Raw genomic sequence first — 144,179 nt, 5'->3', positions numbered from 1 at the left:
TGCTCTGTAAATAATCATACTACAATATTTATTTTTTTAATCTGAGATTTGTTAGTCTGAATCTACTAAAAACCATGACAAACAACAATTATTACAGTGAAATTATTTTCTAGCAATTCACAGGATAAACTGGCATGTCAAACAACAAAGCAATAACCTTGGGTATAAAAAATCATAAAGGCAAAATTTACTTTTTGTAAGGAATGACATTATGTAATTGAAGAACTTGAATATTTTATTCATATACATATAATTCAAATATTAATATATATGTAGTATATATAATATGACTAATATAACATTCTTTTAAATAAAAGTTGCCCATCCTTCTAGCAGTTATAGCCTTAGCATATCTAGTTGCCATAAGAATAGGTCCATCTTCTCCTATTGAGGCTTTAAGAGAGAGCCTAGTTATGGAAAAGGGACCCAAAGTCAGACAACATAGTATGACACAGACCTTATCCTGTAGTAGTTCCACATGAAACCCCAAGTGCATGACTATTACATATATGCAGAAAGCCTAGGTCCATTCCATGCCAGCTGTCAGTGGTTCAGGCTCTATGAGCCCCTATACTCTAATGTTAGTTGATTCTGTAGGTTTCCTCTTGGTGTCTAGCTCCTTCAATCCTTCTTGTTATGAACTTGCCTGTTAGAACTGACTTCATTGTGTTCCATAGGTTTGGGTATGTTGTGTCTTTATTTTTATTCAATTCTAAAATATGTTTTAATATTCTTTTGAATTCCTTTCTTGACTCCCTTTTTATTTGAACAGTGGGATATTCAATTTCTATGAATTGGTATAATTTTTGTCATTTATATTAATATTAATAGTCAGCTTTGATTTATGGTGACCACACAGAATGAAGGATGGTACTTCAATTTTTTTAAATTTCTATTGAGACTTGCTTTGTGTCTTCAGCTTTGGAGAAAATTCCATGGTATAGGACTATTTTGGTAGAGTGTGCTGTATATGTCTGTTAGGGTACTTTGATTTATAGTGTTCTTTATCTCCATAGTTTTTCTGATTAGCTTTACTCTGAATGACCTACCTATTGGTCAGTGTGTGTCAATGAAATCAGCCACCATTGTCAGGTGTGAGGATAAATATGTGATTTTTGCTAAAGTAGTATTACGTTTATGAACTTGGCTGTCCTCATGCTTTGAGCATATATTTTTAGAATTAGAGTATTCTTTTGGTGAATTGTTTCTTTAATGAGTATGTAGTTCTCTTCTCCATCTTTTCTGATTAGTTTTAGTTTGTAGGCTATTTTCTCTCATATAAATATAGCTGCATCTGCTTGCTTCAAGGGTCCATTGGCTTGGAATAGCATTTTCCATTGCTTTATCATGAGGTGATGTCTATTTTTTATGTTAATGTATGTTTCTTGGATGCAGCAAAATGATGCATCCTGCTTTCTATTCCAATACATTATTTAGGTGTTTTTATTTAGCCATTAAGACCATTAATATCAAGAGCTATAAAAGAAAAGTGTTTATTGACGTTTATAATTTTTATTTTGTGGAATGGGTTTTCCCCTGTTTTGACCAACTATTGTAGAATTCAGAATAAGAGAGGTCACTAGAACTTTTAGTTAACAGCACAACACACACACATACATAAACACACACACACACATATACAGAGAGAGAATAAAAATATTGACATCTATAACTATGATTATTTTTATGAACACATATATTTTATTTTGTCATAATGAGTAGGTATATTTAGTAATATATTAATTTGAACATCATCCTGGTATTTATAAAATAATCTACTTTTATGTATGGATCCAGGAAAATTAATCGTGTGTGTGTGTGTGTGTGTGTGTGTGTGTGTGTGTAATTAAGAATTAAAACAGCTATTTCATTTAGGGTATTACTTTTTTAAATCACATAAATGCATCATTGTTTTCTAAAAAAAAATGCTTCTTATTTTAATAAGAGGAGCAATCAAAACTTATATCCTTATTTTTTATTGCCTCTGAGACTATAATTACTTCTTTTTTCCCAGAATAATGTGCCTAATGAAATCATGGTTCCTAGGAACTAATTATATAAAGAAATAAAGAAATTTGTTCATTACTAAATGACATTGATTTCTGTCTTGTTACATAATGGCTAGCTCTCTGGAAAGCTGTAGCTGTATTGATGCCTAAATTAATTATTAGTAACAGAAAAATTGCAGTGGGATTTCCCAGGAATAAAAAAAGGAATTAGAAAACATGAGTAAGCTAATAAAACAGAATGAAACATTTATGAAAATTCTTATAATTTAATTATTTATTTAATAATACAGATTATATTTTTGTAAGTATGATTTTCTTTTAGGATTTGGTGGTAATAATACAATGGTTCATTATTAGGAATTTATTGCTGCCTCTAAAATTGATAGACTAGTCACTTTTCAGAGGCTATTCAAAAGTCCAAATTATGAGTGTGAGTCTACAATGAAACTCCTTCTCTGCATTCATATGTTCATTTTCAGTGTGTGTGATGGGTTCTGATATGAACAAAACTGGTTAATTAATTGTTAGGTATTGATCTTTTGAGTGATAACAATATTTTGTTTAGTATTCACATGAATAAAATGAATTCTTCATGTATTTTGTCCATTAAAGAAGTTTATTCCAAGATACTTTATACTGTTTGTGGCTATTGTGAAGGGGGTCATTTCCCTAATTTCTTTCTCAGCCTGCTTATCCTTTGAGTATAGGAAGGGCACTGATTTGCTTGTGTTGATTTTATAACCTGCCACTTTGCTGAAGTTGTTTATCAGCTGTAGGAGCTCTCTAGTGGAGTTTTTTGGGTCACTTAGGTAGACTATCATGTCGTCAGCAAATAATGATAGTTTGACTTCCTCCTTTCCAATTTGTATCCCTTTGACCTCTTTATGTTGTCGAATTGCCCGAGCTAGTACCTCAAGTACAATATTGAAAAGATAAGGCGAAAGGGGGCAGCCTTGTCTGGTCCCTGATTTCAGTGGGATTGCTTCAAGTTTCTCTCCATTTAGTTTGATGCTGGCTACCGGTTTGCTGTCTTACCAAACATGTGAAAAGATCTGTATGACAAGAACTTCAAGACTCTGAAGAAGGAAATGGAAGAAGACCTTAAAAAATGGGAAAACCTCCCATGCTCATGGATCGGTAGAATCAATATAGTTAACACGGCTTTTTTGCCAAAAGCAATATACAGATTCAATGCAATACCCATCAAAATCCCAACTCAATTCTTCACAGAGTTAGAAAAAGCAATTATCAAATTCATCTGGAACAACAAAAAAACCCAGGATAGCTAAAACTATTCTCAGCAACAAAAGAAAGTCTGGGGGAGTCAGTATCCCTGACCTCAAGCAATACTACAGAGCAATAGTGTTAAAAACTACATGGTATTGGTACAGTGACAGGCAGGAGGATCAATGGAACAGGATTGAAGATCCAGAAATGAACCCACACACCTATGGCCACTTGATCCTCGACAAAGAAGCTGAAATCATCCAATGGAAAAAAGATAGCCTTTTCAACAAATGGTGCTGGTTCAACTGGAGGTCAGCATGCAGAAGAATGCGAATTGATCCATCCTTGTCTCCTTGTACTAAGCTCAAATCCAAATGGATCAAGGACCTCCACATAAAGCCAGACACTCTGAAGCTAATAGAAAAGTAACTGGGGAAGACCCTTGAGGACATCGGTACAGGGAGAAAGTTTATGAACAGAACACCAATAGCATATGCTCTAAGATCAAGAATTGACAAATGAACCTCAAAAATTACAAAGTTTCTGTAAGGCAAAGGACACCATTAAGAAGACAAATCAGCAACCAACAAATTGGGAAAAGATCTTCACCAATCCTACCTCAGATAAAGGGGTAATATCCAATATATATAAAGAACTCAAGAAGTTAGACTCCAGAAAACCAAACAACCCTATTAAAAAATGGGGTACAGAGTTAAACAAAGAATTCTCACCTGAAGAACTTCGGATGGTGGAGAAGCATCTTAAAAAATGCTCAACTTCATTAGTCATTAGGGAAATGCAAATCAAAACAACCCTGAGATTTCACCTTACACCAGTCAGAATGGCTAAGATTAAAAATTCAGGAGACAGCAGGTGTTGGAGAGGGTGTGGAGAAAGAGGAACACTCCTCCACTGCTGGTGGGGTTGCAAATTGGTACAACCACTCTGGAAATCAGTCTGGCGGTTCCTCTGAAAACTGGGTACCTCACTTCCAGAAGATCCTGCTATACCACTCCTGGGCATATACCCAGAGGATTCTCCACCATGTAATAAGGATACATGCTCTACTATGTTCATAGCAGCCCTATTTATAATTGCTAGATGCTGGAAAAACCCCAGGTATCCCTCAACAGAAGGAATGGATGCAAAAAATGTGGTATATCTACACAATGGAGTACTATCCAGCCATTAGAAACAATGAATTCATGAAATTCTTTGGCAAATGGATGGAGCTAGAGAACATCATACTAAGTGAGGTAACCCAGACTCAAAAGGTGAATCATGGTATGCACTCACTAATAAGTGGATATTAACCTAGAAAACTGGAATACCCAAAACATAACCCACACATCAAATGAGGAACAAGAAGAAAGGAGGAGTGGCCCCTTGTTCTGAAAAGTCTCAGTGAAGCAGTATTTGGCAAAACCAGAATGGGGAAGTGGGAAGGGGTGGGTGGGAGGACAGGGGAAGAGAAAGGGGTTTATGGGACTTTCGGGGAGTGGGGGCTAGAAAAGGGGAAATCATTTGAAATGTAAATAAAAAATTATATCGAATAAAAAAAAAGAATGGATCAATTTGCATTCTTCTGTATGCTGACCTCCAATTGAACCAGCACCATTTGTTGAAATGGCTATCTTTTTTCCACTGTATGTTTTCAGCTCTTTTGTCGAAGATCATGTGACCATAGGTGTGTGGGTTCATTTCTGCATCTTCAATCCTATTCCATTGATCCACCTGCCTGTCACTCTACCAATACCATGCAGTTATTAACACTATTGCTCTGTAGTATTGATTGACGTCTGGGATACTGATTCCCTGAGAATTCCTTTTACTGTTCAGTATAGTTTTAGCTATCCTGGCATTTTTGTTATTCCAAATGAATTTGAGTATTGCTCTTTCTAACTCTATTAGGAATGGAATGGGATTTTGATTGGGATTGCATTGAATATGTATATGGCTTTTGGCAAGATGGCCATTTTAACTATATGAATCCTGCCAATCCATGAGCACGGAAGATTTTTCCATTTTCTGAGGTCTTCTTCAATTTCCTTCCCTTCACAATAGCCACAAACAATATAAAGTATCATGGTGTGACTCTAACCAAACAAGTGAATGTTCTGTATAATTAGAACTTCAGGTCTATGAAGAACGAATTTGAAGAAAACCAGTTAGTAATTCTTAGACTCTTCCTTATTTTCATGACTTCTTTAATGACTGTCAGTCAAACGACAAGCAACAGCTCTCTTGAACACTAGATTGAGAAAAACACAGTGTTTGGAGCTGATCTCCTGGGTTCCTGAAGCCATAGTATCCATAAGAGCTATATGTAACAGTTTGTACAAGATTTTGGGTTATCATAAATCTAAATAAGCTCTAGATGATCGTGTAACTAATTCTACATGGAGTAAATGAAGAGCAACTTCCTTGCTATGAATGCATCTTGAATGAAGGCTCTGAGGGATTCAGCTAATATGCTATGACTCTAACTGCACCACCATGCAAAATACACACACACACACATACACGAAGCCCTCTGGCTACTAGAACAGGCCACTTAGTGTCAGAGTAAGCTACCTGGAGATATTTTTCTGTGCTGGTTCTCCTAGTGCTACATAATTTGACCCAATAAAATGATTTCCTTTAGTCATCTTTTCTTTGCTTGTTTTAGTAGAGTGGTATGAGAGCTAAAATGACAGAGTGAAGCAACTGAGAAAGCAGAATTGGTATTAGAGGTGCTAGAATCATGGTGAAGGTTGAGATTATGAAACTAGAGAGGCTATATAGTGTCTGAATGGTAACAAAGCAGACACTGAGGAATATGAGGGAGGTCAGAGCAGAAAGAAGGGCAATGGCAGTAGTAAGATGAAAGAGAGCCTAGAAGTGAGACTAGAGAAGGGGAGAAGTTAGCACAGAGGATCCAGAGAGGTGTCAAGCCCTTAGAACCAAGGACCTCAGGCCCCAGACTTAGAGCTGTAATGTGAATGGTGGTGAGAGTTAAGATCTTCCTACACCCACTGAAGTACAATAATATCTGTAAATCTCAGGGTCATAAATTCTGAGATGAACATTGCATCACTACCTCATGCCACCTGCCATGGTTCCCACCTGCCTACTGCTGCAGCTGGCTCCTCTTGGCAAATAAAGAGACACAAACATTCCATAGGTCAGCACTAGAAAAATTGCTCATTTCTATGAGTAGAAATGCTCCCAGCCAGCTAGTTGGTAGCAATCTTGACTGAAACTTCAACAGACACATTATCTGGAACATTTCCTTATGATGAACATTCTTTGCTTGGGTTATTGAACTTCTTTTGTAACATCCAATCAAAAATGTATTAGCATGTATGTATGTATGTATGTATGTATGTATGTATGTTTTCCTCCTGTATACACACACCATAGAATATGTGTGTAGGTAAGAATTCCCTCCTTGTGGGAGGCAGTGTCCTTCTACTACCTTGAAGATCCTGTATCTTGAAATTAGAAATTCAAGATTGGTGTCAAGTATCTTTCCTACTGAGTCATTTCCCTAGGCCATATAATCCAGTTTCTGCAAAGAACCCTGGGAAGCAACTTTAAGAAAAAGACTCCATCCTCAATGTCTTTCTTTCTTCTATTTCTTCTCATACTCTGATGCATAATCACTTTACCCTGCCTACAGTAAGAATAATTTTTGAACTATTAGACAGCATCCCCAGTATCTATCTCATATCTCCTCAAAATTTGTTGTCCCCTCTCTGGCTTTAGAATAGAAATCCCTAGTTGACCAGTCTATATTTGCAGTAGAACCCCATCTCCCTCCCTTACCCTTTGCAGTAGCCCCTACACTTGTTCTGAGAACTAAATAAGCCCTCAATTTCCAAGCCTTGTATATCATTGGCTGTTGCTTCATTAGTATCCATGGCTACCGTTCATCATCTTTGGCCCTCTTAATTCTCTCTCCATTGCAGATAACAATAGAAGACTTACTTTTTAACTCTTTTAATTCCACAAAATGCCAGAAATCCAAACAAGAGAATTTCCCACTGTCCTATCTCCAAGTTTTATTGATATTTTCACTTACTAGGCTCTTTAAAACAAGCCTTGCAGTTATCTTTCATTTTGAGTTTTAAGCATGCATACCAAACACTGAATGAACCGAGAGACTACTTTGTATTTGTAATTTGTGGCACACATTTGATAGTCTTATTTTTTATCAGAAAACTATTTTCTAATCAAACAATTTTATTATATTTTTAGGTATGAGGATTGTTATGTGTCCTAGTGATTTTTTCTCCAAAGGATCTTATATTAATTACATAATTTGAACCAGTGAGTGAATTAGATTTGACATTCATGTTCACTTATATCTAATATTTTTTTATTTTTATTATTTATTGATTCACTCTTAAACTCAATATCAGTTCCTTTTCTCCTATCATGAGGATCCTCCCCTTATCCCCCCTTCCCTTCTTCTGTGAGAATTGAGGCACCCCTCTGGGTATCACAACACCCACAATACCCTAACTCCCCACCCCTTGGTACATCAAGTTAATGCAGGACTAGGCACACCTTCTCACACTGAGGCCAGATAGGCAGAGCCAGTTAGGTCAATAGGATCCACAGTCAGAAAACAGATTCAGGTACAACCCACAAACACATACTCCAGGCGTTAAGAGACCCACATGAAGACAAAGCTGTACATCTGTTTCATGTGTGTGTGTGTGTGTGTGTGTGTGTGTGAGAGAGAGAGAGAGAGAGAGAGAGAGAGAGAGAGAGAGAGAGAGAGCTAGGTTAAGTCTGTGCTCATACTTTAGTTGGTGGTACAGTCTTCAAGGGTCCATGTTACTTGACACTGTTGGTCTTTCTGTAGTTCCTGTCATCTTTGGATCCCTCAATCTTTCCCCAAACTCTTCCATAAGATTCCTCAAGATCTATCTTACATTTTGTTGTGAGTCTCTGAATTTCTTTTTATTCTCAGCTTGGTAGAACCTCTCAGAGGAGAGTTATGCTAGGCTTGTTTGCAAGCATAAGAGAATATCATTAATAGTGTCAGGAATCTGTTCATGTCCATAGGATGGGTCTCAATTTGGGCCAGTCATTGGTGGGACTTTCCCTTTGTCTCTGTTCTATCTTTGTCCCTGCATAAATGATATACTTCCAAAGAGAGAAGAGAGAGAGAGAGAGAGAGAGAGAGAGAGAGAGAGAGAGAGAGAGAGAGAGAGAGAGAGAATTGAAAAAATTCAACATGAGTTTTAGATAACATGTAAATAGTACCATAATATATGGCTTAAAAATATACTATATTACTGAAAACATTTCAGTAATACATTTTGAAAAAATCATACCTCATTTTTATTATTTTTAATGTTATTTACACTCACAGATGAAATGTATGGTTGTAAATAACTAAATTAGATATGAGGTGTTGTGCAAACAAAATCAATACATGAGATAACCACAAATGTTATGATATTAGTTAATTGAAGAAATAATTGTGATTTAATTGGTAATATAAATATATGAATGGACACATCCTCAAACAGCAAATATAAAATAAATAATAGATTTTATTATAATTCAGTAAAATCAAAGGTCTAAATAAAATTTTTCATTGATATTATCCAAATATAATAAAGATTTGGTAGCAGAGCTCAAGAAACCACATGTATCTGCTACTGTAGTTTACATAAGTTACAGTTTATCTCACTGTTTAGCTCACTAACATGTTTGGCCATATTAGGATTTTTGTGGTGTACATTTCAGTTTTTGATAAATACATCATTCTCTGTTCAGCTATATAATACTAGCAGGTTGATAAGTGCCTCCTAAATTACTTCATTTTATAAATTATAGTTTTCTGAAACTTGCTGTAGTGTTTATATTTCCTATATATTAAACTTTAAATTGTTAGTATATTCCATCAGGGTGTGTACACAAAAAATTAATAATCAATGTTGTACCCACAAAATCATTTGACTTTTAATATGTGCTGACATTTAAAACCAAAGTCTCTAAGGATGCAGTTATAGGAGGTAGACCTATATGAAATAGATATTGAAACAATAGGCACAATTAACCCCAACTGTGTGACTGTATCATGGTAATATATCACCTTATTCATACAAAGCAATAGTTCATTTGTGATTTGAGGAATGCATTTATTAATTTCTCTACAATTATCCTGATACCTATACAATCAGGAAGCATGAACAAATAATGAAAGACCTACATCTAGGATGTCTGACTTAAACATTCTATTAAGTGCTAGAATGCTTCATGAATGCAAAAGGAACACATACTGCCATTTAAATTTTTAACCACTATTCCTCTGTGGCCAACTGATTATGATGAAAGATTTCTTGAGCCCATTAATCAGTACAAAGATGTTGACTAAAGCTATTTTTTAAAGTCACCTCAGTGTTGCATCATTAAGTGACTAAGACATTGACACTAAAGTAGGAGAATTAAATAGTCAATAGCTGTTCTGTTTCTAAAAGTGTAATTTAAAAATATCAATAGGGTAGATTTATATCCTTGATCTGATATTCCAGAAAAACCAGTGTATTCCTTTTAAAGAAGCTACTGGCTAGATGCACACTTTTCTTTGGAACTTAGGTTACTTAATTTTTACATAAAAATGAAAACTTCAAATCTAAGAATAATTTAAATACAGATCTTCATATTAAAATTGAAATTTTAGGTTGAGACCATAAAAGTTAATATATTCTTGATGTTAAGTGCTCTCTAACATGCTATTTTTAAATATATCAGGCAGAAAATAAGCCAAATGTCCAAACAAAAAGTTCCTGGACAAAATTATTTTTCACTTTGGAAAAGGAAGGTTTTATATGGAAATAAATAGGGTGTAAGGAATATCTATAATTCTGAAGCATGTTCCAGTGAGAATTATAAAAAAGAGCAAGAAATGGAGAAAGGGAAAGATCTAGAGAAGAATTAAATAAAAGCAATTTATAGGATGTGTCAAAGGCTCCTAGAGTTTCAATAGAGATTTTCACTGATAATTATCCAATGAAGAAAAATACCAGAGGATTTAAGATTTTGAGGAAAAGATATTTAAGAGCATCAAAGTCAGACACAAAATTAGACATACAAAGGGGTAATAATGCTATTACAAAATCAGAATTAGAATCCTGGGGTCCTTAAAGCTTTTGAGTTTCTTGATATAGAACTAGTCCTCCAAAAGAAGAAAGGGTAATTTTTATTCAGTCAAGAATGTAGTTCATTGTGCAGTAATAGCCAATTTAGTAAACCTTTGAGCTTGAGTCTATTCACATATAAAATTCTAGTGCAGAAACCTACCTTACGTATTTACTAAAAAAACAAGAGTATATCAACTAATTAGAATTTGACATAAAGCAAGTGATCAATTTTGTCTGTAAAAGCATCTTCTTTTCAGCAGATGTTACTGTTTTCTCAGAAGGTTACTGTGAATAAGCTCACCCTTTCCAGTTCTTCCTGGACTCTGACATTCTTTCTTATAACCTTGCTCTTTCTTATTCTTTACTTCAACTGCCTCTGCTGACCTGAAATGCATGAAGTGCACAAACTGCACAGAAATCATAAAGGGATTCATCTGAAATCAACTGCCCTATATGGACTGCACTGACTGAACTGATTCAATTCTCTCTCCCTGAACTCTTAAGTAGTCTTTTCTGTTTATCTGTTCTCTTGAGTGTTTGGTGTATCCTATCTCTGATTCATTCTGTCAAATCACTCTCTGATTTGTCACTTTGTCTGTCTCTCAATTAGATAACATTGTTTGTAATAAAAGGTGTGTACTAAAGGCATGTCTATATTCTATCCAGAGGGATTAAAGTTTCATGGTACATCCTCATTCCAGCTGGATCATACAGATCTAGGTATTTGGATGTGATCTCTTGCCATAGCAGCTATGTTACTGGATTAAAATTTCTCTATATTTGTTTATTTTCACATTCTTGGTTTTGATATTATTATACTCTTATTTGTGCCTGATATTAACATTGGAAAGGTTAGTGTTAGGTTATATGGAGATCCACACACATTACCTTGGTAGAAATGAATGTGAATTGTTATTTTTAGAGAAGCAATGGAAATCTTACCCAGAACTTGAATAAATGCACCTTCCTAAAAGCATAGGGCTTCAGATAATTTCTAGTACTAGAGAAAAAGACTGATATAACTTGAAACTCAAGCCATTCATTGCCTGTCTCCTACATTATAAATAATGTGTCCCAAACATTTCAATAATTCACATTATTTTCTGACTTCACAGCTGGCTGATCCTAACTTTGTCTCCTGTGTCATCTAGAGGGAGTCCAAGTGTCATACTGTTACAAATAGGTATAATTATACTTAAATAAAATTACTACCTACTGTGAAAGTAAGGAGAATTATTCTCCAGTGGTCAGAACTAAGAAGAATAGAGGAAAATGGTAGAAATAACATAAAAGGACATATTATCTCTATGTAAAATCCTTGACAATTTGAATCAAATCTGGGACACAGTGCTTTTTAAGATGATAAAGATCAATTTCAACTATATTTTCTGGACTACACCCTATTTTGTCCACTGTATTATTATTTCTCTTGTCTTGAATATTTTATATTAATTTGGAAGAACTCTAGCTTTCAAAATCAGAGAACAGATGACTTAAAAGCTGGTAAGAAATAAATGAAAGAAGTTGGTAAAAGAAACTCATATAAAGATGAGAAAATGTCCTTACGAATGTCTCTAATCCCACATAACTCTGAGGTAATACACACTAGTAACTGGCTATGAAAAAAAAACATGAAAATAGGAATGTGAAAATCAAAGTAAGGAGTCTTTTGCTGTTGGTCATACTCAGTGTTAAATCATGTTTCAAATACAGCAAATGTGGGAAGAGAGATAAATTTGGGCAAGAAGAATGAAAATGCAACTGTCTAAAGGATAACACATATTAGATAGCTTTAATATGTTTTGTCAGCAGCAAGACTCTAAGGCTGTGCTGACATAGGAAATTAACATTGAAACAATGGCGTTGGACACAGTAAAGATTTTTCCTATGTGAGGATATCTAGCTTTGGTCTGGATTGCTACTCCTTTGTTTCTTACAAAAAATTAAACCTAGCAGGAAACTGAAATTTGAAGGAAGACTGTCCAGTAGAAATTGTCAAGTTCTTCTTGTAGGTCCTTATTTGTCAAAGAGAAAGACTTTACCTGGGGACATAAACAAGGAAGGAATCTGACCACTGCTTGAAATGAACATTATATAAGCTGTCACTTCCTAATCAGAGGTGTGGATGGGCCTGAAAAATAACTGTGAGCTTACAACAACCAATGTCACTTAGATAATCATTCTAACACTCAGATGTTTCCTGATTTAAAAAGACCTAGCAACAAATGGGATCAAATACAGTCTTTGCAAAGAATACTCATTCTATATTGAAAGTGAGATTCCATTTTTCTTTAATAAAACAAGAACATGTTCTGTATTGACATAAAGTATTATTGCCAATATTGTTCTATTTAGAAAACAAGAGGAAGGCACAAATATGCTGAGGAGATATTATTGTGTGGGCAGATATCAACATACCTATCTATATGTAAAATTATGTGACTTACAACAAGATGGCTTAGAAAGATATGTCCAATGGTATAATAATGGCATTAATACCTGGGGGACATATAGCAGGTGTCTGAATGGACTTAAGGCTTGATCACTAAAAAGGAACTAATGACTTGTACTGGAAATTTAGTCAGGCCCCTGTAAGTGGTAAGTGGAAAACCAATAATGATCATTTTGCTATCTAAAACAACACAGTATCTAATTTCCATCTCTCTACTTATCTATATAGATGAACACAGCTCTCACACTTCGTCAAAAATGTTCTTTTTGCAGAAGGCAAAGGTGAATACAGAGAACCACAGTTCATCAAAGCACAACAAATAAGTGACTGTTAGTTTGTTTACCCCCCAAAACTGGACATCTATAACACAATCCTTACATATTGAGGATGATAAACTCTTATAGAATACAGAGTGGAAAGATTTTAAGAGACTCAGAACAGGAATGACAATGTCTTCTCAAGAGGACAGAAATATTGCATGTATGAACTCTTCAAAATATGGCTCCCTGTGCAAAATCATACTGTTCCAGTTTGGATGAAAGAAGGGCACCTGATGCCTGTCCTTACTAGAAGAGCCACAGGGAGCAGATGACTGCTGAGAGGAGTAGAATAAGAATTTTTACACATATACTTTGCCTGAAGTGGCCTATGTTGAATAGGTCAGACTTACACCCAAGTATACACATATAACATTAATGGAACTCAATAAATTGCAACTTCTCACACATACACACATACACTACCTATAGCTATACCTATCAAGATACCTACATCTATACCTATATTTATTAATATCATCTATTTAAACCATGCAAATATATATGATAAGGATGCAAATTTGAGAGCAAACAAAAGGTCATGAGATATACAAGGTGGAGGAAAAGAATATATATGGTAAGAATATATTTTCTCTATGCATTAACCTTTGAAAAGAACAATAAAAATATGCATGCAATTGATAGACCTTTATTGAAAACAGATTTTATGACATATTTAAAGTATATATTATATAAAATTAGTATATAATATGAAAAAACCGAACTTCTGTGTCTGGAGAAATAACAGTTGGTTCCCCTTACTCATGAATAGAGTTAATGTTAAATTTATTCACCATATTATTTTCCTTGATTATCAGTAATTTACATTTTCAGTTTATCTCATATCTGTCCAAGTGTTCAATAGGAATAAAATTCTTCTTTCATTTCTGGTTTAGTGAGGGGAAATTTTCTAAAACATCATAAGTCATTTTCTACTACTGAAATATGCAGACAGAAACAGTTCCCACAAAGGCCAGATGGTCTAAAATATAGGGAGGAAAGAGAAGGAGAAATGCAATTTTATCTAGTAAAACATGAATATGATCTATCCTATGTTTCAGAGGGAATGTTTTAAAAAGCTTTTATTATTATGTGTTTGAGTGATTTGTGTAAATGTAGCCACACAAAATGTATGCCTGTTGCCAACACAGTGTAGAAGAGGGCACTGGGTCCCCTAGAACTGAAATTATGAATGAGTATGCACTAACTTGTTATGCTGAATTATGACTTGTCTTTTGTCTTAAAAAACAAAATCAAAGAAACAAAACAAAACTAAACTAACCAACCAACCAAACAAGTGCTTTTCACTATTGAGCTATCTTTTCAAACCCACTTTATAAATTTTGAAGACTTTTATTCAACAAGTAGCTCCTAAGTGGTAAAAGGACTGATTGAAAGTAGGTGAAGATATGTAGCTAATAATACTGTTTACAAACAAGTTCATATATATCATATATAAAATCAACATATCAATATATTGATATATTTCAGTAGATCTTTCTTTGCACCTTTCAGTACTATGCAAAAAAGTTCTATTATGGTCCTGAAGGCATTACAAAGCATTGAAATTAAAAAACAAATAAACAAAAAAACAAACAAACAATAAACTAGAATGCCAAATCACAATATAACTTTTGGCTATGCTTCCTAATTATTTTTGTCCTTTATTTTGTACTCTTTTGTTTGTTTGCTTGCTTGCTTGGTTGCTTGCTTGTTTACTTGGCCAAACTTCAATATTTATCAACAGTTAACTATCAAATTAATGAAACACAGGCATTAGGTATGAGGTTAAATGTATCTTCGTAATTTTCTCCCAGAAAAGTTAGTAACATTCATTGATTCTAGATTCAGTGTTGATCTTGACAGCTTATATATATATATATATATTTTTTTCAAGACAGGGTTTCTTTGTATATCCCTGGCTGTCCTGGAACTCACTCTGTAGATCAGGCTGGCCTCAAACTCAGAAATCCACCTACCTCTGCCTCCCAAGTGCTGGGGTTAAAGGCGTGGGCCACCACTACCCTGCAGATCTAGACAGTTTTAAGAATGGGACAAACGTGTCATTTCTAGAGATCATTATCATAGCCTCTGTGCATTTTATAATGTGTATACTTTTTGTTGATACCAAAATATTTGTCTACAGCAATTACCAATTTAGAGGATTAGCCAAGGATTTTGTCGATGAAATATTTGATATAACAGCTAGCTATATTACAGTTGCAACAAACACAAGCAACATGAAAACTATTGTGGAATGAATTTACTTGCTTGTAAATAATGACCATAGCCTAGAAAAACATAGAAGCATTAATGTTTCATCAATAAATTAAAATATAATTGCAAGTTGAGTTAGTCTAGAAATTGAAATAAAAACACAAGTTGAATGGAATTAATAATATTATGACAGGGTGTTCTCAATTGTATTAAGACAGTAGAATCATCACTATAGTGATGCATCTGTAATGGAAGTTATCTAAATGATACTGAAGGATATAAAATAATGCTTGTGACTGTTCTAGATATTTTAAATGGCTCTTTTAGATATTTTGATGATTTATTCTTTTCTACCTTTACATTTTCACACACCAATCAAAATGTGAATAAAGTTTTCTTATTCCTTTGCTTATTTTACTGCACAGAGAATAACATGCAAAGTAATATAAAATATAATAAATTTTAGCTTTATTCTCACATAAATATTTTACTATTATTTACTTATTTGTCTACTAACATTTTCTTTAGATTAAACAGCAAGCCCTCTACATCTACACGTTAAAATAGTTTTTTCATGTTTTAAATATTAAAACATGGCAATTTAGAAATTCACTGTGGTACTATGCTTTGTGACTTATGCAGAGGAAAATGCACAGAAATATTTATTCACCTCAGATGTAGTGCCAAGAGCAGTGCAAAAAAATTCAAACTAAAATCTATCTTGAACCCTTGAACCATAAGTGAGTTAATTGGTTACTTAATGGAATTAGAATGAGTGGTTACTTAGAGTAACATAGCTGCATCACTAAAAGGTAACACACTAGAACAGCTCTGACTCAAAGATCTGCCTCTTTGGGGTTATATATAGAGAATGTATTTGACTCCACTGGGGGGGGGGTTATTTTGCATATTATTTCGTTCTTCTCCAACAGTGGAGAGTTTCATGTACTTCCCGAAACAGTAACTATCTCCTATCCATATGGTGTAGACTATATCAATTAAAAATAAAATGCCACACAACACCTTGCCAAGCATTCTTTCTTACATCAATATAATTTTTTTTACATGTTTTGAATATTACTCACAGGAAAGAACACATTGTGACTCTTATATACACATAAACACACACTTTTCTAAATGAAAACAAAACATGATTACCATAGCCGAAGATTTTGATGATGATTTCTGATCTATTGTATCACATAATTTTCTAATATCTTGTTTCCATAATATTCTAAACCATACATACAACCCCTTACTACAATTCACTGTCGGTGATATCATAATTTATTGACTTGCTATATATTTCAAACATATTGAATAAATGTTATATAAATAAGTTAGCTTAACCAAATGAAATGGAGAAAAGAGCTTATACAAATGAGTACTTTGCTTTAGAGGAAATTTCATATATTTTATATAAAATAGTTAATAAAATTCCATTGTATTTATTCATAGGATCACTGTGAAGTAAAATTGGTATATAACTACATTAAAATGAATTCAAGTTATCAATAATCTAAACAGATTTTTAAAAGGAACTCAAGCACCACTGTTTATAACTGTGGTGAAACTACATGACTCAGTTGGATAATAATTTATATATTTTGGTTACTTTCACCTGCATACTATGACAACATGGAACACCGAATCGAGGACTACTTCACTGGTACTGTTTCCCTTTTCAATCTACATTTAGGCTGATTCCATGCATAGGTGAAAGAATGAAACTGCTTCACTATAACTTCAAGCAAATTTAAGCCTAATAATATATTGTAATGCCATATTGAATATAATTTAGTTTTTGTTATTAATGTTACTATTAATTATATTCCAAGTTTAAGCTTTACACATCAAATGGGGCATTATACAATGTTTTTTCCACAATTTTTGCATGATTATTTTTCTCAGAAATATTGATAGAATTGTCTTAGTTTCATCTAGATTGAAAAAATTTTTATGAGATGACTTGCCAAATCCTATCCTGGGAAGAATTTAAATCTCCATGAAAGCATTAAGTTTTCTGCTGTCTCTTAATACTATTAAGAATGATTGGGGCCAAAGACTGTTAGGATTCTGTCTGCCTAATGAAAATAATTGTCTTTCCTTGTCTCTAAGCCTATAGTTAGTTTTTCTCAATAAGGGGTTATTTTATGCTCCGTGAGACACCAAGCAATATTAAGCAATTCTTTTTGTTTTGACGACTAGTATTGCTGCTGGCACCTTGTTGAGAGATGCTTTTTAAATATCTGAAAAGTCACAGGATGCCCGGAGAGAAAAAAAAAAATCCAAAATCAATTTTCATACTGCCCAACATAAAAAGTTCTCTTCTAACTTTCCTCTCTCAACAATATGTTCACTCAAAAAACCAAATTTTTTAAAAAGCCTGCTCTGAGTCCTCTTCTCTTGATGAAGATTTATATGAATCAAATGTGATGTTATTCATTATTTGCTTAAATTGTTTCAATGAAAGCTGATATTTCCATGTTGCCTAAAATGACTAGGGCTAAAATAAAAATAAAAATAAAGGGTATGGTATTGTTATCTTTTCTATTGAATGCTATGATCTCATTTATTTTATGTCCAAGTGAGCAATTGCATGATTAAAAATATTTATAAATAGTGTTAGGGCTAAAAGGGACCTTGGAAATAGGAAATTATAACTAAGATACATAATAAAATAAGGCTTCAAAATGAAAGAAATAAAAAATTAAAGGCAATTATGGAATGAAAATCATCTATATTTCTTACTAAATGTTCATTGATAAATTTTAAAACCATGAAATAATGCTTCATTCAATATCTGTGATACCAAAACTAAATTATAACATAAGTCACTGCCCTTCTGATCAAAGTATGAGGACAATTATTCATACAATGATATATAAAAATATGTTTCCTATATTTTAAAAATTGACGTAAAATTTTCTTCTTTGCTATCAAATACAACCTAAATTTACAGTATTTTTGAGCTTGTTTAATTTTAATTTTATTTATTTTTAAAATTTTATTTTTTATTCTTTTGTTATTGTGCAGACTATCTACCTCCAAGTCCACCCTCCTACTATTCCACATCCCACAGCTCCTCCCCCATCTCCAAAAGGATGTTACCAGTCCAACAGTCCACCAAACCTTTCTACTCCCTAGGACTTCAAGTCTCTCAAGGGTTAGGTGTGTCTTCTCTGTCTGAAGTCACACTTCTGGCTGTCCTCTGCTTTATATGTGTTGGGGAACCTCATATCAGCTGTTGTGTGCTGTCAACTTGCTTGCTCAGTGTCTGAGAGATCCCAGGGGCCCAGGTTAGTTGAGATGGCTGGTCTTCCTCTAGGGTCACCTTCTTCTGAAACTTCTTTCAAATTTTTCCCAATTTAACCATGGGGCCTTGACCCAGAAATAAAACCAAACACTTAAAGACACTTGATCCTTTAAAAAAGAATCCAAAATTATAAAATGGAAAAAAAGAAATCATCTTCAATAAATTGTCATGATTTAACTGGCAGTCTGTATGTAGAAAAATGAAAATAGATCCTTATTTGTTACCTTGCACAAATCTCAAGTTCAAGTGGATCAAGGACTTCAACATAAAACTAGATACACTGAATCTGATAGAAGGGAAAGTGAGAAAGAGCCTCAAACTGATTGGCATAGGGGGAAATTTCCTAAACAGAACTCTAATATCTCAGGCTCTAAGATGAAGAACTGTAAAATGTGATCTCATGAAACTGGAAAACTTCTGCAAGGGAAAGGATATTGCCAATATGGCAAATAGGCAACTTATAGGTTGAGGAAACAAACCTTCACTAACCTACATCAGATATCAAAAGTATACAAAGAACAGAAGAAATTAACCACCAAGAAATTAAACAACCCAACCAAAAAAATGGGGTATAGAACTAAACAGAGAATTCACACCAGAGGAATCTCCATTGACTGAGAAGCACATTAAGAAATGTTCAAGGTCCTTAGTCATCAAAATGACTCTGAGATTTTTGCCTTACAACAATCAGATTGGCTAAGGGATTTAAATCCCCATAGAAGGAACAATATGAACCAATCACTACCCCCAGAGCTCCCAGGGGCAAAACAACCAACCAGAGAGTACACATGGAGGGACCCATGGCTCTAGCTGCATATGTAGTAGATGCACTTGTTGAACATCAAAGTGAGGAGAGGACCTTGGTCCTGAGAAGGGGCATTGCCCCTGGGAACTGGAATGCCAGGTAAGGGAAGAGGAAGTATATGGGTTAGTGGTCAGTTGGATGCTGCATGATAGGATAGGGGTTTTTTTGGGGGGAAAGTAGGAAAGGGGAGAGCATTTGAAATGTAAATAAAGAAAATATTTAATAAAAACATCAACTAATTAAGGAAGATGGCATAGAGATTTGTCATATTTATTAAAAATCAATTCCTTTTCTAGTATGTTATGTTTAAGAATGTATAAGAAATATGAAATATTAGATTGCTTTATTGGATAGTGCAAAGCCTCATGAAGATAAATTAATAAATACTTTTTAAAAGATGAACAATTATTTCATCATTTAAAATATTAAATTTAAAACTGAAAAAGACAAGATAAACGTGTAAAATGGAAAGTTGCTTACACAGTATGAGTAGAAAGTTATCTTGACAAAAGATATTCTAGCTTTGCTTGCTTAAACACAAAAGTATCCTTGAGTAATTTCAAATGCATAATTTAAAATAGTCACCTCTCAAGATGCACATTAAATTTATTTTGTGTTTTCAGACAACTCAAAGTGTATACAGTAGCAGTATGTTCAAGGTTGATCTAGTGCTTTTCAATAGTAAAAAACAGGTAATGGATTTCAAATAATATATTTTATTAAGGGTGTTAATTCAAAAACACACTACATGTTACCATATTCATATTGTAAATGTATATATATATATATATATATATATATATATATATATATATATATATACACAATACTTTTACAAGACAGGAAAGAAAATAGAACAAGTGTGGAGTGATTTCTAGGTTTTCAAATTTGGAGCTTTCATTGAGGATTATTTAGGTTTTTTTTTTTTTTTTTGCCTACATAGAAATGATGCCAAAGACACAAAGTACAGTACAGTGTATTAATGAAGTATTTTAGAAATTTAATTTTAGGATAGTTGGAAAGAAATATTTAAAGAGTTAGAGTGGGTCACACAGATTTTATTTATTTATTTGTTTGTTTGTTTTTGGATTTGGTATTTTTGAGACATGGTTTCTCTGTATAGCCCTGGCTGTCCTGGAACTCACTCTGTAGACCAGGCTGGCCTCAAAATCAGAAATCCACCTGCCTCTGCCTCCCAGAGTGCTGGGATTACAGGCGTGCACCACCACTGCCTAGCTGTATTTTGTTTTAAAGACAGGGTTTCTCTATGTACCTGTAGCTCTCCTGAACCTCACTCTGTAGACCAGGCTGGCCTCAAACTCTGAAATCAGCCTGACTCTGCCTCCCAAGTGCTGGGATTGAAGGCATGTGCCACCAGTGCCTGATCAATCACATATTAAACATTTTCATTTTTATAGCAATAAAATAACAAAAAGAGTCATAGATAGAAGAATTGTAGGTATTCCATGATATCTGATCTTAAATTATACTCCTGAGCCATTGTATAAAAGTTAACATGATCAAAATACAGAAATAAGGGCACAGTCAGAACCATCTCTCTTATAACAAACATGTGAAAAATATATCTTAGAAATGCTACAGCCTTTTGAATAGGGCTGGGAAAACTAGTTATAAATATGCAGAGGAAAACCAACGAGTACCAAGCTACTTCATAAGAGAACTTAACCTGAACACAAGACATGAAATAGTAACACTTCTATAATTTAACACATAAAAAGAATTTCAAGATATAGGTATACCTAAGATCTTTTTAAACAGGAGTCCTAATCTGGAGGATTAGCAAATGGCATTGCCTTGAGTATATTTGGCATATCAAAAAACAAAGACTAAAGCAAAGAGATAGCATACAGAAATGGAAAAAATGTGCTAACTACATCAAATAGTTTAATTTTAGAATAAAGAACTACAAGAATTAAGCACCAAAACTGATTCCCCAATGGGGTAACAAACTAAATAGAATGTTCTTAAAAGAACAAAGACCAATTGCATAAAAATACGTTTTTAAATGCCTAAAGTACAGAAAGAAGGGGATATAGATTAAAACAGCTTTTGAAATTTTAAACCAGAATTGCTTTTTCTGACTCTGTGAAGAACTGAATTGGGATTTTGATGGGGATTGCATTGAATCTGTAGATTGCTTTTGGCAAGATGGCCATTTTAACTATATTAATCCTGCCAATCTACGAGCATGGAAGATTTTTCCATTTTCTGAGGTCTTCTTTGATTTGCTTCTTCAGAGATCTGAAGTTCTTGTCATACAGATCTTTTATTTGTTTGCTTAGAGTCACCCCAAGGTACTTTATATTGTTTGTGGCTATTGTGAAGGGTGTCATTTCCCTAACTTATTTCTCAGTCTGCTTATCCTTTGAGTATAGGAAGGCAACTGATTTGTTTGAGTTGATTTTATAACCAGTCACTTTGCTGAATTTGTTTATCAGCTGTAGATGTTCTCTGGTGGAGTTATTTGGGTCTATTAAGTATACTATCATGTCATCTGCAAATAGTGATAATTTGACTTATTCCTTTCCAATTGGTATCCCCTTGATGTCCTTATGTTGTCTAATTGCTCTAGCTAGAAATTCAAGTACAATATTGAAAAGATATGGAGAGAGAGGGCAGCCTTGTCTAGTCCCTGATTTCCATTGGATTGCTTCAAGTTTCTCTCCATTTAGTTTGATGCTGGCTACCGGTTTGCTGTATATTGCTTTAACTACGTTTAGGTATGGGCCTTGAATTCCTGTTCTTTCCAAGACTTTTAGCATGAAAGGATGCTGAATTTTGTCAAATGCCTTTTCAGCATCTAATGAAATGATCATTTGGCTTTTTACTTTGAGTTTGTTTATGTAGTGGATTGCATTGATGGATTTCCTTATATTGAACCATCCCTGCATCCCTGGAATGAAGCCTACTTGATCATGGTGGATGATCACTTTGATGTATTCTTGGATTCGGTTGGCAAGAATTTTATTAAGTATTTTTGCATTGGTATTCATAAGGGAAATTGGCCAGAAGTTCTCTTTCTGAAATGCAAATCAAAACAACCCTGAGATTTCACCTCACACCAGTCAGAATGACTAAGGTTAAAACCTCAGGAGACAGTGGGGGTTTGCGAGAATGTGGAGAAAGAGGAACACTCCTCCACTGCTGGTGGGGTTGTAAGATGTTACAACCACTTTGGAAATCAGTCTGGCTGTTCCTCAGAAAACTTGACATGACACTTCTGGAGGACCCTGCTATACCACTCCTGGGCATATATCCAAAGGATTCCCCAGCAAGCAATAAAGACACAGGCTCCATTATGTTCATAGCAGCCTTATTTATAATAGCCAGAAGCTGGAAAGAACCCAGATGCCCCTCAAAGGAGGAATGGATACATAAAATGTTGTATATTTACACAATGGAATACTACTCAGCAATTAAAAGCAATGAATTCACAAAATTTTTTGGCAAATGGTTGGAACTGGAAAATATCATCCTAAGTGAGGCAACCCAATAACAAAAGAATACATATGGAATGCAATCTCTGATAAGTGGATGTTAATTAGCCCAGAAGCTCTGAATACCCAAGGCAAATTAGAATAACATATGACTCCCATGAAGAAGTATGGAGAGGGTCCTGATCCTGGAAAGGCTTGATCTAGCATTGGAGGGGAGTATCAGTACAGAGAAAAAGGAGAGAAGTGATTGGAGAATGAGTGGAGAGAAGGTGGTTTATGGGGAGCGGGATCTGGGAAACGGGAAATCATTTGGAATGTAAACAAAGAATATAGAAAATAAAAATATATAATTAAAAAAAGTAGAAAAAAATTTAAACCAGAAATTAGACGCATTTTATTTATGTTCAGTATACATGCCTGATGTCTATGGAGATCAGGAGGGCATCTGTTCCCCAAGAACTGGATGTCTTCATTGTTTGAGTCACTATGTGCCTGTTGGAAACCAAACCAAGCTTGAAGAGAACTGAAGTAGCAACAAATCATCCTAACAGCTGAATAATCAAGAGAGATTAATTGTAAAGTTCAAGAGATAATTTGAAAGTTTGGGATCCCACTAGGAATATTTGAAGAAGTTTTTTAAAAACTTTTCTATTGGATATTTTTATTTCCATATCAAATGTTGTCCCCTTTCCTGGTTACTGACACCCTGCTCCCCGAGAAAAAGCCCCTATCCCATCCCCCTCCTCATGCTTCTTTGAGGGTATTTCCCCACCTACCGACTCCTGCCTCCCAGCCTTTCCTCTACACTGTGGTATCAAGGCTTCACAGGACCAAGGGATTTTCTACCTATTGATGTCTGACAAGTTCATTCTCTGCTACATATACAGCTGGAGCCATGGGTCTATCCATGTGTACTTCTTGGTTGGTGACGTAGTCCCTGGGACCTCTGGGGGGGGGGGGTCTGGCTGATTGGTATTATTGTTACTCCTGTGGGGCTGCAAACCCCTTCAGTACCTTCAGTCCTTTCTCTAAATCCTCTGTTGGGGTTCCCATGCTTAGTCCAATGGTTGTCTGAGAGCATCCACCTCTGTATTTGTCAGGCTCTGGCAGAGCCTCTCAGGAGACAGCTATATTGGGCTTGTGCCAGAAAGTACTTGTTGGCATCCACATTAGTGTCTGTTTTTGGTGAATGTACATGGGATGGGTCTCCAAGTGGGTCAGTCTCTGGATGGCCTTTCCCTCTGTCTCTGATGCACACTATGTCTCCATATTTGCTTCTGGGAGCATTTTGTTCCCCTTTCTAAGAAGGACAGAGCACAAACACTTTGGTCTTCCTTCTTTTTCTTATTTTTTTCACCAGTCCTTTCCTTTCCTTTTTATTTTTATTTTTTAAATTTATCTGTTGCCAAAATCTAGGACCAATTATGTTCCTTTCCATTTTATTTGGTTTTTCATTCACTTCTTTCCCACAATCGTATGTATTCATATGAGCCTCAGCCCAGAAGGGTGAAGCTTCCAGCTCTGTCATAAGCATGCAGTATCTTTAGCAATGAGGTCTTGCTGTCAAGTTGTAGAAGGTAACTAAAAGCACTGGCAAGACTTTGGAGAGTTTGGAGGGTCTATGAAGCACCTCTGTGCTTAAAAAGACCCAAACTTATCACTGACATTTGACTTGGTAGCATATGATGTCTACTTCAGGTATTATCTCATTTTTTTTATTCGATACATTTTTTATTTACATTTCAAATGATTTCCCATTTTCTAGCCCCCCACTCCCCGAAAGTCCCGCAAGCCCCCTTCTCTCCCCCTGTCCTCCCACCCACCCCTTCCCACTTCCCCATTCTGGTTTTGCCAAATACTGCTTCACTGAGTCTTTCCAGAACAGGGGGCCACTCTTCCTTTTTTCTTGTACCTCATTTGATGTGTGGATTATGTTTTGGATATTCCAGTTTTCTAGGTTAATATCCACTTATTAGTGAGTGCAAACCATGATTCACCTTTTGAGTCAGGGTTACCTCACTTAGTATGATGTTCTCTAGCTCCATCCATTTGCATAAGAATTTCATGAATTCATTGTTTCTAATGGCTGAATAGTATTCCATTGTGTAGATATACCACATTTTTTGCATCCACTCTTCTGTTGCGGGATACCTGGGTTCTTTCCAGCATCTGGCAATTATAAATAGGGCTGCTATGAACATAGTAGAGCATGTGTCCTTATTACATGGTGGGGAATCCTCTGGGTATATGCCCAGGAGTGGTATAGCAGGGTCTTCTGGAAGTGAGTTGCCCAGTTTTCGGAGGAACCACCAGACTGATTTCCAGAGTGGTTGTACCAATTTGCAACCCCACCAGCAGTGGAGGAGTGTTCCTCTTTCTCCACACCCTCTCCAACACCTGCTGTCTCCTGAATTTTTAATCTTAGCCATTCTGACTGGTGTAAGGTGAAATCTCAGGGTTGTTTTGACTTGCATTTCCCTAATGACTAATGAAGTTGAGCATTTTTTAAGATGCTTCTCCACCATCTGAAGTTCTTCAGTTGAGAATTCTTTGTTTAACTCTGTACCCCATTTTTAATAGGGTTGTTTGGTTTTCTGGAGTCTAACTTGAGTTCTTTATATATTTTGGATATTAGCCCTCTATCTGATGTAGGATTGGTGAAGATCCTTTCCCAATTTGTTGGTTGCCGATTTGTCCTCTTGACGGTGTCCTTTACCTTACAGAAACTTTGTAATTTTATGAGGTCCCATTTGTCAATTCTTGCTCTTAGAGCATATGCTATTGGTGTTCTGTTCAGAAACTTTCTCCCTGTACCGATGTCCTCAAGGGGCTTCCCCAGTTTCTTTTCTATTAGCTTCAGAGTGTCTGGCTTTATGTGGAGATCCTTGATCCATTTGGATTTGAGCTTAGTACAAGGAGACAAGAATGGATCAATTCACATTCTTCTGCATGCTGACCTCCAGTTGAACCAGCACCATTTGTTGAAAAGGCTATCTTTTTTCCATTGGATGTTAAATTAACAAACATGCATAGATCCGGTTCTATGCAGTCACCTCTCTGGAGATCCACTGGTAAAGTAAATGCCCTGTGAATAATAGATGGCTGGCTTTCATAGCTGCCCATCTTCGAGTCCTGGAAGCCATTGCTGTAGCAGCCCACCTTCGAGTGCTGTATCTGAAAGATATCTGCTTGAAACACAAAATAAGAGATTAAAAGGAAAAACTGCTTGGACTGTTTCTCTGGAGGTCACATGATATTTAATTTGGTTATAAATTAGTAGCTCAGGAATAAAACCTGGCTTGCAAATTAATGGTTAGAAGAAAAGCAGCATACCTTCCCAATATGGGAGAAGTAGCCTTAAGAACATTATTGAATTAGTCATACTTACCAGCTGATTCAGGGTCTCTATTTACCTACCATATCAATCTTTCTGGCAGCCATCAGGCTCCATCTTCTTTTTGAGAGAAAATATAATTAGGACATCTTCTCCATAATAAAACAGGGTCTGGCCCATTCCATGTATTGGTTAATGAGTCCCGCCATTTAACCATGGCCATCCCTTGGTACAAAAACTTGTGAACAATGATTGATTACATTTAGAGTCTTCTCTCGAATGTAGAGAAGTGAAAAGAAATCTTGAACAAGTATCAATGCAAACATGTATAAATTTTAATTTTCCAATTTTGCATAGTGAGTTACATCCATTTGTCAAAAATGATTGGGCATAAGGCCACATGGATCAACCCCTAAATGGGGAGCTGGAGATAAGGAAATGCAGTTAGGGCATTGTTTTACAATAGTGAAAACAAAGATCCTGATGGCGTATTAAAATTAAATGTGCCATAGGTTTCCAATAAAAGGATGTATTCTGCAACATACAAGCTAATTGTAAAAAGATTAAAAGTATTATTTATAGGTTGAAAAACATTTAATATCAGCACAGGACCAGATGACTTCAGTGCAGAGTTCTATCAGACCTTCATAGAAGAGTTAACACCAATACTCTTCAAACTATTCCACAAAATAATAACAGAAGGAACTCTACCCAACTCGTTCTATGAAGCCACAATTACGCTGATACGAAAACCACACAAAGATCCAACAAAGAAAGAGAACTTCAGGCCAATTTCTCTTATGAATATTGATGCAAAAATACTTAATAAAATTCTTGCCAACCAAATCCAAGAACACATCAAAATGATCATCCACCATGATCAAGTAGGCATCTCCCCAGGGATGCAGGGATGGTTCAGTGTAAGGAAATCCATCAATGCTATCCACTACATAAAAAAACTCAAAGAAAAAAAACATATGATTATCTCATTAGATGCAGAAAAAGCATTTGAAAAAATACAGCATCCTTTCATGCTAAAAATATTGGAAAGAACAGGAATTCAAGGCCCATACCTAAACATTGTTAAAGCAATATACAGCAAACCGGTCGCCAGCATCAAACTAAATGGAGAGAAACTTGAAGCAATCCCACTAAAATCAGGGACTCTACAGGGCTGCCCCCTTTCTCCTTCTTTTCCTTGAGCTTCATGTGGTTTGTCAATTGTATCTTGGGTATTCCATGTTTTTTGGCTATTGTCCACTTATCAGTTAGTGCGTACCATGTGTGTTCTTTTGTGATTAGGTTATCTCACTTGGAATATTTTCTAGTTCCATCCATTTGCCTAAGAGGGTCATGAATTCATCATTTTTAATAGCTGAGCAGTATGCCATTGTGTAAATGCACCCCATTTTCTGTATCTATCCCTCCTTTGAATGCTTTCTAGATTATGGATATTATAAATAAGCCTGCTACGAACATATTGGAGCACACATCCTTGCTATATATTAGAACATTTTTTGGGTATATGCCTAGGAGTGGTATAGCTGAGTCTTCAGGTAATACTATGTCCAATTTTCTAAGGAACTGCCAGACTGTTGTCCACAGAGATTATACCAGCTTGCAATCCCACCAACAATGGAAAACCATTCAGTGGAAAAAAGACACTTTTCTACCAATAGTGCTGGTTTAACTGCAAGTCAGCATGCAGAAGAATACAAATTAACCCATTCTTATCTCCTAGTACAGAGCTCAAGTTCAAGTGGCTCGATGACCTCAATATAAAACTAGATAGACTGAAACTAATAGAGGAGAAAGTGGAGAAGGGCCTCAAGCACAAAGGGACAGGGGAAAATTTCCTGAACAGAATAGTAAAAGCTTATGCTCTGATATCAAGAATCAACATATGGGACCTCAAAAAAATAGCAAAATTTCTGTATGACAAAGGACACTCTCAATAGGACAAAACAACAACAAACAGACTGAGAAAAGACCTTTAACAATCCTATATCCTATAGAGGGCTAATATCCAATATATACAAACAACTCCAGAAGTTAGACTCCAGAGAACCAAATAACACTATTAAAAAAATTGGAAACAGAGCTAAGAAGGGAATTCTCCAACTGAGGAAACATGAATTACTGAGACGCACCCAAAAAGGTGATCAACATCCTTAGTTATTAGGGAAATGCAAATCAAAACAACCCTGGTACAAAAACTCAGGTGGCAGCAGATGCTGGTGATGATGTGGAAAAGGAGGAACACTCCTCCACTGCTGGTGGAATAGCAAATTGGTACAACCACTCTGGAAATCAGTCTGGAGCTTCCTCAGAAACCTTGGCATACTACAGGAGGACCCCGCTGTACCCCTCCTGGACATATACCCAGAGGTATTCCCTAGTATGTAATAAGGACACATGTATGTTCATAGCAGCCCTCTTTGTAGTAGCTAGAAGCTAGAAAGAACCCAGATAAAGGAGGATTGGATACAGAAAATGTGGTATATTTAAACTATGGAATACTACTCAGTTATTAAAAACAATGAATTCACGAAATTCTTAGGCAAGTGCATGGAACCAGAGAATGTCATCCTCAGTGAGGTGATAACAATCACAAAAGAACACACATGGTATGTACTCACTGTTAAGTGGATATTAGCCCAGAAGCTTAGGATACCCAAGAAACAATTCACCTATCAAATGATTCCCAAGAAGAAGGAAGGTGAGGCCCCTGGTCCTGGAAAGTCTCAGTGCAGCAGTGTATGGGAATACACTGACAGGGAAATGGGAAGGGGATGATAGGTGAACAGGGGGAGAGAAGAGGGCTTAAGGGACTTTTGGGTAGGGGAGATCCAAGAAAGGGGATATCATTTGAAATGTAAATAAAAAATTTATCAAATAAAAAAAGTTAAAAGAAAGAACTATTCTGGCATCTCTTGCATGAAGTCTATTTCATAATGATTGATGATCTTTTTATGTTTTCTGATATTATGTTTGAAAGTATGTTTGGACAGGTGAAGAAACTTATGGTTTTAATTTTTTAAGTTAACTTAGATGCCAGTTCATTCATTTACTCCATCTACTGCCCTTTGCCTTCCAGCAAACTTCTCTTCTTAAGTTGGAAATTAGTTCTACTTTAAAAGCAAAAACCAAACGACACTAGAAGAATGAAGAAGAAAAATTGAAGTTTATGAAAACCAACAATGTAGAGAAGACTCTCCCAAGGATACTTCTGCCTGCCATTAAGATAGAATGTCCTTAACTTGGACAAAGCAAGGGTATGAATCCATAGAGTGGAAAAAGAGGGAGTGGGGACAGGCAAGGACACTGGTCCATGAGACTATAAGCTGACTTGTATTTCCATCACATTCCTGGGTCCCCTTTATTCATCTGAATGTGATAATGCTTGAAAGAAGCAGAGGTCATGGGATGATTTAGAAAGAAGAGGGAGTGAATGCTTTGCTTTTACAAGGAAGTAGAATTTGAGTGATTCCTACTTCCTTGTGAAAGTATTTCATTGAGAATTTTTGTTTCTATATTCAAAAGGTAAATTGCTCTTACTTTGTTGAGTTTTTATGTGGTTGTAATATTAGGGAGACTAGCTTCATAAAATGAAATGGGCCATGAATTGCCATAGGGCAGAACAGATGCACCTGACCTCTTCGTTTACACAGAGACAACTTGATTTTTAGGGGTTCATCAAGATCAGTTGAGAGTAGGGACAGCTCCTGCCCCAATACCTGTCCTAATTTGGATCCCCATAGAGCTGGGAAGCTGCAGGACATATCTGTCCCACCATAGACACATCATTCTTCTTGTCCACAACTGTGCTGGATAGATAAGATACTCCAGTGCCCCCACCTCCATGCTCACATCCAGAGAAAGCTCAACTCCCAGGATCTTCATAATAATCACATTTGCAGTCATAGCCTGACTCAAGAAGGTCCATCTCATAAGTAGTCTCAGAGAAGGGACAGGATTCAGTAAGAGACAGCAAGGCCAATTAACACGTCAGATAACCAGATGAGGAGTAGCAAACACAAGAATAAGCCACAGAAATCAGTCCCATTTGATACCATCAGAACCAGGTTCTCCCACACAGCAAGCCCAGGATACCTTAACACAAATGAAAAGCAATATTCTGAGCTAAATTCTAATTTCACACAGATGATAGGGGACCTAAGGAGAACATAAATAACTTCTTTAAATTAATGTAGGATAATATAGGTAAGCAGACAGAAGCCCTAAAATAGGAAACACACAAATCCCTAAAAACCTACAGGAAAACACAGTCAAAGAGACAAAGGAATTGAATAACAAGCTCTATTAATCTAAAAATGAAAATAGAAGGAATAAACAAATCTAAAAGGATGGCAAACCTGGAGAAGGATCTAGGAGAGAAAACGGGTTACAGATGAATGGATCACTAGTAGAATACAAGAGATAGAAGAGAGAATCTCAGGCATAGAAAATAACATAGAAGATAGTGACACAGGAGTCGAAGAAAATATGATGTGGCAAAAGGTCCTAACCTCAGTCATCATGGAAATTCAGGACATAGTGAAATGGATGAACTTCATGTTTACTATCATAACATTCCTAAATAGTGATATCTTGACTTATTCCTTTCCAACTTGTATCCCTTTGAGATTTTTTGTTGTCTAATGCTCTGACTAAAACTTCTAGTACTATATTGAATAAATAGGGAGACAGTGGACAGACTTGTCTTCTCCCTGATTTTAGTGGGATTATTTCAAACTTCTTTCCAATTTATTTGATGTTAGCTATTGGTTTTCTGTATATTGCTTTAAATATATTCGGGTATGTGCATTGAATTCTTGATCTTTCCAAAACTTTTAATATGATGGGGTGCTATATTTTGTCAAAGGCTTTTTTAGCATCCAATGAGATGTTCATGTTTTTTTCTTTGAATATGTTTATATCATGGAATATGTTAATGGATTTCTATATATCGAACCATCCTTGTATTCCTAGGGTGAAGACTATCTGATCGTCATAAATGATCATTTTGATATGTTCTTGGATTCAGTTTGTAAAAGTTTTATTTAGTATGTTTGCATCTATATTCATAAGGGAAACAGAAGAGTTAGGGGAAGGACTGAAAGAACTTAAGGGGATTGTAACCCCATAGGAAGAACAACAATATCAATTAAATGGACATCTAAGAGCCCACAGGGGCTAAACCACCAACTGAAGAATGTATATGGGTGGGTTTATGACTCCACAGACCAAGGGTCTCCCTCTCATTGATGCCAGATCCTCTATTACACATGTAGCTGGAGTCATACTTGATCCTTCAGTGTGTGTGGATGCTATATCAGTGAGGAGGGAAGGGGTAGATGGGTGGAGGAGCATACTCTTAGAGACAAAGAAGAGGTGAGATGGAATGAGGGTTTGCAGAGGTGAGACTGTGAAGGTGAATATTTGAAATATATATATATAAAATGCAATAAACAAAGAGTCATGTTTTATCAAAAGAAAAAGTGATGACTCCTAAGAATAATAGGAATAAAAGAGAGTGAAGATTCCCAATGTGAATGGCCAGGAATATCCTTAACAAAATTGTAGAAGAAAACTTCCCTATTCTAAAGAAAGAAATGGTCATAAACATACCTGATACCTAAAGAACACCAAACAGAATGGACCAGAAAAGAAATTCCTCCTGTCACATAGCAATCAAAACACTAAAATTTACATAAAAAAAGAAAGAATATTAAAAGATCTAAGGTAAAGAGGGCAAGTAGCATATAAAGGCATACCTGTAAGAATTAAACAAAACTTCTCAACAGAGATTCTAAAGCCAGAATATGTTGGATATATATCATGCAGACTTTAAGAGAACACAAACGGCAGCCGAGACTACTATACCCAGGAAACTCTCAATCACCATTGATGGAAAAACCAAGATAATCCACCATAAAACCAATTCTAAGCAATATCTTTCCACTAACCTGGCCTTAAGAAAACATAATAGAAGAGAAACTCCAAAACAAGGAAGGAAACTACTGTGAAGAAAAACCAAGAAATTAATCATCTTACAACAAACCCAAAAGAAGAGAAACACACAAACATGATAGCACCACTCACAACAAAAATAGCAGGAAACAATAATCATCGGTTATTCATATCTTTCAACATCAGTGAAATCAATTCCTTCATAAAAAGACATAGGCTAACAGACTGGGTGCATAAACAGCACCCAGCATTTTATTGCACACAGGAACCATACTTCAGTGACAAAGGGATACTACCTCAGACTAAAGGGCTAGAATATTTGTTTTCTAAGCAACTTGGTCCAAGGAAGAAGCTGGAGTAACCATTCAGATATCCAATAAATGTAGACTTCAGCCAAAGTTATCAAAAGAAACAGGGAAGGAAACTTTATATTCAACAACAACAAAAAAAAAAGTCCACCAAGATAAACTCTCAATTCTGAGCATCTATACCCCAAATGCAAGGGCACCTGTATTTGTAAAAGAATTGTTACTAAAGCTCAAAGCACACATTGATCCTCCCACATTAATAATGGGCAATTTCAGCAGCACACTCTCATCAATGGACAGATCATGGTAACAGAAATTAAACAGGGACACATTGACACTAACAGAAGTTATGAACCAAATGGTTTTAGCAAGTATGTACAGAACATTTCACCCTAAAACAAAATAATATAACTTCTCAGCACCTCACAGTACCCTTCCCAAATTGATCATATAATCAGACACTGAATAATCCTTAAGATACAAGAAGATTGAAATATCCTCATGCATTCCATCAGATAACCATGAAATAAGAATGGTTTTCAATAAGAAAAAAAAATAGAAAGCACCAATACTCATGGAAATGGAAAAATTCTCAACTTGATGATAACTTGGCCAGGGAATAAAAGAAACTACTTAAATAGTTTCTAGAATTTAGTGAGTGCATACCATTATCTAATGAAAATGAAAGCACATATACTCAATCTTATGGTACAAAATGAAATCAGTGCTAAGAGGACAACTCATAGTGTTATGTATCTTCATAAAGAAAATGAATAGATCCCACACTAGCATCTTAAAAGAACATTTAAAAGCTTTAAAAGAAATAGGAGCAATCAGACCAAAGAAGAGTAGATGGCAGGAAATAGTAAATCAGAGCTGAAATCAACCAATTAAAACAATGAGAATGATACCAAGAATCAACAAAACCATAAGCTGGTTCTTTGAGAAAATCAAGAAGATAAATACTTAGAGAAACTAACAAAAGGCCCAGAGACAGTATTCAAATTAAGAAAATCAGAAATGAAAAGGGAGACAACAACTGAAACTGAGAAAATGGAAGATATCAGATTCTACTACAAAAACTTATTTACATCAAAACTGGAAAATTTTGGTGAAAGGGGATGATTTTCTATACAGGAAACATGTACCAAAACAAAATCAAAATCATGTAAGTTTTCAAAATAGTCCAATAGTTGATATGGAAATTGAAATATTAACTAAAATCTTCCCAACAAACAAAGCCCAGTAACAGGTGGTGTTATTGCAGAATTCTACCAGGACTTTCAAGTAGAGCTAATACCAATATTCCTCAAAATATTCCACAAAAGAGAAACATAAGGAACACTGCTGAATTCATTCTATGGAGCCACAGTTACTCTGATACACAAAACACACGAAAAGCAAAGAAAGAAAGGGAACTTCAGACTAATCCAACATATATAATCAATGCAAAATTACTCAAGAAAATTCTTGCCAATCAAATCCAAGAATTCATCCAAACAATCATTCACCATGACCAAGGAGGCTTCATCCCAGAGATGCAGGGATAGTTCTTCAATATACAAATATCCATCAACATAATATGCTATATAAATAAACTCAAAGAGAAAAGCTACATGTTCATCTCATTAGATACTGAAAAAGCATTTGACAAAATATAACATACATTCATGTTTAAAGTCTTGGACAGATCAGGAATTCAAGGAACATACCAAAACATAATAAAAGCAATATAGAGCAAACCAATAGCCAACCTCTATACATTATAAACAACTTAAGAGTGTCTGGATATAAAATTAACTCAAACATAACAGTAGTCTTTCTCTACCTAAAGAATAAATGGGCTGAGAATGAAATTAGGGAAACAACATCCTTCAAAATAGTCACAAATAAGATAAAATATCTTGGTGTAACTTTAACCAAGCAAGTGAAAGATCTGTATGACAAGAACTTCATGTCTCTGAAGAAATCAATTGAAGATCTCAGAAAATGGAGAGATCTACCATGCTCATGGATAGGTAGGATTAACATAGTAAAAATGGCCATTTTATCAAAAGCAATCTACATATTCAGTGTAATCTCCATCAAAATTCCAACTCAATTCTTCTCAGAAAGAGAAAGAGCAATTCTCAACTTCATCAGGAATAACAAAAAACCCAAGATAGAAAAAACAGTTCTCAACAATCAGAGATCTCCTGGGGGAATTAGCATTACTGACCTCAAGCTCTACTACAGAGCAATAGTGATAAAAACTGCATGGTATTTTCTAGTTCAATCCAATTGCCTAAGAATTTTATGAATTCATTTTTAGTAGCTGGGTAGTACTCCATTGTATAAATGTACATTTTCTGGAGCCATTCTTCTGTTGAAGGACATCTGGGTTCTTTCAGGCTTCTGGCTATTACAAATAAGACTGCTATGAACATATCGGAACATGTGTCCTTGTTATATATTGTAATGTCTTTTGGGTATATGTCCAGGAGTGGCATAGCTGGGGCTTCAGGTTGTACTATATCCAATTATCTAAGGAACCTCCAGATTTTTTTAAAGAGTGGTTGTAATGGCTTTCAATCTCCACCAGCAGTGGAGAAGTGTTCCTCTTTCTCCACCTCCTCTCCAGCATACGCTGTCTCCTGAGTTTTTGATCTTAGCCATTCTGACTGGTGTGAGGTGGATTCTCAGGTTTGTTTTGATTTTCATTTTCCTGATGACTCTGGATGTTGAACATTTCTTTAGGTGCTTCTCAGCCCGTAGTGGGAGAGGAGATAGGAGAAGAGGTCTCTAGGAGATAGGGAAGCTGTGTAAGAGGGATAACCCTTGAGATGTAAATAAAGTAAAAAAGGAAATGTAAGTAAAGAAAACATCTAATAAAAATATATTTTATAAAGAAAAAAAACCCTGCATAGTATTGGTACACATACAGACAAGTAGATCAATGGAATAGAATTTTAGACCCAGAAATAAAGATGCATATTTGTGGAAATGTGACTTTTCTATAAAGAAGCCAAAGCCATACAGTGGACAAAAGAATGCAACTTCAACAAATAGTTATGGTCTAAATGGTCATCTGCTTATAGAAAGGAAAATTGATCTATATCTATCACTTTGTACAAAGCTCAAGCCCAAAAGGAGCAAGACATGTAACATAAAATCAGAAACAGTGAAGTTAATAGAATAGAAAGCGGTAAATAGCCTCAAAAGCATTGACACAGGGAAAAATATCTTTAATAGAACACTAATGGCTTATACTCTAAGATCAACAATGACAAATGGGACTTCATGAAACTGTATAGCTTCTATAAGGCAAACAACACTGTCAGTAGACCAAAACAGCAGCCTGCTGATCAGGAGAATATTGTAACTAGCCCTACATCTGACAGAGGGCTAATATCTAATCTATATAAAAACTCAAGAAGTCAGTCTTCAGGAAATCAAATATCCCAATTAATAAATGGGGTACAGTGCTAAAGAAAGAATTCTCAAATGAGAAAACCTGAATGTCCAAGAAGCAACTAAGGAAATGTTCAATATCCTTAGTATCAGAGAAATGGAAATCAAAAACTAAAAAAGATCAAAATTGCATATGACAGTAGATCCTGACAAGGATGTGGAGAAAGAGGAATGCTCTTCCATTACTTGTGGGATGGCAAACTGGTACAAACACTCTGGAAATCAATCTAGAGGTTCCTCAGAAAATTGGAAATATTTCTACATGAAGTCACAGCTATTCCTCTACTGGGCATATACCCAAAGATGCTCCAACATATAACAAGGACATCTGTTTCACTATGTGTCCCTCAATTATTATTTAAAAATTATTTAAAATTTTTAAATAATAATTGTTCCCATCTAAAGGAAATGCAGGAACAAAACTGGAGCAGAGGTTGAAGGAAAGGCTATGCAGAGTCCACGCCTCTGTGCTATCCATTTCATAGAAGCTTTATTTATAATAACCAAAAGCTGAAACAACCCAGATAGCCCTTGATAGCAGAATGAATACAAAAAATGTAGTGTTTTTACAGAATAATATTCAGCTATTAAAAATAGCTACTTCATGAACTTTGTAGGCAAATGGATGGAACTAGAAAATATCCTTCTGAGCTCACCTTGACCCAAAATTACCTACATGGTTTATACTCACCAAAAAGTGATTATTAGCCTCAAATCTCAGAATACCCATGATAAAACTCACAGATCTTATTAGGCTTAACAAGAAGGAAAGTCAGAGTGTGGATGCTTCAAAGTCACTTAAAAGGAGAAAAGAATAATTATGGGAGGCAGAGAGGGAATTATCTGGATATGCGAGGGGAACTGGAGTAAAAAAGGTGAGGTGGCATGAACAGATATAGGAAGAGACAGGAGAGAAGTCTAGAGGTCCAGGAGAATGAATAAAATAAGGAAAAGTGGGGATTGGGGAACTTGGGGAACCACTAGAAGTCCCAGATAGCAGGGATATGAGAGACTCCCAGGACCCATTGGAGGTGACAGGAAACTAAATACCCAACAATGGGTGGAACCTGAAAAGGACACCTCAATTAAATTAACATAACCTCCAGAGGAAGGACAGGGTCACCTACCCATCTTAAAAGTTTAAAATAATAATTGTCCCTGTCTACAGGAAATGCAGGAAAAAAACTGGAGCAGAGGTTGAAGGAAAGGCCACGCAGAGTCCATGCTTCTGTGCTATCCATTTCATCTGCATACAACAAACCCCTACACTATTTTTGATGCCAAGATGTACTTTAAGACAGGAGCCTGACATGGCTCACAGCCAACCATTGGACTGAGCCTTGGGGCACAAATGGAAGAGCTAGAGAAATGACTGAAGGACCTGAAACAGATTACAACCCACAGGAAGAGCAATATCAATATATCAACTAAATAGACCACCCAGAACTCCCAGGAACTAAACCACCAACCCAAGAGGTTGGAAGCATGGAGTAGGAAATATGTAAAGGAGAAATGGGGAAGGAGGATAACCATTGAAATATAAACAAAAAATGATTAATAAATTTTTTTTATTTTATTTTTTTGTTTATTGTTATTTTTTTATTCGATATAATTTATTCACATTTCAAATGATTTCCCCTTTTCTAGCCCCCCCCCCACTCCCCGAAAGTCCCGTAAGTCCCCTTATCTTCCCCTGTCCTCCCTCCCACCCCTTCCCAGTTCCCCGTTCTGGTTTTGCCAAATACTGTTTCACTGAGTCTTTCCAGAACCAGGGACCACTCCTGCTTTCTTCTTGTATCTCATTTGATGTGTGGATTATGTTTTGGGTATTCCAGTTTTCTAGGTTAATAACCACTTATTAGTGAGTGCATACCATGATTCACCTTTTGAGTCTGGGTTACCTCACTTAGTATGATGTTCTCTAGCTCCATCCATTTGCCTAAGAATTTCATGAATTCATTGTTTCTAATGGCTGAATAGTACTCCATTGTGTAGATATACCACATTTTTTGCAACCACTCTTCTGTTGAGGGATACCTGGGTTCTTTCAAGCATCTGGCAATTATAAATAGGGCTGCTATGAACATAGTAGAGCATGTATCCTTATTACATGGTGGGGAATCCTCTGGGTATATGCCCAGGAGTGGTATAGCAGGATCTTCTGGAAGTGAGGTGCCCAGTTTTCTGAGGAACCGCCAGACTGATTTCCAGAGTGGTTGTACCAATTTGCAACCCCACCAGCAGTGGAGGAGTGTTCCTCTTTCTCCGCACCCTCTCCAACACCTGCTGTCTCCTGAATTTTTAATCTTAGCCATTCTGACTAGTGTAAGGTGAAATCTCAGGGTTGTTTTGATTTGCATTTCCCTAATGACTAATGAAGTTGAGCATTTTTTAAGATGCTTCTCCACCATCCGAAGTTCTTCAGGTGAGAATTCTTTGTTTAACACTGTACCCCATTTTTTAATAGGGTTGTTCGGTTTTCTGGAGTCTAACTTCTTGAGTTCTTTATATATATTGGATATTAGCCCTCTATCTGATGTAGGATTGGTGAAGATCTTTTCCCAATTTGTTGGTTGCCGATCTGTCCTCTTGATGGTGTCCTTTGCCTTACAGAAACTCTGTAACCTTATGAGGTCCCATTTGTCAATTCTTGCTCTTAGAGCATACGCTATTGGTGTTCTGTTCAGAAACTTTCTCCCTGTACCGATGTCATCAAGGGTCTTCCCCAGTTTCTTTTCTATTAGCTTCAGAGTGTCTGGCTTTATGTGGAGGTCCTTGATCCATTTGGATTTGAGCTTAGTACAAGGAGACAAGGATGGATCAATTCGCATTCTTCTGCATGCTGACCTCCAGTTGAACCAGCACCATTTGTTGAAAAGGCTATCTTTTTTCCATTGGATGTTTTCAGCCTCTTTGTCGAGGATCAAGTGGCCATAGGTGTGTGGGTTCATTTCTGGATCTTCAATCCTGTTCCATTGATCCTCCTGCCTGTCACTGTACCAATACCATGCAGTTTTTAACACTATTGCTCTGTAGTATTGCTTGAGGTCAGGGATACTGATTCCCCCAGATTTTCTTTTGTTGCTGAGAATAGTTTTAGCTATCCTGGGTTTTTTGTTGTTCCAGATGAATTTGATAATTGCTCTTCCTAACTCTGTGAAGAATTGAGTTGGGATTTTGATGGGTATTGCATTGAATCTGTATAGTGCTTTAGGCAAAATGGCCATTTTAACTATATTGATTCTACCGATCCATGAGCATGGGAGGTTTTCCCATTTTTTGAGGTCTTCTTCCATTTCCTTCTTCAGAGTCTTGAAGTTCTTGTCATACAGATCTTTCACATGTTTGGTAAGAGTCACCCCAAGATACTTTATACTGTTTGTGGCTATTGTGAAGGGGGTCATTTCCCTAATTTCTTTCTCAGCCTGCTTATCCTTTGAGTATAGGAAGGCCACTGATTTGCTTGAGTTGATTTTATAACATGACACTTTGCTGAAGTTGTTTATCAGGTGTAGGAGCTCTCTAGTGGAATTTTTTGGTCACTTAGGTAGACTATCATGTCGTCTGCAAATAATGATAGTTTGACTTCCTCCTTTCCAATTTGTATCCCTTTGACCTCCTTATGTTGTCGAATTGCCCGAGCTAGTACCTCGAGTACAATATTGAAAAGATAAGGAGAAAGGGGGCAGCCTTGTCTGGTCCCTGATTTCAGTGGGATTGCTTCAAGTTTCTCTCCATTTAGTTTGATGCTGGCTACCGGTTTGCTGTATATTGCTTTTACTATGTTTAGGTATGGGCCTTGAATTCCTGTTCTCTCCAAGACTTTAAGCATGAAAGGATGCTGAATTTTGTCAAATGCTTTTTCAGCATCCAATGAAATGACCATGTGGTTTTGTTCTTTGAGTTTGTTTCTGTAGTGGAATGTATTGATGGATTTCCGTATATTGAACCAACCCTGCATTCCGGGGATAAAGCCTACTTGATCATGGTGGATGATCGTTTTGATGTGTTCTTGGATTCGGTTGGCAAGAATTTTATTGAGTATTTTTGCATCAATGTTCATAAGGGAAATTGGTCTGAAGTTCTCTTTCTTTGTTGGATCTTTGTGTGGCTTTGGTATCAGCGTAATTGTGGCTTTGTAGAAGGAATTGGGTAGTGTTCCTTCTGTTTCTATTTTGTGGAATAGTTTGAAGAGTATTGGTGTTAACTCTTCTTTGAAGGTCTGGTAGAATTCTGCACTGAAACCATCTGGTCCTGTGCTTTTTTTGGTTGGAAGACTTTCTTTGACTCCTTCTATTTCTTTAGGCTTTATGGGACTGTTCAGATGGTCTAGTTGGTCCTGATTTAATTTTGGTATTTGGTATCTGTCAAGGAAATTGTCCATTTCCTCCAGATTCTCCAGTTGTGTTGAGTACAGGCTCTTGTAGTAGGATCTGATGATTTTTTTGGATTTCCTCAGTTTCCGTTGTTATGTCTCCCTTTTCATTTCTAAGTTTGTTAATTTGGATACTTTCTCTGTGCCCTTTGGTCAGTCTGGCTAAGGGTTTATCTATCTTGTTGATTTTCTCAAAGAACCAGCTCCTGGTTTTGTTGATTTTTTGTATGGTTCTCTTTGTTTCTACTTGATTGATTTCGGCCCTGAGTTTGATGATTTCCTGCCTTCTACTCCTCCTGGGTGAAATAGCTTCTTTTTGTTCTAGGGCTTTCAGGTGTGTCATTAAGTTGGTAATGTATGCTCTCTCCATTTTCTTTTTGGAGGCACTCAGGGCTATGAGTTTTCCTCTTAGCACTGCTTTCATTGTGTCCCATAGATTTGGGTATGTTGTATCTTCATTTTCATTGTGTTCTAAAAAGTCTTTAATTTCTTTCTTTATTTCTTCCTTGACCAAGGTATCATTGAGTAGAGTATTGTTCAATTTCCACGTGTATGTGGGTTTTCTATTGTTTCTGTTGCTATTGAAGACCACTTTTACTCCATAGTGATCAGATAGGAGGCATGGGATTAGTTCGATCTTCTTATATTTGTTGAGGTCTGTCTTGTGACCAATTATATGGTCGATTTTGGAGAAGGTACCATGAGGTGCTGAAAAAAAGGTATATTCTTTTGTTTTAGGATAGAATGTTCTATATATATCAGTTAAATCTAATTGGTCCAAAGCTTCAATTAGTTTCATTGTGTCCTTGTTTAGTTTCTGTTTTCCTGATCAGTCCATTGAGGAAAGTGCAGTGTTGAAGTCACCCACAATTATTGTGTTAGGTGCAATGTGTGCTTTGAGTTTTAATAAATTTATGAAAGAGGGTGCCCTTGCATTTGGAGCATAGATGTTCAGGATTGAGAGTTCTTCTTGTTGTATTTTTCCTTTGACCAGCAAGAAGTGTCCCTCAGAGTCTCTTTTGATGACTTTGGGTTGAAAGTCAATTTTATCTGATATTAAAATGGCTCCTCCAGCTTGTTTCCTGAGACCATTTGCTTGTAAAATTGTCTTCCAGCCTTTTACTCTAAGGTAGTGTTTGTCTTTGACCCTGAGGTGTGTTTCCTGTAAGCAGCAAAATGTAGGGTCCTGTTTATGTATCCAGTCAGTTAGTCTGTGTCTTTTTATTGGGGCATTGAGTCCATTGATGTTAAGAGATATTAAGGAATAGTGATTGTTACTTCCTATCATTTTTGACGTTATTTTTTAAATTTGATTGCTTAACTTCTTTTGGGTTTGATGAAAGGTTACTATCTTGCTTTTTTCAGGGTGAAGCTTCCCTCCTTGTATTGGTGTTGTCCTCCTATTATCCTTTTTAGGGCTGGGTTTGTGGATAGATATTGGGTAAACTTGGTTTTGTCGGGAAATATCTTAGTTTCTCCATCTATGGTGATTGAGAGTTTTGCTGGATATAGTAGTTTTGGTTGGCATTTGTGTTCTCTTAGAGTCTGCATGAGATCTGCCCAGGACCTTCTAGCCTTCATAGTCTCAGGTGAAAAGTCTGCTGTGATTCTGATAGTTCTTCCTTTATATGTTACTTGGCCTTTTTCTCTTACTGCCTTTAATATTCTTTCTTTGTTTAGAACATTTGGTGTTTTGATTATTATGTGACGGGAAGTATTTCTGTTCTGGTCCAGTCTGTTTGGAGTTCTGTAGGCTTCTTGTATATTCATGGGCATCTCTCTCTCTTTAGGTTAGGGAAGTTTTCTTCCATAATTTTATTGAAGATATTTGCTGGCCCTTTAAGTTGTAAATCTTCACTCTCATCTATGCCTATAATCCTTAGGTTTGGTCTTCTCATTGTGTACTGGATTTCCTGGATATTTTGGGTTACAAGCTTTTTGCATTTTGCATTTTCTTTAACTGTTGAGTCCATGGTTTCTATGGAATCTTCAGCATCTGAGATTCTTTCTTCTATTTCTTGTATTCTGTTGTTGATATTTGCATCTCTGTCCCCTGATTTCTTCCCAAGGCTTTCTATCTCCAAAGTTGTCTCCTTTTGAGTTTTCTTAGTTGTTTCTACTTCTGATTTTAGATCCTGGATGGTTTTGCTTAGCTCCTTCACTTGCTTGTTTGTGCTTTCCTGTAATTCTTTAAGAGATTTTTGTGTTTTTTCTTTCATGACCTCAGCCTGTTGACCAAAGTTCTCCTGTATTTCTTTAAGAGATTTTTGTGTTTCGTCTTTCATGACCTCAGCCTGTTGACCAAAGTTCTCCTGTATTTCTTTAAGTGTTTTTTGCATTTCCTCCTTGTTGGCTTTTGTATTCTCCTGGATTTCTTTCAATGATTTTTGTGTTTCCCTTGCAAGGGCTTCTAACTTTTGATCCATTTTCTCCTGAATTTCTTTATGTATGTCCTTCATGTGTTCCTGTACCAGCATCATGACCAGTGATTTTAAATCCAAATCTTGTTTTACTGGTGTTATGGGGTATCCAGGACATGCTGGTAGAGGAGAATTGGGTTCAGATGTTGCCATATTGCCTTGATTTCTGTTAGTGACGTTCCTGCGTTTGCCTTTTGCCATCTAGCTCTCACTGGTGTTACTTGGTCTTGTCAGTGCTGGACTCACCAGTGCAAGCTGCCCCTTACCCGTTGGCCTCTGGTGCACAGCTTACACCCTGCTCTGCCTGTAGACAGGGTGCTGCTGTCCAGGCTGTTCAGATCCTGAAGCAGGCACCTGAAGGCTCCCGCTGGGGCCCGCAGGATTTATTGGAGCACACTGACTTCTCCCAGCTGGCCGCCCGGAAGCCCCCACTAGCCTCTTTAGGGACCTGGAGATGTGGTGCAGCCACCCAGGCTGATCTGAAGTGGAGAGAGTTGACCTGAGGCTTCTGCCTGAGGCCTTGCCCCAGATTGTGTCTGTGGACCAGATGGAACCCGTGTGCACCCCCAGGGAGCTCCGAAGGTGTATGCTGCTGTGACCTCCCCTGTGTTCCGCTCACTCCGCTGGGCAGCCGATTTCCCCAACCGTGCTGGCGCACACAAGGTTAGCCTGGTCGCCCAGGCCCTGAGTCCAGGCAAAAGCCTGGGAGGCCAAGGTCCGAGCAAAGTTCCCCTAGGGCTATGACTGTTAATTGGGTCTGCCAGGTGACCCGGATGGCGGGCGTGAGCGTCCGCGTCCCTGAAAGCACTGGGAGAGTCTGTTGTGCTAATAACCTCCTGGGCGGGTTGACACACAGATGGCCCACCAAGCCGCCCAGTTCTTGGGGTCAGTCCTGTGCCTTTTGGGGCCTAGACCCCCATTTTGTTAGCCTCAGGCTATGCTTGTTAGCAGTCTCTGCCCTCCAGAGCACTCTGGGTCCTGTAGGCAAAATGGCGGCTTGTGCGCCGGCCAGGGCAAAAAAAACTCCTGGCTGGGTTGGCGCCCCGATGGCCACTCGAACAGCCCAGGGCCTGGGTGCAGGCCAACGCCCGTCAGGCTCAGACCCCTGCGGTGTTGGGCCTAGGATTATGTTTGTGTACCTCAGTCTGTCCGATCTCTGGAGCCCAGAATCAAGATGGAGGTGAGTCTCTCCTGACTGGCGGGAAGCCGAGTTCTGAAGTGGCTTCCGTGCAGCGAAAGGCTCCGCAGAACCACAGCTGCTTGCCGCCCGGCTGGTCAGCGAAGGTCAGTGGTCGTGGGCGCAGGGCCTAACTGGATCCTGTGTCGCCTTGGTTCCACCGCTGATGGCCCTTCAGCTGGACCAGCTACTGCTGCCGCCGCCGCCGCCGCCGCCGCCGCCGCCGCCCTCAATTCGATTAATAAATTTTAAAAGGTCTAAGAATATAAAAATAAAATGAATTATAAAATGTTCTTTTTGTTTCTAATTGGTGAAATAATTTGTGGACATTGGTATTGTCTCTTCTGTGAAAGTCTGATAGAACTCTTACTAAAACCATATGAACTAGAATTTTTTATTTTTGGTTCAATAGGCTTATAATTCCTATTTATAGTTTACTGAAAAACTAGTGCCTGTTTCCAAAGATTTTATAGAAAGTCTTTTATTTATTACTTTACTTTTGTCTTCACTCATTTTTTTCATTATTTCAAGGTATTACAAGTTGTAGTAAAGAAATACCATATGTAAAGCATCATTCTATTGGTTCTATCTATCTATCTATCTATCTATCTATCTATCTATCTATTATCATCATCATCATATTATAGGCCTGTTTATGATATTTATCTGATTTGATTAAATATGGAAATATCTAGACCATTATCCGTTTCTTTCAGATTTTTTTATGTAGTGATATATAGATATTGATACTATATACTCACAGTTTTCTAAATTTTCTTGGTGTTGGTTGTTATGCTCCAGGTTTCATTTCTCATTTTCTAATTTTAGATATTATTTCTGCATCTTTTAGTTAATAAGGATAGGGCTTATCAATTTCAGTAATTTTTTCAAAGAATGAACGTGATGAGTATTGTTTTTGATGATGTTGTTTATAGTTTATTGATTTCTGCCCTGGGTTAATTTCTTACTGTCTGTTCTTTCTGTGTGTGATTTCTTCTACTTTGTCCTAGAAATTTTATGTGTGCTAATAAGTCACTAGTCTAAGATATCTCCAGCTTTTTATGTAGGCACTTAGTGCTATCAACATGACTTTTAGAGCTGTTTTAATTTTGTGTCACATAAATTTGGATATGTTGTATATTCATTTTCACAGAATTCTATAAAGTCATTTACTTCTTACTTTACTTTCGTCTTGACCCGTGTTTCCTTATTTCAAGAGTTGTTCAATTACACGAGTTTGCAATGTTCTCTTCATTCTGTTGTTGTTTATATCCAAATTTAATCTGTGGTGGCCAGATAAAAATGCAGAGTGTCAATTGAATTTTCTTCTATCTGTTGAGACTTGCTTTATTTCCTTAGTATGTGGCCAGTTTTGGAGAGTATTCTCTGAGGTGCTGAGAAGACCCAATTTTCTCTTTGCATTCTGGTAAAATGTTCTAGAAATATCTATTGGGTCTATTTGTTTTTAAAAAATCAGGTATCTCCTGCATTTATTTGTTTTATTATTTCTGTATTACCTATCAATTGACAAGAGTAAAGAATTGAAGTCTCACACTATCAGTGTGAGTGATTTAAGCTGTAGTAATGTTTCTTTTATGAACTTAGATGCCTGTGTGCTCGGTGAATAAATGATATAAATTACAATGTGTTCTTTTTTTTGATAGGTATGCCATGTCCTTCCCTATCTCTTTTGATTAATTTTACTTTATAAGCATTTTATCAGATATTAAATGGCTACATCAGCTTTATCCTTACAATTATTTGCTTGGAATAACTTTTCCCATCTTTTTAGTTTGAGGTAGTTTCTAAACGTGACTTAAGGTATGTTTCCTGGATGCATCAGAAAGATGGATCTTGATTTTGCATCCAATTATTCTGTGTCTTTTTAATTGAACAACTAAGACTGTTGATATCCATGACCAGTAGCCCTTGATTCCTTTATTTTACTGTTGTAGTGTTTGTGTGTGGGAGGTAGTGTGTGTGTGTGTAGATAAGGGTATAAGTATGGTTGTGTGTATGTTTGCATGGTTCTTGTGTATCATCTATGTTGTTTGATTTTTCTGGGGTTGTGTGTGTGTGTGTGTGTGTGTGTGTGTGTGTGTGTATGTGTGTATGTGTTTGTATCTGTATCTGTGCCTGTGTTTCATCTCTGTTATTTGTCATGGCTATTTATTCCTCTGGGAGGGAATTCCTTTGTAATCATATTGGATGTGGCCACTGGGGTGTTCTGCTAACATGTATTTCCAGGTATTTGGGGCTGACACCTAGGATTGGGGATGACTGGATGGGGGTAATGGGAAATACATGAGGAAAGAAGGCATGATATTCCAAAAGGGCTTGTTTTGTACCCTGGGAATAGGGTCAGAGTATGAGCAAAGGCCACAATAGTTAGTCTGATACTGAGCTCTGGGTGAAACTAGGGAATCTGATGTAGAAGAGGAGAGAGAATAAAGATATAAAACTATTTTGCCTGCTTTTTTGGCCCACTTGCATCTCTAGAAGGCTTACCTGGCATGTTTTATGGAATTCCTGATGAATGTTTGCCAGGGAACAACTCCTATAGTTGGGGCCCAGGATAGAAAATGAATTAGATGAATAGAAAATGAGTTAAATGGAAGGCTGGAGGACAGGATATACATAATCTTGAGTGTAGTGCCATAAGCTATTCAGACACCTGGCAGCTGAATTTTTAGCCTCATCAGAATTTGTTCTTTAGGTCTATTTCCTTATAGAAAATATATGGTTTCTTTGGTAAGCATTGGAAGAGCATAGTAGAAAATAGTATAATTATTCCCTTTAACTTAAGAAATTAATGTGTGCCTACATCAGATTCCTTATTCATTATCTCCAAGGAATTGCATAATATGAACAACCAAGTCCTCAAATAAGTTGGCTTTGGGCTGTCTTGGGTTTTCTAAAGGAGTGGATGACATAGAAACTAGATAATATATACTGGTCGGTGAAATGAACATATATGTATGAAATTAGGTGCATGGAGTTCTATATTCAAGATTTATAGCGAAAGCTGGTAAATGGACCAATGAAAGTAAGTCAGAATTCATTATATAAGATGATATTGTCATGCTACATAAATATATTTTAGAATATTGAAAATAGTTGAGAACTGCTCTTAAAGTACTATACAGACAGGTAAGTTAGTGCAAATATCAGAGCAGAGTTAAGTTGTCCAAAACAAAATTATTTAATCTTGGAAACTTTACCATATATTATTGTTTCAAAAAATATGTTTTACCCCCCCCTCTCTCTTTCTCTCTCTCTCTCTCTGTCCCTCTCTGTAACATATAAACATACATAATCAAATATATACACATATAAAATGAAGGCAGACATAGATAATGCACTAAAATTGTATTGTCTTTAAGAAGAAATTAAATTCTAGATATCTTTTATAAGAACAATTGTTGAATATTTGACTACTGAAGTCTTCTCTCTGATAACAATGGTAAAAATTGGAATCTGAAATACAATAGAATATTTTTAACTTAAAATATGTTCCATATATATGGTTACTCATCATTAAAGTGGCTATTGGTTACTGAATTATATAAGCTTGAAAATTGGCTACCAAGAGAGAAAATATTTTATTGGATCAAGTATAGAGAAAATGCACATCCCAATGTGATTATTCTTTAGCATATATAATGAAAAGAAATCCTAGATACGTTTTCAGGAGCTTGAGGGTGGTTTTTATTCGAAACTATCACAATCATTTAACAAATAAAAGAACTAAAACAATTTTCTAAGTTGCAATTCACAACTGGTGGAGATAGTATATCTCAATATAAGACAAGCTAGTAACTAGTAAGTAGATTCATTAGTAAGTTTTTCAGTCTCTCACAAGTGTTATAATGGCTATCAAGTAAGATAATTGTGCTTTGACAAAAGGGATATACCAAACTCATTCAAGTATAGATAGATATTGAATGATACTCAGGAACTCAAAATGTCACCATTGGATACCTTTGTATTAATCAACTGCTAATCATATCATCCTGATACACAATGAAACAAATCAACAATAAATATTTATTACATGGTGTATGAATGAAAAGAATTCACAAACAGCTTAAGTAGTATTGGCATGGAGTTTCTTACAACGTTTCTGATGTTTAATAGTATTACTGGAGATAAATTATGTACTTCTAAGAAGGAGAATTCAGTCTTTTATAGGGGAAAATCCATACACATCTTAGCTCAAATAACACAAATTTATTTATTCTGATTCTGAAGCAAGAAACATGGGAATTTAACACATGAAATTATCTAATTATCTCCAGTATCTAATTATCAAAATGTTTCTTCCTACCTTTAGAACTATAGTAAGGGGTTATGAAGGAGGGTTTGTTTATAGAGGGAGGGTATAAGAATATTTTTCTATGTTTTATTTCACATAGCATTGCCTTAATAATTTTGGTGCTATCTTTATGATTAAATATTTATACATGGCAAACAAAACACATACACAGGTAAATATGACTTTTTCATCCCATAAGAAAGATAGATACATAGGTCAGTAGGATCAAAATAGTAAAAATAGCCATAATATCAAGTGTAATAAACAGATTCAATGCAATCTCTATTAAAATTCCAAAACAATTTTATTTTTACCAACCTTAAGAGATGATTTTCAATTCTATATGAAAAAAGAAAAGAAAACTCAGGATAGCTATAACACTCTTGAACAATCAAAAATCTCTTGGTGGTCTCATCATTCCTGATTTCAAGTTATACTACAATGCTAAGGTAATAATAAATAATATGGTATTGGAATAAAGCAGATACAAAGTTCAATGGTATTGAAATAAAGACCTAGACAGAAATATGCATACCTATGAGAACCTGTATTTTTTTATATGTATAAAGAAGCTGGAAATAGTGTGTGTGTGTGTGTGTGTGTGTGTGTGTGTGTGTGTGTAGGAAGCAACTTCAACAAATGGTTGTCTAATCTAGTTGTCGACATGTGGAAGACCAAATAGACTCATAACTATTAATCTATACAAAACTCAACTGTAAACAGATCAAAGATTTCAACATAAAACCAGATGCACTGAATCTGAGGGAAGGGAGAGTAGGGGAAATATTGAGTGAACAGGGACAGGAGAAGGCTTACTAATAAGAAGACTGTTAATACAGACACTAGGGTCAAAGATTAATAAATGGGACTTCACGAAATTGAAAAGGGTTATGGGGTATTCACTGGAGAAGACTGCATGGGAAGGGGAATAAGCCAATAGAAAGTCTTTATTAGCTTTCCTGTCACTAAACTGGGAGTTGGCTATCCCATTATAAACCCAAGCCTTTCTCAGGGTAAGCCTTTAAGCACAAAAACTATGTTTAGGGTTCACTACTTCAATAAACAGTAATAGTTATGCATAAGCTGAATGAAAGAATGAAAATACAAGGTTAGCACACTTAAAGACTTTACCAGAACTACAAAATTTGATGGATTAGGTCTTTGCTTTAGTTTTTAGATGATGTTTTCTATGTGCTCAATGGTACTTCCATAATGGAGTCATTTTTTCTGTTTGATGTCTACTAAGATTTAGGGTCATGTTACAAAAGCTCTTATAAGGTTAAGGACACCATCATTTGGACAAAATGGTAGCCTTCAGAATGGGTTTTTTTTTTTTTTTTTTTTACCAACTCTTCATCTGATAGGGGAATAATATAAAAATATGTAAAAAAAAAACCCACAAGGAACTTAACATAAAATATAACCAAATTAAAAATTGGTGTGTAAATCTAAATAGTGACTTCTCACTAAAGGAAACAGAAATGGCGAAGAAACACTTAATGAAATGTTAAAATCCCATAGCCATAATATCAAAACTACTTTCAGAGTCCATCTTACACCTATCAGAATGACAAAGATATAAAAGAGACATTTCATGTTAGTAGGAATTTGGCACACAGGAACACATTTCCATTGATGATGAAAGTACAAATTGTACAGCCACTGTAGAAAAGAGGTGGTTATTCCAAGGTATTTTACTTTTGGGAATAATCCCAATGGGTACTTTATTCTACCACAAAGACACATTATCAAATATGTTCATCACTGACACTAGAAACAAACTAGTAGAAATAGACAAATGCTTTTTAACAATGTGATGCATTTGCACAGTGGAATTTTATTCAGCTCATTAAAAAAGACATCATGAAATCTGAAGACAAAATGTATGGACCTAAAAAAATACTAGGTTTGGTAACCCAGACCCCAACAGACAAATATGCTATGCATCTGCTCATATGTGGATATTAGTCATTAAGTAAATAACTAACCTACAATTTATAGATGCAAAATAGATAAGCACAAAGCAGGAAATGGGGGACATATGTAAATTTTCCTGGGATGGAAAATATAATAAACAATATGGTTGGATAAAATGGTAAAAGAATCAAATAATCAGGTGGGAATAGAGAGGTGAGATGGGATTTGTAAATGTTGCTTTTATTTCCTCAAATGAAAGGAGGAGTTCAGAGCTGTACCCAATCAATAAGAATACAGAGTGTTTCTCTGTTATAGCTATGCCTAGGCCTAGGTCTAGAAGCTTCTAGAATTAATTTACTCTCCTGCAAACCTGAATATTAAAGTTTTCAACATCTAGCCTCCATCTGCTAACCTAGGCTTAAAATGTTTTCAGCCTTCAAGTCTGACTGCTAAATATATTCTATGTAGATCTTTCTGAACACTTATTTGCTAGTTCACCTCAACTCTTCTGGCCCAAACTCCTCTCCAAGCTGACTGAATCAATCTGTCTTTCTCAGCTTCTCACTCAATTTCTCTGCTAGGCTTCATTCTTATGTTGGCAATATGTTCTAGTCTGCCTCATCATTCTCTAGCTTATTTGAACTTCATCTGTGTCTATAGTGTTCTCTCAGTCTCCTGTCTTGTAAACTTTCTTAGTAAAACTGAATCACACACACACACACACACACACACACACACACACCATTACCACCACAATCACCACCACCACCACTACCAGCACCACAACTTGTGTCTAGCTTTTGATTCTCTCTCCCGTCACTGTTACTTTGTAGCCTCTCTGTTCTATGACATTCTTGTTAGAGTTTGATATATCCTATCTATGACTCATTCTCTCTCTCTCTCTCTCTCTCTCTTTTTTTTTTTTTTTTTTTTTTTACAATCTGGACCATTGATTACAGCATGATGCATTGTCAGTTTGACTTTTCTTTTTTTCTTTTTTCTTTTATTCTTCTTTTTTTTATTCGATATAATTTATTTACATTTCAAATGATTTCCCCTTTTCTAGCCCCCCACTTCCCGAAAGTTCCGTAAGCCCCCTTCTCTTCCCCTGTACTCCCACCCACCCCTTCCCACTTCCCCGTTCTGGTTTTGCCCTATACTGCTTCACTGAGTCTTTCCAGAACCAGGGGCCACTCCTCCTTTCTTCTTGTACCTCATTTGATGTGTGGATTATGTTTTGGGTATTCCAGTTTTCTAGGTTAATATCCACTTATTAGTGAGTGCATACCATGATTCACCTTTTGAGTCTGGGTTACCTCACTTAGTATGATGTTCTCTAGCTCCATCCATTTGCCTAAGAATTTCATGAATTCATTGTTTCTAATGGCTGAATAGTACTCCATTGTGTAGATATACCACATTTTTTGCATCCACTCTTCTGTTGAGGAATACCTGGGTTCTTTCCAGTATCTGGCAATTATAAATAGGGCTGCTATGAACATAGTAGAGCATGTATCCTTATTACATGGTGGGGAATCCTCTGGGTATATGCCCAGGAGTGGTATAGCAGGATCTTCTGGAAGTGAGGTGCCAAGTTTTGGGAGGAACCGCCAGACTGATTTCCAGAGTGGTTGTACCAATTTGCAACCCCACCAGCAGTGGAAGAGTGTTCCTCTTTCTCCACACCCTCTCCAACACCTGCTGTCTGACTCATTCTCTTAAATCATCCACTAATTCATCAAATTGTCTGCCTCTCAATTAGATATTTCTTTGAAACATTGGTCTTTCCTACTACAAACTAATCATACTTTCATCATTAGGGATTAAATGCTTATACTGATGGAGTGTCTGTATTCCAGCCAGATAATACTCTAACTGAGGGTATGTCTGCTTTCTAGCCAGATCAGATAGACCTAGAAGGTCTCTGAATATGCTGCATTGTGAGCTCATCCATGTTGCTGGATTAGAATTACTCTACAGTGATTCAGGCAAAGAGTGAGGTGAAAGGCAGGTACAAATGAATTGCATTTGGGATAATATATGATAACATAGAACAGTGGAAACTTCCTATATTATATCAACGCAATCCTAATGAAATAACCAAAATAAGTAGGGAAAACCACTATTGGTCAACTTTTGTCACCAAACAAAACTTCCAGTTGAATTGAAATTGAATTGGATTGAAAGCAATTGAATTGCTGGTTTAAAGAGTTGCATAGAAATCTGAAAGCAACATTAGCTTGTTCTTCAAAAACGACCAGTACGGCCCCACTTCAGAAGACAACACCTACACAACATACTGAACATAGAGAAGACAATCTAGTGCCTATATAGAAACTTCACTCCTTATCCTCTAGTGTCTATGTCATGGAAAGTTACTCTGCAGTCTACGAAAAGAAAAACCAACCCAAGGCCAACAATTTTGACCTATGATCTGTACTGCCTGTAAAATATACTAGTACAATGGTACAAGCCTTACCAGTACAATGGTACAAAGCAAGCAATGGCTGACTTGTTTTAAGGCTGACTCCATGAGATGGAACTTATATGTTACAGAGCTTGGGTTACCAAGAACCATAGTCTAGATAGTCCAGAATACTAGGATAAATCAACATATTACTGGTCTAAAAAAGGAACAATATAATGACTTCTAATGATATTCTTCTGTTCTTTGTATAGCTTGGTGATTGTGATTTATTTGGCTGTCAACAGAGAAGCTTCTCCTTGCAACAAATGGGAAAAATAAAGAGTCAGACAGCAATACATTGTTCAGGAAGAGAGAGAAAGCAAGGGAGAGAGGAAGAGAGAGATTAAGGGAGAGTGATAGAGGGAGGGAAGGGGGCAAATAAGGAGGGAGGTAAAGAGAGAGAGGTGAAGAGGGAGGGAGAGAGAGCGAGAAAATCCTTGGAACAAATAGACCTAAAGGACATCACTTTATTAAATCTCTTTTCTATATTAGATATATTCTTTATTTTCATTTCCAATAATTTCTCCTTTCCCGCCCACCCCCAAAAAATCCCAGAAGCCATCTCCCCTCAACCTTTTCCCCAATCAATCCCCTACAGCTTACTTGTCCTGTCCAACAAGGCCATCCTCTGCTGCTATCTGTTTGATATTTTTGTCCCTGGGAGTTCTGGGAGTACTGGGTGGCTCATGTCATTGTTCCTCCTATGGCACTGCAAAGCTCTTCAACTCCTTGGATCCTTTCTCCAGCTCCTCCATTGGGGAACCAGTGGTTCAATGGCTGGCTGAGAGTGTTGCCCTCTATATTTTCATGGACTACCAGAGCCTCCCAGGTGACAGCTATATGCGGCTCCTGTCAGCAAGTATTGTGGACATCAATAATAGTTTCTGGGTTTTGTAACCATATATGGGATGGATCGCTAGGTGGGGAAGTCTAAGGAGGTCTTTCCCTCAGACACTGGTCCACACTTTGTCTATATTTCCTGTTATGGGTATTTTGGTCCCCCTTAGTCACCAGGGAAATGCAAATCAAAAGAATCTTGAGATTTCACCTCACACCAGTCAGAATGGCTAAGATCAAGAGATCAGGAGAGAGCTGATGCTGGTGAGGATGCGGAGAAAGAGGAACACTCCTCCACTGCTGGTGGGGTTGCAAGCTGGTACAACCAGCTGGAAATCAGTTTGGTGGTTCCTCAGAAAACTGGGCATGATACTACCAGAGGACCCTGCTATACCAGTCCTGGGCATATACCCAGAGGAATCCCCAGCATGTAATAAGGACAAATACTCCACTATGTTCAGAGCAGCCCTATTTATTTTTTATTGATATATTATTTATTTACATTTCAAATGATTTCCCCTTTTCTGGGTCCCCACTCCCTGCAAGTCCCATAAGCCCTCTTCCGTCCCCCTGTTCTTCCATTCACCCGTTCCCACTTCCCTGTTCTGGAATTCCCCTATACTCTTGCACTGAGTCTTTCCAGAACCAGGGGCCACTCCTCCATTCTTTTTGGACATCATTTAATTTGTGGATTATGTCCTGTGTATTCAAAGTTTTCTAGGCTAATATCCACTTATTAGTGAGTGCATACCATGATTGATCTTTTGAGACTGGGTTACCTCACTTAGTATGATGTTCTCCAGATCCATCCATTTCTCTAAGAATTTCATGAATTCATTGTTTCTAATGGCTGAATAGTACTCCATTGTGTAAATATACCACATTTTTTTTATCCATTCCTCCGTTGAAGGGCACCTAGGTTCTTTCCAGCTTCTGGCTACTACAAATAGGGCTGCTATGAACATAGTGGAGTATGTGTCCTTATTGCATGCTGAAGAATCTTCTGGATAAATGCCCAGGAGTGGTATAGCAGGGTCCTCAGGAAGTGACATGCCCAGTTTTCTGAGGAACCCCCAGACTGATTTCCAAAGTGGTTGCACCATCTTGCAATCCCACCAGCAGTGGAGGAGTGTTCCTCTTTCTCCACATCCTTGCCAACACCTGCTCTCTCCTGAGTTTTTGACCTTAGACATTCTGACTGGTGTGAGGTGAAATCTCAGGGTTGTTTTGATTTGCATTTCCCTAATGATTAATTATGTTGAACATTTCTTAAGGTGTTTCTCAGCTCTCCAAAGTTCTTCATGTGAAAATTCTTTGTTTAGCTCCATACCCCACATTTTGATGGGGTTATTTGGTTCTCTGGGTTCTACTTTCTTGAGTTCTTTATATATATTAGATATTAGCACTATGTCAGATTTAGGGTTGATGAAGATCCTTTCCCAGTCTGTTCATTGATGTTTTGTCCTTTTGACGGTGTCCTTTGCCTTACAGAAACTTTGGAGTTTTATGAGGTCCCTCCCATTTGTCAAATCTTGCTATTAGAGCATAAGCTATTGGTGTTCTATTCAGGAACTTTTTCCCTGTGCCCATGTCATCCAGGGTCTTCCCCAGTTTCTTTTTGATTAGTTTCAGTGTGTCAGGTTTTATGTGGAGGTCCTTGATCCATTTGGAGTTGAGCTTGGTACAAGGAGATAAGAATGGATCAATGCACATTCTTCTGCATGCTGACCTCCAATTGAACCAGCACCATTTGTTGAAAAGACTATCTTTTTTCTACTGGATGCTTTCAGCTCCTTTGTCAAAGATCAAGTGACCATAGGTGTGTTGGTTCATTTCTGGGTCTTCAATCCTATTCCATTGATCCGCTTGCCTGATATTGTACCAATACCATGCAGTTTTTATCACTATTGCTCTGTAGTAGAGTTTAAAGTCTGGGATACTGAATCCCCCTGAAGTTCGTTTACTGTTGAGAATAGTTTTAGCTACCCTGGGTTTTTTGTTATTCCAGATGAATTTGAGAATTGCTCTTTCTAGCTCTTTGAAGAAATGGGTTGGGATTTTTTTGGGAATAGCATTGAATCTGTAGATTGCCTTTGGCAAGATGGCCCTTTTAACTATATTAATCCGGCCAATCCACGAGCATGGAAGATTTTTCCAATTTCTGAGATCTCAATTTCCTTCTTCAGAGATCTGAAGTTCTTGTCATATAGGTCTTTCACTTGTATGGTAAGAATTACCCTAAGATACTTTATGCTGTTTGTAGCTATTGTGAAGGGGGTCATTTCCCTAATTTCTTTCTCAGTCTGCTTATCCTTTGAATATATAAAGGCTACTGATTTGCTTGCATTGACTTTATAGCCAGCCACTTTGCTGAAGTTGTTTATCAGCTGTAGGAGTTCTCTAGTAGAGTTTTTAGGGTCACTTAAGTATACAATCATATCATCTGCAAATAGTGATACTTTGACTTTTTCCTTTCCAAATTGTATCCCTTTGACTTCCTTCTGTTGTCTAATTGCTCTAGCTAGGACTTCAAGAACTATATTGAAAAGATATGGGGGGGGCAGCCTTGTCTAGTCCCTGATTTTAGTGGGATTGCTTCATGTTTCTCTCCATTTAGTTTGATGTTGGCTACTGGTTTGCTGTATATTGCTTTTACTATGTTTAGATATGGGCCTTGAATTCCTGTCTTTTCCAAGACTTTGAGCATGAAAGGATGCTGAATTTTGTCAAATACTTTTTCAGCATCTAATGGAATGATCATGTGTTTTTTTTTCCTTTGAGTTTGTTTATGTAGTAGATAGCATTTATGGATTTCCTTATATTGAATCATCCCTGCCTCCCTGAAATGAAGCCTACTTGATCATGGTGGATGATCGTTTTGATGTGTTCTTGGATTTGGTGGGCAAGACTTTTATTTAGTAATTTTGCATTGATATTCATAAGGGAAATTGGCCTGAAATTCTCTTTCTTAGTTAGATCTTCGTGTGGTTTTGTTATCAGTGTAATAGTGGTTTCGAAGAAGGAGTTGGGTAGTGTTTCTTCTGTTTCTATTTGGTGGAAAAGTTTGAAGAGTATTGGTGTTAAGTCTTCTTTGAAGGTATGATAGAATTCTTCACTGAAACCATCTGGTCCTGTGCTTTTTTTGGTCGTAAGCCTATCTATGACCCCTTCTATTTCTTTAGGGGTTATGGGTCTGTTTAGATGGTCTATTTTATCCTGGTTTAATTTTGGTCATTGGTATCTGTCTAAGAAAATGTCCATTTCCTCCAGATTCTCCAGTTGTGTTGAGTATAGGGTTTTGTAGTAGGATCTGATGATTTTTTTGAATTTCCTCGGTTTCTGTTGTAATATCTCTGTTTTCATTTCTAATTTTGTTAATTTGGATACTTTCTCTGTGCCCTTTTGTTACTCTGGCTAAGGGTTTATCTATCTTGTTGATTTTTTCAAAGAACCAGCTTTTGGTCTTGTTGATTCTTTGTATGGTTCTCTTGGTTTCTACTTGATTGATTTAAGCCCTGAGTTTGATGAAATCCTGTCTTCTTCTCCTCCTGGGTGAATTAGCTTCTTTTTGTTCCAGGGCTTTCAGTTGTTCCATTAATCTTCTAGTGTATGCTCTCTCGAATTTCTTTTTGGAGGCACTCAGGGCTATAAGTTTTCCTCTTAGCACTGCTTTCATTGTGTCCCATAGATTTGTGTATGTTGTGCCTTCATTTTCATTAAATTCTAAGATATCTTTGATTTCTTTCTTTATTTCTTCCTTGACCAAGATATCATTGAGTAGAATATTGTTCTGTTTCCATGTGTATGTGGGCTTTCTGTTGTTTTTACTGTTACTAAAGACCACTTTTACTCCATAGTGATCTGATAGGAGGCATGGGATTATTTCAATCTTCTTTTATTTGTTGAGGTCTGTCTTGTGAACAACTATATGGTCTATTTTGGAGAAGGTACCATGAGGTGCTGAGAAAAAGGTATATTCTTTTGCTTTGGGATGAAAAGTTCTATTTATATCTGTTAACTCCAATTGGTTCAAAGCTTCAATTAGTTTCATTGTCTCCCTGTTTAGTTTCTGTTTTCCTGATCGGTCCATTCGTGAGAGTGGAGTGTTGAAGTCACCCACAATTATTGTGTTAGGTGCAACGTGTACTTTGAGCTTTAGTAAAATTTCTTTTATTAATGCAGGCGCCCTTGTATTTGGGGCATAGATGTTCAGGATTGAGAGTTCTTCTTGTTGGATTTTTGCTTTGACCAGCAAGTAGTGACCTTCCGTGTCTCTTCTGATGACATTAGGTTGAAAGTCAATTTTATCTAAAATTAGAATGGCAACTGCAGCTTGTTTCCTGGGACCATTTGTTTGTAGAATTGTCTTCCAGCCTTTTACTCTAAGGTAGTTTTTGTCTTTGACACTGAGGTGTGTTTCCTGTATGCAGCAAAATGTAGGGTCCTGTTTACGTAACCAGTCTGTTAGTCTGTGACTTTTTATTGGGGAATTGAGTCCATTGATGTTAAGAGATATCAAGGAGTAGTGGTTATTGCTTCCTATCATTTTTTATTTTAATTTTATACTTGTGTGGTTATCTTCTTTGGGTTTGATGAAAGAAGCTTAATGTCCTGTTCTTTCCAGGGTATAGTTTCCCTCATTGTAATGGTGTTTTCCCCCTATTATCCTTTGTAGGGCTGGGTTTGTAGAAAGATATTGTGTAAATTTGGTTTTGTCATGGAATATCTTGTTTTCTCCATCTATAGTAATTGAGAATTTCACTTGGTATGGTAGTCTCGGCTGGCATTTTTGTTCTTTTAGAGTCTGCATGAGCTCCACCCAGGACCTTCTAGCTTTCATGGTCTGTGGTGAGAAATCTGGTGTAATTCTGATAAGTCTTCCTTTATATGTTTCTTGCTGTTTTTCTCTTACTGCCCTTAGTATTCTTTCTTTGTTTAGTACATTTGGGGTTTTGATTATTATGTGATGGGAGGTTTTTCTGTTCTGGTCCAGTCTGTTTGGAGTTCTGTAGGCTTCTTGTATATTCATGGGCATCTCTCTCTCTTTAGGTTAGGGAAGTTTTCTTCCATAATTTTGTTGAAGATATTTGCTGGCCCTTTAAGTTGTAAATCTTCACTCTCATCAATGCCTATAATCCTTAGATTTGGCTTTCTCATTGTGTCCTGGATTTCCTATATATTTTGGGTTACAGGCTTTTTGCATTTTGCATTTTCTTTAACTGTTGAGTCATGGTTTCTATGGTATCTTTGGCATCTGAGAATCTTTCTTCTATTTCTTGAATTCTGTTGTTGATATTTGAATCTATGGTCCTTGATTTCTTCCCAAGTTTTTCTATCTCCAAAGTTGTCTCCCTTTATGCTTTCTTAGTTGTTTCTACTTCTGTTTTTAGATCCTGGATGTTTTTGCTCAGTTCTGTCATTTGCTTGTTTGTGCTTTCCTCTAATTCTTTAAGAGATTTTTGTGTTTCCTGTTTCATGACTTCTGCCTGTTGATCAAGGTTCTCCTGTATTTCTTTTTGTGATTTTTGCATTTCTTCCTTATTGGCTTTTGTATTCTCCTGAATTTCTTTCAATGATTTTTGTGTTTCCTTTGTAAGGGCTTCTAATTTTTGATCCATTTCTCCTGAATTTCTTTAAGTATGTCTTTCATGTGTTCCTGTACCAGCATCATGACCAGTGATTTTAAATCCAAATCTTGTTTTTCTGGTGTGTTGGGGTATCCAGGACTTGCTAATGTTGGAGAATTGGGTTCAGATGCTGCCATAATGCCTTGGTTTCTGTTAGTAACATTCCTACATTTGCCTTTAGCCATCTGGTTCTCCCAGGTGTTAGATGGTCTTATTGTCACTGGCTGGTGCTTCAGCCTACTGTGGATCTTTAAGGTTATCTCTGCAACACTGGATGACTGGGTTTCTTCTGGCAAAGATTACTGATATGCTGCCTTCCTCTTTTGTGCCTTTGGAGCCCTTCTCAGTCTTGCCTCAATGTTATACTTAGGTTGTCAAGGTCAACCAGGTGTTCTCTGTCTGCTCTATTATGGAGCGAAGATGTTGTGATGGGGGTCACTCCCTCTGTTGATTCTCACATAGGACACAGGGCCTGTGATGGAATGGCTTGCAGATGAACCACCTATGTGCTCAGTTCCTGAGTGCAGGCAGACCCGTGGCGGTTTGCACCACCAGAAATCTAAAGCTCAGGGTGATACAGTACCTAGTGATCCTTTTCTGTCCTGGCAGGCAGCAAATATGGCCGCGAGGTTTCTCCCCTTCCACAGCGTCCTGGGCAGGACACGGGCCCTGAGCCAGGCGGTCTGGCAGACAAACCCACCTATGTGCTCAGTTCCTGAGTGCATGCAGACCCCTGGCAGTTTGCACCACCAGAAATCTAAAGCTCAGGGTGGTACAGTACCTAGTTATCCTTTTCTGTCCCAGCAGGCAGCAAATATGGTCGCGGGGCTTCTCCAGCCCTATTTATAATAGCCAGAAGCTGGAAAGAACCCGGATGTCCCTCAATGGAGGGATGGATACAGAAAATGTGGTATATATACACAATGGAGTACTATTCAGCATTTAAAAATAACTAATTCTTAGGCAAATGGAACTAGAAAGTGTCATCCTGAGTGAATAAATCCAATCACAAAAGAACACACATGGTATGCATTCACTGATAAGTGGATATTAGCCCAATATCCTTTGCCTTACAGAAAGTTTGTAATTGTATGAGGTCCCTTTTGTCAATTCTTGATCTTAGTGCAAAAGCTATTGGTGTTTTGTTAAGGAAAATTTCCCCTCTGCCCATGTTCTCAAGGGTATTTCCCAGTTTCTTTTCTAGTTTATTTTCAGTTTGCCTGAATTTATGTTGAGGACCTTTATCCACTTGGACCTGAGCTTGTACAAGGAGGTAAGAATTGATCAATTTACATTCTTCTGCATTCTAACTGTGAGTTGAACTAGCACCATTTGTTGAAAATTCTATCTTTTATCCACTGTATAGTTTTAGCTTTTTGTCAAGGATCAAGTGACCATAGGTATGTGAGTTCATTTCTTGGTCTTTGATTCTATTTCGTTGATCTACCTGCCTGTACCAGTACAATGCAGTTTTTAATCACTATTGCTCTGTAGTACTATGTCAGGGGTGGTGATTTCCCCAGAAGTACTTTTATTAAGAATTGTTGTCACTATCCTGCAAATTTGGCTAATCCAGATGAATTTGAGAATTGCTCTTTCTAAATATATATATAGGTCAATTTGATGGGGACAGCATTGAATCTGTAGATTGCTTTTGGCAAGACGGCCATTTTTACTATATTAATCCTGCCAATCCATGAGCATTGGAGGTCTTTCCATAATCTGAGGTATTCTTTGATTTCTTTCTGTAATATCTTAAATCTTTCTTACACATCTTTCACTTACTTCGTTATAGTCACACCTAGATACTTTATATTGTTTTTGACTATTGTGAAGAGATTTATTTCCCTAATTTCTCAACTGGTTTATCCTTTGAGTATAGGAAGGCTACTGAGTTTTTGAGTTAAATTTATATTTGGCCACTTTGCTGAAGTTGTTTACCAGCTCTAGGAATTATTAGGTGGTATTTTTAGGTTACTTATATATACTATCATAACATCTCCAAGTAGTGATAGTTTGACTTCTTCCTTTATAATTTGTATCCGTTTGACCTCCTTTTGTTGTCTAATTGCTATAGCTATAACTTCAAGTACTATGTTGAATAGATTGGGAGAGAGAGGCTAGCCTTGTCATGTCCCTGATTTTAGTGATATTGTTTCAAGTTTCTCTCCATTTAGTTTGATGCTGGCTACTGGTTTGCTGTATATTGTTTTTACTATGTTTATGTATGGGCCTTGAATTACTGATCTTTGGATGACTTTTAACATGAAGGGATGGTGAATATTGTCAAATGCTTTTTCAGCATCTAATGAAATGGCCATGTGATTTTAGTCTTTAAGTTTGTATAGAGAATATTCATAAGGGAAATTGCTGTAAAGTTCCCTTTCTTTGTTGGATCTTTGTGTGGTTTTGGTATCAGCATAATTGTGGCTTCAGTGAATGAGTTGGGATGTGTTCCTTATGTTTCTACTTTGTGAAATAGTTTGAAGGGTATTTATTGTTAGTAGTTTTTTGTTGAAGTTCTGATAGAATTTGGCAATAAACCCATCTGGTCCTATGCTTTTTTTGGTTGGGAGACTTTTAATGACTTCTTCTATTTCTTTAGGGGTTGCAGGATAGTTTAGATGGCCTATTTGATCCTGATTAAATTTTGGTAGTTGGTATCTCTCTAGGAAATTGTCCATTTCATCCAGATTTTTCAGTTGTGTTGAGTATAGACTTTTGTAGTAGGATCTGATGAGATTTTGAATTTCCTCAGTTTCTTTTGTTATATCTCCCCTTTCATTTCTGATTTGTTAATTCGCATATTCTCTCTATGCTCTCTGGTTAGTCTGGCTAAAGGTTTATCTATCTTGTTGATTTTCTAAAAGAACCAGCTTCCAGGTTGCAGATTCTTTGGACAGTTCTTTTTCTTTCTATGTGTTTAATTTCAACCCTGAGTTTGATTATTTGCATTAGTCTACACCTCTTGCTTCTCTTTGTTCTAGAGATTTCAGGTGTGCTCTTAAACTGCTAGTGTATGCTTTCTCCAGTATCTTGTTGGAGGCACTCTGAGTTATGTGTTTTACTTTTAGCACTGCTTTCATTGTGTCTCATAAATTTGGGTATGTTGTACCTTCATTTCCATTAAATTCTGAAAAGTCTTTATTTCTTCCTTGACAAAGTTATCATCCAGTAGAGCATTTTTCAGCTTCCATGTGTATGTGGGCTTTCATTTGGTTGTTTGTTTTTGTTTTTTGTTGTTGTTGCTATTGTTGTTGTTGTTGTTGTTGAAATTGAAGACCAGCCTTAATCTGCAGTGACCTCATAGGAGGTATTGGATTATTTCAATGTTCTTATATCTGTTGAGGTCTGTTTTGTGGCTGATTATATGGTTGATTTTGGAGAAGGTACCATGAGGTTCTGAGAAGAAGGTATATTCTTTTGATTTAGGATGAAATGTTCTATAGATATCTGTTAAATACATTTGGTCCATAACTTCTATTAGTTTCACTGTGTCTCTGTTTAGTTTGTCTTTCCCTGATCTGTCCATTGATAACAGTGGGGTGTTGAATTCTCTCACAATTACTGTGCAAAGTACAATGCATGCCTTGTTCTATACTAAAGTTTCTTTTATGAATGTGGATGCCCTTGCATTTGGAGCATAGATGGTCAGAGTTGAGAGTTCTTCTTGGTAGATTTTTCTTTTGATGAGTATGAAGTGTACTTCTTTTTCTTTTTTTGATGACTTTTGGGTGAAAGTCAATTTTATCCCATATTATAATGGCTACTCCAGCTTGTTTCCTTGGAACATTTGCTTGTAAATTGTTTTCAAGTCCTTTACTCTGAGATACTGTTTGTCTTTGAGACAGAGGTGCTTTTCCTGTAGGCAGCTAAATTCTTGGTCCTGTTTATGCATCTAGTCTATTAGGCTATGTCTTTTTATTGAGAATTGAGTCCATTGATATGAAGAGATATTAAGGAATAATGATTGTTGCATCCTGTTATTTTTGATGTTATTTTTATGTTTGTGTGGTTGTCTTCCTTGAGATTTGCTGAAAGAAAAGTATTTTCTAGCTTTTGCTAAGGTGAAGTGTTGGAGTTCTTCTTGTGTTGGAGTTTTGCATCTATTATCCTTTGTAGGTCCTTGTGGAAAGATACTGTATAATTTTGGTTTTGTCATAGAATATCTTGCTTTCTCCATCTATGGTTATTGTGAGTTTTGCTGGGTACAGTATTCTGAGCTGGCATTTATGTTCTCTTAGAGTCTGTTTCAGATCTGAGTAGGATCTTCTAGTTTTCATACTCTCAGGTTTGAAGTCTGGTATAATTCTGATAGGTCTGCTCTTATATGTTATGTGACTTTTCCCCTTACTTCTTTTAATATTCTTTCTTTGTTCAGTACATTTGGTGTTTTGATTATTATGTGATAGGAATTTCTTTTCTGGTCCCCAATCTGTTTGGAGTTCTGTAGGTATTTTTATGTTCATGGACATCTCTTTCTTTTGGTTAGGGAAATTTTGTTCTATATTTTTTGGAAGATATTTACTGGCCCTTTAAGTTCGGAATCTTCACTCTCTTCTATACCTATTATCCTTAGGTCTGGTCTTCAAATTGTGCTCTGGCTTTCCTGGATGTTTTGTGTTATAAGCTTTTTTGCATTTTGCATTTTCTTTGACTGTCATTTCAATGCTTTCTATGGTATCTTCTGCATCTGAAATTCTTTCTTTTATATCGTGTATTCTGTTGGTGGTGCTTGCATGTATGACTCCTGATTTCTTTCCTAGGTTTTCTATCTCCAGTGGTGTTTCCCTTAATGTTTTCTTTTTTATTTCTATTTCCATTTTTACATCCTGGATGATTTCGTTCAGTCCCTTTACCTGTTTGGTTGTGTTTTCCTGTAATTCTTTATGGGAATTTTGTATTTCTTCTTTAAGGTCTTCTACCTGTTTACCTGTGTTCTCTTGTATTTTTTAAAGGGAGTTATTTGTATCATTCTTTTTTTTTGAGGCTTTGTTCTTTTAATTTTTGACAATTTCAAGCCTGTATACAATGCATAGAGTTCATAATCACCCCCTTACCCTTTCATATGCTTCAGAACCCTGCTCACCTCCCCTTCTTCCAATCCAGTCCCCCATCTTTTTTGTGATGGTCTTGTGCAGGTGACCACAGCTGTGTGTGATCCCCATGTGTTTGATAGCAAACAGGATTTTAAAGTGCTCTCTACCTCCTAGTTCTTTTTTTTAATTTATTCAATTTATTTTTTATTTACATTTGAAATGATTTCCCCTTTCTTTGCTCCCCACTCCCCGAAAGTCCCATAAGCCCTTTTCCCTCCCCCTGTTCCTCCATCCACCCCTTCCCACTTCCATGTTCTGGTATTGCACTGAGCCTTTCCAGATCCAGGGGCCACTCCTCCATTCTTCTTGGACATCATTTGATATGTGAATTATGACTTGGGTATTCCAAGTTTCTAGGCTAATGTATTAGTTTGGGTTCTCTAGAGTCACAGAATGTATGGGCAGTCTCTATATAGTTAGGGAATTTGTCGATGACTTACAGTCTATAGTCCAACTCCCCAAAAATGGGCAACAGCAGCTGTGGATGGAAGTCGAAGGATCTAGCAGTTGCTCATTCCCACAAGGCAAGCAGGCAAGGAAGAGTGAATAAATCTTCCTTCTTCCAATGTCCTTATATATCTCCAGCAGAGGGTGTAGCCCAGATTAAAGGCTGTAGGTCTCCAGCAGAGACTGTGGCCCAGATTAAAGGTGTGTGCCTCCATGCCTTTAATCCCAGATGCTCTTGAACTCAGAGATCTCCTTGTCTTAATCTTCTGGAATTCTTAGCCACTATTCTTCAAGATCTCCATGCCAAGATCCAGGTCAGAAGTTTATATCTCTGAGCCTCCAGATTAGGATCATAGGTGAGCCTTCCAATTCTAGATTGTAGTTCATTCCAGATATAGTCAAGTTGACAACCAGGAATAGCCACTACAATTCACCCCTTGTCAACTTGACACAAATAATATTTCATGTCCACATGAAACAATAACAAGGTCATGAATATGCCTAACATGATATAACTACTCCTACAATCACAAATGCATTCCTAAATTTACAAAGGGCCAATGTCCCTTGGGAACATCTTTTAGTGTCTCAATACCAATTGATATTAAAGGAATTGGAAGAAAGACAAATGTACCCTTAACAAAATAAGATAGAAGCATTCATATTACTTATAGTCCTCGTTTCTGCAACTGGTTACATGGCCTTAGCTGGTATTTATAACTACCTTCCTCTGCTACCCATTCGGTATTTCCTTCACCTTCGGCAAGCACCTCAGCAAGTCTTGGCTCTTTTCCTGGAGGATTGACCCATACCCTCATTCATGATGTGTCATCCTTTGTCATCCTGCTTGGATTAGGCTGTTGTAGTTACCCATTGACTTTAATCACAGGACATGGTAGTACTAAGAGAGGTGCTAGGGGATCTCCAGCACTCCAGACATAATCCTGCTTACCTCCATTGTGGAGAGGCAATCCAATTTCCCATGGTAATCTGAATCTATTACACTTCGTAACACTGTTATTCCTTTCTTAGTCTGTTGGTATAAGGGCATTAGAAGCCCAAAATGGCCAGGGGGAAATCTGAGCTTCCAGTTCAATGGAATGTTTGTTGTAGCTCCTGGTAAGAGCACTACCCCTCTGGAACCAAAATTTCTAGGCCATCAGAACCTAAAGTTGTGGGGACAGGAAGCAAAAATTTTCCTAGAGGGTCACTAGGAGTGATAGTGAGTGGAACTATTCCCTCTTCCACCCCTTGTTTCCTGGACCCATGGATCCTGGATATGGGAGAAACTACCATATATTGAATGCTGATTCAAAGCATATACTGCCTTCTGAAGAACTCTGCCTCAGCCCTCCATGCTGTTGCCACCTAATTGGCACTGTAACTGTATCTTCAAAAGGCCATTCCATCTTTCTATCAGACCAGCTGCTTCAGGATGATGGAGAACATGGTAAGACCAGTGAATTTCATAATCGTGGGCCCACTGTCACACTTCTCTGGCTGTGAAAAGTGTTCCTTGGTCAGAAGCAATACTGTGTGGAATACCATGACGATAGGTAAGGCATTCTGTGAGGCCATGGATGGTGGTTTTGGCAGAAGCATTACGTGCAGGAAAGGCAAATCCATAACCAGAATAAGTATCTATACCAGTATGAACAAAATATTGTTCTTTCCACGGGGGAAGTGATCCAATATAGTCAACCTGCCACCAGGTTGCTGGCTGGTCACCTCGAGGAATGGTGCCATATCTGGAGCTCAGTGTTGGTTTCTGCTGTTGGCAGATCTGGCATTCAAAAGCAGCTGTAGCCATGTCAGCTTTGGTGAGTAGAAGTCCATGTTGCTGAGCCCAAGCATAACCTCCATCTCGGCCACTTTGTTCATGTGCCCACTGGGCAATAACTGGGATGGCTGGGGAAAGAGGCTGACTGTCCACAGAACGGGTCATCTTATCCACTTGATTATTGAACTCCTCCTCAGCTGAAGTCACCTTTTGGTGAGCATTTACATGGGACACAAATAGCTTCACATCTTTTGTCCATTTGGAAAGATCTATCTACATACTTCTTCCCCAGATGTCTTTCTCACCAATTTTCCAATTGTGATCTTTCCATGTTCCTGACGATCCAGCCAACCCAGTGGCTACAGTCCATGAGTCAGTGAACAATCATACATCTAGACATTTGATAATAGACTGTTGTCGTGCACGCCCTACTTTATGACTTGGAGGGTCTGGTAACATTCAGTTCATGGTGGGCAGTTCAGGTCGCATTGTAACTTGGTGTCCTAATGGTAAACGTTCAGTTTCCACTGAGGCCTAATAGCAGGCCAAGAGCTGTTTTTCAAAGGGAGAGTAGTTGTCTGCAGATGACGGTAGAGCTTTGCTCCAAAATCCCAAAGGTCTCTTCTGTGATTCACCTACAGGGGCCTGCCAGAGGCTCCAAACAGCATCTCTATCTGCCACTGACACCTCAAGTACCATTGGATCTGCTGGATCATATGGTCCAAGTGGTAGTGCAGCCTGCACAGCAGCCTGGACCTATTGAAGAGCCTTCTCCTGTTCTTGGCCCCACACAAAGCTAGCAGCTTTCCGAGTCACTCGGTAAATAGGCCTAGTAAAACACGTAAGGGAGGAATGTGCTGTCTTCAGAATCCAAATAGACCCACTAAACATTGTGCTTCTTTCTTGTTGGTGGGAGGGGCCAGGTGCAATAACTTATCTTTCACCTTAGAAGGAATATCTCTGCATGCCCCACACCACTGTACTCCTAAAAATTTCACTGAAGTAGATGGTCCTTGAATCTTGGTCAGATTTATTTCCCATCCTCTGATATGCATATGCGTTACCAATGAATCCAAAGTGGTTGCTACTTCCTGCTCACTTGGTCCAATCAGCATAATATCATCAATATAGTGCACCAATGTGATATTTTGTGGAAGAGACAAACGATCAAGGTCCCTTCTAACCAAGTTATGACACAGAGCAGGAGAGTTAATATATCCTTGAGGCAAAACTGTAAAGGTATACTGCTGGCCGTGCCAACTGAAAGCAAATTGCTTCTGGTGGTCCTTATGGACAGGTACTGAGAAGAAGGCATTTGCCAGGTCAGTAGCTGCATACCAGGTTCCAGGAGATGGGTTAATTTGCCCAAGTAATGAAACTACATCTGGTACAGCAGCTGCAATTGGAGTTACTACCTGATTTAATTTTCGATAGTCAACTGTCATCCTCCATGATCCATCTGTCTTCTGCACTGGCCAGATAGGATAGTTAAAGGGAGATATGGTGGAAACTACCACCCCTGCATTTTTCAAGTCCTTGATTTTGGCAGTAATTTCTGCAATTCCTCCAGGAATATGATAATGTTTTTGATTCACTATTTTCTTTGGCAGAGGCAACTCTAAAGGCTTCCATTTTGCCTTTCCAATCGTAATAGCCCTCACTCCACAGGTAAGAGAACCAATGTGAAAATTCTGCCAATTTCTGAGTATATCTATTCCAATTATACATTCTGGAACTGAGGAAATGACCACAGGATATGTTGGGGGAACCACTGGACCTACTGTGAGTCACACATCAGTCAAAACTCCATTAATCACCTGTCCTCCATAAGCCCCTACTCTAACTGATGGGCCACAATGTTTCTTGGGATCTCCTGGTATCAGTGTCAATTCAGAACCTGTATCCAATAGCCCCTGGAAAGTCTGATTATTTCCTTTCCCCCAGTGTACAGTTACCCTTGTAAAAGGCCATAGGTCCCTCTGGCGAAGAATCGGAGAAAGACTAACAGCAAAACTTTTAGGTGTCTTATCAAGATCCTTCCTCAGGGGAACCCAGCCACCCCTTCATTTAAGGGGTTCTGGATCTATAAACTGGCTCAAGTCTGGAAATTGATTCACTGGCCGAGATTGCCTTTTGCCACGATCCAATGCAGCCTTTCTATCAATTGTTTGAGAATTTTTCTGCTTATACAGAACAAACAGATATGCAGTAGGTTTTGCATGTATTTCATCCCTGGAAACACCATGATTGATTAGCCAGCACGAAAGGTCCAAATGAGTCATACCATTATAAATTCCACCTCTCTGCCCATTATGAGGTATGTCATTATAAACATTGTTTTGTCTACGCTGTCCATTATAATAACTACTATCACCTTGTCTCTGGCAATTCAATGCTGCCACCTGGCCCTTGTTAACTCGGGGCCCATTTAAACCCATTGAATTTAATTCATCTAACTGAGCAGCAACATCTCCAACCCTAAGGTCTGGCACAAGGAAAAGGGCAAGAACAAAACTCTGTAAATGTGCTGGTGCAACTCTCACTAGTTTGTGTCTTAAAGGACTGGTGAAGGGCATATTTTCTGGACCTTCCCACTGTGGAGGATTAGGTTTTATACAAAGTATCCACTCTAACATTGCAATTTCTGTAAGCCTTAAAATCCCTTCATCAACACTAAGCCAAGGGATATCAGGCATCTCCAACTCCTTTTCAGTAGGCCATCTTTTGATAAATACTTCAACCAACCAATCAAACAAACTTTTGACACCTTTTTTAACTGTGCAAGCTTCCATATTAAATCTAGAATCTTCATTAAGAGGGTCCATGCCAATAAACTCAGCCTGCTCTAGTTTTATGTTTCTTCTACCATTTATTCGCCAGATTTCTGCTTGAATGAATTAGCAAACTCATTAAGCTCCTTATTAGTATAGTGTATTTCCTCATGGACTACACTTTCTACCTCCCCTCTAGGGGCCTGCTTTGCCTTGAGTTTGGTTATAGGTCTAGAAGAAACTATTGGTTGGCCCTGAGAAACATCAGCATTGTCAGCAAAAGTCACTGCTGGTTTATCAGGATCTGAGGGATTAATTTCCTCAAGTGGAGAAAGCATTATTTCAAGGGGTGGGGCTGAGGGTACTGTTTCTTCAGGTGGAGCAAGTCCTTGAAAATCTGAAGATTCAAAATTCTCAATTTCAACAGTGTCTTCCCACACATCCCCATCACAAGTTATAGGATCCCATTCTTTGCCAATTAATGCCCTTACTTTAACAGCTGACACCCTCTGAGGTTGAAACTTAAATTTTCACTCTAATTCAGCTAACCTTATAATGAGGGCTTAAGTTTGATTTTCTGCTACTTGAGCTCTATGGCTGCTAGAGAGTAGATTCTCTTCAAAGGCACACTTAGCAACTTTTAGATTGTTTACTTGAGTCTGGAGCTCTTTGATTTTATCACACAACACCTTCCTTTCCTTCATTGTTTTGTCCCGGAGATGCTAAGAGCAAGCAGCCAGCAAAATCATTTTCCGAAAAGATAGCCTTTTCAACAAATGGTGCTGGTTCAACTGGAGGTCAGCATGCAGAAGAATGTGAATTGATCCATCCTTGTCTCCTTGTACTAAGCTCAAAACCAAATAGATCAAGGACCTCCACATAAAGCCTGACACTCTGAAGCTAATAGAAAAGGAACTGGGGAAGACCCTTGAGGACATCGGTACAGGGAGAAAGTTTCTGAACAGAACACCAATAGCGTATGCTCTAAGATCAAGAATTGACAAATGGGACCTCATAAAATTACAAAGTTTCTGTAAGGCAAAGGACACCATCAAGAGGACAAATCGGCAACCAACAAATTGGGAAAAGATCTTCACCAATCCTACATCAGATAGAGGGCTAATATCCAATATATATAAAGAACTCAAGAAGTTAGACTCCTGAAAACCAAACAACCCTATTAAAAATGGGGTACAGAATTAAACAAAGAATTCTCACCTGAAGAACTTCGGATGGCGGAGAAGCATCTTAAAAAATGCTCAACTTCGTTAGTCATTAGGGAAATGCAAATCAAAACAACCCTGAGATGTCACCTTACACCAGTCAGAATGCCTAAGATTAAAAATTCAGGAGACAGCAGGTGTTGGAGAGGGTGTGGAGAAAGAGGAACACTCTTCCACTGCTGGTGGAGTTGCAAATTGGTACAACCACTCTGGCAATCAGTCTGGCGGTTCCTCTGAAAACTGGGCACCTCACTTCCAGAAGATCCTGCTATACCACTCCTGGGCATATACCCAGAGGATTCCCCACCATGTAATAAGGACACATGCTCTACTATGTTCATAGCAGCCCTATTTATAATTGCCAGATGCTGGAAAGAACCCAGGTATCCCTCAACAGAAGAGTGGATGCAAAAAATATGGTATATCTACACAATGGAGTACTATTCAGCCATTAGAAATAATGAATTCATGAAATTCTTAGGCAAATGGATGGAGCTAGAGAACATCATACTAAGTGAGGTAACCCAGACTCAAAAGGTGAATCATGGTATGCACTCACTAATAAGTGGATATTAACCTAGAAAACTGGAATACCCAAAACATAATCCACACATCAAATGAGATACAAGAAGAAAGGAGTAGTGGCCCCTTGTTCTGGAAAGACTCAGTGAAGCAGTATAGGGCAAAACCAGAATGGGGAAGTGGGAAGGGGTGGGTGGGAGGACAGGGGGAAAGAAGGGGGCTTACGGGACTTTCAGGGAGTGGGGGGCTAGAAAAGGGGAAATCATTTGAAATGTAAATAAAAAATATATCGAATAAAAAAAAGATCATTTTCCGATTTTTTCCCCAACTTGGAGAAAGTATTGTATACTACTGAATCACCTAATTCATCAAGATAATCAAAGGAATTAACTTCTTTAAGCTTGAGATATAATTTTATTCATGGGTCTTCAATATTCTCTGAGCTCCCAGGAGGGAGAGAATCTGGAGAGGTTTCGCTAGTTGAAGGTACTAGTGGATCAATCAACCAACTCTAAAATTTTAAAACATTCATCCTTATATTTCTGCTCCTTTAGAACCACTCCTGGTGCCAACTTCTGTATTAGTTTGGGTTCTCTAGAGTCACAGAATGTATGGGCACTCTCTATATATTTAGGGAATTTGTCGATGACTTACAGTCTATAGTCCAACTCCCCAAAAATGGGCAGCAGCATCAGCTGTGGAAGGATCTAGCAGTTGCTAATTCCCATGAGGCAAGCAGGCAAGGAAGAGTGAGTAAGTCTTCCTTCTTCCAATGTCCTTATATATCTCCAGAATAGGGTGTAGCCCAGATTAAAGGCTGTAGGTCTCCAGCAGAGGGTGTGGCCCAGATTAAAGGCATGTGGGTCTCCAGCAGAGGGTGTGGCCCAGATTAAAGGCATGTGCCTCCATGCCTTTAATCCCAGATGATTTTGAACTTGGAGATCTCCTTGTCTTAATCTTCTGGAATTCATAGCCACGTTTCAAGGTCTCCATGCCAAGGTCCAGGTCAGAAGCTTATATCTCTGAGCCTCTAGATTAGGATCATAGGTGAGTCTTCCAATTCTAAACTGAAGTTCATTCCAATTATAGTCAAGTTGACAACCAGGAATAGCCACTACAGCTAATATCCGCTTACCAATGAGTGCATACCATGATTGATCTTGGGAGACTGGGTTACCTCACTTAGTATGATGCTCTCCAACTCCATCCACTTTTCTAAGAATTTCATGAATTCATTGTTTCTAATGGCTGAATAGTACTCCATTGTGTATATATACCACATTTTTTTGTATCTATTCCTCCATTGAAGGACACCTGGATTCTTTCAAGCTTCTGGTTATTATAAATAGGGCTGCTATGAACATAGTGGAGCATATATCCTTATTACATGCTAGAGAATCCTCTGGGTATATGCCCAGGAGTGGTATAGCAGGGTTCTCAAGAAGAGGTGTGCCCAGTTTTCTGAAGAACCACCAGACGGATTTCCAGAGTGGTTCCAATTTGCAATTTGCAACCGCACCAATTTGCAACCCCACCAGAAGTGGAGGAGTGTTCCTCTTTAACTGCATCCTGGCCAACACCTGCTGTCTCCTGAGTTGTTAACCTTAGCCATTCTGACTGGTGTGAGGTGAAATTTCAGGGTTGTTTTGATTTGCATTTCCCTAATGACTAAGATGCTTCTCAGCCATCTGAAGTTCTTCAGGTGAAAATTCTTTGTTTAGCTCTGTACCCCATTTTAATATGGTTATTTGGTTTTCTGGGGTCTAACTTATTGAGTTCTTTTTATATACTGGATATTACCCCTCTGTCAAATAAAGGGTTGGTGAATATCTTTAGTATGCTTAAGTGGCCCAAAACACTCCGTCAGAGAACTCTTACAGCTGATAAACAACTTCAGCAAAGTGGCAAGTTATAATATAAAATTAACTCAAGCAAATCAGTAGCCTTCCTGTACTCAAAGGATAAGCAGGTTGAGAAAGAAATTAGGGAAATGACACCCTTCACAATAGCCACAAACAATATAAAGTGCCTTGGTGTGACTCTGACCAAACAAGTGAAAGATCTGTATGAGAAGAACTTCAAGTCTTTGAAGAAGGAAATGGAAGAAGACCTCAGAAAATGGAAAAATCTGCAATGCTCATGGATCGGAAAGATTAATATAGTTAAAATGGCCATCTTGCCAAAAGCAGTATACAGATTAAATGCAATACCCATCAAAATCTCAACTTAGTTCTTCATAGAGTTAGAAAGAGCAATTCTCAAATTCATCTGGAATAACAAAAAAGCCTAGGATAGCTAAAACTATTCTCAACAACAAAAGAAATTCTGGGGGAATCAGTATCTTGGACCTCAAGTAATACTACAGAGCAATAGCATTAAAAACACCATGGTATGGGTACAGTGACAGGCAGGCAAAACAATGGAATAGAATTGATGATTCAGAAATGAACCCACACAGTTATGGCCACTTGATCTTCGACAAAGGAGCTGAAAATATCCAGCCTGAAAAAGATAGCCTTTTCAACAAATGGTGCTGGGTTCAACTAGAGGTCAGCATGCAGAAGAATGCAAATTGATCCATCCTTATCTCCTTGTACTAAGCTTAACTCCAAATGGATCAAGGACCTCCATATAAAGCCAGGCACTCTGAAGCTAATAGAAACGAAAACGGGAAAGACCCTTGAGGACTTGTGCACAGGGGAAAAGTTCCTGAACAAAACACCAATAGCTTATTATCTATGATCAAGAATTGACAAATGGGACCTCATAAAATTACAAAGTTTCTGTAAGGCAAAGGACACCATCAAAAGAACAAATCTGCAACCAACAAATTGGGAAAAGACCTTCACCAACCCTATTTATATCACTCTTAAAGTCCTTTGTCATCACCACAGATGTGATTTTATATCAGAGTTTTACTTTTCTGGTGTGTTGGGATAACCAGAACTCACTCTAGAGGGAGAACTGGGTTCTGATCGATGCCAACTAACCTTGGTTTCTGTTGCTTATATTCTATGCTTGCCTTTTGCCATCTGGCTATCTCTGGTGTTACCTGGTCTTTATGTCTCTGACTGTGGCTTGTCGCTCCTGTGAGCCTGTGTGTCAGTACTCATGGGAGATGATTTCTCTCTGGGAAGTAGGTATTGAGACCTGTGCTATAGGGTCAGCTCTAGGGTGCAGACAGAAACCAGACGGATCTTTTCCCCAGCTTATCCTTGGTTCCTGTGTTCTGATTGCTCTGAGCAGGTCACTCTCAGGCCAGAAATTTGAAGACAAGTGTTGGTCTTACCTGTGCTTACAGGTCTATAGGCACTCCTAGGAGATCAGCTCTCTCCTGGAGGTATTTGTGTATTTAGCTCTTTGGCCCAGGGACAGCTCTGGGTGCAGACAGAAATTGTGAGACTCCTGTCCCTGCAACCACTCAGTTCCTGCATACTCAGTGTTCTAGGTACGTTCCTCTGAGCAGCTGAGGTGGTCCTACATGTGATCAAAGGCCTGTCCACACTCCTGAGAGGCTAGTCATCTCCCTGCACTACCTAGGTATGGAGCCCTATTGCAGAGGATGTTCTCCAGTTGCAGACAGAAACCAGAAGCGTTCTGAGGTCTCTTGATGTTTCCATGCATAGATTTAATACTGAAAATGTAAATACAACATCCACCATCTCAGAACGGTCTAATATTCAGGGTTCACAGGAATTTTAATACATTGGTAAGTATCATCATCCAGAAGAAATTGTTTATTCCAGATGAGGAAATTAAAAGCTATATGAGAAGAAAATACAAGTATGTATTGATTATAACAGTGATATACTTAAGCCTTTTTAAAGACTTAAGTGATATACTTAAGTCTTTTTTTAAAAAGACTACTCAGAAATTGTGATTCTACATACAGTTACATCTAGATGAAAGTAAACAATGAATTAAAGAAAATGGCTATACAATGGTAGAAACAAAGTCTAAACTGTAGCAGATGACATTTAGTGCCTCTACAAAGCCACTTAATTAGACAAAACACATTAGCTTTTGCAAGTGCTGTTTACTAAACCAGTGTCTTACATCTAAATCCTTTGCAGAGAATTACCTTAGACAAGTGTGACTTTTCCTAGAATCTGAAAGTTTATGTCATTTTACTGTTTCCCGTAGCAAGTAGCAGAGACAACAATCCATAAAACTGGTTTGTATCCTTACCTCAAGGCAGTATGGCCTACTGATTTGACTTATTGCTATGGCCTCATAATTCCATTTTATAACATCTTCCTAAGCCTAGACTTATCCATAATTCATTATTGATAGGTTGTTTCTTCTATACTATGCTGCTTCTTTTACCTCCTATAATATATCCATAGTAAAATATGAGTATCTGAATCTCTGACTTGACACTTCAAATATGCAGGCATTCAACAGTCCTTATTTGCTTGGTTTAGAAAAAAACATGAATGAATAAGTGATTGGATTTGACATACCAGCTACAAAAGTTAAAAAAAAAATACACTCAGTGTGAATCAATAATATTTTATTTTAGCTCTACAAAATTACAATTTGGAAAAAGTTCATTACATAACACCTCCAGGAAATATATAAAGATTTTTCATCTTGTTTGCAGAGCTAAACTAAGAATAAGAATGGCAAAACTGTGAAATTCAATTTTGTTATGTTTAATATTGAGCAAAGAGGTCAACTCTTCTCTGTAGTGGACTTAGGGCAATAGAGTTACTTTATGAATACTAATAATTAGTCAAACTAATCAAAAATGTTTTAAATAAATAAAGTTGTTAAATAATTAAAAATAAGCTATTTGCTTAATTATAGCTTGATCACATTATTAGGATTAAAATATCTGACAGATGACATATGCCATTTTATTATTTTCAATTTTCTCTTCTTTTTGTTATAATTCTTTTATTCAGCATCATTGAAATTCATACCTTCAAAGTACAAATTGTGATGGATTGAATGAAAATGTCCCCATATACCTATAGAGTATGGCACTATTAGGAGATGTGACATTGTTGGATTACGTGTGTCACTATCTTGTGGCCTTTGAGGCCACAGAAGCTCAAGCCTATAAACTCTATCACTGTTATTTATATCTGCCCTGAAAATACAGAAGTAGAACTCTCATCAATTCTCTAGCACTATGTCTGTCCCATACCATGTTTTCCACTATTATGATAATGTACTAAACCTCTGTATTGTAAACCAGCCCAAATAAAATATCTTCCTTTGTAAGTTTTGTCATACTCATATCTCTTTACAGTAATAAAATCCTAACTAAGGCAGAAATTGGTACCAGGGAAGAGAATATTACTATGATAACCCTGACCATGCTTTTGTTTTGAGGAATGTGGACTTGAAACTTGGGTTGGCAAAGCAAATGGATTAGTTAAACAAAATAGAATGGAACATAATAGTAGGGACTTAAAAAAGAATGGTGTTGAGGTTGATTTAAATTTTAGGAGTCTTGCTAAAGACGTTCAAGAGAAGGATATCAGTATGTGGCATAGAAAACATTCTTTTGATACTATGACAAAGAATGTGGCCAATTTCTCCCCTTGACCCCTTGTCCTGCTCAAATTTCCTGAAACAATATGAAGTATTTTGGTTAATTGCATTGGCATAGAAAATTGTATGCAGTCTAGCAATGATTCTGTCCTGTGATTATCAGTATTTACTCTCATGAAGATCTATAACTAAAAGGAGTGAGCTGAGCAAGTAAAAGTAGATAATGTACAATTTAAGGAGAAATTGGGGAACCAGCAAGTCAATGGATGTAAGTCCTATGTTTAAGGACATAAACAAATGAAACAAATGGCTGATGTTTAATAGAAAAAACAAGGTGGTCTCCTCGGGTCTAGATTCTACTCACTTAAAACTCCAGTTTATGAAAAGGAAACACAGGGCTAGGCATAGTGGAGCACAAATTGTATCAAAGTACTTGGGAAGCAGAGGCTGGTGGATGTATGAATTTGAGGCCAGCCTGGTTTACAGAGTGAGTTCTAGGACAGAAAAAGTCAGAAAGTTTGCGTTGACAAAAGAGCTGAGAAACAACCAGTGGAAAAAAGATAGCCTTTTCAACAAATGGTGCTGGTTCAACTAGGGGTCAGCATGCAGAAGAACGTGAATTGATCCATCATTATCTCCTTATACTAAGCTCAACTCCAAATGGATCAAGGAGCTCCACATAAAGCCAGACACTGTGAAGCTAATAGAAAAGAAACTGGGGAAGACCCTTGAGGACATCGGTACAGGGGGAAAGTTCCTGAACAGAACACCAATAGTGTATGCTTTAAGATCAAGAATTGACAAATGGAACCTCATAAAATTACAAAGTTTCTGTAAGGCAAAAGACACCATCAAAAGGACAAATCAGCAATCAACAAATTGGGAAAAGATCTTCACCAACCCTACAACAAATAGAGGGCTAATATCCAATATGTAAAAAGAACTCAAGAAGGTAGACCCCAGAAAGCCAAATAACCCTATTAAAAATGGTATACAGAGGTAAACAAAGAATTTTCACCTGAAGAACTTTGGATGGCTGAGAAGCTTCTTAAAAAATGCTCAACTTCATTAGTCATCAGGGAAATGCAAATCAAAACAACCCTGAGATTTCACCTTACACCAGTCAGAATGGCTAAGATTAAAAATTCAGGAGACAGCAGGTGCTGGCGAGGATGAGGAGAAAGAGTAACACTCCTCCACTGCTGGTGGGGTTGCAAATTGGTACAACCACTCTGGAAATCAGTCTGGTGGTTCCTCAGAAAGCTGGGCACGTCACTTCCAAAGGATCCTGCTATAAGACTCCTGGGCATATACCCAGAGGATTGCCCAGCAGGTAATAAGGATATGTGCTCCACTATGTTCATAACAGCCCTATGTATAATAGCCAGAACCTGGAAAGAACACAGGTATCCCTCAACAGATGAATGGATGCAAAAAATGTGGTATATATACACAATGAAATACTTACTATTCAGCCATTAGAAACAAGGAATTCATGAATTTCTTAGACAAATGGATGGAGCTGGAGAACATCATACTAAGTGAGGTAATCCAGTCTCAAAAGATCAATTATGGTATGCACTCAATGATACGTGGATATTAGCCTAAAAACTTGGAATACCCAAAACATAATCCACACATCAAATGATGTCCAAGAAGAACGGAGGAGTGGCCCCTGGTTCTGGAAAGACTCAGTGTAGCAGTATAGGGCAAAACCAGAACAGGGATGTGGGAAGGGGTGGATGGGAGAACAGGGGGAGGGAAGAGAGCTTATGGGACTTTTGGGGAGTGGGGGCCAGAAAAGGGGAAATCATTTGAAATGTAAATAAAAATATATCGAATTAAAAAAAAAGAAAATTAAAAAAAAAAAAAAAGACTGTGAAAGTGTAATCGAATGAGCGGGAACAAGTTCCAGTTTCAATATATAATAGCACTTGGAAGTTTCTGCCATGTGCTTCTGGATTTATATTAAATGATAGAGGAAAGTTGATAATGAACATCCCTCTTTGACTAAAGAGAGCCCGTGAAGACAGGAGTATGTGTGGAGTCCTTGCATGAATGCCTAGAGAGGCTGTTATCTACTAGCATGTATTGCCTTTGATACTCCAAAAGGAGTATCTTGTTGCTAATACCAGGGTCAAGGTACACATATTAAAGAGTGCTGCTAACCGGAAATGAACCACCTCAATACAAGGAAGTATGCTCCTGTCAACAAAGCTCAAAGGAGTTGGAGATCAGAAGAATCTTTAGACATCAGACATTGAGATGCACTTTGGAGTTTTCCCAGCTAGTTTTCAATTGAGTTTGATACAATATTTCTTCCCTGTACTTCCTTTCCACCATTTTGTAATTGTAATACATATCATGTGTCATTATATATTGCAAGTATTTTATCTGCTTTTTTATTTTGTATTTTATAGGGGATTACAGTTAAGAGATTATATGAGCATGAGAATAGACTTTGGACTTTAAAAGAAGTTTGGGGCTGTTATAGACTATGAGGACTTTTAAAGCTAGTCTAAATTCCTTTTGCATTATAATTTGGCTACAAGCATATGGAGGCAGGGTATGGATTTTGGTTGTTTGCATACAAATAGATCCAGTACACTCATAGTATATGACACTATTAGGAAGTGTGGCGTTGTTGGAGTAGGCATGGCTTTATTGGAACAGATGTGCTAGTGGGGTGGAACTGAGTTTTCAGAAGCTCAATCTTGGTCACTGTGTCACTAGTACTTCCTGCTTCCTGCTACCTATTGATCTAAATGAAAAACTCTCAGCTTCCTCTCTATCACTTTATCAGCCTACATATTGCCATGCTTTCCACATATCCTCTTATATTTGATGAAATTATTTCATATATGTGTGTGTATCTATGTATGTTTGTATGTGTGTATGTGTATGTATGTCTCTGTGTGTGACATTTTTGACAGTTAAAACCTTCCCACATTTACTGTCTAGAGCCATTAATAGTATTTTCTGATAGATATAAAAAACTTTCTTTTAATAGCAAATATGGTGAGATTTGAAGATCATTATATAATAATGTAATTTAAGTAAGTCATTTTCATCATAGAGAATCAGGTCAAAGCAAGTAAAAATTTTTTTTTCAGGGAAAGCAGATACATACTCTGTGATATTATTTTGGTGTAGAATGATAAAAAGAAATTGTTCCTTGTATGTTTCATCCAGTTGGTTACAATGCATAAAATCAAGAAGAAACCACTTTAAAGATAGCATGACCTGTTAAAAGAAATTTTTTTCCCTTCTTTCCAATTATATCTCCACTTCTGAGACTGGGATTTTTCTAACTGAAGAAACTTATTTACCAGATATATTATAAACATTATCACACAAAATAGTATGTAGGCTTTTTTTACTGTGCTAAGTTGTTGACATATTGAGAGAATAATAATAAAAAAAATCGCAAAATATATAAGTATGGTGGAAAACAACTAAGTACTCTTTCCTTTAAATTTTATTTTGTGTGTGTGTGTGTGTGTGTAAAACCAAGCAAACTTGTTAGTGTAGTGGAGTAGTGGAATAAAATGTAAAGATATGCCTTAATTCTCTTACTTTCAACTTATTCTATGTGTTTAAAACCATATAGCAAGAGGCAGTCTGGGAGCTCACAGCACAGCTTGTTCCTGTGGCACAGAGCTTAGACTTCAGTCCTGAGGCCTCTGGCGGTAGCCCTCAGACCTCTCTGCTTCCGGATCCAGATCAGCCTGGGCAGAAACACCACATCTCCAGGCCCTGAAAGAGGCAAGAGGGGCTTCCGGGTGTCCAGCGGGGAGAAGTCAGTGGGCTCTGGTGAATCCAGTGGGCCCTAGCAGGAGCCTTCAGGTGCCTGCTTTGGGATCTGAACAGCCTGGGCCACAGCACTCGGTTTCCAGGAAGTGCAGGAGACCAGGTGTGCACCCAGAGTCAGTCTGATAGCTCACAGCACAGCTCCTCCTTTGGCACAGAGCTTAGCCTTCAGTCCTGAGGCCTCTGGCGGTGGCCCTCAGACCTCTACTCTTCCGGATCCAGATCAGCCTGGGTGGCAACACCCCATCTCCAGGCCCTGAAAGAGGCAAGAGGGGCTTCCTGGCAGACAGCAGGGAGAAGTCAGTGTGCTCCAGTGAATCCAGCGGGCCCCAGCAGGAGCCTTCAGGTGTCTGCATTGGGGTCTGAACAGCCTGGGCAACAGCACCCTGTCTCCAGGCAGTGCAGAGGGTAAGCTGTGCACCAGAGGCTACTTGGGAAGGGGCAGCTTGCACTGGGGAGTCCAGCATTGACAAGACCAACTAACACCAGTGAGAACTAGATGGCAAAAGGCAAACACAGGAAGGTCACTAGCAGAAATCAAGGCAATATGGCAACATCTGAACCCAATTCTCCTTTACCAGCATGTCCTAGATACCCCATCACACCAGTAAAACAAGATTTGGAATTAAAATCACTGGTCATGATGCTGGTACAGGAACACATGAAGGACATACTTAAAGAAATTCAGGTGAAAATGGATCAAAAGTTAGAAGCCCTTGCAAGGGAAACACAAAAATCATTGAAAAAAATCTAGGAGAATACAAAAGCCAATATTGAGGAAACACAAAAAACACTTAAAGAAATACAGGAGAACTTTGGTCAACAGGCTGAGGTCATGAAAGAGGAAACACAAAAATCTCTTAAAGAATTACAGGAAAGCACAAACAAGCAAGGGAAGGAGCTAAGCAAAACCATCCAGGATCTGAAATCAGAAGTAGAAACAACTAAGAAAACTCAAAGGGAGACAACTTTGGAGATAGAAAGCCTTGGGAAGAAATCAGTGGACATAGATGCAAATATCAACAACAGAATACAAGAGATAGAAGAAAGAATCTCAGATGCTGAAGATACCATAGAAACCATGGACTCAGCAGTTAAAGAAAATGCAAAAAGCAAAAAGTGTGTAACCCCAAATATCTAGGAAATCCAGGACACAATGAGAAGACCAAACCTAAGGATTATAGGCATAGATGAGAGTGAAGATTTACAATTTAAAGGGCCAGCAAATATCTTCGATAAAATTATGGAAGAAAACGTCCCTAACCTAAAGAGAGAGATGCCCATGAATATACAAGAAGCTTACAGAACTCCAAACAGACTGGACTAGAACATAAATACTTCCCATCACATAATAATCAAAACCCCAAATATACTAAACAAAGAAAGAATATTAAAGGCAGTAAGAGAAAATGGCCAAGTAACATATAAAGGAAGACCTATCAGAATCACAGCATACTTTTCACCTGAGACTATGAAGTCTAGAAGATCCTGGGCTGATCTCATGCAGACTCTAAGAGAACACAAATGCCAGCCAAAACTACTATATCCAGCAAAACTCTCAATCACCATAGATGGAGAAACTAAGATATTCCATGACAAAACCAAGTTTACTCAATACCTATCCACAAACCCAGCCCTACATAGGATAATAGGAGGAAAACACCAATACAAGGAGGGAAACTTCACCCTGGAAAAAGCAAGATAGTAACGTTTCATCAAACCCAAAAGAAGTTAACCAATCAAATTTAAAAAATAACGTCAAAAATGACAGGAAGTAACAATCACTATTCCTTAATATCTCTTAACATCAATGGACTCAATGCCCCAATAAAAAGACATAGACTAACTGACTGGATACGTAAACAGGACCCTACATTTTGCTGCTTACAGGAAACACACCTAAGGGTCAAAGACAAACACTACCTTAGAGTAAAAGGCTGGAAGACAATTTTACAAGCAAATGGTCTCAGGAAACAAGCTAGAGGAGCCATTTTAATATCAGATAAAACTGACTTTCAACCCAGAGTCATCAAAAGAGACTCTGAGGGACACTTCTTTCTGGTCAAAGGAAAAATACAACAAGAAGAACTCTCAATCCTGAACATCTTTGATCCAAATGCAAGGGCACCCTCTTTCGTAAAAGAACACTACCCAATTCCTTCTATGAAGCCACAATTACGCTGATACCAAAGCCACAAAAAGATCCAACAAAGAAAGAGAACTTCAGACCAATTTCCCTTATGAACATCGATGCAAAAATACTCAATAAAATTCTTGATACAAATTGGAAAGGAAGAAGTCAAACTATCATTATTTGCAGATGACATGATAGTCTACCTAAGTGACCCAAAAAACTCCACTAGAGAAGTCCTACAGCTGATAAACAACTGCAGCAAAGTGGCAGGTTATAAAATTAACTCAAGCAAATCAGTGGCCTTCCTATACTCAAAGGATAAGCAGTCTGAGAAAGAAATTAGGGAAATGACCCCCTTCACAATAGCCACAAACAGTATAAAGTATCTTGGGGTGACTCTTACCAAACATGTGAAAGATCTGTATGACAAGAACTTCAAGACTCTGAAGAAGGAAATGGAAGAATATCTCAAAAAATGGGAAAACCTCCCATGCTCATGGTTCGGCAGAATCAATATAGTTAAAATGGCCATTTTGCCAAAAGCAATATACAGTTTCAATGCAATACTCATCAAAATCCCAACTCAATTCTTCACAGAGTTAGAAAGAGCAATTCTCAAATTCATCTGGAATAACAAAATACCCAGGATAGCTAAAACTATTCTCAGCAACAAAAGAAATTCTGGGGGAATCAGTATCCTTGACCTCAAGCAATACTACAGAGCAATAGTGTTAAAAACTGCATGGTATTGGTACAGTGACAAGCAGGCAGATCATTGGAACAGGATTGAAGATCCAGAAATGAACCCACACACCCATGGCCATTTGATCCTCGACAAAGAGGCTGAAAACATCCAATGGAAAAAAGATAGCCTTTTCAACAAATGGTGCTGGTTCAACTGGAGGTCAGCATGCAGAAGAATGTGAATTGATCCATCTTTGTCTCCTTGTACTAAGCTCAAATCCAAATGGATCAAGGACCTCCACATAAAGCCAGACACTATGAAGGTAATAGAAAAGAAACTGGGGAAGACCCTTGAGAACATCGGTACAGGGAGAAAGTTTCTGAACAGAACACCAATAGTGTATGCTCTAAGAGCAAGAATTGACAAATGGGGCCTCATAAAATTACAAAGTTTCTGTAAGGCAAAGGACACCATCAAGAGGACAAATGGGCAACCAACAAATTGGGAAAAGATCTTCACCAATCCTACATCAGATAGAGGGGTAATATCCAATATATATAAAGAACTCAAGAAGTTAGACTCCAGAAAACCGAACAACCCTATTAAAAAATGGGGTACAGAGTTAAACAAAGAATTCTCACCTGAAGAACTTCAGATGGCGGAGAAGCATCTCAAAAAATGCTAAACTTCATTAGTCATTAGGGAAATGCAAATCAAAACAACCCTGAGATTTCATCTTACACCAGTCAGAATGGCTAAGATTAAAAATTCAGGAGACGGCAGGTGTTGGTGAGGATGTGGAGAAAGAGGAACACTCCTCCACTGCTGGTGGGGTTTCAAATTGGTACAACCACTCTGGAAATCAGTCTGGCGGTTCCTCCAAAATCTGGGCACCTCACTTCCAGAAGATCCTGCTATACCACACCTGGGCATATACCCAGAGGATTCCCCACCATGTAATAAGGATACATGCTCTAGTATGTTCATAGCAGCCCTATTTATAATTGCCAGAGGCTGGAAAGAACCCAGATATCCCTCAACAGATGAGTGGATGCAAAAAATGTGGTATATCTACACAATGGAGTACTATTCAGCCATTAGAAACAATGAATTCATGAGATTCTTAAGCAAATGGATGGAGCTAGAGAACATCATACTAAGTGAGGTAACCCAGACTCAAAAGGTGAATCATGGTATGCACTCACTAATAAGTGGATATTACCTAGAAAACTGGAATACCCAAAACATAATCCACACATCAAATGAGGTACAAGAAGAAAGGAGGAGTGGCCCCTGGTTCTGGAAAGACTCAGTGAAGCAGTATAGGGCAAAACCAGAACGGGGAAGTGGGAAGGGGTGGGTGGGAGTACAGGGGAAGAGAAGGGGGCTTACGGAACTTTCAGGAAGTGGGGGGCTAGAAAAGGGGAAATCATTTGAAATGTAAATAAATTATATCGAATAAAAAAAAATCACAACTCAATTCTTCACAGAGTTAGAAAGAGCAATTCTCAAATTCATCTGGAATAACAAAAAAACCCAGGATAGCTAAAACTTTTCTCAGCAACAAAAGAAATTCTGGGGGAATCAGTATCCTTGACCTCAAGCAATACTACAGAGCAATAGTGTTAAAAACTGCATGGTATTGGTACAGTGACAAGCAGGCAGATCATTGGAACAGGATTGAAGATCCAGAAATGAACCCACACACCTATGGCCACTTGATCCTCGATAAAGGGGCTGAAAACATCCAATGGAAATAAGATAGCCTTTTCAACAAATGGTGCTGGTTCAACTGGAGGTCAGCATGCAGAAGAATGGGAATTGATCCATCCTTGTCTCCTTGTACTAAGCTCAAATCCAAATGAATCAAGGACATCCCCATAAAGCCAGATACTCTGAAGCTAATAGAAAAGAAACTGTGGAAGACCCTTGAGGACATCTGTACAGGGAGAAATTTTCTGAACAGAACACTAATAGTGTATGCTCTAAAATCAAGAATTGACAAATGGGACCTCATAAAATTACAAAGTTTCTGTAAGGCAAAGTACACCATCCAAAGGACAAATCGGCAACAAACAAATTGGGAAAAGATCTTTACCAATCCTACATCAGATAGAGGGCTAATATCCAATATGTACAAAGAACTCAAGAAGTTAGACTCCAGAAAACCAAACAACCATACTAAAAAATGTGGTACAGATTTAAACAAAGAATTCTCTCATCTGAAGGTCTTTGGATGGCTGAGAAGCATCTTAAAAAATGCTCAACTTCATCAGTCATTAGGGAAATGCAAATCAAAACAACCCTGAGATTTCACCTTATACCAGTCAGAATGGCTAAGATTAAAAATTCAGAAGACAGCACGTGTTGGAGAGGGTGTGGAGAAAGAGGAACACTCCTCCACTGCTGGTAGGGTTGCAAATTGGTACAACCACTCTGGAAATCAGTCTGGTGGTTCCTCCGAAAACTGGGCATCTCACTTACAGCTCTATTTATAATTGCCAGAAGCTGGAAAGAACGCAGGTATCCCTCAAAAGAAGAGTGGATGCAAAAAATGTGGTATATATACACAATGGAGTACTATTCTGCCATTAGAAACAATGAATTCATGAAATTCTTAGACAAATGGATGGAGCTGGAGAACATCATACTAAGTGCAGTAACCCAGACTCAAAAGGTGAATCATGGTATGCACTCACTAATAAGTGGATATTAACCTAGAAAACTGGAATACCCAAAACATAATCCACACATCAAATGAGTTACAAGAAGAACGGAGGAGTGGCCCCTTGTTCTGGAAAGAGTCAGTGAAGCAATATTTGGCAAAACCAGAATGGGGAAGTGGGAAGGGGTGGGTGGGAGGACAGGGGGAGAGAAGGGGTTTATGGGACTTTCGGGGAATGGGGGGCTAGAAACGGGAAATCATTTGAAATGTAAATAAAAAATATATCGAATAAAAAAAAACATGTACATGGATTCAAACAAATGCTATATTTCTCTTGGTAAGTCTATGTTGCCTTATTCAAGATGAATTTTTTGTAGTCACACATATACATCTGTAACGTTCATGACATATTTTTTAATATATCAGTAATATTTTATTGTATAAATGTAGCGCATTTTATTTTCCCAACCATACATTGACGAATATCTAGTCTGTTTTCAATTTCTCTGGATTATAAATCAAACATGGTTGAGAAAGTGTCCTCTTTGTAGGATTAAGCACCATTTGAGTGTATGCCCAAGAGTGATATAGGTGTATCTTGAGGTACATAGATTCTCTGAATAATTGTACATTGATTTGAATATTGATTGAATAAATTTGCATTTGCACCAAGTTTGAGTATCTCTTCTTCTTCTTCTTCTTCTTCTTCTTCTTCTTCTTCTTCTTCTTCTTCTTCTTCTTCTTCTTCTTCTTCTTCTTCTTCTTCTTCTTCTTCTTCTTCTTCTTCCTCTTCTTTCATCTCCATCTCTCTGTTCTTTACATATCTACTATTTTAATTAGATATTTTCTTTATTTAAATTTCAAATGTTATCCCCCATCCTCATTTCCCCTCTAAAAATCCCCTATCCCATCACCACTGCCCCTGTTCACTAATGCACTCACTCCTACTTCCCTGTGTTGGCATTCTACTACACTGGAGCATTGAGCCTTCAAAGGTTCAAAGGCCTCTCCTCTCACTGATGTCTGACAAGGTCATCCACTGCTACATATGCGACTGTAGCCATGGGTCCTTCCATGTGTACTCTTTGGTTGGTGGTTTAGTCCTTGGGATCTCTGAGGGTACTGGTTGGTTCATATTATTGTTGATCCTATGAGGCTACAAACCCCTTCAGCTCCTTGGGTCCTTGCTCTAACTCCCTCATTTGGGTACCTTGTGGTCAATCCAATGTTTGGCTGGATTATTTTAACACATTTATTAACTTAAAAATGCATCACAATAAATATTTATTCTGTCTTTCCAAGACTATAAATACCACATATGTTTGCACTTGTTTTTAAATGTTATATCCTTCATTGCCACAGATTCATTCATGTTTCTCTTTAAAATATTTGTTGTTGAAATTAATTAATCAATTCTACCTAAAGTAATATTTTCTTCATATATAATTTTTCTTGATTCCATGAAAACACTAAATCAGTTGAAAATTAGTGATTGCCTCCTATTTTTTACATTTTTTCCTTGTATTTATGACCAGGGGTGTGTAGGGTCTATTTGTGATACATAATTTGTTAATTTACAGCTAAATTCTCGCAACTAATTTATTTTGATTAGTAAAGCTTACAGGGATTCATTATTAATTTTCTTTTCTCTTTTGATGTGTTTTATTACATAAAATTGTACAAGTCAAAATTGCTAAGAGGTTGTATACCTTTATTTGCTGGCTTGAAGCAATTTTCCATCATCATACTTGGTTCTTATTCTATCACCTAATTCACACAGAAAATTGAACATAAGACCAGATGGGCTTACAACCCATAGATATTTCATTAGTATCTTCATTATTCAGAGGGGCACATTTATAATCATCCAGATAGAGTATTTGTTATGATGCACAAAAGAATGCTGGCTGAATCTAATAAGGTAATATATTCAGACACTGTCATTTTCTCTGCTATTTTTTATTAATATTAGAATAAAATCATGTTTTGTACATTGTAGTTCTTGATAAAAAAGGCAAATAGGGAAACAGATAGGATATAGTTATTTGTCTTTAATAAAAGAAGAAAAAACAAAGCTATTTCCCAGTTTAGGTGTTATAGAACTCCTGAAATTGTAAGTCTATAATATCCTTATGGCATCAGACATTGGATGTGGAAGGTCTTATGTGTATCTTCTTATTATCAGTGTTGGAACCAAAATCTTATACCTAACTGACCAATCGCAATTATTTCACATATTGATGTGTTTACATAGTCATTTTGGCATTTCATTCCTTCAAATACATATACACATGAACAGGTACAATATTTACTTACTTTTATGAAACAGAAATTGTTTTTAAATGAACAATGTAATGGATGTAATTTCATTACTTTACTGGCATTTCCATAAAACCTCAAATATTGCTTTTTGTCCTGAATCTTTATATTTCCAAACAAATTTGAAATTAACTGCTTTTCATGATTCGATATTATTTAGGAAAAATAAAAATCAATAAACTATTTTATTTATTAATAAACAACAAAAATAAAAAATATCTGTGAATTGTAGTGTTATCTACCTTCCTACCAAAATTTTACATCTTTATACATTTCTACGTTAGCTTAATATTATCATGTATTTTATTATTTGGACTTCTCTTGCATTGATATACTGTTCCTCAGACTCTATTTGATCTTGGAAAATGATATTTTACTTTCTTATTAAAAAGTATGGTAATAAGTGACAGTACTACAAAGTTATTTTGAATGATATTGTTTTTCCATTTACTGTATTTTGTTTTTTAACAATGGATATTATTTTCATTATCTTCTTACTGTGGTTTCTAAATCTGAATCAGTATAGTACTCCTATGTATTTTATGTATTTCATGATATACCCTATTGTAATACACCTTACTGGATGTTCTAATACAGCCATGTGTTAAAATATTGTTTTAAAATACAGTGCGAAAACCTAAATATTAGGTAGAGCAGTAACAAATCATTCATGAAAGTTATTTCTTGATTTTGAGCTATATTTTAGTTCAAGAAATTTAAAGAATACATTAATTATGTGAAGCCCATTTTTGTGCAAATTCAATATTTGACCTCATGAATGACAGACTTGAAATTTCTCACATAATATATAAATAAATATAAATTTGACTTTAATTCACTACAATCTTGTATAATACTAACCAAGAAGAAAACTATAGCAAGACATTTATAAATGCTGAGAGATTTATAAAATCAATTTCTTTTATGTCTATATGAATGGATAAAAAATAACATATTTTGTAGTCTTTCAATATTCAGTAACTAATCACAATATAAGTTTATTCCTATGGCTATTTTTTTTTAATTTTCAGTTTAGAATTGGGCATGGGATGGAGGTAGCTCAGGAGGACAGAGACCCTATGAGAAGACCAGTAGACTCAACTGGCCTGGACCTCCAGGGTACTCTCAGGCACTGAATCACTGGCAGAGTGGCATGCACCTGCTGATATAAGGCTCCCAACACAAGTACAAAAGAGGACTGAGAGATCTGACCTTAGTCAGAGAGGTTGTACCTAACCATTGGAGACTTGGGACCTGGGGGAATGAAGGGTCTGGTGCGTTGGACGGTGGGAACACGATCTTGGAGACAGGAGAGAAGTTATGGTCTATGGTGCTATCAAGAGTAGACATGGAGTAGAAGACTGGACTGTAAATGAAGATTAAAGAATAAATTTCTTTACAGTTCTATACAGTTCAAAAATTATACAAAAGAAATTCATTGATTAGTTTGTTAAATACAATCAAGAATATTAATGTAAATTTTACATCCTCAGGACAGGACTTTCAATATCCTCCAGAGAAATAGCAGTGCCAATGAAAAGTTCTGTGACACTATTATTAGTTTATCTTAGAACATTAGCCATAAGGCAAAGAAAACATATGTTAATAAAAGATACAAACCTATTTTCTGTATCCATTCCTCTGTTGAAGGACATCTGGGTTCTTTCCAGCTTCTGGCTATTATAAATAAAGCTGCTATGAATATAGTGAAGCATGTATCCTTATTACATGTTGGGTATATTTTGGGAATATGCCCAGTGTAGTATTGCTGGATCCTCAGATAGTATGTCCAATTTTAGGAGGAACTTCAGACTGATTTCCAGGAGGAGTGTTCCTCTTTCTCTATATCTCCACCAGCATCTGCTGTCCTCTGAGATTTTGATCTTAACAATTCTGACTGGTGTGAGGTGGAATCTCAGGGATTTTTGATTTGCATTTCCCTAATTACTAAGGATGTTGGACATTTCTTTAGGTGCTTCTCAGCCTCAGTTGAGAATTAATTGTTTAGCTCTGTACCCAATTTTTAATAGTGTTATTTGTATCTGTAGAGTCTAAATTCTTTAGTTCTTTGTATATATTGAATATTAGTTCTCTATTTGATATAGGATTGGTGAAGATCTTTTTCCAATTTGTTGTTTGTCATTTTGTCCTATTGACAGTGTCCTTTGCCTGACAGATTTGCAATTTTTTTTCAGGCTATCAAATGCTTTATTCATATTGTCAGTGCGCATAAGAAAGAGAAGTCCTTGGAACATCGCTGAGAGAGAAATAATGTAGCACATCCACAATGGGAATAATCATCAGCTACAATACCAGGCAAATGAACCACAGCATCAATAATAATAACAACAATGATAGCTCCAATTTCTATAAATCATGGTTGTTTCTTTCTTTATTACTGATTTTGAATAAATTTTGAATGACTATTTGATTATGTCGCATGTGTTTGGGTACCTGTGGAGGAGAGAAGAGGATCTCAGATCTTTGGAGCTAAAGTTACATGTGGTGCTAAAGACTCATCCTGGGTATCTAAAAGAGCAGCAAGTATACTTAAGCACTAAGCTACCTCTCTAGTCCCAAGAATGATTGTTTTAAAAGCTAGTTTTTAGCTCTACCATGGAGAATGTGGGCACTGGAGACACAAGGAAATGTTAGCATCCCTCCAACTCATTTGTAAGATGACTAAAGTACTATCGTGGGAAATCTGGCAACATTTAAACAACATATGCACAAAGCTTTTGAAGTATCAATTGCACTATTATGAATTTAGCATGACTTGTGCCAAATGGTAGTTGAATCAGTTCATGAACCATTATTTATGATAGCAAAAATATATGATCATGGTTTATATAGGTTCAAATATTTCAAAACTTCATTTACAACTGGTGGAACTATTTTGGAAGGTTCTAGAGAAATGGTTTTCAACCTTGATAATGCTACAACCCACTAATACAGTTCCTCAGGCTTCTGGTGATCCACAACCATAAAATCAGTTTCATTTCTGCTTCAGAATTGTAATTTTGCTACTGTAATGAATCGTAATGTAAATTTCTGTGTTTTCTGATGGCCTTTACCAACCCCTTTAAAAAGGGTTGTTCAACCCCAAGGGCATCGTGGCCCACAGGTTGAGAACAACTGTCCTAGAGACTTTGGGATATAGAACCTGGTTAGATGAGGTTATAAGACTAAGAGGTTAGAAGAGGTATATCGTTAAGAAAAGGCTGTGAGATTTTGTAACTGGGTCCCACTTTCTGCTCACTCTATACTTCCTAGCTATAGATACTCAGCTCCTGCCAGCATGTTTCCTTAGCCAGAATGGAGTCTATCCCTTAAAACTGTAAACCGAAATGAACCCTTCCTTTCTTTTTTTTCTTTTCTTTTTTTTCCATTTTTATTGATATATTTTTTTATTTACATTTCAAATGATTTCCACTTTTCTGGGTCCCCACTCCCTGCAAGTCCCGTAAGCCTTCTTCCATCCCTCTGTTCTTCCATCCACCCCTTCCTACTTCCCTGTTCTGGAATTCCCCTACACTCTTGCACTGAGTCTTTCCAGAACCAGGGGCCACTCCTCCCTTCTTTTTGGACATCATTTAATTTGTGGATTATGTCCTGAGTATTCAAAGTTTCTAGGCTAATATCCACTTATCAGTGAGTGCATACCATGATTGATCTATTGAGACTGGGTTATCGCACTTAGTATGATGTTCTCCAGCTCCATCCATTTGTCTAAGAATTTCATGAGTTCATTGTTTCTAATGGCTGAATAGTACCCCATTGTGTAAATATACCACATTTTTTGTATCCATTCCTCCGTTGAAGGGCACCTAGGTTCTTTCCAGCTTCTGGCTACTACAAATAGGGCTGCTATGAACATAGTGGAGCATGCATCCTTATTGCATGCTGAAGAATCCTCTGGATATATGCCCAGGAGTGGTATAGCAGGGTCCTCAGGAAGTGTCATGCCCAGTTTTCTGAGGAACCGCCAGACTGATTTCCAAAGTGGTTGCACCATCTTGCAATCCCACCAGCAGTGAAGGAGTGTTCCTCTTTCTCCACATCCTCGCCAACACCTGCTCTCTCCTGAGTTTTTGACCTTAGCCATTCTGACTGGTGTGCGTGAAATCTCAGGGTTGTTTTGATTTGCATTTCCCTAATGATTAATGATGTTGAACATTTCTTAAGGTGTTTCTCAGCTCTCTGAAGTTCTTCATGTGAAAATTCTTTGTTTGGCTCCGTATGCCACTTTTTAATAGGGTTATTTGGTTCTCTGGGTTCTACTTTCTTGAGGTTTTTTGTATATATTAGATATTAGCCCTCTGTCGGATTTAGGGTTGGTGAAGATCCTTTCCCAGTCTGTTGGTTGACGTTTTGTCCTTTTGACGGTGTCCTTTGCCTTACAGAAACTTTGGAGTTTTATGAGGTCCCATTTGTCAATTCTTGATCTTAGAGCATAAGCTATTGGTGTTCTATTCAGGAATTTTCCCCTGTGCCCATGTCCTCCAGGGTCTTCCCCAGTTTCTTTTTGATTAGTGTCAGTGTGTCAGGCTTTATGTGGAGGTCCTTGATCCACTTGGAGTTGAACTTGGTACAAGGAAATAAGAATGGATCATTGTACATTCTTTTGCATGCTGACCTCCAATTGAACCAGCCCCATTTGTTGAAAAGACTATCTTTTTTCCACTGGATGTTTTCAGCTCCTTTGTCGAAGACCAAGTGACCATAGGTGTGTTGGTTCATTTCTGGGTCTTCATTCCTATTCCATTGATCCGCTTGCCTGATATTGTACCAATACCATGCAGTTTTTTATCACTATTGCTCTGTAGTAGACTTTAAAGTCTGGGATATTGAATCCCCCTGAAGTTCTTTTACTGTTGAGAATAGTTTTAGCTATCCTGGGTTTTTTGTTATTCCAGATGAATTTGAGAATTGCTCTTTCTAGCTCTATGAAGAACTGGGTTGGGATTTTTATGGGAATAGCATTGAATCTGTAGATTGCCTTTGGCAAGATGGCCATTTTAACTATATTAATCCTGCCAATCCATGAGCATGGAAGGTTTTTCCATTTTCTGAGATCTTCTTCGATTTCCTTCTTCAGAGATCTGAAGTTCTTGCCATATAGGTCTTTCACTTTTTTGGTTAGAGTCACCCCAAGATACTTTATGCTGTTTGTAGGTATTGTGATGTGGGTCATTTCCCTAGTTTCTTTCTCAGTCTGCTTATCCTTTGAATATATAAAGGCTACTGATTTGCTTGCATTGATTTTGTAGCCAGCCACTTTCCTGAAGTTGTTTATCAGCTGTAGGAGTTCTCTAGTAGAGTTTTTAGGGTCACTTAAGTATACGATCATATCATCTGCAAATAGTGATAGTTTGACTTCTTCCTTTTCAATTTGTATCCCTTTGACTTCCTTATGTTGTCTAATTGCTCTATCTAGGACTTCAAGAACTATATTGAAAAGATATGGAGAGAGGGGGCAGCCTTGTCTAGTCCCTGATTTTAGTGGGATTGCTTCATGTTTCTCTCCATTTAGTTTGATGTTGGCTACTGGTTTGCTGTATATTGCTTTTACTATGTTTAGATATGGGCCTTGAATTCCTGTCCTTTCCATGACTTTTAGCATGAAAGGATGCTAAATTTTGTCAAATGCTTTTTCAGCATCTAATGAAATGATCATGTGTTTTTTTTTTCTTTGAGTTTGTTTATGTAGTGGATAGCATAAATGGATTTCCTTATATTGAACCATCCCTGCATCCCTGGGATGAAGACTACTTGATCATGGTGGATGATCGTTTTTATGTGTTCTTGGATTCGTTGGGCGAGAATTTTATTTATTATTATTGCATCGATATTCATAAGGGAAATTGGCCTGAAATTCTCTTCCTTAGATGGATCTTTGTGTTGTTTTGGTATCAGCGTAATAGTGGCTTCGAAGAAGGAGTTGGGTAGTATTCCTTCTGTTTCTATTTGGTGGAAAAGTTAGAAAAGTATTGGTCTTAAGTCTTCTTTGAAGGTCTGATAGAATTCTGCACTGAAACCATCTGGTCCTGTGCTTTTTTTTGGACGGAAGCTTATCTATGACCCCTTCTATTTCTTTAGGGGTTATAGGTCTCTTTAGATTGTCTTTTAGATCCTGGTTTAATTTTGGTCATTGGTATCTGTCTAAGAAAATGTCCATTTCCTCCAGATTCTCCACTTGTGTTGAGTATAGGTTTTTGTAGTAGGATCTGATGATTTTTTGAATTTCCTCAGTTTGTGGTGCAATATCTCCGTTTTCATTTCTAATTTTGTTAATTTGGATACTTTTTCTGTGCCCTGTGGTCAGTCTGGCTAAGTGTTTATCTATCTTGTTGATTTTTTCAAAGAACCAGCTTTTGGTTTTGTTGATTCTTTGTATGGTTCTCTTGGTTTCTACTTGAATGATTTTAGCCCTGAGTTTGATGATTTCCGGTCCTCTCCTCCTGGGTGAATTAGCTTCTTCTTGTTCCAGGGCTTTCAGTTGTTTCATTAATCTTCTACTGTAAGCTCTCTCGAATTTCTTTTTGGAGGCACTCAAAGCTATGAGTTTTCCTCTTAGCACGGCTTTCATTGTGTCACATAGATTTGTGTATGTTGTGCCTTCCTTTTCATTAAATGCTAAGAAATGTTTGATTCTTTTTTATTTCTTCCTTGACCAAGTTATCATTTAGTAGAGTATTGTTCAGTTTCCATGTGTATGTGGGCTTTCTGTTCTTTTTATTGTTATTAAAGTCCACTTTTACTCCATAGTGATCTGATAGGAGGCATGGGATTATTTCAATCTTCTTATATTTGTTGAGGTCTGTCTTGTGACCAAATATATGATCTATTTTGGAGAAGGTAACATGAGGTGCTGAGAAAAAGGTATATTCTTTTGCTTTGGGATGAAAAGTTCTATATATATCTGTTAACTCCAATTGGTTCAAATCTTCAATTAGATTCACTGTCTCCCTGTTTAGTTTCTATTTTCCTGATCGGTCCATTTGTGAGAGTGGAGTGTTGTAGTCACCCACAATTATTGTGTTAGGTGCAATGTGTACTATGAGCTTTAGTAAAGTTTCTTTTATGAATGAGGGCGCCCTTGTATTAGGGGCATAGATGTTCAGGACTGAGAGTTCTTCTTGTTGGATTTGTCCTTTGACCAGCAAGTAGTGACCTTCCATGTCTCTTTTGATGACATTAAGTTGAGAGTCAATTTTATCTGAAATTAGAATGGCAACTCCGGCTTGTTTCCTGGGACCATTTGCTTGTAGAATTGTCTTCCAGCCTTTTACTCTAAGGTAGTTTTTGTCTTTGACACTGAGGTGTGTTTCCTGTATGCAGCAAAATGTAGGGTACTGTTTACGTATCCAGTCGGTTAGTCTATGTCTTTTTATTGGGGAATTGAGTCCATTGATGTTAAGAGATATCAAGGAGTAGTGGTTATTGCTTCCTATCATTTTTTATTTTAATTTTATACTTGTGTGGTTATCTTCTTTGGGTTTGATGAATGAAGCTTAATATCCTGCTCTTTCATGGTATAGTTTCCCTCGTTATAATGGTGTTTTCCCCCTATTACCTTTGTAGGGCTGGGTTTGTAGAAAGATATTGTGTAAATTTGGTTTGTCATGGAATATCTTGGTTTCTTCATCTATAGTAATTGAGAGTTTTGCTGGGTATAGTAGTCAGCATCAAACTAAATGGAGAGAAACTTGAAGCAATCCCACTGAAATCAGGGACCAGACAAGGCTGCCCCCTTTCTCCTTATCTTTTCAATATTGTACTTGAGGTACTAGCTCAGGCAATTCAACAACATAAGGAGGTCAAAGGGATACAAATTGGAAAGGAAGAAGTCAAACTATCATTATTTGCAGACGACATGATAGTCTACCTAAGTGACCCAAAAAACTCCACTAGAAAGTCCTACAGCTGATAAACAACTTCAGCAAAGTGGCAGGTTATAAAATCAACACAAGCAAATCAGTGGCCTTCCTATACTCAAATGATAAGCAGGCTGAGAAAGAAATTAGGGAAATGACCCCCTTCACAATAGCCACAAACAGTATAAAGTATCTTGGGGTGACTCTTACCAAACATGTGAAAGATATGTTTGACAAGAACTTCAAGACTCTGAAGAAGGAAATGGAAGAAGACCTCAAAAAATGGGAAAACCTCCCATGCTCATGGATCGGTAAAATCAATATATTTAAAATGGCCATTTTGCCAAAAGCAATATACAGATTCAATGCAATACCCATCAAAATACCAACTCAATTCTTCACAGAGTTAGAAAGAGCAATTATCAAATTCATCTGGAACAACAAAAAACCCAGGATAGCTAAAACTATTCTCAGCAACAAAAGAAATTCTGGGGGAATCATTATCTCTGACCTCAAGCAATACTACAGAGCAATAGAGTTAAAAACTGCATGGTATTGGTACAGTGACAGGCAGGAGGATCAACGGAACACGATTGAAGATCCAGAAATGAACCCACACACCTATGGCCACTTGATCCTCGACAAAGAGGCTGAAAACATCCAATGGAAAAAAGATAGCCTTTTCAACAAATGGTGCTGGTTCAACTGGAGGTCAGCATGCAGAAGAATGTGAATTGATCCATCCTTGTCTCCTTGTACTAAACTCAAATCCTAATGGATCAAGGACCTCCACATAAAGCCAGACACTCTGAAGCTAATAGAAAAGAAACTGGGGAAGACCCTTGAGGACACCGGTACAGGGAGAAAGTTTCTGAACAGAACACAAATAGCGTATGCTCTAAGAGCAAGAATTGACAAATGGGACCTCATAAGGTTACAGAGTTTCTGTAAGGCAAAGGACACCATCAAGAGGACAAATCAGCAACCAACAAATTGGGAAAAGATCTTCACCAATCCTACATCAGATAGACGGGTAATATCCAACATATATAAAGAACTCAAGAAGTTAGACTCCAGAAAACCGAACAACCCTATTAAAAAATGGGGTACAGAGTTAAACAAAGAATTCTCACCTGAAGAACTTCGGATGGATGAGAAGCATCTTAAAAAATGCTCAACTTCATTAGTCATTAGGGAAATGCAAATCAAAACAACCCTGAGATTTCATCTTACACCAGTCAGAATGGCTAAGGTTAAAAATTCAGAAGACAGCAGGTGTTGGAGAGGGTGTGGAGAAAGAGGAACACTCCTCCACTGCTGGTGGGGTTGCAAATTGATACAACCACTCTGGAAATCAGTCTGGCGGTTCCTCCAAAATCTGGGCACCTCACTATAGAAGATCCTGCTATACCACTCCTGGGCATATACCCAGAGGATTCCCCACCATGTAATAAGGATACATGCTCTACTATGTTCATAGCAGCCCTATTTATAATTGCCAGATGCTGGAAGAACCCAGGTATCCCTCAACAGAAGAGTGGATGCAAAAAATGTGGTATATCTACACAATGGAGTACTATTCAGCCATTAGAAACAATGAATTCATGAAATTCTTAGGCAAATGGATGGAGCTAGATAACATCATACTAAGTGAGGTAACCCAGACTCAAAGGTGAATCATGGTATGCACTCACTAATAAGTGCATATTAACCTAGAAAACTGGAATACCCAAAACATAATCCATACATCAAATGAGGTACAAGAAGAAAGGAGGAGTGGCCCCTGGTTCTGGAAAGACTCACTGAAGCAGTATTAGGCAAAACCAGAACGGGGAAGTGGGAAGGGGTGGGTGGGAGGACAGGGGGAGAGAAGGGGACTTGAGGGACTTTCGGGGAGTGGGGGGGCTAGAAAAGGGGAAGTCATTTGAAATGTAAATAAATTATATCGAATTAAAAAAATTAAAAAAGAATAAAAAATAAAAAAAGAAATGCAATCAACATTATATATAAATTATATATAAATGACATATACATAAGAAATATGAATAATAGATTATTGTCCAAATTTCAGAATATCAAAGAAATGGATAAATATTTTCAAAGAATATTTTATACCCTTTTAGGAATAATATTAGCCTTTTTTATGTTTACATGTGGGTGAAGTGTATCTAAGGAAGCCATATGGACAAGATATAGGGTGACACTTTGAATGAAAATAGCTGTCATATATTCATATTTTTCAATATTTGGTCTCTAGCTGGTAGGTTGGTTTGGGAAGGATTATGAAAGGTGACTTTATAGAAGGCCTTATATCATATGAATCTGTTTCAAGCTTCTCAGACTTCCCTTAATTCGTGTGATGCAAACTTTGCCCCCTACTTAAGAGATGTGAGTTTCCTTCCAACTGTTGCTCCAGTTGCCTGTCACCATGCCTTAACTGCACCATTATGGACTCTAAATCTCTAAATTTATAAGCTCACTCATATGCTTTCATTTATAAGTTTCTTTGGTCATGCTGTTTTATCACAGCAGTAGAAAAGCAACTGTCCTGCTTAATGTTATAGGCCAATTTAGATAATAATTATAATTCAGTTATTCAATCAAGCACTAATTCAACAGTTACAGGTTGTAGGTTTACAAAGAAGTGTCTTTGCAGTTATGACTAACATGTCAATAAATCCTTTGTAATCAAAGGGTATTATTATTGATAATGTTTTTCATTTAACTGGAAAAACATTTAAAGTAATATTGAGATCTAAGAAGAAGAAGAAATCATCTCTCAACATTGATGCATCTTTTGCTTGTATTTTTAAGTTTTTTGCTTTACATATTCACTTTACATCCTGCTCACTGTCCCCTTCCTGGCCACCCTTCCAACAATCTTTCCCCCACACCACCTCCTTTTCCTCTGAGGAGGTAGATGTCCCCCTGAGTATCCACTCAGCCTGGCATATCAAGTCTCTTCAAGGCTAGATATATCCTCTCCCACAGAGGAAAGACAAGGCAGCCCCACTGTAAGAATATATCCTATGGACAGATATTTTTCCTGTATTTTTAACATGCTAATCTATTTGACAAAATTCAGACATATGTGTGATGATTACATGCAGGCTTTACAGTAGGCAGAAAAACCTGATCCACGAAGAGACAAGAACGAAACTTAGCTCAGACCGATTTTATTTTAACTGGTGCTGGACAAGGAATTGTAGAGGCTGGCCCAAATAATTTTAACTTAATTCATATTTAAGACAGAACAACTTTGGAAAAAAATGTTTTCTGATAAAAATTAACTCAGTTCCAATGGCACAATTTACGGAATGTCTTCATTACGATGCTTTACAAAGAATATCTTGCTTCTTTCTGAACAAAGGGCAATGTTCTCTCATAAATAGTGCCCAAGACTTAGAGTGTACAGAGGTTTATTGAGATTAAACATAATGAGTATAGGTATCAGGATTGGTCTGTCCCTAAGATAACATAGAAATCACTTCGGCTGTTGTAATTCAAAGGAACATCACACATAAGAACAGGTTTTGCAATGTGCAAGAGTTAAGAGAAATATTGTCTGCGATAAGTAAGAACAAATACTGGGAGTCATGGGCAAAGCCTGTCTCATCAAACTGTAAAACATTACCAGGTTATAAAACTATTACATTCCTGGCACTCTGGGAATAGCAGCTTTGCACCTCATTCCACTGAAGAAATAAACAGTATGTTCAAATTTCCTGACTTATATGTGTGCACAAGGCCCTTCTACTTTTTAAACTTGTGGATTCCTATACTGCTTTTCTATTTTACAGAAATTTATTCACTTATCCAACCATCTGTAAACATTCTGTAATACTTTTCTCTGTCTATGAATAGAGACCATGACCAAGAAAATTTATTAAATAAAGCATTCAATTTTCAAGGGTGAGGTTGTTTATATTCTCAAAGACTGATTCTATGACCATTTTGGCAGGGAGCGTTGGCAGCAGGCAGGCAGACATGGCATTGAAGCAATAGCTGAGAGCTTAGAACAGATCCACACGCACAAGCACCAGACAACAGAAGAGGAGAATGGAGGAAGAGAAGGAAGGAGGAAGGGACAGAGGGATGGAGGGAGGGTGAAAGAGAAAGTTAGAGAGAGAAGAGGAAACACGGGGGTGGGGGGGGAGACAGACAGACACAGAAAAAGAAAGGAGACAGAGAAAGTACACAGGATATAGAATGAGTTTTGATACTTCAAAATCCACCCTTTCAGTGGCATACCTCCACAAACATGGCTACATTTCATAATCTTTCCCTAACAGTTCACTAAATAGGGACTGAGTATTCAAATATATGAATCTACAGAGACTATTCTTAGTCAAAGCATCATATTCAGCAACGTTTATATATATAAACATTCTGATTATGTCTCTGAAAAGATGTACTGCACTATTACTGAATTGTTATTCCATGTTACTGTGTTAAACACTTATTTATCCAGTGTTTGATGCATGCTCATTTCTTGGACTTGGTGTTATGTATCAATAGTCAGAGAGCATGATCCCATGTTTCGCAGTTAGTGGAGTATACTAGTTCCTCTTCCATTATTCGATCATCCCCATTATTGTCTTTGAAAATAAAAGCAATGAAACATTTTTATGGAAAGGATGCTTTTGAATTGAAAGTAATGGAAAAAACTTATTAAAGCTTGTATCATTATTGACTTCTTTGATTTTTCCTAAGAGAAGTGTGTTTGTGTGTGTGTATGTGTGTGTGTGTGTGTGTGTGTGTGTGAGAGAGAGAGAGAGAGAGAGAGAGAGAGAGAGAGGGGGGGGGGGGAGGGAGGGAGAGGGAGAGAATGTGTATAATATAATTTTTTATATACACCTGTATATACACATATATAAAAATAATGTTTGGGGGCCTGGAGAAATGGCTAAGCAGTTAACAGAACTGATGCTGTAGGTTAGTTTCTTCCATGGTTATTTTACAAACATACAAACATACATACAAACACACATACAAACATTCAAACATGCAAACATACAAACATTCAAACATACAAACAAACATACACACACACATATACACACACCACACCACACCACACCACACATATCACAATTTTGAGGTTTGGAGCAACATCTCTGTCTTGTTCATAATACACTATCACAATAAATTTTCCCCTTATTCAGTCTCTTACAGTCTTTCCATGATGTTACTCAAGTATTAAGAATAGAAGATGCTTTATAGTTGCCTCATTTGGGACTAGATACCTATAGTCACTTATTTTCTACATTTTGAGTGGTTGTAGAGCTCCCTAATGAAAACTATATCACATTAGTAATATTATAGCAGAAGATTATTTTATAGTCCCTAGGGGCTTTCTAGCCATAGAATCCTGTCTAGGTGTACACTTCCTGACATAAATTATTTCTAATTAATTGGACATTCAATCTAATTACATAGCAGTATATTACCCCCATTATACAAGGGGCATTAATGTACCTTTGTTCATAATGTCCTTGTTTTTAATAGATGAATAATATTCAATTGTGTAGATGAACCACAATTATGTATCCATTCTTCAGTTGAGGGATATCTGGGTTGCATCCTGTTTCATGCTATTATGAATAAGTTTCATGCTATATGAATGTCTGTTCTATATTTTTTTTCAGTTCTCAGGAATAACAGCTGCATAAGACTATTGATAACTTCCTTCCTCATGGCACCTTACATAGCATATTCTCAAATTTTGATATATAATCTTTAGGAAGGACGAGAACCCTATTTTATATTTTAATTTTATTTTTGACAATTGGTTCTTATCAAAGACACCTTGACAACAGTTCCTCTGACCTCATTCCTCCCATTTTCTCCAGACCTCACTTCTACCCATGATCCACTCCCCAACCATTTTTCTTCAGAAGAGATGATGCCTTCTACAGACAGTGTCCAAATGTGAAAAAACAAAATGCATTAACACAATACAAAAGCTCCCACACCAAGGCTGGGAAAGGCACTACAACAAGACGAAAAGGGACAACAAAAAGAAAACAGTCAAAGACCTACCAGGTCCTAAAATTAGGAGTAACCTACATTCAGAGGATCTGGTGAAGAGTACTGCGGGAAACCATAATTGTAGCTTCAAGATCTGTAATCCCATATATACCCTACTTAGTAAAATAAGTGGGCATTTTCTTTTGGTAGTCTCCATCCCCTCTGACCCTCTTCCTTCCTTCTTCCATAGGATTTCCATTGCTCTGAGGGAAGTAGTCTTGTAGAGACCTCTAATTTAGACTTGTTTAAGGAAATATTGAAAAGGACTGACTCACTAACTCCCTATGTTGCCAGGCCACTCTTCCTGGATCTGCCTTCCTAACAATGGGGAGCCACAGAGCTCCTGTCCTGCTCCATGGCCAACTCTCTGGAGCTTCCCTTCTCTAAGCCTATAAACTCTCTGGCCCTCCTTGGACATAAGGCCTCTTCTGAGCCACCTCACTCAGCTGTCCCTCTGTTAGCCTTCTCTCCAGCAGAGGACACCAAGAGTCAGCTCATCATCCAATAACCTGGTAACGCACACTCTTAATCTAAATTAGCTAGCCAATTAGATTTATGTATATTATAAACACAATTGCAAGATGCCAATACAGTAATCTTAGAGCCAAATGACAATGACAAAAGCCTTATTCCAATATTTCTGATCTTTCGATAAATTTAAGTCAGCCCCCATTGCTCTTTCCCTACTACAACCTATGTTTCTCTCCCCAACACCTAGCTCTGCATCTCTGTTCCTGTCCAATCATAGGACTTTCACTGCCCCAGTGTGATTGGACAGGAACAATCCTGCAACATACTCTCCATACAATGTCTGGCTTTGGGTCTCTACAAGCTCCCTTAGAGTATAGCAGAATACCATTGGGAATAATTTCATTGCTTTTTTTTATTAGTTGTGATTGTTTCTACTGTAGGTCTCTGGTTATCCAGACTGTTTTCTGGCCCTCTAAACAGTGTCAGACATGGCATGTGTCCTGTGAAATAGGTCTCAAGTTAAAGCAAATGTTTCTTCGTCACTCATACAAGTTCTGTGAAACCAGGGCTCCAGCATATATTGAAGGCAGGAGAGATTATAGGTCATAGGTTTTGTGGTTTGGTTGATGTCCATTTTTCTCTTTTGGTAACCTGCAGAGTACCTTCTTATGCCAAAAAATACTAGACAATAAGGGCAAAGTCTCCATTTAGGCATCAGCTTTACCTCTCCACTTTCAATGAGCTGTGTGGATGCTGTCCTCAACAACATGGACCCAGTGTCAGTTTGTGGGGAGCAACCCTCTTTTCTAGCATCAGACTGGAAGGTTTTCAAATCTTCACATGAGCCTCTCAGCCAATAACTCAGCTGAATCCAGCTCAGTCCCACACCTGAGAGCCTTCTCTGGATACAATGTCTCAGACAATGCTTCACTGTTAGTAATGACCACTAGGATTACACTTATCAAATCCAGGAGGTTTCCACTGCAGTACAATTCCAGACCATTTCTCAATATGTTCCCCAATTTGACTTATCTTTCTGTACTCTCTTACTTAATCTCTTCCTTTCCTACCTGATACTTATAGCTAATGTCCCCACTCTTTTCCAGTCCACCTGAAAAAGCTATTCTATTTCTGCTTCCAAGAAAAATCTGTGAGTACTCCCAGACCCAGTTAAACTCTTTACCTAAACCATCTGGGTCTGTAGATAATAGCTTGATAAACTTTACTTAAAAGCTAATATTCACTTATAAATGAAGGCTATCTTACTGATGATGACATACATGTTCTAGTTCAATAACTTTGTAATCAAATTTAATGAGGTCATTATTTTAACCGCTGAGAAATATTCAATTGTGTATGTGTACACCATTGTCTTTATCCATTCTTCAGTTGGCGACATCTAGATTGTTTCCAGTTTCTGGTAGTTATAAATGAATCCATGAATAACATAGTCCAAGGTTTTTTTGTTTAAAATGAAGTGTACTTTGGGTATATGTCCAAAAGTGGTATAAGTGTGTCTTGAGGTGTATAATACCCAAGTTTTTGAGTGCTCCATATGATTCCTACCATGGCTGAAAAAGTTTACACTCCTACAAAAATTGAGGAGAGTTCCTCATGCTATACATCCAGCATGAACTCGCACTTCTGATATTGATCTTAGCCATTTGACAGGTATAGGATGAATCCAAAATAGTTTTTATTTGCACATGACTGATAGCTACAAATGTTGAACACCTCTTTATGTGTCTCAGCTTTTTGGGATTCCTCTATTGTGAATTCCATGCTTAGACCTCTACCATATATAATTCTATTATTTGATAATTTTTGATATGTGGGTTTTTTGAGTTACTTATATCCAAACACTTCACTGAAATTGTTTTTCAGGTATAGAGACTTCCTGATGGGATTTTTAGGGTCACTTATGTATACTATCATATCATCTAAAAAGAATGCTTTCACTTATTTCTTTCCAATTTGTATCTACTTGATTTGCTTCAGTTGTCTTATTGCTCTAGCTAAAACTTCAAGTACTGTATTGTATATTTATGGATCAAGTGGAAAATCGAGTCTTGTCCCTGATTTTAGTGGAATTGTTTTGAAATGACAACCTATTTTTTAGTATAATAAAAAATAATTCTATGATACCAAGGGGTGAGAACAACTGTTTTCATTGTACATATTTAACGTATTTACACACATAACAGTTAACATAACTTTTGTTATTATATATACACATATACTGCACATAAATAATGCTATATATTCAATACATATATTCAACATATATATATATATTTATACACACACCTAACTTACTTAATATTCAGTATCATATTTTTATTTTATTTATTGAAAAGGGAAGTAAAATACTTTATGATAAAATTAATGATTTACATGGAAAATATTTCAGATAAACACATTAAAGTATACAATTTTCATGGAAAATTAAGGAATAAAGTGGTAGACATGCAAAACATTGCTTAATTATTTGAAATATGGGATAGAAATATTTTATGATAGAATTGAAGATTTATGTGGAAAATATTTCTGATAAAATTATAGAAAAATGAAGAAAAACATGTTAGAATTGAAAATTATTGCAGAAAAATTTATATAGATATAATAATGGTAGGTATAAAAGTATTCCTAAGTTGATTGAAAGTGGAATTATGAACATTTTCTGATAAACTTGAAGATTTACATGGAAATATTTCTGATAAAGTTGTAGAAATGTATAGAAAAACATGCTAAAATTAAGATCATCATGAAAATTATATAGATAAAATGATAGGCATAAAGATAATACTAAATTGATTGAAGGTGCTGGGCAGTGGTGGCACACGCCTTTAATTCCAGCACTTGGGAGGCAGAGGCAGGCAGATTTCTGAGATTGAGGCCAGTCTGGTCTACAGAGTGAGTTCCAGGATAGGCAGGGCTACACAGAGAAACCCCGTCTCGAAAAACCAAAAAAAAAAAAAAAAAAAAAGGTTCTAGAGGGAAAATGTTATCCAAATTAGAGAAAATACTACATGTATTTAAATTCCTTTTAAAACTGATTTTGTGAATTATCAGCTCAATTGACAAAGAGATTTTCAGTGCAAGCTTGGCAATCTGAGTTCAATACATAGAAATTGTGTAAACATAGGAAAAGAGATTTCCCTACACAAATTCATGCCATCACCTTCTCTATGCAATGTTTGCCAACACACAGTACACAAATACATCTGCAATGATAAGTAATCACAAATCAACTTTGAGGTTTTCAAAAGTGCATGGGTCTTTCTTGGCATCCATTTCATACAGGGACAAAGAACCCTGGTAGATATTGCTCTCAAACAGACATATAAATACATATTAAACATATCATCTATCATAATTCAAATGAAAATGAAAATCTCAATGGGATACCACTCTATAACTATCAGGATGATTAATGATTTATTCATTTCCTGTTAATTGTGAAAAAGTCTAAACCTATGTAATGTACCCAGATAAGTTATGTGTTGTATTTTAAAGTTTTCAAGGATGAAGCATAAGTTGTCTTAGAAAGAATTCTAATTTTATTGATATTTTCAATCTTCCAGATTTTGTGAACATTGCTACTCTTAACTGAAGTTTCATCAGGTAGTTGATCTCTCTCTCTCCCTCTCTCTTTCTCTCTCTCTTTCACTCACTTCCTCCCTCCTTCTCTTGCCCTCTCTTTCTCTGAATATGTGTGTGTTTATTTGTGTGTGTGTGTGTGTTGTTTGATTATTATCCGTAATTTGTCTTCATCTTTACTTAAGTTTGTTTTATGTACATCTTACTATTAGCTCTCTAGTTTCTAAATGGGGTATATAGACTGTTAGATTTGGACATTCTAGAACTGCAAGTGGTTAAATAATGATACAGAGACTTATTATTATTTATATAAGATTAGACCTTTAACAGGGACTCCCTCCTAGCTACTGTAAACTGACTAATTCTGGGCCTATATCCTGCTATAAGGTCTTCTCTATCTCTTTTGCTGGTCTCTGTCCTTTTATCTCTTTGTCCCACTGGCAGATGCCCCACTTCTACGTCTCTGATTTTTCTCTCAGAGAACCTCTCTCATCCTGCAAGTATGGCATTCCCTTTCCTGCCTCGATATTGGCTATCAACTCTTTTTAAAACTAATCAATAGGTGAGGGAGGAAGAATGTCCTAAAGGAGGTGATAAGTCATAAGAATAGGAATACCAGGAATACCAAAATGTGGCTAGCTCTCAACTCTCTACTGGTACAGAAATCAACCATTGAATATACGGAAACAACCTTTAGATAGTACACACCAACAGATTACTACATTCAGATGTATGGTTTTTCTTTTATGCATTCCATATGGTAAATTATGTATTATATATTCACTGAATTAAATGAATTCTGATAAGTGGTGTTTTCCTTTTCATTAAAACATTTATGTTATCTCATGGGAACTTTTAGATTCAAAGGTAATTTAGAACTGCAATAGTTAAATAGCTAAATTTTACTGTGAGGGTGAGGATTTTTTTCAAGTTATCATTGAATCACATTTTACTATATTATAATGGTGATCTGCAATAATTTGGATCTGAAATATTCCACCAATACTCTGGTGTGAAAGACTCAATCCCCAAATTCATATTGTGAAGGGATAGAACCAATAAGAACATACAGTCTTCAGATCAGGAACAGTTTGTATGGTATTCACGTGATCTCAAGATCCTCATGCCTTTTTTGTTTCCTTTAAAATTCTCTACCTCATGAGTTTTTAAACTTAGCCATTCTGACTGGTGTGAGGTGAAATCTCACTGTTGTTTGGATTTGCATTTCCCTAATGACTAATGATGTCAAACATTTCTTAAGGTGCTTCTCAGCCATCTGAAGTTCTTCAGGTTAAAATTTTTGTTTAGTTCTGTACCCTATTTTTTAATAGGGTTACTTGGACTTCTGGGGTGTAACTTCTTGAGTTCTTTGTACATATTGGATATTAGCCCTCTGTCAGATGTAGGGTTGGTGAAGATCTTTTCCCAATTTTTTGGTTGCCGATTTGTTCATTTGACGGTGTCCTTTGCCTTACAGTAACTTTGTAATTTTATGAGATCCCATTTGTCAATTCTTGATCTTAGAGCATAAGCTATTGGTGTTCTATTCAGGAACTTTTCCCCTGTGTCCATGTCCTCAAGGGTCTTCCCCAGTTTCTTTTCTATTAGTTTCAGTGTGTCTGGCTTTACACAGTAGTGTGTCTGGTTTTAGAGGAGACAGCAGGTGTTGGCAAGGATATGGAGAAAGAGGAACACTCCTCCACTGCTGGTGGGGTTGCAAATAGGTACAATCACTCTGGAAATCAGTCTGGTGGTTCCTCAGAAAACTGGGCATGGCAGTTCCAGAGGACCCTGCTATACCACTCCTGGGCATATACCCAGTGTAATATACCCCAGCATGTAATAAGGATACATGCTCTGCTATGTTCTTAGCACCCCTATTTATATAATAGCCAGAAGCTGGAAAAACCCAGGTATCCCTCAATGGAGGAATGGTTACAAAAAAAGTGTGGTATTTATATACAATGGAGTACTATTCAGCCATTAGAAACAATGAATTCATGAAATTCATAGACAAATGAAAGGAGCTGGAGAACATCATACAAAGTGAGGTAACCCAGTCTCAAAAGATCAATCATGGTATACACTCACTGATAAGTGTATATTAGCCTAGAAATTTGGAATACCCATGACATAATCCACATATCGAATGATGTCCAAGAACAATGGAGGAGTGGCCCCTGGTTCTGGAAAGACTTAGTGCAGTAGTATAGGGCAATACCAGAACAGGGAAGTGGGAAGGGGTGGAGGGGGAAACAGGGGGAGGGAAAGGGGTTTATGGGACTTTTGCGGAGTGGAACCAGGAAAGGGAAATCATTTAAAGTGTAAATAAAAAATATATCGAATAAAATAAAATTCTCCACCTTAAAGAGGTTTTGCACCACTATGATGTCTCACCATATCACAGGATTAAATAATGAGGGCTAATGTGTTATATGCTGAATTCTTTAGAAACACATGCTATACAAAATCTTTGCTGTTTCTAATTCATCTAAACGTCTCCTTATGCATCCAGTGAGACCTGAAAACAATTTTAATATTGTGTGCAATGAATTCAAGTTACACACACACACACACACACACACACACACACAAACACACACATATTAATATATTTATTAATTTACATATTCATATATGTCTCATATATATGTATGTGTGACCAAGTGTGTGAACAGATATACTGCTAACTCTATATGAAACAAATTCATAAAATTATTCATAAAAGAAAGTTCTTAGATCTTCAGAAGAAGGTAAGATCCCAGCCAGGATGGACTTACGTATTACTGTACTGTTAAATTATGCATAAATCATGCTTTTTTCACGAGGCCAGAATACAATTTTCTTCCATTGCTTTGCTAGGAAATATTATAAAAGTAAAAAGTAGGTGCTTTTTATCTCAAAAAATCCCTCTCTCAGTCTTGTGAATGAAGTTTGACAATTGTAATTAAGAATCTTTTAAATAAAGATATTAATAGAACAATAGGTACTGTCAGATTGTTTATGCATTGTATTCAATTGCAATATGTATTGCTTACAAAAATAGACTTTAAATACACAGAAACATTAAAATAGAACTATGAAAAGTAAATATTTATCAGAAGCGCATTGCTGTATTAACTTTTTAGAATTAAAAAATCTTCACCAATCCTATATCAGATAGAGGGCTAATATCCAATATATATAAAGAACTCAAGAAGTTAGACTCCAGAAAACCAAACAACCCTATTAAAAAATGGGGTACAGAGTTAAACAAAGAATTCTCACCTGAAGAACTTCGGATGGCGGAGAAGCATCTTAAAAAATGCTCAACTTCATTAGTCATTAGGGAAATGCAAATCAAAACAACCCTAAGATTTCATCTTACACCAGTCAGAATGGCTAAGATTAAAAATTCAGGAGACAGCAGGTGTTGGAGAGGGTGTGGAGAAAGAGGAACACTCCTCCACTGCTGGTGGGGTTGCAAATTGGTACAACCACTCTGGAAAGCAGTCTGGCGGTTCCTCCGAAAACTGGGCACCTCACTTCCAGAAGATCCTGCTATACCACTCCTGGGCATATATCCAGAGGATTCCCCACCATGTAATAAGGATACATGCTCTACTATGTTCATAGCAGCCCTATTTATAATTGCCAGATGCTGGAAAGAACCCAGGTATCCCTCAACAGAAGAGTGGATACAAAGAATGTGGTATATTTACACAATGGAGTACTATTCAGCCATTAGAAACAATGAATTCATGAAATTCTTAGGCAAATGGATGGAGCTAGAGAACATCATACTAAGTGAGGTAACCCAGACTCAAAAGGTGAATCATGGTATGTACTCACTAATAAGTGGATATTAACCTAGAAAACTGGAATACTCAAAACATAATCCACACATCAAATGAGATACAAGAAGAAAGGAGGAGTGGCCCCTGGTTCTGGAAAGACTCAGTGAAACAGTATTCGGCAAAACCAGAACGGGGAAGTGGGAAGGGGTGGGAGGGAGGACAGGGGAAGAGAAGGGGGGGGGGGCTTACGGGACTTTCAGGGAGGGGGGGGCTAGAAAAGGGGAAATCATTTGAAATGTAAATAAATTATATCGAATAAAAAAATTAAAAAGAAAAAAAAGAATTAAAAAATAGAAAACAAAGATTTTCAGAAGTTAAGGAGCATTTAATAATGGATATTCTGTAAAAAGATATAGCACTTCTGCATGTGTATGTATTTAACATCAAAGCAGGAAATGGTGTGAAGCAAATACTGATAATAACTTCAGAGCGGAAGAGATAAATTCATTGTTAAAGTTAAAGACTTCAGCACTCTATCAGTAATTGACAGGTGCAGCAGGCAGAAAATCAGTACAGATATAGTTGAACTTAACAGCAGCATCAATCAACTGGATCTAATTGACATTTATAGAACACTTCATCCAATAGCAAGCTAATGTAGTCTTCTCTTAAGTACACAGAACATTCATCAAAGTAGATCATAGCTTATATTAGAAAACACACCTTAGCAAATTAAAAACAGAAATGATACAATCTTCTCAAACAATATGTTAGCCAGTTTTCCATTAGTGTGGCAAATATTGGAAATTAAATGAATTATAAATAGCAAGGATTTAGTATGGTATGCATATCTAAAGTCTTCAACATACAACATATTAGCCCTCTTTGTTTAATCCTGTGCACATCATTGCAGTGCAAAACCACTTAGTTGTACAGAATATTAGAGGAAATGAGAGAGGCATGAGAATCCTGAGATTCCTTGAATGCTATACACACTGTTCCTAATCTGAAGACTGCATGCATTTATTGCTTATATCCCTTCACAATATAAATTTGGGAATTGAGTCTTTCAAACCAGAGTGTTTGTGAAACATTTTAGATCTAAATTGTAGCAGATCATCATATTATTAAATGTAATAAAATGTGATCCAGTGATGACTAAAAAAAAATCCCAACCCCCACAATACAATTTGGCTAATACGGTTCTGAATTGCCTTTGAGTCTAAAAATTCCCCAGAGATACATATATTCACAAGACATGTTGTTAAAAATAAAACTAAATCTTTAAAGAAAGACAAGAAAACACAAACATAAATATGTTTAGAATAAACAAGACTGTCCTCACTGATAGCTTCATTTTCTTTAAGAACATTTCAAATTACCAACTTAAGTCTTAAAGAGCTATAGCATGGTTGTAAAATACAACATTAATAGAAAAAAATTTACTTTTATCTATATTGAAACAAATACATGAGAAAATGTATATTTAGATGAGTGACAAAATGACATGTATTTTAGGGCAACAAGAAAAGGAAAAACATGTTTCGAATTGATAGTAAGGTCATGAACATTAGTAGAGAATCTAATGCTGTCATTTATCTAAACCAGAAAAATTTCTAAAAAGATTCTAATCTTTCTCTTTAATCAGCAGATCAGCGTAGCTCTCATTTCTCAGTTTGAAACAAATGGAAACTATTACAGAAAATCATGTGTGCTCAAAATGAAGAAAAAAATAATTGAACTACATAGCATACTGAACTACTAGTGATGCATGGACAACACAACTCCTAAATGAAACCATGCAGAAGAGTAGTTAGAAAGATTATAAAAAAGATTATAAAAGCCAGAGGACCAGGAAGACTTCTGTAAGATTGTCTCCTAGAAATGATAGGGTAATCATATCTACAATTCTACAACATTATGATTTCCTAAACAAGACTCTAATAATGACCACATCAACAAAATATGATAATAATGACTTTTAGAGGAGGGAGTTTCGGTTTTATTTAACAGTTATTGTTGTATTTTGACTGTGTGGTGTTTTTTTTTTTTTTTTTTTCATGTGGTGGTGGCTCAACTGAGTTCCAAAGGAGAGGTACTGTGGCAGGGCACCTCAGCCAGCCACAGGAATTTTGAAACATGTTTTTTTTTTTTTTAAATATTTCACACTACAGTTTAACCATCCACTTGATGGGCCCACACTCAGAAGTATATAGATAGCATAAATTGGAGATGATGGAGTATTAAACATTTAGAAAAGGGAACACAAAGGTAGGAGAAGCAGGGAACTGAAGGTGAAGCAAGGATGAGTTGCAGATGGATATGGGGAATATATTGCATGACATTATCGAAGAACTAACTAAAATATATATGTAAAAATGTAAAGCAATGGAAACAGTAAAAGGCAATCATTATGTGATGATCCTATAATTAAGAAAATTATCAATGGAAGCTCATAATTCTAAAAAGCTTTTGTATTGCAAATAACAATGTCAATATGACAAAAAATCAGATTACTTATTGGGAAAGGATACCAAGCCTACATCCAACAGAGGGCTATTATTCACATATGTAAAGAACACAGAAGTTAGATACCAACAAACCAAATAACCCATTTCTAAAAAATGGGGTACAGAGATAAACAGTACATGCTAAAACATGGAATCTTTATTAGCTAATAAGCACTTAAAGAAGTATTCACTATCCTAAGTCATCAGGGAAATGCAAATCAAAACAACTCTCAGATTCCACTTTATGCCCATCAAAAATCAATATGGCAGTTTCTCAGAAAATTTGAAATTGGTCTTCCTCAATACCCAGCTATACTACTATTGGAAATATACCCAAAGGTTGCACTATCCAACAAGGACACTTACTTTATTATATCCATTGAAGCTTTATTCATAATAGCCATAACCTGGATCCCACCTGGCTATTTCTATACTGAAGAAACTATAAAAGAAATGTGGAACATTTCCCCAATGTATAATATTATCCAAAATCATGAAATGACAGTAAATGAATGCAACTAGAAAATACCATCTCAAGTGAGGTAATTCAGGCCACCAAAGACAAATGTAGTATGTATTCCCTTATAACTTGATATTAGCTCTTAAGTAAATAATAATCTGTAACACAGAGCCCAAAGGAGGTTAGGTGAAGAAGAAGCTTATAGAAGTTAGCATGAATATCCATGCAAAGGGTAAATAGAAGATTTTCTGAGCATGGGGGACAGGTAGAGATGTGAATAGGAAGAATCAGGGTAGAGGATGTTATGGAGGGAGACAATGTACAGAAAGAAAGCTGGAATTTCAGGTGATGTGGAAACCTGCTGAAGTGGAAATGTCTTAGAATCTATGAGGGTGACTATGAAGTGACTCCTAGGTCACTTCAGGTGAGGACTCCTAGGAATGGAGAATACTGATTATAAACTGGCTATTATTTACCAAGGCAAGTCTTCCACATTAGTGACTCAGTTACATTTTGTTAAGCGGTCAATCAAGAATGTCCTGGGGTGCTTATCTCTTAACACAGGTCCTTGCTATACTAGAAGGTTAGCCTCTGAAAGCTGACAGTACAGGCCCCATCACAAAGGACAACATCCATACAGTTTATTAAAAGTAGCGAGTTTGATGTTATGCAAGCTAGGAGGCTTTACCTGTACAGTTAATCTCTTTGGTGCAAGTAGGTACTCTGTAGACTACTGGAAGAAAATGTTAGACACAAACCCAGCTGATAAAACATGCAACTACAACCTATTCTACTGGCACAATATACTTTGGCAATGGTGACAATAAATATGTGGCAGTGGCCAAATGATATTTGGTTTAACTTAAGTCCTGTCACATGAAAGACGGGCTGTCTCGGGATTTAAAGAAACCAGAGACTAGTTAGCCCAGATACCTAGGATAGAAGCAAACAAACTGGCAAAAAATCAATTAAATGATTCTCAGTATTATTCTGCTAAATATATAAATTGGTACCTTGTCTAATCACCATCAGATAGGTCTCCTTTGGCAATAGAATGGAGTGAATACAGATATCCACAACCTTCACTTTAGACCTATGCAGAGAGTCTAAATAGAAGGTCTACCCAGGATACCCTCCTCTCTTATATTGGGCAGGGATTTAGGAGTTAGAGGGGATGAAGGACACTGGAAAAACATGGTCATTCAATCAAGTAAATAGAGCTCACATGAGCTTACAGAGACTAAAATGCCTAGCATGGGGTCTCTATGCCTCTGCATCAGGTCCACTTGCATATGTTTTATGACTGTTTGATTGGTGTTCTTGTGATAATCCTAACAGTAGAAGCAGGTGTATCTCTGAGTTTTGTACATGCTCTTGAAACTTTTCCTCCTATTGAGTTTACTTATAAAGTGGACATCAATAAGAGCTCTCTGGCCTTAGTTTACTGTATTTTGTTTTTTCATGTCTATAAGTCATCTCTTGGAAAACTGTTCTTTATTAGAGTGGAAACAGAGGTGGAGTGGATCTGGGGAAAATAGAAGGTAGAAGGAAGCTATGAGTAGAGAAAGAAAAAGCTGTGGTCAGAATGTATTCAATGAGACACAATGAATTTTTAGTAAAAAGAAAAGTTCACATATATAAATAAAAATAAATAAATGTTCAATAAAAGAGATGTTGCCTTTTGGGTAAACAATAGCTAATTGATCTTAAGGCATGATGAACAACAGGGAAATTTTGACTGATATTGAAAATCCTGTCAAAAGAGTATAAGGTCATTGGTCTCATAATAGAGTCTACTATCTCTGCATTTATAAAAGACTGTATTCTAAATACTTATTATTATACCCACACATACCCACCCATTACTCATCAAAGAAGCTTCCTTTGGCAATGCATGAAGATGAGTAGACAAAGCCACAACTAGTCAAAACACAGAACAAATAACGATGAATTTTCCATTTCTAATTGATATAACTTCAACACTATCCTTACTCTGAAATCTCATGAAACACCATGGATGATAACACAGAAATATATTAAGAACTAGAGGGTCTGGACACCTGCAGCAAGTTTGAATCTTCTAAATATGGCAAAGAAGCTACAGATATGAATTCACAATAATATGACTTCTAAAACAAGACGAGCAAATTAGTATCATTAGAAATGAAATGTAGATAGGAGGTAGACATGGATCACTAGTTGGTACCCATCTCAAGATAAAGAACTACAGGCAATGAAAATTGCTGACAGAGAGAGAATGAGAACCAAAATGATTATCCCAGCCCAACTCTGAGCAGTTGTTAAGCAAAGAAATTCACCACTGTACAATCAAAGATAGGTGGGATATCTTTCATGTATTTTAGTATTTTTGGCAAAGAATTTTAAGATTTATATTCTACAAAGATAACAAATCAAAGATGAAAGACATGGAGATGAAAATAAAAATGAGATTCAGTCAAAGTATTAAAAAGTATGGAAATAAAGAAAACAACAACAGATAACTATAACATTTTCAGTAGTATTACTGATAAAAGTAGAAATTTATTGTCCCGAAGAGGGGCAATGGTAGCAGGATGAGGTTGGAGTGGGTGGGTAAAAGGGGAAGCTCCCTCTCAGAAGCAAAGGGGTGGGGAATGGGGTGAAGAACCCCTGGAGTCAGGGACCAGGAAGGTGGTCAACATTTGGAATGTAAATAAAATAATAAAAAAAGAAACAAACAAAATGAGCAAACATATCTGGAAACATGTACTCAATGTCTTTATCAATCTTACAGATAACTGAAGGCTAGGGTGAGCAAAAACTGTAATGACAATATATTGTATGATGAGTTTATTTTCAATGAAAAATATTAGCAAAATTACAAAAGGGATAACTAACAAGACAAAAATTGTATGATATAAAGATTCATACACTGTTAAAAATAAAGGTAGAGGTGCAACAATTTTCTAAGAAGCAAATTATTATAGATAAATTAAGAAAACATAAAATGGCCTGGCATTTTAAAGTACTGTATTTTCAATAACATTCATTGAAAAGGTTAGGAAATCAGTCATCTGGAGCTGACAGAAATAGCAGCATCAGCTCACTATGAAACAGTAAGAAAGAAAATTTCCCAGGCTACAAATGGGGAATTTTTTTTTTTAGTACACAAGTATGAAATATATAAGAAAATCAGAATAATTTAAAAAATTGTTATAAAATCTGGAATACGTTTATATTTAATTGGTAACTGCTGAATGTATAATATAAAACAGCTGAAAACTGTTAGGTAAGAAAATATGAAATAATACATTTTACTCTTGAAACAAAACTGATAACATAAATAGAAACAGGAATTAATTGGATTTACCAAATATATTTTTTCATTTTATTATTAGGTTAATAAATAAAAATTAATATAGATAATATTATATATAATTTTTGTATATTATATTTATTTATAATGTATATTTGTTATACAACATACTTTATAATATTGTATCATACTGCTATATCATATTACAAGTTTACATATTATATATAAATACATTTTATTACATAAATATAATGTAATAATATAATATAAAATGTACAGATATTATATCAAATATCATATATAATATATATATTAATATTATATTTCTGTATTTTATAATTATAAATATATGATATAAGCATCTATTCATAAATAATTGTTTACATAAGTAATATATACATATATATTTGTTCATAAATGTATATTATGTTATATATTACATCTTATATATAATATATATAATGATTTATATATTGTGTATGGGTAGATATAGTATACATATTATATAATACATACTATATACATGCATACAATATTAATATGGTGGCAATATAATATATTATATATTAGACATAAATAATACAATATATAATATAACAATATATATAATATGTGGTATATATTATATATTCTATATCACATAGTATATAGTATACCATACATAATATATATTATACAGTGATTAGTATGCATATAGTCTGTAATATAGAGTATACAATGTTTTATGTAGTATGTATGAAGTATCTAGCATGTAGTGTGTAGCATGTATGTGGCATAAAGTATGTAGCACATAGCATATAGTAGAGATGACAGCCAGCTACATTTATTGTTTGTGCTTACAAAAGCAGGCAGATTTCAGAGTTCAAACACAGTCTGGAAAAAGAGAAAGTAATGGTATGGCTAGTAATGGCTAGGCCAAAATTCTAGCCAGTTAAACTTTATGCCTGTAGTTACAAAGACATGCAGATTTCTGAATTCTTCCCTGCTTGCTGGGTCCTCTGGGGCATACCAATCTCTGATGAGCCATCTGCTAGCCCAGTTGTAATTCCATTCCTTCCCACCTTTTTGCCAACCTTCATCAAACTTGCAAATCCTGAACCATAATGTTTAGCTTCCCTTACTCCTTCCATCTTTCTGTTCACTAAATGCATTGTCGCATGCACTGTCTGCTATCCCACTTGACCTCCATTCTTCCCCCACTTCTCTGCCCACCTTCATTAGACCTTCTGATCCTGACACATACATGTTAGCTTTCTTTTACTCACACATCTTTCTTTGCTTGCTGAATCCTCTGGGAAATCCCAAGCTGCCATGAGCACACTGTTGTTCTCTCTGGATCATCATTCTTCCCACACCTCTATGCCCACCTTCAACAGACATGGGGATCTTGAACCATATAAGTTAGCTTCCCTTATCCCACCTATCTTTGAGTCTTTCAGAGTCCTCTGGAAAAACCAAGCTGCCCTGAGCAGTCTGATATCTAAATATTTCCCCAATTCTCCTCCATCTCTCTGCCCACCTTCATCTTAACTATGGCTGTGAAAACATATAGACCTGCTGACCCAGAAGCAGCCATTCAAGGATAACAATCAGTGGCCCACCACAGCAGGATCATCACGGTTAACACCTTTCCAAATACCAAATACAACAGGAACATCCAGGGATGAAAGCAATTCCTATGACTAAAGGCCCTTGAAAACAACAACAACAACAACAAAATACAGGGCAATATAAAACCGTCAGTCACCGTTATCCACTACAGCAAGCTCTGGATACCCTAGCAAAACAGAAGTATAGGAAAATAACTTTAAATCCAATCTTATAAGGATGATAGAAACTTTTAAAGAGGAAATGAATAAATCTTTTAAAGAAATGCAGGATAAAACGAATCTAACAGGTAGATGTCTTTAAAGAAGAAACATGTTAATTCTTTAAAGATATACAGTAAAGTACAATTCATTAGGTTAAAGAAATAAATAAAATTATACAAGAACTGGAAATAGAAATAGTGGCAATAAAGAAAAAAAAAAACAAACTGGGGTGGGGGGCGCGGAATCCTGGAGATGAAAAACCTAGGGAAGAAAACAGGAACAACAGATGCAAGCATCAGCAATGGAATACAGTTGGTGGAAGAGAGAATCTCAGATATAGATGATACAATAGAAAAAATCTATTCATCAGCGAAAAACTGCTAAATCTAAAACACTTGACACAAAATATTCAGAAAATCTGGAATACAATGAAAATACCTCAGATAAGGATAACAGGAATGAAAGAAGGTTACCAGTCCCCAGTACAAGGCCAAGAAAATGTTTTCAACAAAATCATAGAAGAAAATATTCCCAACCTAAAGAAAGAAATGCCTATAAATATAGAAGTAGCTTATAGACACCAGTGTGGCTGGACCAGAAAAATATATCCTCCTGGTTAATAATCAAAACATGAATGAAATCTACAGAACAAGGAAAGCATATGAAAAGCAGAAAAGGAAAATAAGACTAGGTAACGCACAAATGTAGACCTATGAGAATTACACACAACCTCTCATCAGACTCTATATACTAAAAGGACCTGGAAAGATATCTTCAAAACTCTAAGCAAACCAAAACCAACCAACCAACCAATAAACCACCACCACCAACAACAACAACAACAAAAACTCACAGGTGCCAATCTGCACTACTATACCTATCAAAACTCTCAATTACCATAGATGGAGAAAACAAGATATTTTAAGACAAGTCAAAATTCAAACAATATATATTCACAAAATTATCCCTCAGGAAAATACTAGAAGGAAACCTCCAACCTAAGGAGGATTACTACATTCAAGAACATAGAAAGTAACTAATTTCACAAGACAAAGTGATCACAGATGCACACCACATCACAGCACACACACACACACCACCACCACCACCACCACCACTAAAACTTTCACCACCACCACCACCACCACCACGAACATAAAATAACAGTAATTAACCATAAATGTTTAATAACATCTCTGAAGAACAGACTAAATCTCCAATAACAAGAAACAGGCTAACCAAATAGATGTGAAAAGATTATCCACCATTTTGCTGCATACAAGAAACATACCTCAGGGATAAGGGTAGATATTACCTCCAAATAAAGGGCTGGGGAAATTTTTCCAAGCAAATGTACCAAGGTCGCAAGCTAGAGTAGCTACCTAGTATCTAGTAAAATAGATTTTCAACCAAAAATATTTTTAAAAGATACAGAAAGATACTTCATTAAGGGAAAAATCTATCAAAATGATATCTCAATTCTGAACATCTATGTCCTGAACACAAGGGCAAGCACATTTGTAAAGGAAACATTGCTAAAGCTTAAATTGCACATCAAACCCTAAACATTAATAGTGGGAGACTTCAAAATCCCACTCTCACCAATAGATGGATCATATAGACAATAACTAAACAAAGAAATGATAAAAGTAACATATCATGAATCAAATGGACAAACATAACAGATATCCATAGAATATTTCATACAAATATAAAATAATATGTTTTCTCAGCACCTTAAGTATACTTCTCTAAAATTGACCACACACTTAGTAACAAAGCAAACCACAACAGATACAAGAAAATCCCATAATACATTGCATCTTTTATCAGACCACCATGGTTTAAAACTAGAATTCAAAAATTCCAGAAATACCAGAACCCCTACACATTCCTGGAAATTGAACACCTCTCTATACAATGGTTTCTGGATCAGGGAAGAAATACAGAAAGAAAATAAATACTCGCTAGAGTCCAGTAAAAATAAAGACATAGCATCCCCAAATTAATGGGGCATAGTGAACACAGTGCTAAGAGAAAATTTCATAGAACTAAGGAAATTAGTCTTCATAAGGAAATTAGAAATTTCTCATAATAGCAACTTAAATATATACCTGAAAGCTCTAGAAAAAAAGGAGGAGAAGGAGGAGGAAGAGGAGGAGAAGGAGGACAAAGCACACCAAAGAGGAGTAGAAGGTAGGAAATAACAATATAATGGCTGAAATCAATCAAATAGAAATAAAAAAAAAAACAATACAAAGTATCAATTAAACCAAGAGTTGCATTTTTGAAAAAATCAGCAGGGTAGACAAAACCTTTACCAAAGTAATCAAATGACAAAGAGACAGCATACAAATAAACAAAATCAGAAAATAAAAGGGAGATGTATAAACAGACCCTGGAGAATTTCAAAGAAGCATTAGGTCTTATTTCAAAAGCATGTAGTTCACAAAATTGAAAAATACATTTCTAGTTAGATACCGTTTACCAAAGGTAAATTAATTTCAGGTAAACTATTTAAACCCCATAGACTTCTAACCCCTAAAGATATAGAAGAAATCATTAGAAGTCTCCCTGCCAAAAAAGGTGAGGGCCATATAGTTTTAGGAAAGAGCTCCAGCAATGTTTCTCAAACTATTACACAACATAGAAACAGAAGAAACAGTGCCAAAATCATTCTATGAAACCACAGTCACCATTGTAATTAAACTTCCCAAAGACACAAAAAAGAAATAGAGCTTCAGACTTATTTCTCTTATGAATATTGATGACAATATACTCATTAAAATACTCACAATCAGGAGGACAACAAAACCTCATTAATTATTATCAAGTAGGCTTCATTCCAAGTGTGTAGGGATAATCCTAGATATGAAAGTCCATCAATGAAATATACCATATAAACAAGTTGAAAGAAACCAATCATATGCCCATCTAGCCAGATGCTACAGAAGCCTTTGACAAAATCTAACACCCCTTCATGTTAAAAATATCAAAGAAATCAGGAATACAAGTTCCATACCTAAACTTAACATTGGTGACAAGTAGTCTTGGTTTCTGTTGCTTAAGTTTTTATGCTTGCCTCACAACATCTATTGTCCTCTGGTGTGTAGTTTGGTCTTTTTTTCTCTGAATGGAGCTTTTCCTTCCTGTGGTCCTTTTAGCCTATGATCTTAAGTATGTCAGCACTCCTGAAGAGAACAAATCTCTCCTACTTAGGGTAAGGAAGGCTGTGGGACAGCATTTGCTCCAGGGATCCTTTCCTAGGATGCTATGTGGTTCCTGTGTCCTCTATTCTCCAGGTAGATCTGTCTTCAGACAGTTATTGGAGCAAAGTGGTAACCTCCTAGTATACCATCTCTCTCTGGGCAGGATTTGGGTACAGAGGGAGCTAAGGATGTCCCACATCCCTCTGTTCCCAAAGACTACTTGCCACCATCAGAACATAGTTCTCGCACCAGAGCAAGTTCTGTATGTCACAACACACCAGATAAACAAGATTCAGATATAAAATCACATCTCATAATGATGATAGAGGACTTTAAGAAGGATATAAATAAATCCTTTAAGGAAATACAGGAAATAAGGTTCCCCTCTCCCTCCTCTCCCTCCACCCTTGTCCACTTTCCCTCCAAGGTCCCTCACTCCCTCCCAACTTGTGATTGCTTTGTTCTTCCTATCAAGTTGGACAGAAGTGTCCTCATTTGGATATTTCAACTTGTTGACCTTTTTTACTTCTGTGGCTAATATCCACTTATTAGTGAGTACATATCATGCATGTACTTTTGTGTCTGAGTCACCTAACTAAGGATGATATTTTCTAGTTCAATCAACCTGATGACAAGCTATACAACTCTTTGGAATATACCTAAAAAATACCCCACCATGCCACAGAAGCACATGTATCACTATGTTCGTAGCAATCTTATTTGTGATAGCCAGAAGCTGGAAACTTCCCAGATATCCCATGACAGAAGAATGGATACAGAAAAAGTGGCTAATTTACACAACAGAATACCAGAGATAGAAGGGAGAATTCCAGGGGCAGATGATAACCTAAAAATCATTTTCACATGAGTCAAAGAAAATACAAAATGCAAAAAGCTCCTACCTCAAAACATCCAGAAAATGCGGGACATAATGAGAAGACCAAATCTAAGGATAATAAGCATAGAAGAGAGTGAAAAGTCCCACAATAAAGCGGCAGGTAAATATCTTCAAGAAAATTATAGAAGAAAACTTCAATAACCTAAAGAAAAAGAAGCTCATAAACATACAAGAAGCCTACAAAACTCAAAATAGATTAAAACAGAAAAGAAATTATTCTGGTCACATCATAGTCAAAGCACCAAATGCTCAAAACAAAGAAAGAATACTAAAAGCAGTAAGGGGAAAAGGTTAAGTAACATAAAAAGTCATACCTATCAGAATTATACCAGATTTCTCACCAGAGACTATGAAAGCTAGAAGATCCTGGACAGATGTCATACAAACCCTAAGAAAAAACAAATGCTAGCCCAGGATACTATACCCAGCAAAACTCTCAATTACAATAGATGGAGAAACCAACATATTCCATAACAAAACCAAATTTAAACAACATCCTTCACAAATCCAGCCCTACAAAGGGTAATAGATGGAAAACTCCAACACAAGGAGGGAAACTACACCATAGATAAAGCAGGATCATAATCTTCTTTCAACAAACCCCAAAGTAGATAGTCACACAAATACAATTCTACTCCTAACAACAAAAATAACAGGAAGCAACAATCACTGTTCTTTAATATTTTTTTAGCATTAACGAATGCAATTCCCCAATAAAAAGTTATAGACTTAACAAACTGGATACATAAACAGTACCCAGTATTTTGCTGCATACAAGAAACACACCACAGTGTTACAGACAGACACTACCTCAAAGTAAAAGGCTTGGAAAAGATTTTCCAAGCAAATGGTCTCAAGAAACAAGCTGGAACAGTCATTCTAATACCTAATAAAATTGACTGTCAACATAATGTTATCAAAAAAGATAAGAAAGTACACACTTTATAGTCATCAAAGAAAAAATCTACCAAATAGAACTTTCAGTTCTGGGCGGCGGCAGCGGCAGCTGAGGTGGCAGCAGTGCAGCAGTGGCTGGACCAGCTGAAGGGCCATCAGCAGTGGAACCAAGGTGACACAGGGTCCAGTTAGGCCCTGTGCCCACGACCACTGACCTTCGCTGACCAGCTGGGCTGCAAGCAGCGGTGGATTTGCGGTGCCTTTTGCTGCACAGAAGCCACTTCAGAACTCGGCCTCCCGACAGTCAGGAGAGTCTCACCTCCATCTTGGTTTCGGACTCCAGAGAGATCGGACAGACTGAGGTACACAAACATAACCCGAGGCTAACATCGCAGGGGTCTGAGCCCGACGGGCGTTGGCCTGTACCCAGGCCCTGGGCTGTTCGCGGGGCCATTGGGGTGCCAACCCAGCCAGGAGTTTTTTTTTTCCCGGGCCGGCACAGAGCTCTGGCGGGCAGAGCGGGCTAACAGGCATAGCCTGAGGCTAACAAAGCATGGGTCTAGGCCCCAACGGGCCATGGACTGACCCCAAGACATGGGCGGCTTGGTGGGCCATCTGTGTGTCAACCCGCCCAGGAGGCTGTTAGCCCAGCAGACTCTCCCAGCACTTTCGGGGAGCGCGAGCGCGCACGCCTGCCATCCTGGTCACCTGGCGACCCCGTCGACAGTCATAGCCCGAGGGGAGCTTTGTTTGGGCAGCCAGGCTAACCTTGTGTGCGCCAGCCTGGTTGGGGGATCAGCTGCCCAGCGGCATAATCAGCATGCAGGGGAGGCCCCAGCAGCATACACCTTCTGCGCTCCCTGGGGGTGCACACAGGCTCCATCTGGTTCACAGACACAATCTGGGGCAAAGCACACTAGAGCTGCAAGGGCACCCAAGAGCACATCAGCAATCTGCTACGGGGGAAACCCAGCCATATAGTGTTGCAGTAATAGCCCCAGGACCCCTCAGGAGGACCAAACACCAGCCAGGGACAAGACCAAATAACTTCAGAGAACAAGATGGCAAAGGGCAAACGCAGGGACGCTACTAACAGAAATCTAGGCAATATGGCAGTATCTGGACCAAACTCTCCAACATCAGCAAGTCCTGGTTATACCAACACACCAGAGAAACAAGATTTGGATTTAAAATCACTGATCATGATGCAGCTAGAAGAACACAAAAAGGACATAAATGAATCTCTTAAAGAAATACAGGGGAACATGAATAAGCTACAAACCCGTATAATGGAAACAGAAAAATCACTTAAAGAAATGCAGGAGAATAAGGCTCAAGAGATAGAAGCCAATAAAGAAGAAAGGCAAAAAAAAAAAAAAAAAAAAAAAAAAAAAACTTAAAGAAATGCAGGAGAACTTGAGTCAAGAGGCAGAAGTCATGAAACAGGAAACACAAAAATCTCTTAAAGAATTACAGGAAAACACAAACAAATGATGGAACTGAGCAAAACCACCCTGGATCTAAAAACAGAAGTAGAAACAACTTAGAAATCACAAAGGGAGACAACTTTGGAGATATAAAACCTTGAGAAGAAATCAGGGGCCATAGATGCAAATATAAACAACAGAATACAAGAGATGGAAGAGAGAATTTCAGATGCCAAAGATACCATAGAAACACTGACTCAACAGTCAAAGAAAATGCAAAATGCAAAAAGCTTGTATCCCAGAACATCCAGGAAATCCAGGATACAATGAGAAGACCAAACCTAAGCATTATAGGTATAGATGAGAGTGAAGATTTACAAATGAAAGGGCCAGCAAATATCTTTAACAAAATTATGGAAGAAAACTTTCCCAACTTAAAGAGAGAGATGCCTATGAATATAAAAGAAGCCTACAGAACTCCAAACAGACTGGATCTGAGCAGAAATACCTCTCGCCACATAATAATTAAAACCCCAAATGCACTAAAAAAAGAAAGAATATTAAAGGCAGTAAGAGAAAAAGGCCAAGCCACATATAAAGGAAGACCTATCAGAATCACACCAGACTTCTCACCAGAGACCATGAAAGCTAGAAGATCCTGGTCAGACCTCATGCAGACTCTAAGAGAACACAAATGTCAGCCAAGACTACTATACCCAGCAAAACTCTCAATCACAATAGATGGAGAAACCAAGACATTCCATGACAAAACCAAATTTACATAATATCTTTCCACAAACCCAGCTCTACAAAGAATAATAGGAGGAAAACTCAAATACAAGGAGGGAAACTACACCCTGGAAAAAGTAAGATAGTAACCTTCCTTCATCAAACCCAAAAGAAGATAATCACTCAAATATAAAAATAACATCAAAAATGACAGGAAGTAATAATCTCTATTCCTTAATATCTCTTAACATCAATGGACTCAATGTCCCAATAAAAAGACATATACTAACAGACTGGATAAGGAAACAGGACCCTACATTTTGCTGCATACAGGAAACACACCTAAATGTCAAAGACAAAAACTACCTTAGAGTAAAAGGCTGGAAGACAATTTTACAAGCCAATGATCTCGGGAAACGAGCCAGAGTAGCCATTCTAATATCAGATAAAATTGACTTTCAAACTAAACTCATCAAAAGAGACTCTGAGGGACACTTCTTGCTGGTCAAAGGAAAAATCCACCAAGAAGAACTTTCAATTCTGAACATCTATGCGCCAAATGCAAGGGCAATTTCATTCGTAAAAGAAACTTTACTAAAGCTCAAAGCACACATTGCACCTAACACAATAATTGTGGGGGACTTCAACACTCCACTCTCCTCAATGGACTGATCAGGAAAACAGAAACTAAACAGGGACACAGTAAAACAAATTGAAGCTTTGGACCAATTGGATTTGATTGATATTTATAGAACATTTCACCCTAAAACAACAAAAAAAAAATATGTTTTTCTCAGCACCTCATGGTACCATCTCCAAAATCGACCATATAATTGGTCACAAGACAGACCTCAACAAATACAAGAAGATCGAACTAATCCCATGTCTCCTATCAGATAACTATGGTGTAAGAGTGGTTTTCAATAGCAACAAAACCAACAGAAAGCCCACATACACATGGAGGCTGAACAATACTCTACTCAATGACACCTTGGCCAAAGAAGAAATAAAGAAAGACATCAGATACTTTTTAGAATTTAATGAAAATGAAGGCACAACATACCCAAATCTTTGGGACACAATGAAAGCAGTGCTAAGAGGAAAACTCATAGCCCTGAGTGCCTCCAAAAAGAAAATGGAGAGAGCATATAAAAGCAGCTTAATGACACACCTGAAAGCCCTGGATCAAAAAGAAGCTATTTCACCCAGGAGGAGTAAAAGACAGGAAATCATCAAACTCAGGGCTGAAATCAATCAAGTGGAAACGAAGAGAACCATACAAAGAATCAATGAGTCCACGAGCTGGTTCTTTGAGAAAATCAACAAGATAGATAAAACCTTAGCCAGACTGACAAAGGGCACAGAGAAAGTATCCAAATTAACAAACTTAGAAATGAAAAGGGAGATATAACAACGGAAACTGAGGAAATCCAAAAAATCATCAGATCCTACTACAAGAGACTGTACTCAACACAACTGGAGAATCTGGAGGAAATGGACAATTTCCTTGATAGATACCAAATACCAAAATTAAATCAGGACCAAATAGATCATCTAAACAGTCCCATAACCCCTAAAGAAATAGAACGGGTCATAGAAAGTCTTCCATCCAAAAAAAGCACAGGACCAGAAGATTTCAGTGCAGAATTCTATCAGACTTTCAAATAAGACCTGACACCAATACTCTTCAAACTCTTCCACAAAATAGAAACAGAAGGAACCCTACCCAATTCCTTCTACGAAGCCACAATTACGTTGATACCAAAACCACACAAAGATCCAACAAAGGAGGAAAACTTCAGACCAATTTCCCTTATGAACATTGATGCAAAAATACTCAATAAAATTCTTGCCAACCGAATGCAAGTACACATCAAAACGATCATCCACCATGATCAAGTAGGCTTTATCCCAGGGATGCAGGGTTGGTTCAATATACGGAAATCCATCAATGCAATCCACTACATAAACAAACTCAAAGAAAAAAACCACATGGTCATTTCATTGAATGCTGAAAAAGCATTTGACAAAATTCAGCATCCTTTCATGCTTAAAGTCTTGGAAAGAACAGGAATTAAAGGCCCATACCTAAACATAGTAAAAGCAATATACAGCAAACCGGTAGCCAGCATCAAACTAAATGGAGAGAAACTTGAAGCAATCCCACTAAAATCAGGGACTAGACAGGGCTGCCCCCTTTCTCCTTATCTTTTCAATATTGTACTTGAGGTACTAGCTTGGGCAATTCAACAACATAAGGAGGTCAAAGGGATGCAAATTGGAAAGGAAGAAGTCAAACTATCATTATTTGCAGATGACATGATAGTCTACTTAAGTGACCCAAAAAATTCCACTAGAGAGCGCCTACAGCTGATAAACAACTTCAGCAAAGTGGCAGGTTATAAAATCAACTCAAGCAAATCAGTGGCCTTCCTATACTCAAAGGATAAGCAGGCTGAGATAGAAATTAGGGAAATGACCCCCTTCACAATAGCCACAAACAGTATAAAGTACCTTGGGGTGACTCTTACCAAACATGTGAAAGATCTGTATGACAAGAACTTCAAGACTCTGAAGAAGGAAATGGAAGAAGACCTCAAAATGTGGGAAAGCCTCCCATGCTCATGGATCGGCAGGATCAATATAGTTAAAATGGCCATTTTGCCAAAAGCAATATACAGATTCAATGCAATACCCATCAAAATCCCAACTCAATTCTTCACAGAGTTAGAAAGAGCAATTATCAAATTCATCTGGAACAACAAAAAGCCCAGGATAGCTAACACTATTCTCAGCAACAAAAGAAATTCTGGGGGAATCAGTATCCCTGACCTCAAGCAATACTACAGATCAATAGTGTTAAAAAGTGCATGGTATTGGTACAGAGACAGGCAGGGAGATCAATGGAACAGGATTGAATATCCAGAAATGAACCCACACACCTATGGCCACTTGATCCTCGACAAAGGGGCTGAAAACATCCAATGGAAAAAAGATAGCCTTTTCAACAAATGGTGCTGGTTCAACTGGAGGTCAGCATGCAGAAGAATGTGAATTGATCCATCCTTGTCGCCTTGTACTAAGCTCAAATCCAAATGGATCAAGGACTTCCACATAAAGTCAGACACTCTGAAGCTAATAGAAAATAAAATGGGGAAGACCCTTGAGGACATCAGTATAGGGAGAAAGTTTCTGAACAGAACACCAATAGCATATGCTCTAAGATCAAGAATTGACAAATGGGACCTCATAAAATTTCAAAGTTTCTGTAAGGCAAAGGACACCATCAAAAGGGCAAATCGGCAACCAACAAATTGGGAAAAGATCTTCACCAATCCTACATCAGATAGAGGGCTAATATCCAATATATATAAAGAACTCAAGAAATTAGACTCCAGAAAACCAAACAACCCTACTAAAAAATGGGGTGCTGAGTTAAACAAAGAATTCTCACCTGAAGAACTTCGGATGGCAGAGAAACACCTTAAAAAATGCTCAACTTCATTAGTCATTAGGGAAATGCAAATCAAAACAACCCTGAGATTTCACCTTACACCAGTCAGAATGGCTAAGATTAAAAATTCAGGAGACAGCAGGTGTTGGCGAGGATGTGGAGAAAAAGGAACACTTCTCCACTGCTGGTGGGGTTGCAAATTGGTACAACCACTCTGGAAATCAGTCTGGAGGTTCCTCCGAAAACTGGGCACCTCACTTCCAGAAGATCCTGCTATACCACTCCTGGGCATATACCCAAAAGATTCCCCAGCATGTAATAAGGATACATGTTCCACTATGTTCATAGCAGCCCTATTTATAATTGCCAGAAGTTGGAAAGAACCCAGGTATCCCTCAACAGAAGAGTGGATGCAAAAAAATGTGGAATATATACACAATGGAGTACTATTCAGCCATTAGAAACAATGAATTCATGAAATTCTTAGGCAATTGGATGGAGCTGGAGAATATCATACTAAGTGAGGTAACTCAGACTCAAAAGATGAATCATGGTATGCACTCACTAATAAGTGGATATTAACCTAGAAAACTGGAATACCCAAAACATAATCCACACCTCAAATGAGGTACAAGAATGGAGGAGTGGCCCCGTGTTCTGAAAAGACTCAGTGAAGCAGTATACAGCAAAATCAGAACAGGGAAGTGGGAACGTTTGGGTGGGAAAGGTCAGGGGACTGATGGGACTTTCGAGGAGTGGGGGTTTAGAAAAGGGGTAATCATTTGAAATGGAAATAAATATATCAATAAATTAAAAATAAATAAATAAAAGATAAAAGAAAAAAAGAAGAACTTTCAGTTCTAAACATCTATGCCCCAAATTCAATGGTACCCACATTTGTTAAAAAACAAAACAAAACAAAACAAATCAAAACAAAACAAAACATTATTAAATACTAGTCATGCATTGAACCTAATAACATAATAGTGGGAGACTTCAATATCCCATTCTCACCAATGTACAAATCGTAAACAGGAAATAAAAAGAGACACAGTGAAATTAACAGAAGTTATGAACCAAATGGATTGTCAAATATCTACAGAACAGTTCACATGAAAACAAAAGAATTTAACTTGCTTTCAGTACCTCATGGAACCTTCTTCAAAATTAACCATGTAATCAGTCAGAAAACAGATCTCAACAGATAAAAGAAGATTGAAATAAACCCATGCATCCAATCAGATCATCACAGACTAAGGCTGCTATTCAACAACAACAAAAACATCAAAAATGTCACATAAACATGGAGGCTGAAAAAAATCTCTGCTCAATGATAACTTGGTCAATGAAGAAATACAGAAAGAAATTAAAGATTTTTCAAATTTAATGAAAATGAAAGTAAAACATACCCAAACTTATGGGACACAATGAAACCTGTGCTATGAAAAAAACTGATAGCTTGAGTGACTTCAAAAAGAAACTGCTAAAAGCATACACTAGAAGGCTGACAGCATACCTGAAAGCTCTATAACAAAAAGAAGCAAATATACGCAAGAAGAATAGACACCAGGAAATAATCAAACTCAGGGCTGAAAAACAACCAAGTAAAAAGAAAAATGCCTGTGCAAAGAATCAACAAAATTAGGAACTGGTACCTTGAGAAAATCAACAATGTAGATAAACCCTTAGCCAGACTAACCAGAAGGCACAGAGGGAGTATGCAATTTAATAAAATCAGAAAAGGGAGACATAAAAAAGGAAACAGAAAATTCAAAAAACCATCAGAACCTACTACAAAGGACTATATTCAACACAACTGTAAAATCTGCATGAAATGGAAATTTCTATAGACAAATATCAGGTGCCAAACTTAACTCGGGATCAAATAAACCATCTAAGTTCTTCCATAACTCCTAAAGAAATTGAAGCAGTTATTAAATGTCTGCCAACCAAAAAAAGCCCAGGATCATCTGATGCCTTTAGTGCAGAATTCTATCAGATCCTCAAAAAAGACCCAATACCAGTACTCTTGAAACAATTTCACAATAAACAAACAGAAGGGACACTACCCAATTTGTTCTATGAAGCTACAATTATGCTTAAACCACACAAAGACCCAACACAGAAAGAGAACCTCAGACCAATTTCCCTTATGAATATTGATGCAAGAATACTCAAAATATTCTAGCAAACCAAATCTAAAAACACATCATACAGACCATTCACCATGGTCAAGTAGGCTTCAACTAAGGGGTGCAGGGATGGTTCAATTTATGGAAATCTATCAAAGTAATCCACTGTATAAACAAACTCAAAGGAAAAAAACACATGATCATCTGATTAGATCCTAAGAAATCATTTGACAAAATTTAACATCCATTCAAAGTAAAAGTCTTGGAAAGCTCAAGAATTAAAGGTCCATAACTAAATATAGTAAAAGCAATATACAGCAAAACAGTAGCCAATATCAAAATAAATGGAGAGAAATTCAAAACAATCCCACTAAATTCAGGGTCTAGAAAAGCCTCCCCACTTTCCTCCCACCTGTTCAATATTATACTTGAAATCAGAGACAGAGCAATTAGACAACAAAAGGAAGTCAACAGGATACAAATTGGAAAGGACAAAGTCAAAATATCACTATTTGAAGATAATATGAAAGTATACTTAAGTGACTCCAAAAATTCCACCAAAGAACTCATAGATTTAATAAAGAACTTAAGCAAAATGGCCAGGTACAAAATCAACTCAAACAAATCAGTAGCCTACCTCTACTCAAAGGATCAGCAGGCTGGGAAAGAAATTCAGGAAACACCATTCACAATAGTCACAAATAAAACAAAATACCTTGTAATTCTAACCAAACAAGTGAAAGATCTGTATGACAAGAACTTCAGGTCTCTGAATAAAGAAGTCTAAGAATATTCCACAAAATAGAAAGATCTCTCATACTCATGGATTGGTAGGATTACTGTATTAAAAATGGTCATACTGCCTAAAGCAAACTACAGAATCAAAGCAATGCCCTTTAAAATTCCAACTCAGCTCTTCATAGAGATAGAAAGAGCAATGTTCAAATTCACTTGGAATAAAAACAAAAACAAAAAAAAACAGGAGAGCAAAAATTATTCTCAACAATAAACAAACTTCTGGAGGAATCCCCATTCTGACCTCAAACTGTGCTACAGAGACATCATGATAAAAACTGTATGGTATTGGTACAGTTACAGGCAGGGGAATTAATGAAAAAGAATTGAAGACCCAGAAATGAAATGACACATATGGTCACTTGATCTTTGCCAAAGGATCTAACACCATCCATTGGAGAAAAAGACAATATTTTCAACAAAAAATGGTGGTTCAACTGGTGGTCAGCATGTAGAAGAATGCAAATTGATCCAGTCTTACCACCTTGTACAAAGCTTAAGTTCAAGAGGATTAAGGACCTCCACTCAGAACCAAATACACTGAAACTAATACAAGAGAAAGTGGTGAAAAACCTTGAATACATAGGCACAAGAGGAAATTTCATGAATAAAACACCAATACCTTATGGTCTAATGTCAATAATTGACAAATGGGTCCTCATAAAATTTCAAAGCTTCTGTAAGGCAAAGGACAGTACCAAAGGGGGAAAAAACGCAACCAAAAGATTGGGAAAAGACCTATACCAATCTTATATACAATGGAGGACTAATATCCAATATATATAAAGAACTCAAGAAGTTAGACCCCAGAGAACCATATAACCCTATTAAAAATAGGGTAAAGGGCTAAGCCAAGAATTCTAAACTGAGGAAAATCAAATGGCCACAAAACACCTAAAGATATTCAAAATCCCTAGTCATCAGAGAGATGCAAATCAAAACAACCCTGAGATCCCCCCTAACACCTGTGAGAATGGCCAAGATCAAAAACTCAGGGGACAGCAAATGCTGGAAAGGATGTGGAGAAAGAGGAACACTCCTCCATTGATGGTCAGATTGCAATCTTATAAAACCACTCTGAAAATCATATTGACAATTCCTCAGAAAATTGGACACACACTACCAGAAGACCCAGTTTTACCACTCCTGAGCATATACCCGGAAGATGCTCCAACATGTAATAAAGACACATGCTCTACTATGTTCATACCACCCATCAGCTGACTCAAATGGATGAAGATACTCAAACAGTGGATAGAGCTTGGAGACTCTTATGGAAGAATAGGAGGAAGGATTATAGGCCCAGTATGGTATAGGAACTTCACAGGAAAACAAACAAAGTCTACTAACCTGTACTGTGGGGCTCTTTGAGACATAACCACCAAGCAAAGTAGAGCTAGACCTCCTTGCACACATGTAGCAGATGTACAGTATGGTTTTCATGTGGGTTCTGAACAACTGGAGCAGGAGTTGTGCAAAACCTGTTGCCTGTATGTAGGATATGTTCTAGCTGTGCTGCCTTATCTGGCCTCAGTGGAATAGGATATTCCTAGCCATGCAGAGACTTCATGCAACATGGTGAGTAGGCCCTGTCTTGCACAGAAGAGAAGGGGTTGAGGGATGGGAAACTATCTGTGATGGGGTGACTAGGAGGAGGACAGTGAGTGGGATGTAAAGTGAATAAGAAATAAAACCACACACACAGTATAATGTCACAGGAGGGGCATCGAATGTTAATCTATTCAAGACACACAGTATAACTGCTACAAACATTTATAATTAAATTAATGTATTGATGAGAGAGTAAGGAGTATTATTAAGTAGTCTATGTAGCATAAACACTAAAATTATTTTACATGCATAATAAGTAGCCAAATATTTTATAGCCACTTGACAAAATTGGAAAAAAATTAGTACCATCATATTTCCTTCTCTTTGAATTTTTTCTTTTTAACTTTATATGGATTCTTTGTGAGTTTCATAACATGTACCCCACTTTTGTTCATCTTCCTGTCCCCTCATATCTGTCTTTCACCATTGAAACCCCTGAAAGACAATAATCACATAAATAAACAAAAAATGCAGCATAGAAAACATCTCATTGTGGAAGTTTTCATGTCACAATGTATATCACATTATATCTCTCTTTTCACATATATACACTTACATACATGCATTGCACTGGCTCACTGGTCTGGTTTAATTTCCCTGGATTCTCTGACTATTGGATCATCGCTGTGCCTCTTACTGGTTGTTTTGTTGTTATCCTGTGTTATTGAGATCCTTCAGCTTTGGCTAAGCAGGACATTTCAACCATTCACAGATATAGATTTTGGGGTGCGTCAACTATGAGTTCTGGATCTGGACCTGGATGGTAGCTGGTCATACTGGCTCTCCCTTATCTGCAACACCACAGCAACCTAATGCTGCCATTAGCTGGAGTCAGGGTCAGCTCTCCTGCTCATATGCCTTCAGGACTGGCTAACTCCACCCTGCCAGAGCCAGTTTCACTGTGAGGCTTTGTTAAGTTGCAGGGCCCACTCTCCCAAAGCTCAGCAGCCTGTGAGAGGGAGAGGCCATCTCTCCCACTCTCATATACTGAGCCTAGATCACAAGTGCCTTCCTCATCAGGGCCAGCTTCATTGTGTTGCCCAGGCAAGGTTTGTGGCTTTTTCTCCCAATTGCTACAGCCATTGAGAAGCCAGGGTTAGATTCCCTGCTCTCATGACCTCAGGGCCAGGTCTCCCAGCTATTGCAGTTGGCAAAAGTTAGGCAGAGAGCATCATTTCTACAACCATACCACCTCATGGCAGATGAGTGTTGGAGCCAGTTTTCTCATTGGGGATGGCATAGTTGAACCTTCTCCACAAGTGACAGTTGTGCTGTGCTTTATAGGTGCATGTCCCCACTCACCTGGGTGAATGCTGCAGCTGGCAGTGTGTGGGTGACTTTCCCTGCCTTGAACACATGGTATGGAGGAGCACAAGTGTCTGTCTGCCTTCTTCCTCCCATGTTGTTCTGTCTGAATTTATTTGATTTTATTTTTGTGTTTCTTAGGCATAAAAAAAGCTTTGGTCACCAAGCCAGGCATCAAGCTAGGATGAATAAGGACTGTCATCTCCTCTACCTCTGACTGACAAAAGAACAATAACAGCAACAAGTTGTTTCTGCCTATTGCCAACGTTGTTTCGCCTTGAATTTCTAAGAAATAAATTTACTTTAACTACCTAATGTCTCATTTTAAACAAAATCTTGTTAGTAAGAATTGATAACAAGACATGATAATAGTCCTCACTCTCATCATCAACATAATACGTTATACATATAAATGTTATAAATATATGTATAAGTTATATAATTATTGCCTTGAATATATTATCAATTCTCATGCCAACTCTCATGCCACTGGGCTCTCTCTCTCTCTCTCTCTCTCTCTCTCTTTCTCTGTCTCTCTCTCTCTCTTTCTCAGTCTGTCTGTCTGTCTGTCTGTCTCTCTCTCTCTCTCTCTCTCTCTCTCTCTCTCTCTCTCTCTTTCTCTCTCTCTCTCTCTGTGTGTGTGTGTGTGTGTGTATGTTGTATCATTCTATTACTTAAATGTGAAATAAAAATAATAATAAAAGTTCATAAATAAGCAACAGGTCAGTGGCTTTGGGTAAAGGAATATAAATAAATAATCTGGAATGTAAGAGTCCAAATGAAATAAGAAAAATTCTACTGATAATGTAACTGCTTACTATAGAGTTTGTAGTAACAGATTCCAAAAAGAGTACTTAAGAAATTAAAAATGGTGATCTTCTGATCAAAAGCTTGTAGAGATGATATGGGGGTGATATAGATGAGAATGTTACAAAGCATGTTGGGTGATAATCAGAACATATTATATATGCACATTTTTAAAAAAATCTAGTAAACTTAGAGTAAAATATATTCAGTTAATGTAAAAAATGCTATACATACGGTAAAACTTTACAAAACCAAGTAAATAAACATAAATGATGCACTTAAGCGCATATACAAATATAAGTTAAAACTGTGCAAAATAACATAAAATGGATAGATTACATAAATGCTATAATTTTGGCTTTGATACTTACTAATGATTTTCCAAAATGTTATTGTGAGAGACCGAGTAGAACCTATATTGAATTTCATTGTCTTAATTCTTCAAGGAAAATGTGAATACAGCACAGTGTTCTTAATATAAATTTTCAGTTCAAAACAAGTAGACATTTTAAAGAGTTTGTATTCATTTAGGTTTTTATTACTATCTGTTGCAATAATTTTGAGTGATGAAGCTGAAAACACTGTAAGCATTGAAGATTTTCCAGAAGTGATGATTATTTCTGTTTTACCCATTCACACACACACACACACACACACACACACACACACACACACACACAGATGCACACACAGGCACATATACATCCACATGCACACATACATGCACACAAGTCTGGTCCCTTTGTACAGGCATCATCTTTGTCTTCAAAAACTATAATGACTTTAAGAAGAGTGTTCAACTAAGGGCAAACCTATTAATTTGAGAAAATGAATTTGGAATAGTTTAAAAATAAAAGCAATGTTCCATATATGTAGACCACGTTTTGTTTCAACATGCACTATTATATTATTCAACTGTTAAGACAAATGGCAATACCTCAGAATATCTATTACTGAAATTGTAAAGGGCTATTGCTATCGTCACAGAACTAATCAAAGACAGAAAAAAGGATTTATAGGCACAACTTTTGTAATCTTCAGATTATTGTATATAAGATACACAGTGAAAAAATAAACTTAGTAAAACCCCAGATACTAGGGCATAAGGATGAAAGGCCGTATCTTAAAACTTTGCCATGTGATTTTAGGTATAGCTATTAAAGACAGTAGGAAAACTGCCTACTGTAAGGATTCTATTAATTTAGATGTTATCCATCCTCTTCTAGTCACACTCGGAATTGAAACCATTATTGTTCAGTCTCTAGCAAATAAAAAATATTTACTACTGAAAATATATGTTTTCATTTTATTCTACAGACTTCTCTGTTTTGTTGTTAAAATAAATTCTTTTTATCAGATATAAATCAAAGCATATATGTGGCTGTGATTTAAGAAAATTGTGAAAGTCTAGCTGAGAATGTTCTTAATATAGCCATTTTTGTCTATTTACTTTATTAAAGAGGTAGTCAACATCACTCTGCAGAGAATCTAAGAAGTCCCGAAATGCAGGTATAAAGTGAGAAATAATGAGGTAATGTGGACATAAACCAGATACACAAAATAAACAAATTTAGTTTTCTCTATTCATTTCATTTATATCTTATTTCCTTTCATTCCCTTGATTTATTTATATTTTGAAACATTTTTTTTAATTTTCATTCTTTATGAAATTCATTAATAGTTTACATTTTTCCTCCTATTTCTAATACCACAAGAGGATTTGTGGTCTTAAATACAAATATAGTTACCTGACACTTATGAATTTAGAGTCTATACATCTCCCTATCTTGAAAAGCATTATGTGGTGAGTAGACTCTAAGCTTCTGTTTGTGTTTAAATGTCTTTTGGGTTTATTTAATAATGAATTATTAAAATTATCTAATGTTTTTCTGGCTATAATTCAGTTTATAATATGCAGTCTTAAGTCTCTGTGTGTCCTATCTTCATGAAAATAATTATAGTGCACATTTACATTCATTATATAGCATTGAACATTTTGTTTTACAAAAATCAGAATTTTCCTCCTCCCAGACACTCCACAGTAATTGTACATTCTCCTCATACGAGCCTATCCAAAAACATCTAACAGAGGTCTTTTCTGGAAAACATCCAGGAGATTCAGGCCAACATCCTACTGTGATGATTACAGATGTTCTCATATTTGATGAAAGAGAAACAAAGCAACAGTCCCCAGTTAGCTGCAAATCCCATCATAACTGCTTATCTAAGTATCCTAAAACTCTGAGCCTGAAAAATTATACCCTCCTTGATATGCTTGGGTCCAACTTACCAAGAGAAAGGTTACAATTTAGAATCATATTTTCATCTATTTAAGTGAGGATAAAAGCTGCTTTTTGGTCCTAATTAACTTTAATGTATTTCTTTCTTGTATTTTTCCAGATGTATTTAAGCTTCTGAATCATTTTATATTCCTCTCTCAGTTACAGATTTTTGGAATCTAGATAGAAATCTGTCTAAAGAACTTCAAAACCCAAATTTATTCAAAATTTACCCTTCAGAGTAATCAGAAATATATTAAAAGTTCTTTCAAAGAAGAGAAGCAAGTGAAGATTGCAATGAAACTTAGTTTGTAATTACTTATTTAAAGGTCATTTTCATCTTGTGTCCTCAGTGGCTCTCACAAAACATAGCACTTCAAATCCCAGCAATAATTATAAGAAGAACAACATGAACTAAGTTTCTTGATAGTAGATGCAAATGAGTAAAATTTTGTTCTTAGAGGCAAAGTTCTATTCCACACATAAATTCACATATAAATTTTTTAATTAATTTGAATTTATTTAGCTACAATTTTGATAAAATTTTGTAATACTTGCCAGTTGAGAAGATATTTTTTTCTGATTTATATCAATAGTGGAAATCATGGATAATTTTTCAAAAGACAAAAATCTCTGAAATATTAATGTATTATATTGATTAATTTTTAAATTATATGCTTTGTATTCTAAAGATACTTGATAACATCAAAATATATTATATATTTTTTAAAATTTATAGGCATTATAAATGTACTTAGAAATATTTACTGGACAGAAATTTTAATACAAATTTGACTGATATGCAGTTTGAAAAAAATCTAGAAATTTTATATACTCATACAAGATCAAATATAAATCATTCAGACAATATTTACAGAAAATCAAATCATTTACTTCAATTGGGATCATGGAATGTTACAGTTATAGGAAGGCATCGAAAATTCCTGAGAACCTCCTTTAGAAAATGTCTCAAGATATATATATATATATATATATATATATATATATATATATATATATATATATATATAAACATATGTATAAACTACAGGGAATCTATATAAAACTCCAAGATCTCTTGGGGTATTTCATATAAAGTAAAATTGCCTTTAATATAATCAAATGATATACATTGTACAAACTATCATTTGAACTTGTATAGCTTTAGTTTTTGTATAATCATACTTTGATATTTTTGATTAGAAAACAAATGCATTTTTTAAAAAAATCTGCCTTATATTCATATGAGATCTGCTTCTATAAATTAATTCTGAAATGTATAGTCACTTGAGATAAATCCTTTTAAATTTACAAACTCAAAATATTAAATGCTGATATAGCAGACATCCTAAGTTTTCTCTTCTTTACATCAAATGTTCCTCAAACTTTTAACCAATGTTTTAACTCATGTATAATGTGATCCTTTATAGTGTGGGGTGTTTTTCATGGGAATGATCTAAATATCCTCCTTAAATAATGTCAACAAATCTATTGAAGGAAGTGAATCCAATGGCAGGAAACAGATACTGAAACAGCCCCCATTACACTTGTTAGGGGAACCATTTGAAGATCATGCTGCCTGTTTGCTACAAATAAGTAGAGGATCTAGGTCCAGCTCCAGCATGCTCCCTGGTTGGTGGCCCAGGCTCTGCGAACCCCAAGGAGATCATGTTCTTTGACTCTGTAGGTTTTCTTGACCCAACCAACTTGCTCACTTCTATCCTTCACACTTCCACAAGACTTCCAAGGCTCTGATTGGTGTTTGGCTATGAATCTCTGAATCTGCTTCCCATACTTGTGTGGATGAAGTCACTCAGAGGACAGTTATGCTAGGTTCTTGCCCCCAAGCATAGAAGAGTATCATTAATATTGTTAGGAGTTGGCACATAGGCGGTTTGTCTGCCAGTCCACCAAACATGGGGCCTGTGTCCTGCCCAGAGAGCAGCAGAGGAAAAGATTCCCAGCGGCCATATTCGCCCCCTGCTGGGACAGAAAAGCATCACTAGGTACTGTATCACCCTGAGCTTTAGATCTCTGGGGGTGCAAACCGCAAGGGGTCTGCCTGCCCCAAAGAACTGAGCACATAAGAGGTTTTTCTGCCAGTCCGCTGGGTTTGTGGCCTGTGTCCTGCCCAGAGAGAAGCAGAGGAAGAGATTCCCCATGGCCATATTCACTGCCTGCCGGGACAGATAAGGGTCACTTGGTACTGTATCACCCTGAGCGTTAGATCTCTGGGTGTACAAACCGCCAGGGGTCTGCCTGCACTCAGGAACTGAGCACATATGCAGTTTGCTGCCAGTATGCCAGACGTGGGGGCCTATGTTCTGCCCAGAGAGCAGCAGAGGAAGAGATTCCCTGTGGCCATATTTGCTGCCTGCCAGGACAGAAAAGGGTCACTAGGTACTGTATCACTCTGAGCTTTAGATCTCTGAGGGTGCAAATCGCCAGGGGTCTGCCTGCACTCAGGAACTGAGCACATAGGTGGTTTATGTGCCAGTCCACTGGATGTGGGGCCTGTGTCCTGCCCAGAGAGCAGCAGAGGAAGAGATTCCCAGCGGCCATATTCACTCCCTGCCAGGACAGAAAAGCATCACTAGGTACTGTATCACACTGAGCTTTAGATCTCTGGGGGTGCAAACCACCAGGGGTCTGCCTGCACTCAGGAACTGAGCACATAGGTGGTTCATCTGCAAGCTAGTCGGTCAGGGGACCTGTGTCCTAAGTGAGAATCAACAGAGGGAGTGACCCCCACCACACCATCTTCACCCCATAACAGAGCAGTCAAAGAACACCTGGTTCACCTTGACAACCCAAGTATAACATTGCTTGAGGCAAGACTAAGCAGGGCTACAAAGGCACAAAAGAGGAAGGCAGCATATCAGTAATCTGTGCCAGAGGAAACCCAGTCATCCAGTGTTGCAGAAATAACCTTATAGATCCACAGTAGGTTGAAGCACCAGCCACTGACAATAAGACCATCTAACACCAGGGAGAACTAGATGGCTAAAGGCAAATGTAGGAACCTTACTAACAGAAACCAAGGCATTATGGCAGCATCTGAACCCAATTCCCTAACAATAGCAAGTCCTGGATACCCTAACACACCAGAAAAACAAGAGTTGGATTTAAAGGCACTGGTAAGGATGCTGTTTGAGGAACACATAAAGGATATAAATAAATCTCTTAAGGAAATTCAGGAGAAAAATGATCAAAAGCTAGAAGCCCTTACAAGGGAAACACACAAATCACTTAAAGAAATTCTGGAGAATATGGGTCAGAAGTTAGTAGCCAATAAGGAGGAAATGCAAAAATCACTTTAAAAAATACAGGAGAAGTTTGATCAACAGGCAGAAGTCATGAAAGAGGAAACGCAAATATTGCTCAAAGAATTTAGAGGAAAACACAAACAACCAAATGACAGAACTAAGCAAAAACTTCCAGGATCTAAAAACAGAATTAGAAACAACTAAGAAAGCACAAAGGGATAAAACTTTGGAGATAGAAAACCTTGGGAAGAAATCAGGGACCATATATGCAAGTATCAACCACAGAATACAACAGATAGAAGAAAGAATCTCAGATGCTGAAGATACCATAGAAACTATGGACTCAACAGTCAAAGAAAATTCAAAGTGCAAAAAGCTTGTAACCCAAAACATCCAGGAAATCCAGGACACAAATGAGAAAGTCAAATCTAAGGATTATAGGCATTGATGAGAAATGAAGATTTACAACTTAAAGGGACAGCAAATATCTTCAACAAAATTATGGAAGAAAACTTCCCTAACATAAACAGAGAGATGCCCATGAATATACAAGAAGCCTACAGAACTCCAAACAGACTGCACCAGAACAGAAATGCCTCCTGTCACATAATAATCATAACCCCAAATGTACTAAGCAAAGAAAGAATACTTAGGGGCAGTAAGAGAAAAATGGCAAGTAACATATAAAGGAAGACCTATCAGAATTATACCAGACTTATCACCAGACACCATGAAAGCTAGAAGATCCAGGGCGGAGCTCAGGCAGACTCTAAAAGAACACAAATGCCAGCCGAGACTATTATACCCAGAGAAACTCTCAATCACTATAGATGGAGAAACCAAGATATTCCATGACAAAACCAAATTTACACAATATCTTTCCATAAACCCAGCCCTACAAAGTATAATAGGGGGAAAACACCATTACAACGAGGGAAACTATACCTTGGAAAAAGCAGGATATTAAGCTTCTTTCATCAAACCCAAAAGAAGATAACCACACAAGTATAAATATAACGTCAAAAATGATAGGAAGCAATGACCACTACTCCTTAATATCTCTTAATATCAATGGACTAAATTCCCCAATAAAAAGACAGACTAGTGGCTGGTCCAGCTGAATGGCCATCAGCGGTGGAACCAAGGCGACACAGGGTCCAGTTAGGCCCTGCGCCCATGACCATTGACCTTCGCTGACCAGCCGGGCTGCAAGCAGCTGCGGTTCTGCAGAGCCTTTCGCTGCACGGAAGCCACTTCAGAACTCGGCTTCCCGCCAGTCAGGAGAGACTCACCTCCATCTTGATTTCAGACTCCAGAGATCGGACAGACTGAGGTACACAAACATAATCCGAGACCAACACCGCAGGGGTCTGAGCCCGACGGGCGTTGGCCTGCACCCAAGCCCTGGGCTGTTCGGGTGGCCATCGGGGTGCCAACCCAGCCAGAAGGTTTTTTTGCCCTGGCCGGCGCACGCGCCGCCATTTTGCCTACAGGACCCAGAGTGCTCGGGGGGGGGGGGGGGCAGAGACAGCTAACAAGCGTAGCCTGAGGCTAACAAAACGGGGGTCTAGGCCCCAAAAGGCACAGGACTGACTCCAAGAACTGGGCGGCTTGGTGGGCCATCTGTGTGTCAACCCGCCCAGGAAGTTGTTAGCACAACAGACTCTCCCGGTGCTTTCGGGGAACGCGGACGCGCACACTGGCCATCCGGGTCACCTGGCGGACCCAATTAACAGTCATAGCCCTAGGGGAACTTTGCTCGGACCTTGGCCTCCCAGGCTTTTGCCTGGACTCAGGGCCTGGGCGACCAGGCTAACCTTGTGTGCGCCAGCCCGGTTGGGGAATCGGCTGCCCAGCAGAATGAGCGGAACACAGGGGAGGTCACAGCAGCTTACACCTTCGGCGCTCCCTGGGGGTGCACACGGGCTCCATCTGGTCCACAGACACAATCTGGGGCAAGGCCTCAGGCTGAAGCCCTCAGCTCAACTCTCTCCGCTTCAGATCAGCCTGGGCGGCCGCACCACATCTCCAAGTCCCTCAAGAGGCTAGCGGGGGCTTCCGGGCGGCCAGCTGGGAGAAGTCGGTGTGCTCCTGTAAATCCTGCGGGCCCCAGCGGGAGCCTTCAGGTGCCTGCTTCGGGATCTGAACAGCCTGGACAGCAGCACCCTGTCTACAGGCAGTGCAGGGTGTAAGCTGTGCACCAGAGGCCAACGGGGAAGGGGCAGCTTGCACTGGTGAGTCCAGCACTGACAAGACCAAGTAACACCAGTGAGAGCTAGATGGCAAAAGGCAAACGCAGGAACGTCACTAACAGAAATCAAGGCAATATGGCAACATCTGAACCCAATTCTCCTCTGCCAGCATGTCCTGGATACCCCATCACACCAGTAAAACAAGATTTGGATTTAAAATCACTGGTCATGATGCTGGTACAGGAACACATCAAGGACATACTTAAAGAAATTCAGGAGAAAATGGATCAAAAGTTAGAAGCACTTGCAAGTGAAACACAAAAATCATTGAAAGAAATCCAGGAGAATACAAAAGCCAACAAGGAGGAAATGCAAAAAAACAATTAAAGAAATACAGGAGAACTTTGGTCAACAGGCTGAGGTCATGAAAGACGAAACACAAAAATCTCTTAAATACAGGAGAACTTTGGTCAACAGGCTGAGGTCATGAAAGAGAAAACACAAAAATCTCTTAAAGAATTACAGAAAAGCACAAACAAGCAAGTGAAGGAGCTAAGCAAAACCATCCAGGATCTAAAATCAGAAGTAGAAACAACTAAGAAAACTCAAAAGGAGACAACTTTGGAGATAGAAAGCCTTGGGAAGAAATCAGGGGACAGAGATGCAAATATCAACAACAGAATACAAGAAATAGAAGAAAGAATCTCACATGCTTACTAATTACCTAGTTGTTTGGTGTCAGTCTATGAATTATAGCAAGGTTGTCCTGTACATAATGGCTATTGTCAAGTTATGAATAAGTACCTATCATACGTGTTGTGTCATTGTGTTACATGGGTTATCTCACTCAAGATGGTAATATCAAGATTCATCCATTTGCCTTAAAATTTCATGGTGTCATTATTTTTAGTAGCTGAAGAGTAGTCTATTGTGTAGTTGTGCTACATTTTATTCATCCATTCTTCAGATTAATGATATCTCAATTGTTTCCATTTTCTGGCTATAATAAATAAAGCTGCTATGAACATAGTTGGGCAAGTGTCCCTCTGGCATAGTGGAACATCTTTTGGGTATATGTCTAAGAGTCTTGAGGTAGAATTTTTCAGTTTTATGAGAAACTGCCAAATTGATTCCCCAAGTAGTTGTACAAGCTTGCACTGCCACCATTAAAGAGGAATGTTCCCCTTGTTCCATATTATCTTTAGCCTGTGTTAGCATTTTTGATCTTAGCCATTCTTACTTGGGTAA

This window comes from Apodemus sylvaticus, chromosome X, assembly GCF_947179515.1.
Source record: "Apodemus sylvaticus chromosome X, mApoSyl1.1, whole genome shotgun sequence".
NCBI lineage: Eukaryota > Metazoa > Chordata > Mammalia > Rodentia > Muridae > Apodemus > Apodemus sylvaticus.
The sequence above is the reverse complement of the archived record's forward strand: the minus strand, read 5'-3'. Positions refer to the sequence as shown.